The sequence below is a fragment of the Glandiceps talaboti genome, chromosome 9 (assembly GCF_964340395.1).
Source record: "Glandiceps talaboti chromosome 9, keGlaTala1.1, whole genome shotgun sequence".
Taxonomy (NCBI): domain Eukaryota; kingdom Metazoa; phylum Hemichordata; class Enteropneusta; family Spengelidae; genus Glandiceps; species Glandiceps talaboti.
This window is the reverse complement of record NC_135557.1, coordinates 4,305,614-4,449,792: the sequence shown is the minus strand read 5'-3', so window position 1 is coordinate 4,449,792 and position 144,179 is coordinate 4,305,614. Positions and strand designations below refer to the sequence as shown.

The 144,179-nt window shown below is 32.7% G+C and overlaps 1 protein-coding gene across 1 annotated transcript; it reads left to right on the top strand.

Moving 5' to 3' along the window:
- The first annotated feature begins 58,424 nt into the window (after positions 1-58,424).
- LOC144440444 (uncharacterized) lies at positions 58,425-133,312 on the top strand. Its single transcript, XM_078129813.1, has 2 exons — positions 58,425-60,854; positions 133,067-133,312. The coding sequence occupies exons 1-2, from the start codon at positions 58,425-58,427 to the stop codon at positions 133,310-133,312; spliced, it is 2,676 nt and encodes an 891-aa protein (XP_077985939.1).
- Positions 133,313-144,179: the final 10,867 nt, after the last annotated feature.

Genomic DNA, 144,179 nt, shown 5'->3' with positions numbered 1-144,179 from the left:
TGTATACTAATTTTACTACACGCTGCAGTCGTGATAGGTAAAGCAAATGTTTCTAACTTCTAATGTTCCAATGTGTAATAGTAATTAATATCAGGTAAAATCACTTTATGAGACAATTATTAACTTACGTCTGCCTTGAGATTGGTAAACACATCCATCCATCTTGGGTTTTGCTATTCATCTTGGGTCTTGGTAATTAATCTTGGGTCTTGCTATTCATCTCGGGTGTTCCATATGAAAGTGAATTAAACAAAATAGTTTAGCAATTTATATATAGCATTCATTGATATTGTAATGTATTCTAATGTTGCTACACGCTGCAGTCGTGAGAGGTAAAGCAAATGTTTCTAACTTCTAATGTTCCAATGTGTAATAGTAATAAATATAAGGTAAAATCACTTAAAAAGACAATCATTAACTTACGTTTGCCTTGAGATTGGTAAACATATCCATCCATCTTGGGTCTTCCTATTCTTCTTGGGTCTTGGTAATTAATCTTGGGTCTTGCTATTCATCTCGGGTGTTCCATATGAAAGTGAATTAAAACAAAATAGTTTAGCAATTTATGTTATCAATATGATATTGTAATGTATTCTAATGTTGCTACACGCTGCAGTCGTGACAGGTAAAGCAAATGTTTCTAACTTCTAATGTTCCAATGTGTAATAGTAATTAATATCAGGTAAAATCACTTTATGAGACAATTATTAACTTACGTTTGCCTTGAGATTGGTACACATATCCATCCATCTTGGGTCTTGCTATTCATCGTGGGTCTTGGTAATTAATCTTGGGTCTTGCTATTCATCTCGGGTGTTCCATATGAAAGTGAATTAAAACAAAATAGTTTAGCAATTTATATATAGCACTCATTGATATTGTAATGTATACTAATTTTGCTACACGATGCAGTCGTGATAGGTAAAGCAAATGTTTCTAACTTCTAATATTCCAATGTGTAATAGTAATTAATATCAGGTAAAATCACTTTATGAGACAATTATTAACTTACGTCTGCCTTGAGATTGGTAAACACATCCATCCATCTTGGGTCTTGCTATTCATCTTGGGTCTTGGTAATTAATCTTGGGTCTTGCTATTCATCTCGGGTGTTCCATATGAAAGTGAATTAAACAAAATAGTTTAGCAATTTATATATAGCATTCATTGATATTGTAATGTATTCTAATGTTACTACACGCTGCAGTCGTGATAGGTAGAGCAAATGTTTTTAACTTCTAATGTTCCAATGTGTAATAGTAATTAATATCAGGTAAAATCACTTTATGAGACAATTATTAACTTACGTCTGCCTTGAGATTGGTAAACACATCCATCCATCTTGGGTCTTGCTATTCATCTTGTGTCTTGGAAATAAATCTTCGGTCTTGCTATTCATCTCGGGTGTTCCTTATGAAAGTGAATTAAAACAAAATAGTTTAGCAATTTATGTTATCAATATGATATTGTAATGTATTCTAATGTTGCTACACGCTGCAGTCGTGATAGGTAAAGCAAATGTTTCTAACTTCTAATGTTCCAATGTGTAATAGTAATTAATATCAGGTAAAATCACTTTATGAGACAATTATTAACTTACGTCTGCCTTGAGATTGGTAAACACATCCATCCATCTTGGGTCTTGCTATTCATCTTGGGTCTTGGTAATTAATCTTGGGTCTTGCTATTCATCTCGGGTGTTCCATATGAAAGTGAATTAAAACAAAATAGTTTAGCAATTTATATATAGCACTCATTGATATTGTAATGTATACTAATTTTGCTACACGATGCAGTCGTGATAGGTAAAGCAAATGTTTCTAACTTCTAATATTCCAATGTGTAATAGTAATTAATATCAGGTAAAATCACTTTATGAGACAATTATTAACTTACGTCTGCCTTGAGATTGGTAAACACATCCATCCATCTTGGGTCTTGCTATTCATCTTGGGTCTTGGTAATTAATCTTGGGTCTTGCTATTCATCTCGGGTGTTCCATATGAAAGTGAATTAAACAAAATAGTTTAGCAATTTATATATAGCATTCATTGATATTGTAATGTATTCTAATGTTACTACACGCTGCAGTCGTGATAGGTAGAGCAAATGTTTTTAACTTCTAATGTTCCAATGTGTAATAGTAATTAATATCAGGTAAAATCACTTTATGAGACAATTATTAACTTACGTCTGCCTTGAGATTGGTAAACACATCCATCCATCTTGGGTCTTGCTATTCATCTTGTGTCTTGGAAATAAATCTTCGGTCTTGCTATTCATCTCGGGTGTTCCTTATGAAAGTGAATTAAAACAAAATAGTTTAGCAATTTATGTTATCAATATGATATTGTAATGTATTCTAATGTTGCTACACGCTGCAGTCGTGATAGGTAAAGCAAATGTTTCTAACTTCTAATGTTCCACTGTGTAATAGTAATTAATATCAGGTAAAATCACTTTATGAGACAATTATTAACTTACGTCTGCCTTGAGATTGGTAAACACATCCATCCATCTTGGGTCTTGGTAATTAATCTTGGGTCTTGCTATTCATCTCGGGTGTTCCATATGAAAGTGAATTAAAACAAAACAGTTTAGCAATTTATATATACCATTCATTGATATTGTAATGTATTCTAATTTTGCTACACGCTGCAGTCGTGATAGGTAAAGCAAATGTTTCTAACTTCTAATGTTCCAATGTGTAATAGTAATTAATATCAGGTAAAATCACTTTATGAGACAATTATTAACTTACGTTTGCCTTGAGATTGGTACACATATCCATCCATCTTGGGTCTTGCTATTCATCGTGGGTCTTGGTAATTAATCTTCGGTCTTGCTATTCATCTCGGGTGTTCCTTATGAAAGTGAATTAAAACAAAATAGTTTAGCAATTTATGTTATCAATATGATATTGTAATGTATTCTAATGTTGCTACACGCTGCAGTCGTGATAGGTAAAGCAAATGTTTCTAACTTCTAATGTTCCAATGTGTAATAGTAATTAATATCAGGTAAAATCACTTTATGACACAATTATTAACTTACGTCTGCCTTGAGATTGGTAAACACATCCATCCATCTTGGGTCTTGCTATTCATCTTGGGTCTTGGTAATTAATCTTGGGTCTTGCTATTCATCTCGGGTGTTCCATATGAAAGTGAATTAAAACAAAATAGTTTAGCAATTTATATATAGCACTCATTGATATTGTAATGTATACTAATTTTGCTACACGATGCAGTCGTGATAGGTAAAGCAAATGTTTCTAACTTCTAATATTCCAATGTGTAATAGTAATTAATATCAGGTAAAATCACTTTATGAGACAATTATTAACTTACGTCTGCCTTGAGATTGGTAAACACATCCATCCATCTTGGGTCTTGCTATTCATCTTGGGTCTTGGTAATTAATCTTGGGTCTTGCTATTCATCTCGGGTGTTCCATATGAAAGTGAATTAAACAAAATAGTTTAGCAATTTATATATAGCATTCATTGATAATGTAATGTATTCTAATGTTACTACACGCTGCAGTCGTGATAGGTAGAGCAAATGTTTTTAACTTCTAATGTTCCAATGTGTAATAGTAATTAATATCAGGTAAAATCACTTTATGAGACAATTATTAACTTACGTCTGCCTTGAGATTGGTAAACACATCCATCCATCTTGGGTCTTGCTATTCATCTTGTGTCTTGGAAATAAATCTTCGGTCTTGCTATTCATCTCGGGTGTTCCTTATGAAAGTGAATTAAAACAAAATAGTTTAGCAATTTATGTTATCAATATGATATTGTAATGTATTCTAATGTTGCTACACGCTGCAGTCGTGATAGGTAAAGCAAATGTTTCTAACTTCTAATGTTCCACTGTGTAATAGTAATTAATATCAGGTAAAATCACTTTATGAGACAATTATTAACTTACGTCTGCCTTGAGATTGGTAAACACATCCATCCATCTTGGGTCTTGCTATTCATCTTGGGTCTTGGTAATTAATCTTGGGTCTTGCTATTCATCTCGGGTGTTCCATATGAAAGTGAATTAAAACAAAACAGTTTAGCAATTTATATATACCATTCATTGATATTGTAATGTATTCTAATTTTGCTACACGCTGCAGTCGTGATAGGTAAAGCAAATGTTTCTAACTTCTAATGTTCCAATGTGTAATAGTAATTAATATCAGGTAAAATCACTTTATGACACAATTATTAACTTACGTCTGCCTTGAGATTGGTAAACACATCCATCCATCTTGGGTCTTGCTATTCATCTTGTGTCTTGGGAATTAATCTTCGGTCTTGCTATTCATCTCGGGTGTTCCTTATGAAAGTGAATTAAAACAAAATAGTTTAGCAATTTATGTTATCAATATGATATTGTAATGTATTCTAATGTTGCTACACGCTGCAGTCGTGATAGGTAAAGCAAATGTTTCTAACTTCTAATGTTCCAATGTGTAATAGTAATTAATATCAGGTAAAATCACTTTATGAGACAATTATTAACTTACGTCTGCCTTGAGATTGGTAAACACATCCATCCATCTTGGGTCTTGCTATTCATCGTTGGTCTTGGTAATTAATCTTGGGTCTTGCTATTCATCTCGGGTGTTCCATATGAAAGTTAATTAAACAAAATAGTTTAGCAATTTATATATAGCATTCATTGATATTGTAATGTATTCTAATGTTCCTACACGCTGCAGTCGTGATAGGTAAAGCAAATGTTTCTAACTTCTAATGTTCCAATGTGTAATAGTAATTAATATCAGGTAAAATAACTTTAAAAGACAGTTATTAACTTACGTTTGCCTTGAGATTGGTAAACATATCCATCCATCTTGGGTCTTCCTATTCTCCTTGGGTCTTGGTAATTAATCTTCGGTCTTGCTATTCATCTCGGGTGTTCCATATGAAAGTGAATTAAAACAAAATAGTTTAGCAATTTATGTTATCAATATGATATTGTAATGTATTCTAATGTTGCTACACGCTGCAGTCGTGACAGGTAAAGCAAATGTTTCTAACTTCTAATGTTCCAATGTGTAATAGTAATTAATATCAGGTAAAATCACTTGATGAGACAATTATTAACTTACGTTTGCCTTGAGATTGGTACACATATCCATCCATCTTGGGTCTTGCTATTCATCGTGGGTCTTGGTAATTGATCTTGGGTCTTGCTATTCATCTCGGGTGTTCCATATGAAAGTGAATTAAAACAAAATAGTTTAGCAATTTATATATAGCACTCATTGATATTGTAATGTATACTAATTTTGCTACACGCTGCAGTCGTGATAGGTAAAGCAAATGTTTTTAACTTCTAATGTTCCAATGTGTAATAGTAATTAATATCAGGTAAAATCACTTTATGAGACAATTATTAACTTACGTTTGCCTTGAGATTGGTACACATATCCATCCATCTTGGGTCTTGCTATTCATCGTGGGTCTTGGTAATTGATCTTGGGTCTTGCTATTCATCTCGGGTGTTCCATATGAAAGTGAATTAAAACAAAATAGTTTAGCAATTTATATATAGCACTCATTGATATTGTAATGTATACTAATTTTACTACACGCTGCAGTCGTGATAGGTAAAGCAAATGTTTCTAACTTCTAATGTTCCAATGTGTAATAGTAATTAATATCAGGTAAAATCACTTTATGAGACAATTATTAACTTACGTCTGCCTTGAGATTGGTAAACACATCCATCCATCTTGGATCTTGCTATTCATCTTGGGTCTTGGTAATTAATCTTGGGTCTTGCTATTCATCTCGGGTGTTCCATATGAAAGTGAATTAAACAAAATAGTTTAGCAATTTATATATAGCATTCATTGATATTGTAATGTATTCTAATGTTCCTACACGCTGCAGTCGTGATAGGTAAAGCAAATGTTTCTAACTTCTAATGTTCCAATGTGTAATAGTAATTAATATCAGGTAAAATAACTTTAAAAGACAGTTATTAACTTACGTTTGCCTTGAGATTGGTAAACATATCCATCCATCTTGGGTCTTCCTATTCTCCTTGGGTCTTGGTAATTAATCTTGGGTCTTGCTATTCATCTCGGGTGTTCCATATGAAAGTGAATTAAAACAAAATAGTTTAGCAATTTATGTTATCAATATGATATTGTAATGTATTCTAATGTTGCTACACGCTGCAGTCGTGACAGGTAAAGCAAATGTTTCTAACTTCTAATGTTCCAATGTGTAATAGTAATTAATATCAGGTAAAATCACTTTATGAGACAATTATTAACTTACGTTTGCCTTGAGATTGGTACACATATCCATCCATCTTGGGTCTTGCTATTCATCGTTGGTCTTGGTAATTAATCTTGGGTCTTGCTATTCATCTCGGGTGTTCCATATGAAAGTGAATTAAAACAAAATAGTTTAGCAATTTATATATAGCACTCATTGATATTGTAATGTATACTAATTTTGCTACACGCTGCAGTCGTGATAGGTAAAGTAAATGTTTTTAACTTCTAATGTTCCAATGTGTAATAGTAATTAATATCAGGTAAAATCACTTTATGACACAATTATTAACTTACGTTTGCCTTGAGATTGGTACACATATCCATCCATCTTGGGTCTTGCTATTCATCGTGGGTCTTGGTAATTGATCTTGGGTCTTGCTATTCATCTCGGGTGTTCCATATGAAAGTGAATTAAAACAAAATAGTTTAGCAATTTATATATAGCACTCATTGATATTGTAATGTATACTAATTTTACTACACGCTGCAGTCGTGATAGGTAAAGCAAATGTTTCTAACTTCTAATGTTCCAATGTGTAATAGTAATTAATATCAGGTAAAATCACTTTATGAGACAATTATTAACTTACGTCTGCCTTGAGATTGGTAAACACATCCATCCATCTTGGGTTTTGCTATTCATCTTGGGTCTTGGTAATTAATCTTGGGTCTTGCTATTCATCTCGGGTGTTCCATATGAAAGTGAATTAAACAAAATAGTTTAGCAATTTATATATAGCATTCATTGATATTGTAATGTATTCTAATGTTGCTACACGCTGCAGTCGTGAGAGGTAAAGCAAATGTTTCTAACTTCTAATGTTCCAATGTGTAATAGTAATAAATATAAGGTAAAATCACTTAAAAAGACAATTATTAACTTACGTTTGCCTTGAGATTGGTAAACATATCCATCCATCTTGGGTCTTCCTATTCTTCTTGGGTCTTGGTAATTAATCTTGGGTCTTGCTATTCATCTCGGGTGTTCCATGTGAAAGTGAATTAAAACAAAATAGTTTAGCAATTTATGTTATCAATATGATATTGTAATGTATTCTAATGTTGCTACACGCTGCAGTCGTGATAGGTAAAGCAAATGTTTCTAACTTCTAATGTTCCAATGTGTAATAGTAATTAATATCAGGTAAAATCACTTAAAAAGACAGTTATTAACTTACGTTTGCCTTGAGATTGGTAAACACATCCATCCATCATGGGTCTTCCTGTTCATCTTGGGTCTTGGTAATTAATCTTGGGTCTTGCTATTCATCTCGGATGTTCCATATGAAAGTGAATTGAAACAAAATAGTTTAGCAATTTATATATAGCATTCATTGATATTGTAATGTATTCTAATGTTGCTACACGCTGCAGTCGTGACAGGTAAAGCAAATGTTTCTAACTTCTAATGTTCCAATGTGTAATAGTAATTAATATCAGGTAAAATCACTTTATGAGACAATTATTAACTTACGTCTGCCTTGAGATTGGTAAACACATCCATCCATCTTGGGTCTTGCTATTCATCTTGGGTCTTGGTAATTAATCTTGGGTCTTGCTATTCATCTCGGGTGTTCCATATGAAAGTGAATTAAACAAAATAGTTTAGCAATTTATATATAGCATTCATTGATATTGTAATGTATTCTAATGTTCCTACACGCTGCAGTCGTGATAGGTAAAGCAAATGTTTCTAACTTCTAATGTTCCAATGTGTAATAGTAATTAACATCAGGTAAAATAACTTAAAAAGACAATCATTAACTTACGTTTGCCTTGAGATTGGTACACATATCCATCCATCTTGGGTCTTGCTATTCATCGTGGGTCTTGGTAATTGATCTTGGGTCTTGCTATTCATCTCGGGTGTTCCATATGAAAGTGAATTAAAACAAAATAGTTTAGCAATTTATATATAGCACTCATTGATATTGTAATGTATCCTAATTTTACTACACGCTGCAGTCGTGATAGGTAAAGCAAATGTTTCTAACTTCTAATGTTCCAATGTGTAATAGTAATTAATATCAGGTAAAATCACTTTATGAGACAATTATTAACTTACGTCTGCCTTGAGATTGGTAAACACATCCATCCATCTTGGATCTTGCTATTCATCTTGGGTCTTGGTAATTAATCTTGGGTCTTGCTATTCATCTCGGGTGTTCCATATGAAAGTGAATTAAACAAAATAGTTTAGCATTTTATATATAGCATTCATTGATATTGTAATGTATTCTAATGTTCCTACACGCTGCAGTCGTGATAGGTAAAGCAAATGTTTCTAACTTCTAATGTTCCAATGTGTAATAGTAATTAATATCAGGTAAAATAACTTAAAAAGACAGTTATTAACTTACGTTTGCCTTGAGATTGGTAAACATATCCATCCATCTTGGGTCTTCCTATTCTCCTTGGGTCTTGGTAATTAATCTTCGGTCTTGCTATTCATCTCGGGTGTTCCATATGAAAGTGAATTAAAACAAAATAGTTTAGCAATTTATGTTATCAATATGATATTGTAATGTATTCTAATGTTGCTACACGCTGCAGTCGTGACAGGTAAAGCAAATGTTTCTAACTTCTAATGTTCCAATGTGTAATAGTAATTAATATCAGGTAAAATCACTTTATGAGACAATTATTAACTTACGTTTGCCTTGAGATTGGTACACATATCCATCCATCTTGGGTCTTGCTATTCATCGTGGGTCTTGGTAATTGATCTTGGGTCTTGCTATTCATCTCGGGTGTTCCATATGAAAGTGAATTAAAACAAAATAGTTTAGCAATTTATATATAGCACTCATTGATATTGTAATGTATACTAATTTTGCTACACGCTGCAGTCGTGATAGGTAAAGCAAATGTTTTTAACTTCTAATGTTCCAATGTGTAATAGTAATTAATATCAGGTAAAATCACTTTATGAGACAATTATTAACTTACGTTTGCCTTGAGATTGGTACACATATCCATCCATCTTGGGTCTTGCTATTCATCGTGGGTCTTGGTAATTGATCTTGGGTCTTGCTATTCATCTCGGGTGTTCCATATGAAAGTGAATTAAAACAAAATAGTTTAGCAATTTATATATAGCACTCATTGATATTGTAATGTATACTAATTTTACTACACGCTGCAGTCGTGATAGGTAAAGCAAATGTTTCTAACTTCTAATGTTCCAATGTGTAATAGTAATTAATATCAGGTAAAATCACTTTATGAGACAATTATTAACTTACGTCTGCCTTGAGATTGGTAAACACATCCATCCATCTTGGATCTTGCTATTCATCTTGGGTCTTGGTAATTAATCTTGGGTCTTGCTATTCATCTCGGGTGTTCCATATGAAAGTGAATTAAACAAAATAGTTTAGCAATTTATATATAGCATTCATTGATATTGTAATGTATTCTAATGTTCCTACACGCTGCAGTCGTGATAGGTAAAGCAAATGTTTCTAACTTCTAATGTTCCAATGTGTAATAGTAATTAATATCAGGTAAAATAACTTTAAAAGACAGTTATTAACTTACGTTTGCCTTGAGATTGGTAAACATATCCATCCATCTTGGGTCTTCCTATTCTCCTTGGGTCTTGGTAATTAATCTTCGGTCTTGCTATTCATCTCGGGTGTTCCATATGAAAGTGAATTAAAACAAAATAGTTTAGCAATTTATGTTATCAATATGATATTGTAATGTATTCTAATGTTGCTACACGCTGCAGTCGTGACAGGTAAAGCAAATGTTTCTAACTTCTAATGTTCCAATGTGTAATAGTAATTAATATCAGGTAAAATCACTTTATGAGACAATTATTAACTTACGTTTGCCTTGAGATTGGTACACATATCCATCCATCTTGGGTCTTGCTATTCATCGTTGGTCTTGGTAATTAATCTTGGGTCTTGCTATTCATCTCGGGTGTTCCATATGAAAGTGAATTAAAACAAAATAGTTTAGCAATTTATATATAGCACTCATTGATATTGTAATGTATACTAATTTTGCTACACGCTGCAGTCGTGATAGGTAAAGTAAATGTTTTTAACTTCTAATGTTCCAATGTGTAATAGTAATTAATATCAGGTAAAATCACTTTATGAGACAATTATTAACTTACGTTTGCCTTGAGATTGGTACACATATCCATCCATCTTGGGTCTTGCTATTCATCGTGGGTCTTGGTAATTGATCTTGGGTCTTGCTATTCATCTCGGGTGTTCCATATGAAAGTGAATTAAAACAAAATAGTTTAGCAATTTATATATAGCACTCATTGATATTGTAATGTATACTAATTTTACTACACGCTGCAGTCGTGATAGGTAAAGCAAATGTTTCTAACTTCTAATGTTCCAATGTGTAATAGTAATTAATATCAGGTAAAATCACTTTATGAGACAATTATTAACTTACGTCTGCCTTGAGATTGGTAAACACATCCATCCATCTTGGGTTTTGCTATTCATCTTGGGTCTTGGTAATTAATCTTGGGTCTTGCTATTCATCTCGGGTGTTCCATATGAAAGTGAATTAAACAAAATAGTTTAGCAATTTATATATAGCATTCATTGATATTGTAATGTATTCTAATGTTGCTACACGCTGCAGTCGTGAGAGGTAAAGCAAATGTTTCTAACTTCTAATGTTCCAATGTGTAATAGTAATAAATATAAGGTAAAATCACTTAAAAAGACAATCATTAACTTACGTTTGCCTTGAGATTGGTAAACATATCCATCCATCTTGGGTCTTGCTATTCTTCTTGGGTCTTGGTAATTAATCTTGGGTCTTGCTATTCATCTCGGGTGTTCCATATCAAAGTGAATTAAAACAAAATAGTTTAGCAATTTATGTTATCAATATGATATTGTAATGTATTCTAATGTTGCTACACGCTGCAGTCGTGATAGGTAAAGCAAATGTTTCTAACTTCTAATGTTCCAATGTGTAATAGTAATTAATATCAGGTAAAATCACTTAAAAAGACAGTTATTAACTTACGTTTGCCTTGAGATTGGTAAACACATCCATCCATCATGGGTCTTCCTGTTCATCTTGGGTCTTGGTAATTAATCTTGGGTCTTGCTATTCATCTCGGATGTTCCATATGAAAGTGAATTGAAACAAAATAGTTTAGCAATTTATATATAGCATTCATTGATATTGTAATGTATTCTAATGTTGCTACACGCTGCAGTCGTGACAGGTAAAGCAAATGTTTCTAACTTCTAATGTTCCAATGTGTAATAGTAATTAATATCAGGTAAAATCACTTTATGAGACAATTATTAACTTACGTCTGCCTTCAGATTGGTAAACACATCCATCCATCTTGGGTCTTGCTATTCATCTTGGGTCTTGGTAATTAATCTTGGGTCTTGCTATTCATCTCGGGTGTTCCATATGAAAGTGAATTAAACAAAATAGTTTAGCAATTTATATATAGCATTCATTGATATTGTAATGTATTCTAATGTTCCTACACGCTGCAGTCGTGATAGGTAAAGCAAATGTTTCTAACTTCTAATGTTCCAATGTGTAATAGTAATTAACATCAGGTAAAATAACTTAAAAAGACAATTATTAACTTACGTTTGCCTTGAGATTGGTACACATATCCATCCATCTTGGGTCTTGCTATTCATCGTGGGTCTTGGTAATTGATCTTGGGTCTTGCTATTCATCTCGGGTGTTCCATATGAAAGTGAATTAAAACAAAATAGTTTAGCAATTTATATATAGCACTCATTGATATTGTAATGTATACTAATTTTACTACACGCTGCAGTCGTGATAGGTAAAGCAAATGTTTCTAACTTCTAATGTTCCAATGTGTAATAGTAATTAATATCAGGTAAAATCACTTTATGAGACAATTATTAACTTACGTCTGCCTTGAGATTGGTAAACACATCCATCCATCTTGGGTTTTGCTATTCATCTTGGGTCTTGGTAATTAATCTTGGGTCTTGCTATTCATCTCGGGTGTTCCATATGAAAGTGAATTAAACAAAATAGTTTAGCAATTTATATATAGCATTCATTGATATTGTAATGTATTCTAATGTTGCTACACGCTGCAGTCGTGAGAGGTAAAGCAAATGTTTCTAACTTCTAATGTTCCAATGTGTAATAGTAATAAATATAAGGTAAAATCACTTAAAAAGACAATCATTAACTTACGTTTGCCTTGAGATTGGTAAACATATCCATCCATCTTGGGTCTTCCTATTCTTCTTGGGTCTTGGTAATTAATCTTGGGTCTTGCTATTCATCTCGGGTGTTCCATATGAAAGTGAATTAAAACAAAATAGTTTAGCAATTTATGTTATCAATATGATATTGTAATGTATTCTAATGTTGCTACACGCTGCAGTCGTGATAGGTAAAGCAAATGTTTCTAACTTCTAATGTTCCAATGTGTAATAGTAATTAATATCAGGTAAAATCACTTAAAAAGACAGTTATTAACTTACGTTTGCCTTGAGATTGGTAAACACATCCATCCATCATGGGTCTTCCTGTTCATCTTGGGTCTTGGTAATTAATCTTGGGTCTTGCTATTCATCTCGGATGTTCCATATGAAAGTGAATTGAAACAAAATAGTTTAGCAATTTATATATAGCATTCATTGATATTGTAATGTATTCTAATGTTGCTACACGCTGCAGTCGTGACAGGTAAAGTAAATGTTTCTAACTTCTAATGTTCCAATGTGTAATAGTAATTAATATCAGGTAAAATCACTTTATGAGACAATTATTAACTTACGTCTGCCTTCAGATTGGTAAACACATCCATCCATCTTGGGTCTTGCTATTCATCTTGGGTCTTGGTAATTAATCTTGGGTCTTGCTATTCATCTCGGGTGTTCCATATGAAAGTGAATTAAACAAAATAGTTTAGCAATTTATATATAGCATTCATTGATATTGTAATGTATTCTAATGTTCCTACACGCTGCAGTCGTGATAGGTAAAGCAAATGTTTCTAACTTCTAATGTTCCAATGTGTAATAGTAATTAACATCAGGTAAAATAACTTAAAAAGACAATCATTAACTTACGTTTGCCTTGAGATTGGTACACATATCCATCCATCTTGGGTCTTGCTATTCATCGTGGGTCTTGGTAATTGATCTTGGGTCTTGCTATTCATCTCGGGTGTTCCATATGAAAGTGAATTAAAACAAAATAGTTTAGCAATTTATATATAGCACTCATTGATATTGTAATGTATACTAATTTTACTACACGCTGCAGTCGTGATAGGTAAAGCAAATGTTTCTAACTTCTAATGTTCCAATGTGTAATAGTAATTAATATCAGGTAAAATCACTTTATGAGACAATTATTAACTTACGTCTGCCTTGAGATTGGTAAACACATCCATCCATCTTGGATCTTGCTATTCATCTTGGGTCTTGGTAATTAATCTTGGGTCTTGCTATTCATCTCGGGTGTTCCATATGAAAGTGAATTAAACAAAATAGTTTAGCAATTTATATATAGCATTCATTGATATTGTAATGTATTCTAATGTTCCTACACGCTGCAGTCGTGATAGGTAAAGCAAATGTTTCTAACTTCTAATGTTCCAATGTGTAATAGTAATTAATATCAGGTAAAATAACTTTAAAAGACAGTTATTAACTTACGTTTGCCTTGAGATTGGTAAACATATCCATCCATCTTGGGTCTTCCTATTCTCCTTGGGTCTTGGTAATTAATCTTCGGTCTTGCTATTCATCTCGGGTGTTCCATATGAAAGTGAATTAAAACAAAATAGTTTAGCAATTTATGTTATCAATATGATATTGTAATGTATTCTAATGTTGCTACACGCTGCAGTCGTGACAGGTAAAGCAAATGTTTCTAACTTCTAATGTTCCAATGTGTAATAGTAATTAATATCAGGTAAAATCACTTTATGAGACAATTATTAACTTACGTTTGCCTTGAGATTGGTACACATATCCATCCATCTTGGGTCTTGCTATTCATCGTTGGTCTTGGTAATTAATCTTGGGTCTTGCTATTCATCTCGGGTGTTCCTTATGAAAGTGAATTAAAACAAAATAGTTTAGCAATTTATATATAGCACTCATTGATATTGTAATGTATACTAATTTTGCTACACGCTGCAGTCGTGATAGGTAAAGTAAATGTTTTTAACTTCTAATGTTCCAATGTGTAATAGTAATTAATATCAGGTAAAATCACTTTATGAGACAATTATTAACTTACGTTTGCCTTGAGATTGGTACACATATCCATCCATCTTGGGTCTTGCTATTCATCGTGGGTCTTGGTAATTGATCTTGGGTCTTGCTATTCATCTCGGGTGTTCCATATGAAAGTGAATTAAAACAAAATAGTTTAGCAATTTATATATAGCACTCATTGATATTGTAATGTATACTAATTTTACTACACGCTGCAGTCGTGATAGGTAAAGCAAATGTTTCTAACTTCTAATGTTCCAATGTGTAATAGTAATTAATATCAGGTAAAATCACTTTATGAGACAATTATTAACTTACGTCTGCCTTGAGATTGGTAAACACATCCATCCATCTTGGGTTTTGCTATTCATCTTGGGTCTTGGTAATTAATCTTGGGTCTTGCTATTCATCTCGGTTGTTCCATATGAAAGTGAATTAAACAAAATAGTTTAGCAATTTATATATAGCATTCATTGATATTGTAATGTATTCTAATGTTGCTACACGCTGCAGTCGTGAGAGGTAAAGCAAATGTTTCTAACTTCTAATGTTCCAATGTGTAATAGTAATAAATATAAGGTAAAATCACTTAAAAAGACAATCATTAACTTACGTTTGCCTTGAGATTGGTAAACATATCCATCCATCTTGGGTCTTCCTATTCTTCTTGGGTCTTGGTAATTAATCTTGGGTCTTGCTATTCATCTCGGGTGTTCCATATGAAAGTGAATTAAACAAAATAGTTTAGCAATTTATATATAGCATTCATTGATATTGTAATGTATTCTAATGTTGCTACACGCTGCAGTCGTGAGAGGTAAAGCAAATGTTTCTAACTTCTAATGTTCCAATGTGTAATAGTAATAAATATAAGGTAAAATCACTTAAAAAGACAATCATTAACTTACGTTTGCCTTGAGATTGGTAAACATATCCATCCATCTTGGGTCTTCCTATTCTTCTTGGGTCTTGGTAATTAATCTTGGGTCTTGCTATTCATCTCGGGTGTTCCATATGAAAGTGAATTAAAACAAAATAGTTTAGCAATTTATGTTATCAATATGATATTGTAATGTATTCTAATGTTGCTACACGCTGCAGTCGTGATAGGTAAAGCAAATGTTTCTAACTTCTAATGTTCCAATGTGTAATAGTAATTAATATCAGGTAAAATCACTTTTTGAGACAATCATTAACTTACGTTTGCCTTGAGATTGGTAAACATATCCATCCATCTTGGGTCTTCCTATTCTTCTTGGGTCTTGGTAATTAATCTTGGGTCTTGCTATTCATCTCGGATGTTCCATATGAAAGTGAATTGAAACAAAATAGTTTAGCAATTTATATATAGCATTCATTGATATTGTAATGTATTCTAATGTTGCTACACGCTGCAGTCGTGACAGGTAAAGCAAATGTTTCTAACTTCTAATGTTCCAATTTGTAATAGTAATTAATATCAGGTAAAATAACTTAAAAAGACAGTTATTAACTTACGTTTGCCTTGAGATTGGTAAACATATCCATCCATCTTGGGTCTTCCTATTCTCCTTGGGTCTTGGTAATTAATCTTCGGTCTTGCTATTCATCTCGGGTGTTCCATATGAAAGTGAATTAAAACAAAATAGTTTAGCAATTTATATTATCAATATGATATTGTAATGTATTCTAATGTTGCTACACGCTGCAGTCGTGACAGGTAAAGCAAATGTTTCTAACTTCTAATGTTCCAATGTGTAATAGTAATTAATATCAGGTAAAATCACTTTATGAGACAATTATTAACTTACGTTTGCCTTGAGATTGGTACACATATCCATCCATCTTGGGTCTTGCTATTCATCGTGGGTCTTGGTAATTGATCTTGGGTCTTGCTATTCATCTCGGGTGTTCCATATGAAAGTGAATTAAAACAAAATAGTTTAGCAATTTATATATAGCACTCATTGATATTGTAATGTATACTAATTTTGCTACACGCTGCAGTCGTGATAGGTAAAGTAAATGTTTTTAACTTCTAATGTTCCAATGTGTAATAGTAATTAATATCAGGTAAAATCACTTTATGAGACAATTATTAACTTACGTTTGCCTTGAGATTGGTACACATATCCATCCATCTTGGGTCTTGCTATTCATCGTGGGTCTTGGTAATTGATCTTGGGTCTTGCTATTCATCTCGGGTGTTCCATATGAAAGTGAATTAAAACAAAATAGTTTAGCAATTTATATATAGCACTCATTGATATTGTAATGTATACTAATTTTACTACACGCTGCAGTCGTGATAGGTAAAGCAAATGTTTCTAACTTCTAATGTTCCAATGTGTAATAGTAATGAATATCAGGTAAAATCACTTTATGAGACAATTATTAACTTACGTCTGCCTTGAGATTGGTAAACACATCCATCCATCTTGGGTTTTGCTATTCATCTTGGGTCTTGGTAATTAATCTTGGGTCTTGCTATTCATCTCGGGTGTTCCATATGAAAGTGAATTAAACAAAATAGTTTAGCAATTTATATATAGCATTCATTGATATTGTAATGTATTCTAATGTTGCTACACGCTGCAGTCGTGAGAGGTAAAGCAAATGTTTCTAACTTCTAATGTTCCAATGTGTAATAGTAATAAATATAAGGTAAAATCACTTAAAAAGACAATCATTAACTTACGTTTGCCTTGAGATTGGTAAACATATCCATCCATCTTGGGTCTTCCTATTCTTCTTGGGTCTTGGTAATTAATCTTGGGTCTTGCTATTCATCTCGGGTGTTCCATATGAAAGTGAATTAAAACAAAATAGTTTAGCAATTTATGTTATCAATATGATATTGTAATGTATTCTAATGTTGCTACACGCTGCAGTCGTGATAGGTAAAGCAAATGTTTCTAACTTCTAATGTTCCAATGTGTAATAGTAATTAATATCAGGTAAAATCACTTAAAAAGACAGTTATTAACTTACGTTTGCCTTGAGATTGGTAAACACATCCATCCATCATGGGTCTTCCTGTTCATCTTGGGTCTTGGTAATTAATCTTGGGTCTTGCTATTCATCTCGGATGTTCCATATGAAAGTGAATTGAAACAAAATAGTTTAGCAATTTATATGTAGCATTCATTGATATTGTAATGTATTCTAATGTTGCTACACGCTGCAGTCGTGACAGGTAAAGCAAATGTTTCTAACTTCTAATGTTCCAATGTGTAATAGTAATTAATATCAGGTAAAATCACTTTATGAGACAATTATTAACTTACGTCTGCCTTCAGATTGGTAAACACATCCATCCATCTTGGGTCTTGCTATTCATCTTGGGTCTTGGTAATTAATCTTGGGTCTTGCTATTCATCTCGGGTGTTCCATATGAAAGTGAATTAAACAAAATAGTTTAGCAATTTATATATAGCATTCATTGATATTGTAATGTATTCTAATGTTCCTACACGCTGCAGTCGTGATAGGTAAAGCAAATGTTTCTAACTTCTAATGTTCCAATGTGTAATAGTAATTAACATCAGGTAAAATAACTTAAAAAGACAATCATTAACTTACGTTTGCCTTGAGATTGGTACACATATCCATCCATCTTGGGTCTTGCTATTCATCGTGGGTCTTGGTAATTGATCTTGGGTCTTGCTATTCATCTCGGGTGTTCCATATGAAAGTGAATTAAAACAAAATAGTTTAGCAATTTATATATAGCACTCATTGATATTGTAATGTATACTAATTTTACTACACGCTGCAGTCGTGATAGGTAAAGCAAATGTTTCTAACTTCTAATGTTCCAATGTGTAATAGTAATTAATATCAGGTAAAATCACTTTATGAGACAATTATTAACTTACGTCTGCCTTGAGATTGGTAAACACATCCATCCATCTTGGATCTTGCTATTCATCTTGGGTCTTGGTAATTAATCTTGGGTCTTGCTATTCATCTCGGGTGTTCCATATGAAAGTGAATTAAACAAAATAGTTTAGCAATTTATATATAGCATTCATTGATATTGTAATGTATTCTAATGTTCCTACACGCTGCAGTCGTGATAGGTAAAGCAAATGTTTCTAACTTCTAATGTTCCAATGTGTAATAGTAATTAATATCAGGTAAAATAACTTTAAAAGACAGTTATTAACTTACGTTTGCCTTGAGATTGGTAAACATATCCATCCATCTTGGGTCTTCCTATTCTCCTTGGGTCTTGGTAATTAATCTTCGGTCTTGCTATTCATCTCGGGTGTTCCATATGAAAGTGAATTAAAACAAAATAGTTTAGCAATTTATGTTATCAATATGATATTGTAATGTATTCTAATGTTGCTACACGCTGCAGTCGTGACAGGTAAAGCAAATGTTTCTAACTTCTAATGTTCCAATGTGTAATAGTAATTAATATCAGGTAAAATCACTTTATGAGACAATTATTAACTTACGTTTGCCTTGAGATTGGTACACATATCCATCCATCTTGGGTCTTGCTATTCATCGTTGGTCTTGGTAATTAATCTTGGGTCTTGCTATTCATCTCGGGTGTTCCTTATGAAAGTGAATTAAAACAAAATAGTTTAGCAATTTATATATAGCACTCATTGATATTGTAATGTATACTAATTTTGCTACACGCTGCAGTCGTGATAGGTAAAGTAAATGTTTTTAACTTCTAATGTTCCAATGTGTAATAGTAATTAATATCAGGTAAAATCACTTTATGAGACAATTATTAACTTACGTTTGCCTTGAGATTGGTACACATATCCATCCATCTTGGGTCTTGCTATTCATCGTGGGTCTTGGTAATTGATCTTGGGTCTTGCTATTCATCTCGGGTGTTCCATATGAAAGTGAATTAAAACAAAATAGTTTAGCAATTTATATATAGCACTCATTGATATTGTAATGTATACTAATTTTACTACACGCTGCAGTCGTGATAGGTAAAGCAAATGTTTCTAACTTCTAATGTTCCAATGTGTAATAGTAATTAATATCAGGTAAAATCACTTCATGAGACAATTATTAACTTACGTCTGCCTTGAGATTGGTAAACACATCCATCCATCTTGGGTTTTGCTATTCATCTTGGGTCTTGGTAATTAATCTTGGGTCTTGCTATTCATCTCGGGTGTTCCATATGAAAGTGAATTAAACAAAATAGTTTAGCAATTTATATATAGCATTCATTGATATTGTAATGTATTCTAATGTTGCTACACGCTGCAGTCGTGAGAGGTAAAGCAAATGTTTCTAACTTCTAATGTTCCAATGTGTAATAGTAATAAATATAAGGTAAAATCACTTAAAAAGACAATCATTAACTTACGTTTGCCTTGAGATTGGTAAACATATCCATCCATCTTGGGTCTTCCTATTCTTCTTGGGTCTTGGTAATTAATCTTGGGTCTTGCTATTCATCTCGGGTGTTCCATATGAAAGTGAATTAAACAAAATAGTTTAGCAATTTATATATAGCATTCATTGATATTGTAATGTATTCTAATGTTGCTACACGCTGCAGTCGTGAGAGGTAAAGCAAATGTTTCTAACTTCTAATGTTCCAATGTGTAATAGTAATAAATATAAGGTAAAATCACTTAAAAAGACAATCATTAACTTACGTTTGCCTTGAGATTGGTAAACATATCCATCCATCTTGGGTCTTCCTATTCTTCTTGGGTCTTGGTAATTAATCTTGGGTCTTGCTATTCATCTCGGGTGTTCCATATGAAAGTGAATTAAAACAAAATAGTTTAGCAATTTATGTTATCAATATGATATTGTAATGTATTCTAATGTTGCTACACGCTGCAGTCGTGATAGGTAAAGCAAATGTTTCTAACTTCTAATGTTCCAATGTGTAATAGTAATTAATATCAGGTAAAATCACTTAAAAAGACAGTTATTAACTTACGTTTGCCTTGAGATTGGTAAACACATCCATCCATCATGGGTCTTCCTGTTCATCTTGGGTCTTGGTAATTAATCTTGGGTCTTGCTATTCATCTCGGATGTTCCATATGAAAGTGAATTGAAACAAAATAGTTTAGCAATTTATATATAGCATTCATTGATATTGTAATGTATTCTAATGTTGCTACACGCTGCAGTCGTGACAGGTAAAGCAAATGTTTCTAACTTCTAATGTTCCAATTTGTAATAGTAATTAATATCAGGTAAAATAACTTAAAAAGACAGTTATTAACTTACGTTTGCCTTGAGATTGGTAAACATATCCATCCATCTTGGGTCTTCCTATTCTCCTTGGGTCTTGGTAATTAATCTTCGGTCTTGCTATTCATCTCGGGTGTTCCATATGAAAGTGAATTAAAACAAAATAGTTTAGCAATTTATATTATCAATATGATATTGTAATGTATTCTAATGTTGCTACACGCTGCAGTCGTGACAGGTAAAGCAAATGTTTCTAACTTCTAATGTTCCAATGTGTAATAGTAATTAATATCAGGTAAAATCACTTTATGAGACAATTATTAACTTACGTTTGCCTTGAGATTGGTACACATATCCATCCATCTTGGGTCTTGCTATTCATCGTGGGTCTTGGTAATTGATCTTGGGTCTTGCTATTCATCTCGGGTGTTCCATATGAAAGTGAATTAAAACAAAATAGTTTAGCAATTTATATATAGCACTCATTGATATTGTAATGTATACTAATTTTGCTACACGCTGCAGTCGTGATAGGTAAAGCAAATGTTTTTAACTTCTAATGTTCCAATGTGTAATAGTAATTAATATCAGGTAAAATCACTTTATGAGACAATTATTAACTTACGTCTGCCTTGAGATTGGTAAACACATCCATCCATCTTGGATCTTGCTATTCATCTTGGGTCTTGGTAATTAATCTTGGGTCTTGCTATTCATCTCGGGTGTTCCATATGAAAGTGAATTAAACAAAATAGTTTAGCAATTTATATATAGCATTCATTGATATTGTAATGTATTCTAATGTTCCTACACGCTGCAGTCGTGATAGGTAAAGCAAATGTTTCTAACTTCTAATGTTCCAATGTGTAATAGTAATTAATATCAGGTAAAATAGCTTTAAAAGACAGTTATTAACTTACGTTTGCCTTGAGATTGGTAAACATATCCATCCATCTTGGGTCTTCCTATTCTCCTTGGGTCTTGGTAATTAATCTTCGGTCTTGCTATTCATCTCGGGTGTTCCATATGAAAGTGAATTAAAACAAAATAGTTTAGCAATTTATGTTATCAATATGATATTGTAATGTATTCTAATGTTGCTACACGCTGCAGTCGTGACAGGTAAAGCAAATGTTTCTAACTTCTAATGTTCCAATGTGTAATAGTAATTAATATCAGGTAAAATCACTTTATGAGACAATTATTAACTTACGTTTGCCTTGAGATTGGTACACATATCCATCCATCTTGGGTCTTGCTATTCATCGTTGGTCTTGGTAATTAATCTTGGGTCTTGCTATTCATCTCGGGTGTTCCATATGAAAGTGAATTAAAACAAAATAGTTTAGCAATTTATATATAGCACTCATTGATATTGTAATGTATACTAATTTTGCTACACGCTGCAGTCGTGATAGGTAAAGTAAATGTTTTTATCTTCTAATGTTCCAATGTGTAATAGTAATTAATATCAGGTAAAATCACTTTATGAGACAATTATTAACTTACGTTTGCCTTGAGATTGGTACACATATCCATCCATCTTGGGTCTTGCTATTCATCGTGGGTCTTGGTAATTGATCTTGGGTCTTGCTATTCATCTCGGGTGTTCCATATGAAAGTGAATTAAAACAAAATAGTTTAGCAATTTATATATAGCACTCATTGATATTGTAATGTATACTAATTTTACTACACGCTGCAGTCGTGATAGGTAAAGCAAATGTTTCTAACTTCTAATGTTCCAATGTGTAATAGTAATTAATATCAGGTAAAATCACTTTATGAGACAATTATTAATTTACGTCTGCCTTGAGATTGGTAAACACATCCATCCATCTTGGGTTTTGCTATTCATCTTGGGTCTTGGTAATTAATCTTGGGTCTTGCTATTCATCTCGGGTGTTCCATATGAAAGTGAATTAAACAAAATAGTTTAGCAATTTATATATAGCATTCATTGATATTGTAATGTATTCTAATGTTGCTACACGCTGCAGTCGTGAGAGGTAAAGCAAATGTTTCTAACTTCTAATGTTCCAATGTGTAATAGTAATAAATATAAGGTAAAATCACTTAAAAAGACAATCATTAACTTACGTTTGCCTTGAGATTGGTAAACATATCCATCCATCTTGGGTCTTCCTATTCTTCTTGGGTCTTGGTAATTAATCTTGGGTCTTGCTATTCATCTCGGGTGTTCCATATGAAAGTGAATTAAAACAAAATAGTTTAGCAATTTATGTTATCAATATGATATTGTAATGTATTCTAATGTTGCTACACGCTGCAGTCGTGATAGGTAAAGCAAATGTTTCTAACTTCTAATGTTCCAATGTGTAATAGTAATTAATATCAGGTAAAATCACTTAAAAAGACAGTTATTAACTTACGTTTGCCTTGAGATTGGTAAACACATCCATCCATCATGGGTCTTCCTGTTCATCTTGGGTCTTGGTAATTAATCTTGGGTCTTGCTATTCATCTCGGATGTTCCATATGAAAGTGAATTGAAACAAAATAGTTTAGCAATTTATATATAGCATTCATTGATATTGTAATGTATTCTAATGTTGCTACACGCTGCAGTCGTGACAGGTAAAGCAAATGTTTCTAACTTCTAATGTTCCAATGTGTAATAGTAATTAATATCAGGTAAAATCACTTTATGAGACAATTATTAACTTACGTCTGCCTTCAGATTGGTAAACACATCCATCCATCTTGGGTCTTGCTATTCATCTTGGGTCTTGGTAATTAATCTTGGGTCTTGCTATTCATCTGGGGTGTTCCATATGAAAGTGAATTAAACAAAATAGTTTAGCAATTTATATATAGCATTCATTGATATTGTAATGTATTCTAATGTTCCTACACGCTGCAGTCGTGATAGGTAAAGCAAATGTTTCTAACTTCTAATGTTCCAATGTGTAATAGTAATTAACATCAGGTAAAATAACTTAAAAAGACAATCATTAACTTACGTTTGCCTTGAGATTGGTACACATATCCATCCATCTTGGGTCTTGCTATTCATCGTGGGTCTTGGTAATTGATCTTGGGTCTTGCTATTCATCTCGGGTGTTCCATATGAAAGTGAATTAAAACAAAATAGTTTAGCAATTTATATATAGCACTCATTGATATTGTAATGTATACTAATTTTACTACACGCTGCAGTCGTGATAGGTAAAGCAAATGTTTCTAACTTCTAATGTTCCAATGTGTAATAGTAATTAATATCAGGTAAAATCACTTTATGAGACAATTATTAACTTACGTCTGCCTTGAGATTGGTAAACCATCCATCCATCTTGGATCTTGCTATTCATCTTGGGTCTTGGTAATTAATCTTGGGTCTTGCTATTCATCTCGGGTGTTCCATATGAAAGTGAATTAAACAAAATAGTTTAGCAATTTATATATAGCATTCATTGATATTGTAATGTATTCTAATGTTCCTACACGCTGCAGTCGTGATAGGTAAAGCAAATGTTTCTAACTTCTAATGTTCCAATGTGTAATAGTAATTAATATCAGGTAAAATAACTTTAAAAGACAGTTATTAACTTACGTTTGCCTTGAGATTGGTAAACATATCCATCCATCTTGGGTCTTCCTATTCTCCTTGGGTCTTGGTAATTAATCTTCGGTCTTGCTATTCATCTCGGGTGTTCCATATGAAAGTGAATTAAAACAAAATAGTTTAGCAATTTATGTTATCAATATGATATTGTAATGTATTCTAATGTTGCTACACGCTGCAGTCGTGACAGGTAAAGCAAATGTTTCTAACTTCTAATGTTCCAATGTGTAATAGTAATTAATATCAGGTAAAATCACTTTATGAGACAATTATTAACTTACGTTTGCCTTGAGATTGGTACACATATCCATCCATCTTGGGTCTTGCTATTCATCGTGGGTCTTGGTAATTGATCTTGGGTCTTGCTATTCATCTCGGGTGTTCCATATGAAAGTGAATTAAAACAAAATAGTTTAGCAATTTATATATAGCACTCATTGATATTGTAATGTATACTAATTTTGCTACACGCTGCAGTCGTGATAGGTAAAGCAAATGTTTTTAACTTCTAATGTTCCAATGTGTAATAGTAATTAATATCAGGTAAAATCACTTTATGAGACAATTATTAACTTACGTTTGCCTTGAGATTGGTACACATATCCATCCATCTTGGGTCTTGCTATTCATCGTGGGTCTTGGTAATTGATCTTGGGTCTTGCTATTCATCTCGGGTGTTCCATATGAAAGTGAATTAAAACAAAATAGTTTAGCAATTTATATATAGCACTCATTGATATTGTAATGTATACTAATTTTACTACACGCTGCAGTCGTGATAGGTAAAGCAAATGTTTCTAACTTCTAATGTTCCAATGTGTAATAGTAATTAATATCAGGTAAAATCACTTTATGAGACAATTATTAACTTACGTCTGCCTTGAGATTGGTAAACACATCCATCCATCTTGGATCTTGCTATTCATCTTGGGTCTTGGTAATTAATCTTGGGTCTTGCTATTCATCTCGGGTGTTCCATATGAAAGTGAATTAAACAAAATAGTTTAGCAATTTATATATAGCATTCATTGATATTGTAATGTATTCTAATGTTCCTACACGCTGCAGTCGTGATAGGTAAAGCAAATGTTTCTAACTTCTAATGTTCCAATGTGTAATAGTAATTAATATCAGGTAAAATAACTTTAAAAGACAGTTATTAACTTACGTTTGCCTTGAGATTGGTAAACATATCCATCCATCTTGGGTCTTCCTATTCTCCTTGGGTCTTGGTAATTAATCTTCGGTCTTGCTATTCATCTCGGGTGTTCCATATGAAAGTGAATTAAAACAAAATAGTTTAGCAATTTATGTTATCAATATGATATTGTAATGTATTCTAATGTTGCTACACGCTGCAGTCGTGACAGGTAAAGCAAATGTTTCTAACTTCTAATGTTCCAATGTGTAATAGTAATTAATATCAGGTAAAATCACTTTATGAGACAATTATTAACTTACGTTTGCCTTGAGATTGGTACACATATCCATCCATCTTGGGTCTTGCTATTCATCGTTGGTCTTGGTAATTAATCTTGGGTCTTGCTATTCATCTCGGGTGTTCCATATGAAAGTGAATTAAAACAAAATAGTTTAGCAATTTATATATAGCACTCATTGATATTGTAATGTATACTAATTTTGCTACACGCTGCAGTCGTGATAGGTAAAGTAAATGTTTTTAACTTCTAATGTTCCAATGTGTAATAGTAATTAATATCAGGTAAAATCACTTTATGAGACAATTATTAACTTACGTTTGCCTTGAGATTGGTACACATATCCATCCATCTTGGGTCTTGCTATTCATCGTGGGTCTTGGTAATTGATCTTGGGTCTTGCTATTCATCTCGGGTGTTCCATATGAAAGTGAATTAAAACAAAATAGTTTAGCAATTTATATATAGCACTCATTGATATTGTAATGTATACTAATTTTACTACACGCTGCAGTCGTGATAGGTAAAGCAAATGTTTCTAACTTCTAATGTTCCAATGTGTAATAGTAATTAATATCAGGTAAAATCACTTTATGAGACAATTATTAATTTACGTCTGCCTTGAGATTGGTAAACACATCCATCCATCTTGGGTTTTGCTATTCATCTTGGGTCTTGGTAATTAATCTTGGGTCTTGCTATTCATCTCGGGTGTTCCATATGAAAGTGAATTAAACAAAATAGTTTAGCAATTTATATATAGCATTCATTGATATTGTAATGTATTCTAATGTTGCTACACGCTGCAGTCGTGAGAGGTAAAGCAAATGTTTCTAACTTCTAATGTTCCAATGTGTAATAGTAATAAATATAAGGTAAAATCACTTAAAAAGACAATCATTAACTTACGTTTGCCTTGAGATTGGTAAACATATCCATCCATCTTGGGTCTTCCTATTCTTCTTGGGTCTTGGTAATTAATCTTGGGTCTTGCTATTCATCTCGGGTGTTCCATATGAAAGTGAATTAAAACAAAATAGTTTAGCAATTTATGTTATCAATATGATATTGTAATGTATTCTAATGTTGCTACACGCTGCAGTCGTGATAGGTAAAGCAAATGTTTCTAACTTCTAATGTTCCAATGTGTAATAGTAATTAATATCAGGTAAAATCACTTAAAAAGACAGTTATTAACTTACGTTTGCCTTGAGATTGGTAAACACATCCATCCATCATGGGTCTTCCTGTTCATCTTGGGTCTTGGTAATTAATCTTGGGTCTTGCTATTCATCTCGGATGTTCCATATGAAAGTGAATTGAAACAAAATAGTTTAGCAATTTATATATAGCATTCATTGATATTGTAATGTATTCTAATGTTGCTACACGCTGCAGTCGTGACAGGTAAAGCAAATGTTTCTAACTTCTAATGTTCCAATGTGTAATAGTAATTAATATCAGGTAAAATCACTTTATGAGACAATTATTAACTTACGTCTGCCTTCAGATTGGTAAACACATCCATCCATCTTGGGTCTTGCTATTCATCTTGGGTCTTGGTAATTAATCTTGGGTCTTGCTATTCATCTCGGGTGTTCCATATCAAAGTGAATTAAACAAAATAGTTTAGCAATTTATGTTATCAATATGATATTGTAATGTATTCTAATGTTGCTACACGCTGCAGTCGTGACAGGTAAAGCAAATGTTTCTAACTTCTAATGTTCCAATGTGTAATAGTAATTAATATCAGGTAAAATCACTTTATGAGACAATTATTAACTTACGTTTGCCTTGAGATTGGTACACATATCCATCCATCTTGGGTCTTGCTATTCATCGTGGGTCTTGGTAATTGATCTTGGGTCTTGCTATTCATCTCGGGTGTTCCATATGAAAGTGAATTAAAACAAAATAGTTTAGCAATTTATATATAGCACTCATTGATATTGTAATGTATACTAATTTTGCTACACGCTGCAGTCGTGATAGGTAAAGCAAATGTTTTTAACTTCTAATGTTCCAATGTGTAATAGTAATTAATATCAGGTAAAATCACTTTATGAGACAATTATTAACTTACGTTTGCCTTGAGATTGGTACACATATCCATCCATCTTGGGTCTTGCTATTCATCGTGGGTCTTGGTAATTGATCTTGGGTCTTGCTATTCATCTCGGGTGTTCCATATGAAAGTGAATTAAAACAAAATAGTTTAGCAATTTATATATAGCACTCATTGATATTGTAATGTATACTAATTTTACTACACGCTGCAGTCGTGATAGGTAAAGCAAATGTTTCTAACTTCTAATGTTCCAATGTGTAATAGTAATTAATATCAGGTAAAATCACTTTATGAGACAATTATTAACTTACGTCTGCCTTGAGATTGGTAAACACATCCATCCATCTTGGATCTTGCTATTCATCTTGGGTCTTGGTAATTAATCTTGGGTCTTGCTATTCATCTCGGGTGTTCCATATGAAAGTGAATTAAACAAAATAGTTTAGCAATTTATATATAGCATTCATTGATATTGTAATGTATTCTAATGTTCCTACACGCTGCAGTCGTGATAGGTAAAGCAAATGTTTCTAACTTCTAATGTTCCAATGTGTAATAGTAATTAATATCAGGTAAAATAACTTTAAAAGACAGTTATTAACTTACGTTTGCCTTGAGATTGGTAAACATATCCATCCATCTTGGGTCTTCCTATTCTCCTTGGGTCTTGGTAATTAATCTTCGGTCTTGCTATTCATCTCGGGTGTTCCATATGAAAGTGAATTAAAACAAAATAGTTTAGCAATTTATGTTATCAATATGATATTGTAATGTATTCTAATGTTGCTACACGCTGCAGTCGTGACAGGTAAAGCAAATGTTTCTAACTTCTAATGTTCCAATGTGTAATAGTAATTAATATCAGGTAAAATCACTTTATGAGACAATTATTAACTTACGTTTGCCTTGAGATTGGTACACATATCCATCCATCTTGGGTCTTGCTATTCATCGTGGGTCTTGGTAATTGATCTTGGGTCTTGCTATTCATCTCGGGTGTTCCATATGAAAGTGAATTAAAACAAAATAGTTTAGCAATTTATATATAGCACTCATTGATATTGTAATGTATACTAATTTTACTACACGCTGCAGTCGTGATAGGTAAAGCAAATGTTTCTAACTTCTAATGTTCCAATGTGTAATAGTAATTAATATCAGGTAAAATCACTTTATGAGACAATTATTAATTTACGTCTGCCTTGAGATTGGTAAACACATCCATCCATCTTGGGTTTTGCTATTCATCTTGGGTCTTGGTAATTAATCTTGGGTCTTGCTATTCATCTCGGGTGTTCCATATGAAAGTGAATTAAACAAAATAGTTTAGCAATTTATATATAGCATTCATTGATATTGTAATGTATTCTAATGTTGCTACACGCTGCAGTCGTGAGAGGTAAAGCAAATGTTTCTAACTTCTAATGTTCCAATGTGTAATAGTAATAAATATAAGGTAAAATCACTTAAAAAGACAATCATTAACTTACGTTTGCCTTGAGATTGGTAAACATATCCATCCATCTTGGGTCTTCCTATTCTTCTTGGGTCTTGGTAATTAATCTTGGGTCTTGCTATTCATCTCGGGTGTTCCATATGAAAGTGAATTAAAACAAAATAGTTTAGCAATTTATGTTATCAATATGATATTGTAATGTATTCTAATGTTGCTACACGCTGCAGTCGTGATAGGTAAAGCAAATGTTTCTAACTTCTAATGTTCCAATGTGTAATAGTAATTAATATCAGGTAAAATCACTTAAAAAGACAGTTATTAACTTACGTTTGCCTTGAGATTGGTAAACACATCCATCCATCATGGGTCTTCCTGTTCATCTTGGGTCTTGGTAATTAATCTTGGGTCTTGCTATTCATCTCGGATGTTCCATATGAAAGTGAATTGAAACAAAATAGTTTAGCAATTTATATATAGCATTCATTGATATTGTAATGTATTCTAATGTTGCTACACGCTGCAGTCGTGACAGGTAAAGCAAATGTTTCTAACTTCTAATGTTCCAATGTGTAATAGTAATTAATATCAGGTAAAATCACTTTATGAGACAATTATTAACTTACGTCTGCCTTCAGATTGGTAAACACATCCATCCATCTTGGGTCTTGCTATTCATCTTGGGTCTTGGTAATTAATCTTGGGTCTTGCTATTCATCTCGGGTGTTCCATATCAAAGTGAATTAAACAAAATAGTTTAGCAATTTATGTTATCAATATGATATTGTAATGTATTCTAATGTTGCTACACGCTGCAGTCGTGACAGGTAAAGCAAATGTTTCTAACTTCTAATGTTCCAATGTGTAATAGTAATTAATATCAGGTAAAATCACTTTATGAGACAATTATTAACTTACGTTTGCCTTGAGATTGGTACACATATCCATCCATCTTGGGTCTTGCTATTCATCGTGGGTCTTGGTAATTGATCTTGGGTCTTGCTATTCATCTCGGGTGTTCCATATGAAAGTGAATTAAAACAAAATAGTTTAGCAATTTATATATAGCACTCATTGATATTGTAATGTATACTAATTTTGCTACACGCTGCAGTCGTGATAGGTAAAGCAAATGTTTTTAACTTCTAATGTTCCAATGTGTAATAGTAATTAATATCAGGTAAAATCACTTTATGAGACAATTATTAACTTACGTTTGCCTTGAGATTGGTACACATATCCATCCATCTTGGGTCTTGCTATTCATCGTGGGTCTTGGTAATTGATCTTGGGTCTTGCTATTCATCTCGGGTGTTCCATATGAAAGTGAATTAAAACAAAATAGTTTAGCAATTTATATATAGCACTCATTGATATTGTAATGTATACTAATTTTACTACACGCTGCAGTCGTGATAGGTAAAGCAAATGTTTCTAACTTCTAATGTTCCAATGTGTAATAGTAATTAATATCAGGTAAAATCACTTTATGAGACAATTATTAACTTACGTCTGCCTTGAGATTGGTAAACACATCCATCCATCTTGGATCTTGCTATTCATCTTGGGTCTTGGTAATTAATCTTGGGTCTTGCTATTCATCTCGGGTGTTCCATATGAAAGTGAATTAAACAAAATAGTTTAGCAATTTATATATAGCATTCATTGATATTGTAATGTATTCTAATGTTCCTACACGCTGCAGTCGTGATAGGTAAAGCAAATGTTTCTAACTTCTAATGTTCCAATGTGTAATAGTAATTAATATCAGGTAAAATAACTTTAAAAGACAGTTATTAACTTACGTTTGCCTTGAGATTGGTAAACATATCCATCCATCTTGGGTCTTCCTATTCTCCTTGGGTCTTGGTAATTAATCTTCGGTCTTGCTATTCATCTCGGGTGTTCCATATGAAAGTGAATTAAAACAAAATAGTTTAGCAATTTATGTTATCAATATGATATTGTAATGTATTCTAATGTTGCTACACGCTGCAGTCGTGACAGGTAAAGCAAATGTTTCTAACTTCTAATGTTCCAATGTGTAATAGTAATTAATATCAGGTAAAATCACTTTATGAGACAATTATTAACTTACGTTTGCCTTGAGATTGGTACACATATCCATCCATCTTGGGTCTTGCTATTCATCGTTGGTCTTGGTAATTAATCTTGGGTCTTGCTATTCATCTCGGGTGTTCCATATGAAAGTGAATTAAAACAAAATAGTTTAGCAATTTATATATAGCACTCATTGATATTGTAATGTATACTAATTTTGCTACACGCTGCAGTCGTGATAGGTAAAGTAAATGTTTTTAACTTCTAATGTTCCAATGTGTAATAGTAATTAATATCAGGTAAAATCACTTTATGAGACAATTATTAACTTACGTTTGCCTTGAGATTGGTACACATATCCATCCATCTTGGGTCTTGCTATTCATCGTGGGTCTTGGTAATTGATCTTGGGTCTTGCTATTCATCTCGGGTGTTCCATATGAAAGTGAATTAAAACAAAATAGTTTAGCAATTTATATATAGCACTCATTGATATTGTAATGTATACTAATTTTACTACACGCTGCAGTCGTGATAGGTAAAGCAAATGTTTCTAACTTCTAATGTTCCAATGTGTAATAGTAATTAATATCAGGTAAAATCACTTTATGAGACAATTATTAATTTACGTCTGCCTTGAGATTGGTAAACACATCCATCCATCTTGGGTTTTGCTATTCATCTTGGGTCTTGGTAATTAATCTTGGGTCTTGCTATTCATCTCGGGTGTTCCATATGAAAGTGAATTAAACAAAATAGTTTAGCAATTTATATATAGCATTCATTGATATTGTAATGTATTCTAATGTTGCTACACGCTGCAGTCGTGAGAGGTAAAGCAAATGTTTCTAACTTCTAATGTTCCAATGTGTAATAGTAATAAATATAAGGTAAAATCACTTAAAAAGACAATCATTAACTTACGTTTGCCTTGAGATTGGTAAACATATCCATCCATCTTGGGTCTTCCTATTCTTCTTGGGTCTTGGTAATTAATCTTGGGTCTTGCTATTCATCTCGGGTGTTCCATATGAAAGTGAATTAAAACAAAATAGTTTAGCAATTTATGTTATCAATATGATATTGTAATGTATTCTAATGTTGCTACACGCTGCAGTCGTGATAGGTAAAGCAAATGTTTCTAACTTCTAATGTTCCAATGTGTAATAGTAATTAATATCAGGTAAAATCACTTAAAAAGACAGTTATTAACTTACGTTTGCCTTGAGATTGGTAAACACATCCATCCATCATGGGTCTTCCTGTTCATCTTGGGTCTTGGTAATTAATCTTGGGTCTTGCTATTCATCTCGGATGTTCCATATGAAAGTGAATTGAAACAAAATAGTTTAGCAATTTATATATAGCATTCATTGATATTGTAATGTATTCTAATGTTGCTACACGCTGCAGTCGTGACAGGTAAAGCAAATGTTTCTAACTTCTAATGTTCCAATGTGTAATAGTAATTAATATCAGGTAAAATCACTTTATGAGACAATTATTAACTTACGTCTGCCTTCAGATTGGTAAACACATCCATCCATCTTGGGTCTTGCTATTCATCTTGGGTCTTGGTAATTAATCTTGGGTCTTGCTATTCATCTCGGGTGTTCCATATCAAAGTGAATTAAACAAAATAGTTTAGCAATTTATATATAGCATTCATTGATATTGTAATGTATTCTAATGTTCCTACACGCTGCAGTCGTGATAGGTAAAGCAAATGTTTCTAACTTCTAATGTTCCAATGTGTAATAGTAATTAACATCAGGTAAAATAACTTAAAAAGACAATCATTAACTTACGTTTGCCTTGAGATTGGTACACATATCCATCCATCTTGGGTCTTGCTATTCATCGTGGGTCTTGGTAATTAATCTTGGGTCTTGCTATTCATCTCGGGTGTTCCATATGAAAGTGAATTAAAACAAAATAGTTTAGCAATTTATATATAGCACTCATTGATATTGTAATGTATACTAATTTTACTACACGCTGCAGTCGTGATAGGTAAAGCAAATGTTTCTAACTTCTAATGTTCCAATGTGTAATAGTAATTAATATCAGGTAAAATCACTTTATGAGACAATTATTAACTTACGTCTGCCTTGAGATTGGTAAACCATCCATCCATCTTGGATCTTGCTATTCATCTTGGGTCTTGGTAATTAATCTTGGGTCTTGCTATTCATCTCGGGTGTTCCATATGAAAGTGAATTAAACAAAATAGTTTAGCAATTTATATATAGCATTCATAGATATTGTAATGTATTCTAATGTTCCTACACGCTGCAGTCGTGATAGGTAAAGCAAATGTTTCTAACTTCTAATGTTCCAATGTGTAATAGTAATTAATATCAGGTAAAATAACTTTAAAAGACAGTTATTAACTTACGTTTGCCTTGAGATTGGTAAACATATCCATCCATCTTGGGTCTTCCTATTCTCCTTGGGTCTTGGTAATTAATCTTCGGTCTTGCTATTCATCTCGGGTGTTCCATATGAAAGTGAATTAAAACAAAATAGTTTAGCAATTTATGTTATCAATATGATATTGTAATGTATTGTAATGTTGCTACACGCTGCAGTCGTGACAGGTAAAGCAAATGTTTCTAACTTCTAATGTTCCAATGTGTAATAGTAATTAATATCAGGTAAAATCACTTTATGAGACAATTATTAACTTACGTTTGCCTTGAGATTGGTACACATATCCATCCATCTTGGGTCTTGCTATTCATCGTTGGTCTTGGTAATTAATCTTGGGTCTTGCTATTCATCTCGGGTGTTCCTTATGAAAGTGAATTAAAACAAAATAGTTTAGCAATTTATATATAGCACTCATTGATATTGTAATGTATACTAATTTTGCTACACGCTGCAGTCGTGATAGGTAAAGTAAATGTTTTTAACTTCTAATGTTCCAATGTGTAATAGTAATTAATATCAGGTAAAATCACTTTATGAGACAATTATTAACTTACGTTTGCCTTGAGATTGGTACACATATCCATCCATCTTGGGTCTTGCTATTCATCGTGGGTCTTGGTAATTGATCTTGGGTCTTGCTATTCATCTCGGGTGTTCCATATGAAAGTGAATTAAAACAAAATAGTTTAGCAATTTATATATAGCACTCATTGATATTGTAATGTATACTAATTTTACTACACGCTGCAGTCGTGATAGGTAAAGCAAATGTTTCTAACTTCTAATGTTCCAATGTGTAATAGTAATTAATATCAGGTAAAATCACTTTATGAGACAATTATTAACTTACGTCTGCTTGAGATTGGTAAACACATCCATCCATCTTGGGTTTTGCTATTCATCTTGGGTCTTGGTAATTAATCTTGGGTCTTGCTATTCATCTCGGGTGTTCCATATGAAAGTGAATAAAACAAAATAGTTTAGCAATTTATATATAGCATTCATTGATATTGTAATGTATTCTAATGTTGCTACACGCTGCAGTCGTGAGAGGTAAAGCAAATGTTTCTAACTTCTAATGTTCCAATGTGTAATAGTAATAAATATAAGGTAAAATCACTTAAAAAGACAATCATTAACTTACGTTTGCCTTGAGATTGGTAAACATATCCATCCATCTTGGGTCTTCCTATTCTTCTTGGGTCTTGGTAATTAATCTTGGGTCTTGCTATTCATCTCGGGTGTTCCATATGAAAGTGAATTAAACAAAATAGTTTAGCAATTTATATATAGCATTCATTGATATTGTAATGTATTCTAATGTTGCTACACGCTGCAGTCGTGAGAGGTAAAGCAAATGTTTCTAACTTCTAATGTTCCAATGTGTAATAGTAATAAATATAAGGTAAAATAACTTTATGAGACAATTATTAACTTACGTCTGCCTTGAGATTGGTAAACCATCCATCCATCTTGGATCTTGCTATTCATCTTGGGTCTTGGTAATTAATCTTGGGTCTTGCTATTCATCTCGGGTGTTCCATATGAAAGTGAATTAAACAAAATAGTTTAGCAATTTATATATAGCATTCATTGATATTGTAATGTATTCTAATGTTCCTACACGCTGCAGTCGTGATAGGTAAAGCAAATGTTTCTAACTTCTAATGTTCCAATGTGTAATAGTAATTAATATCAGGTAAAATAACTTTAAAAGACAGTTATTAACTTACGTTTGCCTTGAGATTGGTAAACATATCCATCCATCTTGGGTCTTCCTATTCTCCTTGGGTCTTGGTAATTAATCTTCGGTCTTGCTATTCATCTCGGGTGTTCCATATGAAAGTGAATTAAAACAAAATAGTTTAGCAATTTATGTTATCAATATGATATTGTAATGTATTCTAATGTTGCTACACGCTGCAGTCGTGACAGGTAAAGCAAATGTTTCTAACTTCTAATGTTCCAATGTGTAATAGTAATTAATATCAGGTAAAATCACTTTATGAGACAATTATTAACTTACGTTTGCCTTGAGATTGGTACACATATCCATCCATCTTGGGTCTTGCTATTCATCGTGGGTCTTGGTAATTGATCTTGGGTCTTGCTATTCATCTCGGGTGTTCCATATGAAAGTGAATTAAAACAAAATAGTTTAGCAATTTATATATAGCACTCATTGATATTGTAATGTATACTAATTTTGCTACACGCTGCAGTCGTGATAGGTAAAGCAAATGTTTTTAACTTCTAATGTTCCAATGTGTAATAGTAATTAATATCAGGTAAAATCACTTTATGAGACAATTATTAACTTACGTTTGCCTTGAGATTGGTACACATATCCATCCATCTTGGGTCTTGGTATTCATCGTGGGTCTTGGTAATTGATCTTGGGTCTTGCTATTCATCTCGGGTGTTCCATATGAAAGTGAATTAAAACAAAATAGTTTAGCAATTTATATATAGCACTCATTGATATTGTAATGTATACTAATTTTACTACACGCTGCAGTCGTGATAGGTAAAGCAAATGTTTCTAACTTCTAATGTTCCAATGTGTAATAGTAATTAATATCAGGTAAAATCACTTTATGAGACAATTATTAACTTACGTCTGCCTTGAGATTGGTAAACACATCCATCCATCTTGGATCTTGCTATTCATCTTGGGTCTTGGTAATTAATCTTGGGTCTTGCTATTCATCTCGGGTGTTCCATATGAAAGTGAATTAAACAAAATAGTTTAGCAATTTATATATAGCATTCATTGATATTGTAATGTATTCTAATGTTCCTACACGCTGCAGTCGTGATAGGTAAAGCAAATGTTTCTAACTTCTAATGTTCCAATGTGTAATAGTAATTAATATCAGGTAAAATAACTTTAAAAGACAGTTATTAACTTACGTTTGCCTTGAGATTGGTAAACATATCCATCCATCTTGGGTCTTCCTATTCTCCTTGGGTCTTGGTAATTAATCTTCGGTCTTGCTATTCATCTCGGGTGTTCCATATGAAAGTGAATTAAAACAAAATAGTTTAGCAATTTATGTTATCAATATGATATTGTAATGTATTCTAATGTTGCTACACGCTGCAGTCGTGACAGGTAAAGCAAATGTTTCTAACTTCTAATGTTCCAATGTGTAATAGTAATTAATATCAGGTAAAATCACTTTATGAGACAATTATTAACTTACGTTTGCCTTGAGATTGGTACACATATCCATCCATCTTGGGTCTTGCTATTCATCGTTGGTCTTGGTAATTAATCTTGGGTCTTGCTATTCATCTCGGGTGTTCCATATGAAAGTGAATTAAAACAAAATAGTTTAGCAATTTATATATAGCACTCATTGATATTGTAATGTATACTAATTTTGCTACACGCTGCAGTCGTGATAGGTAAAGTAAATGTTTTTAACTTCTAATGTTCCAATGTGTAATAGTAATTAATATCAGGTAAAATCACTTTATGAGACAATTATTAACTTACGTTTGCCTTGAGATTGGTACACATATCCATCCATCTTGGGTCTTGCTATTCATCGTGGGTCTTGGTAATTGATCTTGGGTCTTGCTATTCATCTCGGGTGTTCCATATGAAAGTGAATTAAAACAAAATAGTTTAGCAATTTATATATAGCACTCATTGATATTGTAATGTATACTAATTTTACTACACGCTGCAGTCGTGATAGGTAAAGCAAATGTTTCTAACTTCTAATGTTCCAATGTGTAATAGTAATTAATATCAGGTAAAATCACTTTATGAGACAATTATTAATTTACGTCTGCCTTGAGATTGGTAAACACATCCATCCATCTTGGGTTTTGCTATTCATCTTGGGTCTTGGTAATTAATCTTGGGTCTTGCTATTCATCTCGGGTGTTCCATATGAAAGTGAATTAAACAAAATAGTTTAGCAATTTATATATAGCATTCATTGATATTGTAATGTATTCTAATGTTGCTACACGCTGCAGTCGTGAGAGGTAAAGCAAATGTTTCTAACTTCTAATGTTCCAATGTGTAATAGTAATAAATATAAGGTAAAATCACTTAAAAAGACAATCATTAACTTACGTTTGCCTTGAGATTGGTAAACATATCCATCCATCTTGGGTCTTCCTATTCTTCTTGGGTCTTGGTAATTAATCTTGGGTCTTGCTATTCATCTCGGGTGTTCCATATGAAAGTGAATTAAAACAAAATAGTTTAGCAATTTATGTTATCAATATGATATTGTAATGTATTCTAATGTTGCTACACGCTGCAGTCGTGATAGGTAAAGCAAATGTTTCTAACTTCTAATGTTCCAATGTGTAATAGTAATTAATATCAGGTAAACTCACTTAAAAAGACAGTTATTAACTTACGTTTGCCTTGAGATTGGTAAACACATCCATCCATCATGGGTCTTCCTGTTCATCTTGGGTCTTGGTAATTAATCTTGGGTCTTGCTATTCATCTCGGATGTTCCATATGAAAGTGAATTGAAACAAAATAGTTTAGCAATTTATATATAGCATTCATTGATATTGTAATGTATTCTAATGTTGCTACACGCTGCAGTCGTGACAGGTAAAGCAAATGTTTCTAACTTCTAATGTTCCAATGTGTAATAGTAATTAATATCAGGTAAAATCACTTTATGAGACAATTATTAACTTACGTCTGCCTTCAGATTGGTAAACACATCCATCCATCTTGGGTCTTGCTATTCATCTTGGGTCTTGGTAATTAATCTTGGGTCTTGCTATTCATCTCGGGTGTTCCATATGAAAGTGAATTAAACAAAATAGTTTAGCAATTTATATATAGCATTCATTGATATTGTAATGTATTCTAATGTTCCTACACGCTGCAGTCGTGATAGGTAAAGCAAATGTTTCTAACTTCTAATGTTCCAATGTGTAATAGTAATTAACATCAGGTAAAATAACTTAAAAAGACAATCATTAACTTACGTTTGCCTTGAGATTGGTACACATATCCATCCATCTTGGGTCTTGCTATTCATCGTGGGTCTTGGTAATTAATCTTGGGTCTTGCTATTCATCTCGGGTGTTCCATATGAAAGTGAATTAAAACAAAATAGTTTAGCAATTTATATATAGCACTCATTGATATTGTAATGTATACTAATTTTACTACACGCTGCAGTCGTGATAGGTAAAGCAAATGTTTCTAACTTCTAATGTTCCAATGTGTAATAGTAATTAATATCAGGTAAAATCACTTTATGAGACAATTATTAACTTACGTCTGCCTTGAGATTGGTAAACCATCCATCCATCTTGGATCTTGCTATTCATCTTGGGTCTTGGTAATTAATCTTGGGTCTTGCTATTCATCTCGGGTGTTCCATATGAAAGTGAATTAAACAAAATAGTTTAGCAATTTATATATAGCATTCATAGATATTGTAATGTATTCTAATGTTCCTACACGCTGCAGTCGTGATAGGTAAAGCAAATGTTTCTAACTTCTAATGTTCCAATGTGTAATAGTAATTAATATCAGGTAAAATAACTTTAAAAGACAGTTATTAACTTACGTTTGCCTTGAGATTGGTAAACATATCCATCCATCTTGGGTCTTCCTATTCTCCTTGGGTCTTGGTAATTAATCTTCGGTCTTGCTATTCATCTCGGGTGTTCCATATGAAAGTGAATTAAAACAAAATAGTTTAGCAATTTATGTTATCAATATGATATTGTAATGTATTGTAATGTTGCTACACGCTGCAGTCGTGACAGGTAAAGCAAATGTTTCTAACTTCTAATGTTCCAATGTGTAATAGTAATTAATATCAGGTAAAATCACTTTATGAGACAATTATTAACTTACGTTTGCCTTGAGATTGGTACACATATCCATCCATCTTGGGTCTTGCTATTCATCGTTGGTCTTGGTAATTAATCTTGGGTCTTGCTATTCATCTCGGGTGTTCCTTATGAAAGTGAATTAAAACAAAATAGTTTAGCAATTTATATATAGCACTCATTGATATTGTAATGTATACTAATTTTGCTACACGCTGCAGTCGTGATAGGTAAAGTAAATGTTTTTAACTTCTAATGTTCCAATGTGTAATAGTAATTAATATCAGGTAAAATCACTTTATGAGACAATTATTAACTTACGTTTGCCTTGAGATTGGTACACATATCCATCCATCTTGGGTCTTGCTATTCATCGTGGGTCTTGGTAATTGATCTTGGGTCTTGCTATTCATCTCGGGTGTTCCATATGAAAGTGAATTAAAACAAAATAGTTTAGCAATTTATATATAGCACTCATTGATATTGTAATGTATACTAATTTTACTACACGCTGCAGTCGTGATAGGTAAAGCAAATGTTTCTAACTTCTAATGTTCCAATGTGTAATAGTAATTAATATCAGGTAAAATCACTTTATGAGACAATTATTAACTTACGTCTGCCTTGAGATTGGTAAACACATCCATCCATCTTGGGTTTTGCTATTCATCTTGGGTCTTGGTAATTAATCTTGGGTCTTGCTATTCATCTCGGGTGTTCCATATGAAAGTGAATAAAACAAAATAGTTTAGCAATTTATATATAGCATTCATTGATATTGTAATGTATTCTAATGTTGCTACACGCTGCAGTCGTGAGAGGTAAAGCAAATGTTTCTAACTTCTAATGTTCCAATGTGTAATAGTAATAAATATAAGGTAAAATCACTTAAAAAGACAATCATTAACTTACGTTTGCCTTGAGATTGGTAAACATATCCATCCATCTTGGGTCTTCCTATTCTTCTTGGGTCTTGGTAATTAATCTTGGGTCTTGCTATTCATCTCGGGTGTTCCATATGAAAGTGAATTAAACAAAATAGTTTAGCAATTTATATATAGCATTCATTGATATTGTAATGTATTCTAATGTTGCTACACGCTGCAGTCGTGAGAGGTAAAGCAAATGTTTCTAACTTCTAATGTTCCAATGTGTAATAGTAATAAATATCAGGTAAAATCACTTTATGAGACAATCATTAACTTACGTTTGCCTTGAGATTGGTAAACATATCCATCCATCTTGGGTCTTCCTATTCTTCTTGGGTCTTGGTAATTAATCTTGGGTCTTGCTATTCATCTCGGGTGTTCCATATGAAAGTGAATTAAAACAAAATAGTTTAGCAATTTATGTTATCAATATGATATTGTAATGTATTCTAATGTTGCTACACGCTGCAGTCGTGATAGGTAAAGCAAATGTTTCTAACTTCTAATGTTCCAATGTGTAATAGTAATTAATATCAGGTAAAATCACTTAAAAAGACAGTTATTAACTTACGTTTGCCTTGAGATTGGTAAACACATCCATCCATCATGGGTCTTCCTGTTCATCTTGGGTCTTGGTAATTAATCTTGGGTCTTGCTATTCATCTCGGATGTTCCATATGAAAGTGAATTGAAACAAAATAGTTTAGCAATTTATATATAGCATTCATTGATATTGTAATGTATTCTAATGTTGCTACACGCTGCAGTCGTGACAGGTAAAGCAAATGTTTCTAACTTCTAATGTTCCAATTTGTAATAGTAATTAATATCAGGTAAAATCACTTTATGAGACAATTATTAACTTACGTTTGCCTTGAGATTGGTACACATACACATCCATCTTGGGTCTTGCTATTCATATGGGTCTTGGTAATTAATCTTGGGTCTTGCTATTCATCTCGGGTGTTCCATATGAAAGTGAATTAAACAAAATAGTTTAGCAATTTATATATAGCATTCATTGATATTGTAATGTATTCTAATGTTGCTACACGCTGCAGTCGTGATAGGTAAAGCAAATGTTTCTAACTTCTAATGTTCCAATGTGTAATAGTAATTAATATCAGGTAAAATAACTTAAAAAGACAGTTATTAACTTACGTTTGCCTTGAGATTGGTAAACATATCCATCCATCTTGGGTCTTCCTATTCTCCTTGGGTCTTGGTAATTAATCTTCGGTCTTGCTATTCATCTCGGATGTTCCATATGAAAGTGAATTAAAACAAAATAGTTTAGCAATTTATGTTATCAATATGATATTGTAATGTATTCTAATGTTGCTACACGCTGCAGTCGTGACAGGTAAAGCAAATGTTTCTAACTTCTAATGTTCCAATGTGTAATAGTAATTAATATCAGGTAAAATCACTTTATGAGACAATTATTAACTTACGTTTGCCTTGAGATTGGTACACATATCCATCCATCTTGGGTCTTGCTATTCATCGTGGGTCTTGGTAATTGATCTTGGGTCTTGCTATTCATCTCGGGTGTTCCATATGAAAGTGAATTAAAACAAAATAGTTTAGCAATTTATATATAGCACTCATTGATATTGTAATGTATACTAATTTTGCTACACGCTGCAGTCGTGATAGGTAAAGCAAATGTTTTTAACTTCTAATGTTCCAATGTGTAATAGTAATTAATATCAGGTAAAATCACTTTATGAGACAATTATTAACTTACGTTTGCCTTGAGATTGGTACACATATCCATCCATCTTGGGTCTTGCTATTCATCGTGGGTCTTGGTAATTGATCTTGGGTCTTGCTATTCATCTCGGGTGTTCCATATGAAAGTGAATTAAAACAAAATAGTTTAGCAATTTATATATAGCACTCATTGATATTGTAATGTATACTAATTTTACTACACGCTGCAGTCGTGATAGGTAAAGCAAATGTTTCTAACTTCTAATGTTCCAATGTGTAATAGTAATTAATATCAGGTAAAATCACTTTATGAGACAATTATTAACTTACGTCTGCCTTGAGATTGGTAAACACATCCATCCATCTTGGATCTTGCTATTCATCTTGGGTCTTGGTAATTAATCTTGGGTCTTGCTATTCATCTCGGGTGTTCCATATGTAAGTGAATTAAACAAAATAGTTTAGCAATTTATATATAGCATTCATTGATATTGTAATGTATTCTAATGTTCCTACACGCTGCAGTCGTGATAGGTAAAGCAAATGTTTCTAACTTCTAATGTTCCAATGTGTAATAGTAATTAATATCAGGTAAAATAACTTAAAAAGACAGTTATTAACTTACGTTTGCCTTGAGATTGGTAAACATATCCATCCATCTTGGGTCTTCCTATTCTCCTTGGGTCTTGGTAATTAATCTTCGGTCTTGCTATTCATCTCGGGTGTTCCATATGAAAGTGAATTAAAACAAAATAGTTTAGCAATTTATGTTATCAATATGATATTGTAATGTATTCTAATGTTGCTACACGCTGCAGTCGTGACAGGTAAAGCAAATGTTTCTAACTTCTAATGTTCCAATGTGTAATAGTAATTAATATCAGGTAAAATCACTTTATGAGACAATTATTAACTTACGTCTGCCTTGAGATTGGTAAACACATCCATCCATCTTGGGTTTTGCTATTCATCTTGGGTCTTGGTAATTAATCTTGGGTCTTGCTATTCATCTCGGGTGTTCCATATGAAAGTGAATTAAACAAAATAGTTTAGCAATTTATATATAGCATTCATTGATATTGTAATGTATTCTAATGTTGCTACACGCTGCAGTCGTGATAGGTAAAGCAAATGTTTCTAACTTCTAATGTTCCAATGTGTAATAGTAATTAATATCAGGTAAAATAACTTAAAAAGACAGTTATTAACTTACGTTTGCCTTGAGATTGGTAAACATATCCATCCATCTTGGGTCTTCCTATTCTCCTTGGGTCTTGGTAATTAATCTTCGGTCTTGCTATTCATCTCGGGTGTTCCATATGAAAGTGAATTAAAACAAAATAGTTTAGCAATTTATGTTATCAATATGATATTGTAATGTATTCTAATGTTGCTACACGCTGCAGTCGTGACAGGTAAAGCAAATGTTTCTAACTTCTAATGTTCCAATGTGTAATAGTAATTAATATCAGGTAAAATCACTTTATGAGACAATTATTAACTTACGTTTGCCTTGAGATTGGTACACATATCCATCCATCTTGGGTCTTGCTATTCATCGTGGGTCTTGGTAATTGATCTTGGGTCTTGCTATTCATCTCGGGTGTTCCATATGAAAGTGAATTAAAACAAAATAGTTTAGCAATTTATATATAGCACTCATTGATATTGTAATGTATACTAATTTTGCTACACGCTGCAGTCGTGATAGGTAAAGCAAATGTTTTTAACTTCTAATGTTCCAATGTGTAATAGTAATTAATATCAGGTAAAATCACTTTATGAGACAATTATTAACTTACGTTTGCCTTGAGATTGGTACACATATCCATCCATCTTGGGTCTTGCTATTCATCGTGGGTCTTGGTAATTGATCTTGGGTCTTGCTATTCATCTCGGGTGTTCCATATGAAAGTGAATTAAAACAAAATAGTTTAGCAATTTATATATAGCACTCATTGATATTGTAATGTATACTAATTTTACTACACGCTGCAGTCGTGATAGGTAAAGCAAATGTTTCTAACTTCTAATGTTCCAATGTGTAATAGTAATTAATATCAGGTAAAATCACTTTATGAGACAATTATTAACTTACGTCTGCCTTGAGATTGGTAAACACATCCATCCATCTTGGATCTTGCTATTCATCTTGGGTCTTGGTAATTAATCTTGGGTCTTGCTATTCATCTCGGGTGTTCCATATGAAAGTGAATTAAACAAAATAGTTTAGCAATTTATATATAGCATTCATTGATATTGTAATGTATTCTAATGTTCCTACACGCTGCAGTCGTGATAGGTAAAGCAAATGTTTCTAACTTCTAATGTTCCAATGTGTAATAGTAATTAATATCAGGTAAAATAACTTAAAAAGACAGTTATTAACTTACGTTTGCCTTGAGATTGGTAAACATATCCATCCATCTTGGGTCTTCCTATTCTCCTTGGATCTTGGTAATTAATCTTCGGTCTTGCTATTCATCTCGGGTGTTCCATATGAAAGTGAATTAAAACAAAATAGTTTAGCAATTTATGTTATCAATATGATATTGTAATGTATTCTAATGTTGCTACACGCTGCAGTCGTGACAGGTAAAGCAAATGTTTCTAACTTCTAATGTTCCAATGTGTAATAGTAATTAATATCAGGTAAAATCACTTTATGAGACAATTATTAACTTACGTCTGCCTTGAGATTGGTAAACACATCCATCCATCTTGGGTTTTGCTATTCATCTTGGGTCTTGGTAATTAATCTTGGGTCTTGCTATTCATCTCGGGTGTTCCATATGAAAGTGAATTAAACAAAATAGTTTAGCAATTTATATATAGCATTCATTGATATTGTAATGTATTCTAATGTTGCTACACGCTGCAGTCGTGATAGGTAAAGCAAATGTTTCTAACTTCTAATGTTCCAATGTGTAATAGTAATAAATATAAGGTAAAATCACTTAAAAAGACAATCATTAACTTACGTTTGCCTTGAGATTGGTAAACATATCCATCCATCTTGGGTCTTCCTATTCTTCTTGGGTCTTGGTAATTAATCTTGGGTCTTGCTATTCATCTCGGGTGTTCCATATGAAAGTGAATTAAAACAAAATAGTTTAGCAATTTATGTTATCAATATGATATTGTAATGTATTCTAATGTTGCTACACGCTGCAGTCGTGATAGGTAAAGCAAATGTTTCTAACTTCTAATGTTCCAATGTGTAATATTAATTAATATCAGGTAAAATCACTTTATGAGACAATTATTAACTTACGTCTGCCTTGAGATTGGTAAACACATCCATCCATCTTGGGTCTTCCTATTCTTCTTGGGTCTTGGTAATTAATCTTGGGTCTTGCTATTCATCTCGGATGTTCCATATGAAAGTGAATTGAAACAAAATAGTTTAGCAATTTATATATAGCATTCATTGATATTGTAATGTATTCTAATGTTGCTACACGCTGCAGTCGTGACAGGTAAAGCAAATGTTTCTAACTTCTAATGTTCCAATGTGTAATAGTAATTAATATCAGGTAAAATCACTTTATGAGACAATTATTAACTTACGTCTGCCTTGAGATTAGTAAACACATCCATCCATCTTGGGTCTTGCTATTCATATTGGGTCTTGGTAATTAATCTTGGGTCTTGCTATTCATCTCGGGTGTTCCATATGAAAGTGAATTAAACAAAATAGTTTAGCAATTTATATATAGCATTCATTGATATTGTAATGTATTCTAATGTTCCTACACGCTGCAGTCGTGATAGGTAAAGCAAATGTTTCTAACTTCTAATGTTCCAATGTGTAATAGTAATTAACATCAGGTAAAATAACTTAAAAAGACAATCATTAACTTACGTTTGCCTTGAGATTGGTACACATATCCATCCATCTTGGGTCTTGCTATTCATCGTGGGTATTGGTAATTGATCTTGGGTCTTGCTATTCATCTCGGGTGTTCCATATGAAAGTGAATTAAAACAAAATAGTTTAGCAATTTATATATAGCACTCATTGATATTGTAATGTATACTAATTTTACTACACGCTGCAGTCGTGATAGGTAAAGCAAATGTTTCTAACTTCTAATGTTCCAATGTGTAATAGCAATTAATATCAGGTAAAATCACTTTATGAGACAATTATTAACTTACGTCTGCCTTGAGATTGGTAAACACATCCATCCATCTTGGATCTTGCTATTCATCTTGGGTCTTGGTAATTAATCTTGGGTCTTGCTATTCATCTCGGGTGTTCCATATGAAAGTGAATTAAACAAAATAGTTTAGCAATTTATATATAGCATTCATTGATATTGTAATGTATTCTAATGTTCCTACAAGTTGCAGTCGTGATAGGTAAAGCAAATGTTTCTAACTTCTAATGTTCCAATGTGTAATAGTAATTAATATCAGGTAAAATAACTTTAAAAGACAGTTATTAACTTACGTTTGCCTTGAGATTGGTAAACATATCCATCCATCTTGGGTCTTCCTATTCTCCTTGGGTCTTGGTAATTAATCTTCGGTCTTGCTATTCATCTCGGGTGTTCCATATGAAAGTGAATTAAAACAAAATAGTTTAGCAATTTATGTTATCAATATGATATTGTAATGTATTCTAATGTTGCTACACGCTGCAGTCGTGACAGGTAAAGCAAATGTTTCTAACTTCTAATGTTCCAATGTGTAATAGTAATTAATATCAGGTAAAATCACTTTATGAGACAATTATTAACTTACGTTTGCCTTGAGATTGGTACACATATCCATCCATCTTGGGTCTTGCTATTCATCGTTGGTCTTGGTAATTAATCTTGGGTCTTGCTATTCATCTCGGGTGTTCCATATGAAAGTGAATTAAAACAAAATAGTTTAGCAATTTATATATAGCACTCATTGATATTGTAATGTATACTAATTTTGCTACACGCTGCAGTCGTGATAGGTAAAGTAAATGTTTCTAACTTCTAATGTTCCAATGTGTAATAGTAATTAATATCAGGTAAAATCACTTTATGAGACAATTATTAACTTACGTTTGCCTTGAGATTGGTACACATATCCATCCATCTTGGGTCTTGCTATTCATCGTGGGTCTTGGTAATTGATCTTGGGTCTTGCTATTCATCTCGGGTGTTCCATATGAAAGTGAATTAAAACAAAATAGTTTAGCAATTTATATATAGCACTCATTGATATTGTAATGTATACTAATTTTACTACACGCTGCAGTCGTGATAGGTAAAGCAAATGTTTCTAACTTCTAATGTTCCAATGTGTAATAGTAATTAATATCAGGTAAAATCACTTTATGAGACAATTATTAACTTACGTCTGCCTTGAGATTGGTAAACACATCCATCCATCTTGGATCTTGCTATTCATCTTGGGTCTTGGTAATTAATCTTGGATCTTGCTATTCATCTCGGGTGTTCCATATGAAAGTGAATTAAACAAAATAGTTTAGCAATTTATATATAGCATTCATTGATATTGTAATGTATTCTAATGTTCCTACACGCTGCAGTCGTGATAGGTAAAGCAAATGTTTCTAACTTCTAATGTTCCAATGTGTAATAGTAATTAATATCAGGTAAAATAACTTAAAAAGACAGTTATTAACTTACGTTTGCCTTGAGATTGGTAAACATATCCATCCATCTTGGGTCTTCCTATTCTCCTTGGGTCTTGGTAATTAATCTTCGGTCTTGCTATTCATCTCGGGTGTTCCATATGAAAGTGAATTAAAACAAAATAGTTTAGCAATTTATGTTATCAATATGATATTGTAATGTATTCTAATGTTGCTACACGCTGCAGTCGTGACAGGTAAAGAAAAATGTTTCTAACTTCTAATGTTCCAATGTGTAATATTAATTAATATCAGGTAAAATCACTTTATGAGACAATTATTAACTTACGTCTGCCTTGAGATTGGTAAACACATCCATCCATCTTGGGTTTTGCTATTCATCTTGGGTCTTGGTAATTAATCTTGGGTCTTGCTATTCATCTCGGGTGTTCCATATGAAAGTGAATTAAACAAAATAGTTTAGCAATTTATATATAGCATTCATTGATATTGTAATGTATTCTAATGTTGCTACACGCTGCAGTCGTGAGAGGTAAAGCAAATGTTTCTAACTTCTAATGTTCCAATGTGTAATAGTAATAAATATAAGGTAAAATCACTTAAAAAGACAATCATTAACTTACGTTTGCCTTGAGATTGGTAAACATATCCATCCATCTTGGGTCTTCCTATTCTTCTTGGGTCTTGGTAATTAATCTTCGGTCTTGCTATTCATCTCGGGTGTTCCATATGAAAGTGAATTAAAACAAAATAGTTTAGCAATTTATGTTATCAATATGATATTGTAATGTATTCTAATGTTGCTACACGCTGCAGTCGTGATAGGTAAAGCAAATGTTTCTAACTTCTAATGTTCCAATGTGTAATAGTAATTAATATCAGGTAAAATCACTTTATGAGACAATTATTAACTTACGTCTGCCTTGAGATTGGTAAACACATCCATCCATCTTGGGTCTTGCTATTCATCTTGGGTCTTGGTAATTAATCTTGGGTCTTGCTATTCATCTCGGGTGTTCCATATGAAAGTGAATTAAACAAAATAGTTTAGCAATTTATATATAGCATTCATTGATATTGTAATGTATTCTAATGTTCCTACACGCTGCAGTCGTGATAGGTAAAGCAAATGTTTCTAACTTCTAATGTTCCAATGTGTAATAGTAATTAACATCAGGTAAAATAACTTAAAAAGACAACCATTAACTTACGTTTGCCTTGAGATTGGTACACATATCCATCCATCTTGGGTCTTGCTATTCATCGTGGGTATTGGTAATTGATCTTGGGTCTTGCTATTCATCTCGGGTGTTCCATATGAAAGTGAATTAAAACAAAATAGTTTAGCAATTTATATATAGCACTCATTGATATTGTAATGTATACTAATTTTACTACACGCTGCAGTCGTGATAGGTAAAGCAAATGTTTCTAACTTCTAATGTTCCAATGTGTAATAGCAATTAATATCAGGTAAAATCACTTTATGAGACAATTATTAACTTACGTCTGCCTTGAGATTGGTAAACACATCCATCCATCTTGGATCTTGCTATTCATCTTGGGTCTTGGTAATTAATCTTGGGTCTTGCTATTCATCTCGGGTGTTCCATATGAAAGTGAATTAAACAAAATAGTTTAGCAATTTATATATAGCATTCATTGATATTGTAATGTATTCTAATGTTCCTACACGCTGCAGTCGTGATAGGTAAAGCAAATGTTTCTAACTTCTAATGTTCCAATGTGTAATAGTAATTAATATCAGGTAAAATAACTTTAAAAGACAGTTATTAACTTACGTTTGCCTTGAGATTGGTAAACATATCCATCCATCTTGGGTCTTCCTATTCTCCTTGGGTCTTGGTAATTAATCTTCGGTCTTGCTATTCATCTCGGGTGTTCCATATGAAAGTGAATTAAAACAAAATAGTTTAGCAATTTATGTTATCAATATGATATTGTAATGTATTCTAATGTTGCTACACGCTGCAGTCGTGACAGGTAAAGCAAATGTTTCTAACTTCTAATGTTCCAATGTGTAATAGTAATTAATATCAGGTAAAATCACTTTATGAGACAATTATTAACTTACGTTTGCCTTGAGATTGGTAAACATATCCATCCATCTTGGGTCTTCCTATTCTTCTTGGGTCTTGGTAATTAATCTTGGGTCTTGCTATTCATCTCGGGTGTTCCATATGAAAGTGAATTAAACAAAATAGTTTAGCAATTTATATATAGCATTCATTGATATTGTAATGTATTCTAATGTTGCTACACGCTGCAGTCGTGAGAGGTAAAGCAAATGTTTCTAACTTCTAATGTTCCAATGTGTAATAGTAATAAATATAAGGTAAAATCACTTAAAAAGACAATCATTAACTTACGTTTGCCTTGAGATTGGTAAACATATCCATCCATCTTGGGTCTTCCTATTCTTCTTGGGTCTTGGTAATTAATCTTGGGTCTTGCTATTCATCTCGGGTGTTCCATATGAAAGTGAATTAAACAAAATAGTTTAGCAATTTTTATATAGCATTCATTGATATTGTAATGTATTCTAATGTTGCTACACGCTGCAGTCGTGAGAGGTAAAGCAAATGTTTCTAACTTCTAATGTTCCAATGTGTAATAGTAATAAATATAAGGTAAAATCACTTAAAAAGACAATCATTAACTTACGTTTGCCTTGAGATTGGTAAACATATCCATCCATCTTGGGTCTTCCTATTCTTCTTGGGTCTTGGTAATTAATCTTGGGTCTTGCTATTCATCTCGGGTGTTCCATATGAAAGTGAATTAAAACAAAATAGTTTAGCAATTTATGTTATCAATATGATATTGTAATGTATTCTAATGTTGCTACACGCTGCAGTCGTGATAGGTAAAGCAAATGTTTCTAACTTCTAATGTTCCAATGTGTAATAGTAATTAATATCAGGTAAAATCACTTAAAAAGACAGTTATTAACTTACGTTTGCCTTGAGATTGGTAAACACATCCATCCATCATGGGTCTTGCTGTTCATCTTGGGTCTTGGTAATTAATCTTGGGTCTTGCTATTCATCTCGGATGTTCCATATGAAAGTGAATTGAAACAAAATAGTTTAGCAATTTATATATAGCATTCATTGATATTGTAATGTATTCTAATGTTGCTACACGCTGCAGTCGTGACAGGTAAAGCAAATGTTTCTAACTTCTAATGTTCCAATTTGTAATAGTAATTAATATCAGGTAAAATCACTTTATGAGACAATTATTAACTTACGTTTGCCTTGAGATTGGTACACATACACATCCATCTTGGGTCTTGCTATTCATATGGGTCTTGGTAATTAATCTTGGGTCTTGCTATTCATCTCGGGTGTTCCATATGAAAGTGAATTAAACAAAATAGTTTAGCAATTTATATATAGCATTCATTGATATTGTAATGTATTCTAATGTTGCTACACGCTGCAGTCGTGATAGGTAAAGCAAATGTTTCTAACTTCTAATGTTCCAATGTGTAATAGTAATTAATATCAGGTAAAATAACTTAAAAAGACAGTTATTAACTTACGTTTGCCTTGAGATTGGTAAACATATCCATCCATCTTGGGTCTTCCTATTCTCCTTGGGTCTTGGTAATTAATCTTCGGTCTTGTTATTCATCTCGGGTGTTCCATATGAAAGTGAATTAAAACAAAATAGTTTAGCAATTTATGTTATCAATATGATATTGTAATGTATTCTAATGTTGCTACACGCTGCAGTCGTGACAGGTAAAGCAAATGTTTCTAACTTCTAATGTTCCAATGTGTAATAGTAATTAATATCAGGTAAAATCACTTTATGAGACAATTATTAACTTACGTTTGCCTTGAGATTGGTACACATATCCATCCATCTTGGGTCTTGCTATTCATCGTGGGTCTTGGTAATTGATCTTGTGTCTTGCTATTCATCTCGGGTGTTCCATATGAAAGTGAATTAAAACAAAATAGTTTAGCAATTTATATATAGCACTCATTGATATTGTAATGTATACTAATTTTGCTACACGCTGCAGTCGTGATAGGTAAAGCAAATGTTTTTAACTTCTAATGTTCCAATGTGTAATAGTAATTAATATCAGGTAAAATCACTTTATGAGACAATTATTAACTTACGTTTGCCTTGAGATTGGTACACATATCCATCCATCTTTGGTCTTGCTATTCATCGTGGGTCTTGGTAATTGATCTTGGGTCTTGCTATTCATCTCGGGTGTTCCATATGAAAGTGAATTAAAACAAAATAGTTTAGCAATTTATATATAGCACTCATTGATATTGTAATGTATACTAATTTTACTACACGCTGCAGTCGTGATAGGTAAAGCAAATGTTTCTAACTTCTAATGTTCCAATGTGTAATAGTAATTAATATCAGGTAAAATCACTTTATGAGACAATTATTAACTTACGTCTGCCTTGAGATTGGTAAACACATCCATCCATCTTGGATCTTGCTATTCATCTTGGGTCTTGGTAATTAATCTTGGGTCTTGCTATTCATCTCGGGTGTTCCATATGAAAGTGAATTAAACAAAATAGTTTAGCAATTTATATATAGCATTCATTGATATTGTAATGTATTCTAATGTTCCTACACGCTGCAGTCGTGATAGGTAAAGCAAATGTTTCTAACTTCTAATGTTCCAATGTGTAATAGTAATTAATATCAGGTAAAATAACTTAAAAAGACAGTTATTAACTTACGTTTGCCTTGAGATTGGTAAACATATCCATCCATCTTGGGTCTTCCTATTCTCCTTGGGTCTTGGTAATTAATCTTCGGTCTTGCTATTCATCTCGGGTGTTCCATATGAAAGTGAATTAAAACAAAATAGTTTAGCAATTTATGTTATCAATATGATATTGTAATGTATTCTAATGTTGCTACACGCTGCAGTCGTGACAGGTAAAGCAAATGTTTCTAACTTCTAATGTTCCAATGTGTAATAGTAATTAATATCAGGTAAAATCACTTTATGAGACAATTATTAACTTACGTCTGCCTTGAGATTGGTAAACACATCCATCCATCTTGGGTTTTGCTATTCATCTTGGGTCTTGGTAATTAATCTTGGGTCTTGCTATTCATCTCGGGTGTTCCATATGAAAGTGAATTAAACAAAATAGTTTAGCAATTTATATATAGCATTCATTGATATTGTAATGTATTCTAATGTTGCTACACGCTGCAGTCGTGACAGGTAAAGCAAATGTTTCTAACTTCTAATGTTCCAATGTGTAATAGTAATAAATATAAGGTAAAATCACTTTTAAAAAAAATCATTAACTTACGTTTGCCTTGAGATTGGTAAACATATCCATCCATCTTGGGTCTTCCTATTCTTCTTGGGTCTTGGTAATTAATCTTGGGTCTTGCTATTCATCTCGGGTGTTCCATATGAAAGTGAATTAAAACAAAATAGTTTAGCAATTTATGTTATCAATATGATATTGTAATGTATTCTAATGTTGCTACACGCTGCAGTCGTGATAGGTAAAGCAAATGTTTCTAACTTCTAATGTTCCAATGTGTAATAGTAATTAATATCAGGTAAAATCACTTAAAAAGACAATTATTAACTTACGTTTGCCTTGAGATTGGTAAACACATCCATCCATCATGGGTCTTCCTGTTCATCTTGGGTCTTGGTAATTAATCTTGGGTCTTGCTATTCATCTCGGATGTTCCATATGAAAGTGAATTGAAACAAAATAGTTTAGCAATTTATATATAGCATTCATTGATATTGTAATGTATTCTAATGTTGCTACACGCTGCAGTCGTGACAGGTAAAGCAAATGTTTCTAACTTCTAATGTTCCAATGTGTAATAGTAATTAATATCAGGTAAAATCACTTTATGAGACAATTATTAACTTACGTTTGCCTTGAGATTGGTACACATACACATCCATCTTGAGTCTTGCTATTCATCGTGGGTCTTGGTAATTAATCTTGGGTCTTGCTATTCATCTCGGGTGTTCCATATGAAAGTGAATTAAAACAAAATAGTTTAGCAATTTATGTTATCAATATGATATTGTAATGTATTCTAATGTTGCTACACGCTGCAGTCGTGACAGGTAAAGCAAATGTTTCTAACTTCTAATGTTCCAATGTGTAATAGTAATTAATATCAGGTAAAATCACTTTATGAGACAATTATTAACTTACGTCTGCCTTGAGATTGGTAAACACATCCATCCATCTTGGGTTTTGCTATTCATCTTGGGTCTTGGTAATTAATCTTGGGTCTTGCTATTCATCTCGGGTGTTCCATATGAAAGTGAATTAAACAAAATAGTTTAGCAATTTATATATAGCATTCATTGATATTGTAATGTATTCTAATGTTGCTACACGCTGCAGTCGTGAGAGGTAAAGCAAATGTTTCTAACTTCTAATGTTCCAATGTGTAATAGTAATAAATATAAGGTAAAATCACTTAAAAAGACAATCATTAACTTACGTTTGCCTTGAGATTGGTAAACATATCCATCCATCTTGGGTCTTCCTATTCTTCTTGGGTCTTGGTAATTAATCTTGGGTCTTGCTATTCATCTCGGGTGTTCCATATGAAAGTGAATTAAAACAAAATAGTTTAGCAATTTATGTTATCAATATGATATTGTAATGTATTCTAATGTTGCTACACGCTGCAGTCGTGATAGGTAAAGCAAATGTTTCTAACTTCTAATGTTCCAATGTGTAATAGTAATTAATATCAGGTAAAATCACTTAAAAAGACAGTTATTAACTTACGTTTGCCTTGAGATTGGTAAACACATCCATCCATCATGGGTCTTCCTGTTCATCTTGGGTCTTGGTAATTAATCTTGGGTCTTGCTATTCATCTCGGATGTTCCATATGAAAGTGAATTGAAACAAAATAGTTTAGCAATTTATATATAGCATTCATTGATATTGTAATGTATTCTAATGTTGCTACACGCTGCAGTCGTGACAGGTAAAGCAAATGTTTCTAACTTCTAATGTTCCAATGTGTAATAGTAATTAATATCAGGTAAAATCATTTTATGAGACAATTATTAACTTACGTTTGCCTTGAGATTGGTACACATACACATCCATCTTGGGTCTTGCTATTCATCGTGGGTCTTGGTAATTAATCTTGGGTCTTGCTATTCATCTCGGGTGTTCCATATGAAAGTGAATTAAAACAAAATAGTTTAGCAATTTATATATAGCACTCATTGATATTGTAATGTATACTAATTTTGCTACACGCTGCAGTCGTGATAGGTAAAGCAAATGTTTTTAACTTCTAATGTTCCAATGTGTAATAGTAATTAATATCAGGTAAAATAACTTAAAAAGACAGTTATTAACTTACGTTTGCCTTGAGATTGGTAATCATATCCATCCATCTTGGGTCTTCCTATTCTCCTTGGGTCTTGGTAATTAATCTTCGGTCTTGCTATTCATCTCGGGTGTTCCATATGAAAGTGAATTAAAACAAAATAGTTTAGCAATTTATGTTATCAATATGATATTGTAATGTATTCTAATGTTGCTACACGCTGCAGTCGTGACAGGTAAAGCAAATGTTTCTAACTTCTAATGTTCCAATGTGTAATAGTAATTAATATCAGGTAAAATCACTTTATGAGACAATTATTAACTTACGTTTGCCTTGAGATTGGTACACATATCCATCCATCTTGGGTCTTGCTATTCATCGTGGGTCTTGGTAATTAATCTTGGGTCTTGCTATTCATCTCGGGTGTTCCATATGAAAGTGAATTAAAACAAAATAGTTTAGCAATTTATATATAGCACTCATTGATATTGTAATGTATACTAATTTTGCTACACGCTGCAGTCGTGATAGGTGAAGCAAATGTTTTTAACTTCTAATGTTCCAATGTGTAATAGTAATTAATATCAGGTAAAATCACTTTATGAGACAATTATTAACTTACGTTTGCCTTGAGATTGGTACACATATCCATCCATCTTGGGTCTTGCTATTCATCGTGGGTCTTGGTAATTGATCTTGGGTCTTGCTATTCATCTCTGGTGTTCCTTATGAAAGTGAATTAAAACAAAATAGTTTAGCAATTTATATATAGCACTCATTGATATTGTAATGTATACTAATTTTACTACACGCTGCAGTCGTGATAGGTAAAGCAAATGTTTCTAACTTCTAATGTTCCAATTTGTAATAGTAATTAATATCAGGTAAAATCACTTTATGAGACAATTATTAACTTACGTCTGCCTTGAGATTGGTAAACACATCCATCCATCTTGGGTTTTGCTATTCATCTTGGGTCTTGGTAATTAATCTTGGGTCTTGCTATTCATCTCGGGTGTTCCATATGAAAGTGAATTAAACAAAATAGTTTAGCAATTTATATATAGCATTCATTGATATTGTAATGTATTCTAATGTTGCTACACGCTGCAGTCGTGAGAGGTAAAGCAAATGTTTCTAACTTCTAATGTTCCAATGTGTAATAGTAATTAATATCAGGTAAAACAACTTAAAAAGACAGTTATTAACTTACGTTTGCCTTGAGATTGGTAAACATATCCATCCATCTTGGGTCTTCCTATTCTCCTTGGGTCTTGGTACTTAATCTTCGGTCTTGCTATTCATCTCGGGTGTTCCATATGAAAGTGAATTAAAACAAAATAGTTTAGCAATTTATGTTATCAATATGATATTGTAATGTATTCTAATGTTGCTACACGCTGCAGTCGTGACAGGTAAAGCAAATGTTTCTAACTTCTAATGTTCCAATGTGTAATAGTAATTAATATCAGGTAAAATCACTTTATGAGACAATTATTAACTTACGTTTGCCTTGAGATTGGTACACATATCCATCCATCTTGGGTCTTGCTATTCATCGTGGGTCTTGGTAATTGATCTTGGGTCTTGCTATTCATCTCGGGTGTTCCATATGAAAGTGAATTAAAACAAAATAGTTTAGCAATTTATATATAGCACTCATTGATATTGTAATGTATACTAATTTTACTACACGCTGCAGTCGTGATAGGTAAAGCAAATGTTTCTAACTTCTAATGTTCCAATGTGTAATAGTAATTAATATCAGGTAAAATCATTTTATGAGACAATTATTAACTTACGTTTGCCTTGAGATTGGTACACATACACATCCATCTTGGGTCTTGCTATTCATCGTGGGTCTTGGTAATTAATCTTGGGTCTTGCTATTCATCTCGGGTGTTCCATATGAAAGTGAATTAAAACAAAATAGTTTAGCAATTTATATATAGCACTCATTGATATTGTAATGTATACTAATTTTGCTACACGCTGCAGTCGTGATAGGTAAAGCAAATGTTTTTAACTTCTAATGTTCCAATGTGTAATAGTAATTAATATCAGGTAAAATAACTTAAAAAGACAGTTATTAACTTACGTTTGCCTTGAGATTGGTAATCATATCCATCCATCTTGGGTCTTCCTATTCTCCTTGGGTCTTGGTAATTAATCTTCGGTCTTGCTATTCATCTCGGGTGTTCCATATGAAAGTGAATTAAAACAAAATAGTTTAGCAATTTATGTTATCAATATGATATTGTAATGTATTCTAATGTTGCTACACGCTGCAGTCGTGACAGGTAAAGCAAATGTTTCTAACTTCTAATGTTCCAATGTGTAATAGTAATTAATATCAGGTAAAATCACTTTATGAGACAATTATTAACTTACGTTTGCCTTGAGATTGGTACACATATCCATCCATCTTGGGTCTTGCTATTCATCGTGGGTCTTGGTAATTAATCTTGGGTCTTGCTATTCATCTCGGGTGTTCCATATGAAAGTGAATTAAAACAAAATAGTTTAGCAATTTATATATAGCACTCATTGATATTGTAATGTATACTAATTTTGCTACACGCTGCAGTCGTGATAGGTGAAGCAAATGTTTTTAACTTCTAATGTTCCAATGTGTAATAGTAATTAATATCAGGTAAAATCACTTTATGAGACAATTATTAACTTACGTTTGCCTTGAGATTGGTACACATATCCATCCATCTTGGGTCTTGCTATTCATCGTGGGTCTTGGTAATTGATCTTGGGTCTTGCTATTCATCTCGGGTGTTCCTTATGAAAGTGAATTAAAACAAAATAGTTTAGCAATTTATATATAGCACTCATTGATATTGTAATGTATACTAATTTTACTACACGCTGCAGTCGTGATAGGTAAAGCAAATGTTTCTAACTTCTAATGTTCCAATTTGTAATAGTAATTAATATCAGGTAAAATCACTTTATGAGACAATTATTAACTTACGTCTGCCTTGAGATTGGTAAACACATCCATCCATCTTGGGTTTTGCTATTCATCTTGGGTCTTGGTAATTAATCTTGGGTCTTGCTATTCATCTCGGGTGTTCCATATGAAAGTGAATTAAACAAAATAGTTTAGCAATTTATATATAGCATTCATTGATATTGTAATGTATTCTAATGTTGCTACACGCTGCAGTCGTGAGAGGTAAAGCAAATGTTTCTAACTTCTAATGTTCCAATGTGTAATAGTAATTTACAGGAGTTTTGTTCTATGCTGGAAAGTTATGCTGCATTCACTGGTCATCTGTACATTGCTGGTGACATCAATTTACACCTTGAAAACATCAATGACTCAAATACTCGTAAGTTCAAAGATCTTATGGATGGAATTGGCCTGAAACAATGGATAGACTATCCGACCCATGTCAAAGGTCATACATTGGACGTCATCCTGTCAAACTCTACTGCAAACATCAATTCTACAATGGTTGATAGTGTACAGATATCAGATCACTTTCCGGTACATGCGAGAATGGTATTCCAAAAACCACCTTTACTTCGACGTCAAATAGTTTATCGGCACTTGAAGTCCCTCCCTGTAAATGAGTTCATAGAAGATCTGAAATTAATGCCTGACTTATCCATACAACAAACAGATGTAGAAACAGTGGTCACGACCTTTAACTCCTATCTGTCCAATCTCCTGGATAAATATGCTCCCCTAAAGAGTCGCACTATTGTCATTCGTCCGAACACAAAATGGTACACCACGGACATCAATGATGCAAAAAAGCGAAGAAGACATGCTGAACAGAAATGGCGTAAAACAAAACTTGAAGTCCATCACCAGATCTACATTGAAGAAAGTCGCAAAGTAGGACAACTCATTCGTCAATCCAAAAAATCATACTATACTTCACTAGTGGAAGACAACAGCAATGACCAAAAAGCTCTGTTCAAAATCTTTTCCACACTTTCAGGATCTTCAAAGCATAACAGTAGTCTACCGAGTCATGACTCACCACAAGAACTCGCTGAACAATTTAGTGCTTACTTTATCGACAAAATTGCAGATATACGCCGTAACTTGAATTCATTTGATTTTGGTGAAACCCGGGCTACATTTAACATCACGACCAATGCAACCTCCACATTCAACGAATTCCAACTTTTCAGCCCAGATCATGTACACAAGATCATAACCAAATCGCCGTCTAAGTCCTGCAGTATTGATCCTATCCCAACATCTTTGTTCAAGAAATGTATCACAGAACTGGTACCGATTCTTACAGAAATCATAAATTCTTCTCTCCAGCAAGGCATTGTTCCTGATTCATTCAAATCGGCTGTCGTCACACCATTACTGAAGAAATCATCGCTTGATTGTAATAACTTGAAAAACTACCGTCCAGTATCTAATTTACCATTCTTCTCCAAGATACTTGAAAAGGTTGTCGCAGCACAGTTAAATGCATACCTCTCAGACAATGCCTTGTGTGAACAATTCCAGTCCGCTTATAGAAAATACCACAGCACCGAAACAGCGTTACTCAAAGTCCATGATGATATCTGCACTTCACTTGATGCCGGCAAGAGTGTTTTGCTTGTCCTCCTCGATCTATCGGCGGCCTTTGACACTATCGACCATGATATCCTACTATCACGATTATCTGACATCGGCATCAAAGGTACCCCCCTGAACTGGTTTGCATCATACCTCTCCAATCGTCAGCAATCTGTTCTAATTAAGGATACTGTCTCTACCCCAACTCTTCTTCAATCAGGTGTTCCACAGGGCTCGGTACTTGGTCCTCTACTCTTTTGCATTTACATCTCCCCACTTGGTCAGTTAATTCGGCAGCATAATCTTAACTTCCACCTATACGCAGATGACAGTCAACTCTACAATGCTCTTACTCCATCAGACATCTCTCTATCGGTTAGAAACACGGAAGCTGCTGCTAATGACATCAAGACGTGGATGACCAAGAATAAGCTCAAACTCAACGACGACAAAACTGAAGTCTTACTCATTACATCGAAAATCAGTCGACCTCAAAGTCCAACTATTAATAACATTCATATTGGCGAAAGTACAATTCAACCAGCAGAAACAGCTCGTAATATTGGTGTAACTTTCGATTCTCATCACACGTTAAAAAAGCACATATCCACAACATGTCAATCAATCTACCATTATCTCAGGAAAATTGGCTATATCCGTCCCTACCTCTCCAAATCTACTTGTCAGAAACTCGTCCAGGCATTAATATCAAGCAAACTTGACAATGGTAATGCCCTACTCTATGGCTTACCCAACGATCATATCAAACCACTCCAACATGTTCAAAACGCTGCAGCAAAAATCATCATGCGAGCCAGGAAATATGATCATGTAACACCACTCCTAAAGGAACTACACTGGCTACCAGTTCAGGACAGAATAAAGTTCAAACTTTTGCTCATGACATACAAGTCCCTCAATGGACTCGCTCCAAGATACTTATCAGACCTTCTTCACTGGAAAACAGCTACGAGAACACTGCGATCAACAAATAAACATCTCCTATATGTACCTAAGTACAAGCTGGAATCTTATGGAGGAAGATCGTTTTCTTCTGCTGCGCCTCGTCTGTGGAATGAACTACCAATTGAAATTCGCGAACAAGTTACAATTAGCACATTTAAAAAACACTTAAAGACTTACCTGTTTTCTAAAACATTTTGACTGTACAGCGCCTTTGAACTCTTGTCATAGTGGAATTGGCGCTATATAAATTGCATCGATTGATTGATTGATAGTAATTAATATCAGGTAAAACAACTTAAAAAGACAGTTATTAACTTACGTTTGCCTTGAGATTGGTAAACATATCCATCCATCTTGGGTCTTCCTATTCTCCTTGGGTCTTGGTACTTAATCTTCGGTCTTGCTATTCATCTCGGGTGTTCCATATGAAAGTGAATTAAAACAAAATAGTTTAGCAATTTATGTTATCAATATGATATTGTAATGTATTCTAATGTTGCTACACGCTGCAGTCGTGACAGGTAAAGCAAATGTTTCTAACTTCTAATGTTCCAATGTGTAATAGTAATTAATATCAGGTAAAATCACTTTATGAGACAATTATTAACTTACGTTTGCCTTGAGATTGGTACACATATCCATCCATCTTGGGTCTTGCTATTCATCGTGGGTCTTGGTAATTGATCTTGGGTCTTGCTATTCATCTCGGGTGTTCCATATGAAAGTGAATTAAAACAAAATAGTTTAGCAATTTATATATAGCACTCATTGATATTGTAATGTATACTAATTTTACTACACGCTGCAGTCGTGATAGGTAAAGCAAATGTTTCTAACTTCTAATGTTCCAATGTGTAATAGTAATTAATATCCGGTAAAATCACTTTATGAGACAATTATTAACTTACGTCTGCCTTGAGATTGGTAAACACATCCATCCATCTTGGATCTTGCTATTCATCTTGGGTCTTGGTAATTAATCTTGGGTCTTGCTATTCATCTCGGGTGTTCCATATGAAAGTGAATTAAACAAAATAGTTTAGCAATTTATATATAGCATTCATTGATATTGTAATGTATTCTAATGTTCCTACACGCTGCAGTCGTGATAGGTAAAGCAAATGTTTCTAACTTCTAATGTTCCAATGTGTAATAGTAATTAATATCAGGTAAAATAACTTAAAAAGACAGTTATTAACTTACGTTTGCCTTGAGATTGGTAAACATATCCATCCATCTTGGGTCTTCCTATTCTCCTTGGGTCTTGGTACTTAATCTTCGGTCTTGCTATTCATCTCGGGTGTTCCATATGAAAGTGAATTAAAACAAAATAGTTTAGCAATTTATGTTATCAATATGATATTGTAATGTATTCTAATGTTGCTACACGCTGCAGTCGTGACAGGTAAAGCAAATGTTTCTAACTTCTAATGTTCCAATGTGTAATAGTAATTAATATCAGGTAAAATCACTTTATGAGACAATTATTAACTTACGTTTGCCTTGAGATTGGTACACATATCCATCCATCTTGGGTCTTGCTATTCATCGTTGGTCTTGGTAATTAATCTTGGGTCTTGCTATTCATCTCGGGTGTTCCATATGAAAGTGAATTAAAACAAAATAGTTTACCAATTTATATATAGCACTCATTGATATTGTAATGTATACTAATTTTGCTACACGCTGCAGTCGTGATAGGTAAAGTAAATGTTTTTAACTTCTAATGTTCCAATGTGTAATAGTAATTAATATCAGGTAAAATCACTTTATGAGACAATTATTAACTTACGTTTGCCTTGAGATTGGTACACATATCCATCCATCTTGGGTCTTGCTATTCATCGTGGGTCTTGGTAATTGATCTTGGGTCTTGCTATTCATCTCGGGTGTTCCATATGAAAGTGAATTAAAACAAAATAGTTTAGCAATTTATATATAGCACTCATTGATATTGTAATGTATACTAATTTTACTACACGCTGCAGTCGTGATAGGTAAAGCAAATGTTTCTAACTTCTAATGTTCCAATGTGTAATAGTAATTAATATCAGGTAAAATCACTTTATGAGACAATTATTAACTTACGTCTGCCTTGAGATTGGTAAACACATCCATCCATCTTGGGTTTTGCTATTCATCTTGGGTCTTGGTAATTAATCTTGGGTCTTGCTATTCATCTCGGGTGTTCCATATGAAAGTGAATTAAACAAAATAGTTTAGCAATTTATATATAGCATTCATTGATATTGTAATGTATTCTAATGTTGCTACACGCTGCAGTCGTGAGAGGTAAAGCAAATGTTTCTAACTTCTAATGTTCCAATGAGTAATAGTAATAAATATAAGGTAAAATCACTTAAAAAGACAATCATTAACTTACGTTTGCCTTGAGATTGGTAAACATATCCATCCATCTTGGGTCTTCCTATTCTTCTTGGGTCTTGGTAATTAATCTTGGGTCTTGCTATTCATCTCGGGTGTTCCATATGAAAGTGAATTAAAACAAAATAGTTTAGCAATTTATGTTATCAATATGATATTGTAATGTATTCTAATGTTGCTACACGCTGCAGTCGTGATAGGTAAAGCAAATGTTTCTAACTTCTAATTTTCCAATGTGTAATAGTAATTAATATCAGGTAAAATCACTTAAAAAGACAGTTATTAACTTACGTTTGCCTTGAGATTGGTAAACACATCCATCCATCATGGGTCTTCCTGTTCATCTTGGGTCTTGGTAATTAATCTTGGGTCTTGCTATTCATCTCGGATGTTCCATATGAAAGTGAATTAAAACAAAATAGTTTAGCAATTTATATATAGCACTCATTCATATTGTAATGTATACTAATTTTGCTACACGCTGCAGTCGTGATAGGTAAAGCAAATGTTTTTAACTTCTAATGTTCCAATGTGTAATAGTAATTAATATCAGGTAAAATCACTTAAAAAGACAGTTATTAACTTACGTTTGCCTTGAGATTGGTAAACATATCCATCCATCTTGGGTCTTCCTATTCTCCTTGGGTCTTGGTAATTAATCTTCGGTCTTGCTATTCATCTCGGGTGTTCCATATGAAAGTGAATTAAAACAAAATAGTTTAGCAATTTATGTTATCAATATGATATTGTAATGTATTCTAATGTTGCTAAACGCTGCAGTCGTGACAGGTAAAGCAAATGTTTCTAAATTCTAATGTTCCAATGTGTAATAGTAATTAATATCAGGTAAAATCACTTTATGAGACAATTATTAACTTACGTTTGCCTTGAGATTGGTACACATATCCATCCATCTTGGATCTTGCTATTCATCTTGGGTCTTGGTAATTAATCTTGGGTCTTGCTATTCATCTCGGGTGTTCCATATGAAAGTGAATTAAACAAAATAGTTTAGCAATTTATATATAGCATTCATTGATATTGTAATGTATTCTAATGTTCCTACACGCTGCATTCGTGATAGGTAAAGCAAATGTTTCTAACTTCTAATGTTCCAATGCGTAATAGTAATTACTATCAGGTAAAATAAATTAAAAAGACAGTTATTAACTTACGTTTGCCTTGAGATTGGTACACATATCCATCCATCTTGGGTCTTGCTATTCATCGTGGGTCTTGGTAATTAATCTTGGGTCTTGCTATTCATCTCGGGTGTTCCATATGAAAGTGAATTAAAACAAAATAGTTTAGCAATTTATATATAGCACTCATTGATATTGTAATGTATACTAATTTTGCTACACGCTCCAGTCGTGATAGGTAAAGCAAATGTTTTTAACTTCTAATGTTCCAATGTGTAATAGTAATTAATATCAGGTAAAATCACTTTATGAGACAATTATTAACTTACGTCTGCCTTGAGATTGGTAAACACATCCATCCATCTTGGGTCTTGCTATTCATCTTGGGTCTTGGTAATTAATCTTGGGTCTTGCTATTCATCTCGGGTGTTCCATATGAAAGAGAATTAAACAAAATAGTTTAGCAATTTATATATAGCATTCATTGATATTGTAATGTATTATAATGTTCCTACACGCTGCAGTCGTGATAGGTAAAGCAAATGTTTCTAACTTCTAATGTTCCAATGTGTAATAATAATTAATATCAGGTAAAATCACTTAAAAAGACAGTTATTAACTTACGTTTGCCTTGAGATTGGTAAACACATCCATCCATCATGGGTCTTCCTTTTCATCTTGGGTCTTGGTAATTAATCTTGGGTCTTGCTATTCATCTCGGGTGTTCCATATGAAAGTGAATTAAAACAAAATAGTTTAGCAATTTATGTTATCAATATGATATTGTAATGTATTCTAATGTTCCTACACGCTGCAGTCGTGATAGGTAAAGCAAATGTTTCTAACTTCTAATGTTCCAATGTGTAATAGTAATTAATATCAGGTAAAATCACTTTATGAGACAATTATTAACTTACGTCTGCCTTGAGATTGGTAAACACATTCATCCATCTTGGGTCTTGCTATTCATCTTGGGTCTTGGTAATTAATCTTGGGTCTTGCTATTATCTCGGGTGTTCCATATGAAAGTGAATTAAACAAAATAGTTTAGCAATTTATATATAGCATTCATTGATATTGTAATGTATTCTAATGTTCCTACACGCTGCAGTCGTGAGAGGTAAAGCAAATGTTTCTAACTTCTAATGTTCCAATGTGTAATAGTAATAAATATCAGGTAAAATCACTTAAAAAGACAATCATTAACTTACGTTTGCCTTGAGATTGGTAAACATATCCATCCATCTTGGGTCTTCCTATTCTTCTTGGGTCTTGGTAATTAATCTTGGGTCTTACTATTCATCTCGGATGTTCCATATGAAAGTGAATTAAAACAAAATAGTTTAGCAATTTATGTTATCAATATGATATTGTAATGTATTCTAATGTTCCTACACGCTGCAGTCGTGATAGGTAAAGCAAATGTTTCTAACTTCTAATGTTCCAATGTGTAATAGTAATTAATATCAGGTAAAATCACTTTATGAGACAATTATTAACTTACGTCTGCCTTGAGATTGGTAAACACATTCATCCATCTTGGGTCTTGCTATTCATCTTGGGTCTTGGTAATTAATCTTGGGTCTTGCTATTATCTCGGGTGTTCCATATGAAAGTGAATTAAACAAAATAGTTTAGCAATTTATATATAGCATTCATTGATATTGTAATGTGTTCTAATGTTCCTACACGCTGCAGTCGTGAGAGGTAAAGCAAATGTTTCTAACTTCTAATGTTCCAATGTGTAATAGTAATAAATATCAGGTAAAATCACTTAAAAAGACAATCATTAACTTACGTTTGCCTTGAGATTGGTAAACATATCCATCCATCTTGGGTCTTCCTATTCTTCTTGGGTCTTGGTAATTAATCTTGGGTCTTACTATTCATCTCGGATGTTCCATATGAAAGTGAATTAAAACAAAATAGTTTAGCAATTTATATATAGCACTCATTGATATTGTAATGTATACTAATTTTGCTACACGCTGCAGTCGTGATAGGTAAAGCAAATGTTTCTAACTTCTAATGTTCCAATGTGTAATAGTAATTAATATCAGATAAAATCACTTTATGAGACAATTATTAACTTACGTCTGCCTTGAGATTGGTAAACACATCCATCCATCTTGGGTCTTCCTTTTCATCTTGGGTCTTGGTAATTAATCTTGGGTCTTGCTATTCATCTCGGGTGTTCCATATGAAAGTGAATTAAACAAAATAGTTTAGCAATTTATATATAGCATTCATTGATATTGTAATGTATTATAATGTTCCTACACGCTGCAGTCGTGATAGGTAAAGCAAATGTTTCTAACTTCTAATGTTCCAATGTGTAATAATAATTAATATCAGGTAAAATCACTTAAAAAGACAATTATTAACTTACGTTTGCCTTGAGATTGGTAAACACAGCCATCCATCATGGGTCTTCCTTTTCATCTTGGGTCTTGGTAATTAATCTTGGGTCTTGCTATTCATCTCGGGTGTTCCATATGAAAGTGAATTAAAACAAAATAGTTTAGCAATTTATGTTATCAATATTATATTGTAATGTATTCTAATGGTGCTACACGCTGCAGTCGTGATAGGTAAAGCAAATGTTTCTAACTTCTAATGTTCCAATGTGTAATAGTAATTAATATCAGGTAAAATCACTTTATGAGACAATTATTAACTTACGTCTGCCTTGAGATTGGTAAACACATCCATCCATCTTGGGTCTTGCTATTCATCTTGGGTCTTGGTAATTAATCTTGGGTCTTGCTATTCATCTCGGGTGTTCCATATGAAAGTGAATTAAACAAAATAGTTTAGCAATTTATATATAGCATTCATTGATATTGTAATGTATTCTAATGTTCCTACACGCTGCAGTCATGAGAGGTAAAGCAAATGTTTCTAACTTCTAATGTTCCAATGTGTAATAGTAATAAATATCAGGTAAAATCACTTTATGAGACAATTATTAACTTACGTTTGCCTTGAGATTGGTAAACATATCCATCCATCTTGGGTCTTGCTATTCATCTTGGGTCTTGGTAATTAATCTTGGGTCTTGCTATTCATCTCGGGTGTTCCATATGAAAGTGAAGTAAAACAAAATAGTTTAGCAATTTATGTTATCAATATGATATTGTAATGTATTCTAATGTTGCTACACGCTGCAGTCGTGACAGGTAAAGCAAATGTTTCTAACTTCTAATGTTCCAATGTGTAATAGTAATTAATATCAGGTAAAATCACTTTATGAGACAATTATTAACTTACGTCTGCCTTGAGATTGGTAAACACATCCATCCATCTTGGGTCTTGCTATTCATCTTGGGTCTTGGTAATTAATCTTGGGTCTTGCTATTCATCTCGGGTGTTCCATATGAAAGTGAATTAAACAAAATAGTTTAGCAATTTATATATAGCATTCATTGATATTGTAATGTATTATAATGTTCCTACACGCTGCAGTCGTGACAGGTAAAGCAAATGTTTCTAACTTCTAGTGTTCCAATGTGTAATAATAATTAATATCAGGTAAAATCACTTAAAAAGACAGTTATTAACTTACGTTTGCCTTGAGATTGGTAAACACAGCCATCCATCATGGGTCTTCCTTTTCATCTTGGGTCTTGGTAATTAATCTTGGGTCTTGCTATTCATCTCGGGTGTTCCATATGAAAGTGAATTAAAACAAAATAGTTTAGCAATTTATGTTATCAATATTATATTGTAATGTATTCTAATGTTGCTACACGCTGCAGTCGTGATAGGTAAAGCAAATGTTTCTAACTTCTAATGTTCCAATGTGTAATAGTAATTAATATCAGGTAAAATCACTTTATGAGACAATTATTAACTTACGTCTGCCTTGAGATTGGTAAACACATTCATCCATCTTGGGTCTTGCTATTCATCTTGGGTCTTGGTAATTAATCTTGGGTCTTGCTATTATCTCGGGTGTTCCATATGAAAGTGAATTAAACAAAATAGTTTAGCAATTTATATATAGCATTCATTGATATTGTAATGTATTCTAATGTTCCTACACGCTGCAGTCGTGAGAGGTAAAGCAAATGTTTCTAACTTCTAATGTTCCAATGTGTAATAGTAATAAATATCAGGTAAAATCACTTAAAAAGACAATCATTAACTTACGTTTGCCTTGAGATTGGTAAACATATCCATCCATCTTGGGTCTTCCTATTCTTCTTGGGTCTTGGTAATTAATCTTGGGTCTTACTATTCATCTCGGATGTTCCATATGAAAGTGAATTAAAACAAAATAGTTTAGCAATTTATATATAGCACTCATTGATATTGTAATGTATACTAATTTTGCTACACGCTGCAGTCGTGATAGGTAAAGCAAATGTTTCTAACTTCTAATGTTCCAATGTGTAATAGTAATTAATATCAGATAAAATCACTTTATGAGACAATTATTAACTTACGTCTGCCTTGAGATTGGTAAACACATCCATCCATCTTGGGTCTTCCTTTTCATCGTGGGTCTTGGTAATTAATCTTGGGTCTTGCTATTCATCTCGGGTGTTCCATATGAAAGTGAATTAAACAAAATAGTTTAGCAATTTATATATAGCATTCATTGATATTGTAATGTATTATAATGTTCCTACACGCTGCAGTCGTGATAGGTAAAGCAAATGTTTCTAACTTCTAATGTTCCAATGTGTAATAATAATTAATATCAGGTAAAATCACTTAAAAAGACAATTATTAACTTACGTTTGCCTTGAGATTGGTAAACACAGCCATCCATCATGGGTCTTCCTTTTCATCTTGGGTCTTGGTAATTAATCTTGGGTCTTGCTATTCATCTCGGGTGTTCCATATGAAAGTGAATTAAAACAAAATAGTTTAGCAATTTATGTTATCAATATTATATTGTAATGTATTCTAATGGTGCTACACGCTGCAGTCGTGATAGGTAAAGCAAATGTTTCTAACTTCTAATGTTCCAATGTGTAATAGTAATTAATATCAGGTAAAATCACTTTATGAGACAATTATTAACTTACGTCTGCCTTGAGATTGGTAAACACATCCATCCATCTTGGGTCTTGCTATTCATCTTGGGTCTTGGTAATTAATCTTGGGTCTTGCTATTCATCTCGGGTGTTCCATATGAAAGTGAATTAAACAAAATAGTTTAGCAATTTATATATAGCATTCATTGATATTGTAATGTATTCTAATGTTCCTACACGCTGCAGTCGTGACAGGTAAAGCAAATGTTTCTAACTTCTAGTGTTCCAATGTGTAATAATAATTAATATCAGGTAAAATCACTTAAAAAGACAGTTATTAACTTACGTTTGCCTTGAGATTGGTAAACACAGCCATCCATCATGGGTCTTCCTTTTCATCTTGGGTCTTGGTAATTAATCTTGGGTCTTGCTATTCATCTCGGGTGTTCCATATGAAAGTGAATTAAAACAAAATAGTTTAGCAATTTATGTTATCAATATTATATTGTAATGTATTCTAATGTTGCTACACGCTGCAGTCGTGATAGGTAAAGCAAATGTTTCTAACTTCTAATGTTCCAATGTGTAATAGTAATTAATATCAGGTAAAATCACTTTATGAGACAATTATTAACTTACGTCTGCCTTGAGATTGGTAAACACATTCATCCATCTTGGGTCTTGCTATTCATCTTGGGTCTTGGTAATTAATCTTGGGTCTTGCTATTATCTCGGGTGTTCCATATGAAAGTGAATTAAACAAAATAGTTTAGCAATTTATATATAGCATTCATTGATATTGTAATGTATTCTAATGTTCCTACACGCTGCAGTCGTGAGAGGTAAAGCAAATGTTTCTAACTTCTAATGTTCCAATGTGTAATAGTAATAAATATCAGGTAAAATCACTTAAAAAGACAATCATTAACTTACGTTTGCCTTGAGATTGGTAAACATATCCATCCATCTTGGGTCTTCCTATTCTTCTTGGGTCTTGGTAATTAATCTTGGGTCTTACTATTCATCTCGGATGTTCCATATGAAAGTGAATTAAAACAAAATAGTTTAGCAATTTATATATAGCACTCATTGATATTGTAATGTATACTAATTTTGCTACACGCTGCAGTCGTGATAGGTAAAGCAAATGTTTCTAACTTCTAATGTTCCAATGTGTAATAGTAATTAATATCAGATAAAATCACTTTATGAGACAATTATTAACTTACGTCTGCCTTGAGATTGGTAAACACATCCATCCATCTTGGGTCTTCCTTTTCATCTTGGGTCTTGGTAATTAATCTTGGGTCTTGCTATTCATCTCGGGTGTTCCATATGAAAGTGAATTAAACAAAATAGTTTAGCAATTTATATATAGCATTCATTGATATTGTAATGTATTATAATGTTCCTACACGCTGCAGTCGTGATAGGTAAAGCAAACGTTTCTAACTTCTAATGTTCCAATGTGTAATAATAATTAATATCAGGTAAAATCACTTAAAAAGACAATTATTAACTTACGTTTGCCTTGAGATTGGTAAACACAGCCATCCATCATGGGTCTTCCTTTTCATCTTGGGTCTTGGTAATTAATCTTGGGTCTTGCTATTCATCTCGGGTGTTCCATATGAAAGTGAATTAAAACAAAATAGTTTAGCAATTTATGTTATCAATATTATATTGTAATGTATTCTAATGGTGCTACACGCTGCAGTCGTGATAGGTAAAGCAAATGTTTCTAACTTCTAATGTTCCAATGTGTAATAGTAATTAATATCAGGTAAAATCACTTTATGAGACAATTATTAACTTACGTCTGCCTTGAGATTGGTAAACACATCCATCCATCTTGGGTCTTGCTATTCATCTTGGGTCTTGGTAATTAATCTTGGGTCTTGCTATTCATCTCGGGTGTTCCATATGAAAGTGAATTAAACAAAATAGTTTAGCAATTTATATATAGCATTCATTGATATTGTAATGTATTCTAATGTTCCTACACGCTGCAGTCATGAGAGGTAAAGCAAATGTTTCTAACTTCTAATGTTCCAATGTGTAATAGTAATAAATATCAGGTAAAATCACTTTATGAGACAATTATTAACTTACGTTTGCCTTGAGATTGGTAAACATATCCATCCATCTTGGGTCTTGCTATTCATCTTGGGTCTTGGTAATTAATCTTGGGTCTTGCTATTCATCTCGGGTGTTCCATATGAAAGTGAAGTAAAACAAAATAGTTTAGCAATTTATGTTATCAATATTATATTGTAATGTATTCTAATGTTGCTACACGCTGCAGTCGTGATAGGTAAAGCAAATGTTTCTAACTTCTAATGTTCCAATGTGTAATAGTAATTAATATCAGGTAAAATCACTTTATGAGACAATTATTAACTTACGTCTGCCTTGAGATTGGTAAACACATCCATCCATCTTGGGTCTTGCTATTCATCTTGGGTCTTGGTAATTAATCTTGGGTCTTGCTATTCATCTCGGGTGTTCCATATGAAAGTGAATTAAACAAAATAGTTTAGCAATTTATATATAGCATTCATTGATATTGTAATGTATTCTAATGTTCCTACACGATGCAGTCATGAGAGGTAAAGCAAATGTTTCTAACTTCTAATGTTCCAATGTGTAATAGTAATAAATATCAGGTAAAATCACTTAATGAGACAATTATTAACTTACGTTTGCCTTGAGATTGGTAAACATATCCATCCATCTTGGGTCTTGCTATTCATCTTGGGTCTTGGTAATTAATCTTGGGTCTTGCTATTCATCTCGGGTGTTCCATATGAAAGTGAATTAAAACAAAATAGTTTAGCAATTTATGTTATCAATATGATATTGTAATGTATTATAATGTTGCTACACGCTGCAGTCGTGAGAGGTAAAGCAAATGTTTCTAACTTCTAATGATCCAATGTGTAATAGTAATTAATATCAGGTAAAATCAATTTATGAGACAATTATTAACTTACGTTTGCCTTGAGATTGGTACACATATCCATCCATCTTGGGTCTTGCTATTAATCGTGGGTCTTGGTAATTAATCTTGGGTCTTGCTATTCATCTCGGGTGTTCCATATGAAAGTGAATTAAAACAAAATAGTTTAGCAATTTATATATAGCACTCATTGATATTGTAATGTATACTAATTTTGCTACACGCTGCAGTCGTGATAGGTAAAGCAAATGTTTTTAACTTCTCATGTTCCAATGTGTAATAGTAATTAATATCAGGTAAAATCACTTTATGACACAATTATTAACTTACGTCTGCCTTGAGATTGGTAAACACATCCATCCATCTTGGGTTTTGCTATTCATCTTGGGTCTTGGTAATTAATCTTGGGTCTTGTTATTCCTCTCGGGTGTTCCATATGAAAGTGAATTAAACAAAATAGTTTAGCAATTTATATATAGCATTCATTGATATTGTAATGTATTCTAATGTTGCTACACGCTGCAGTCGTGATAGGTAAAGCAAATGTTTCTAACTTCCAATGTTCCAATGTGTAATAGTAATTAATATCAGGTAAAATTACTTAAAAAGACAGTTATTAACTTACGTTTGCCTTGAGATTGGTAAACATATCCATCCATCTTGGGTCTTGCTATTCATCTTGGGTCTCGGTAATTAATCTTGGGTCTTGCTATTCATCTCGGGTGTTCCATATGAAATGAATTAAAACAAAATAGTTTAGCAATTTATGTTATCAATATGATATTGTAATGTATTCTAATGTTGCTACACGCTGCAGTCGTGACAGGTAAAGCAAATGTTTCTAACTTCTAATGTTCCAATGTGTAATAGTAATTAATATCAGATAAAATCACTTTATGAGACAATTATTAACTTACGTCTGCCTTGAGATTGGTAAACACATCCATCCATCTTGGGTCTTCCTTTTCATCTTGGGTCTTGGTAATTAATCTTGGGTCTTGCTATTCATCTCGGGTGTTCCATATGAAAGTGAATTAAACAAAATAGTTTAGCAATTTATATATAGCACTCATTGATATTGTAATGTATTCTAATGTTGCTACACGCTGCAGTCGTGATAGGTAAAGCAAATGTTTCTAACTTCTAATGTTCCAATGTGTAATAGTAATTAATATCAGATAAAATCACTTTATGAGACAATTATTAACTTACGTCTGCCTTGAGATTGGTAAACACATCCATCCATCTTGGGTCTTCCTTTTCATCTTGGGTCTTGGTAATTAATCTTGGGTCTTGCTATTCATCTCGGGTGTTCCATATGAAAGTGAATTAAACAAAATAGTTTAGCAATTTATATATAGCATTCATTGATATTGTAATGTATTATAATGTTCCTACACGCTGCAGTCGTGATAGGTAAAGCAAATGTTTCTAACTTCTAATGTTCCAATGTGTAATAATAATTAATATCAGGTAAAATCACTTAAAAAGACAATTATTAACTTACGTTTGCCTTGAGATTGGTAAACACAGCCATCCATCATGGGTCTTCCTTTTCATCTTGGGTCTTGGTAATTAATCTTGGGTCTTGCTATTCATCTCGGGTGTTCCATATGAAAGTGAATTAAAACAAAATAGTTTAGCAATTTATGTTATCAATATTATATTGTAATGTATTCTAATGGTGCTACACGCTGCAGTCGTGATAGGTAAAGCAAATGTTTCTAACTTCTAATGTTCCAATGTGTAATAGTAATTAATATCAGGTAAAATCACTTTATGAGACAATTATTAACTTACGTCTGCCTTGAGATTGGTAAACACATCCATCCATCTTGGGTCTTGCTATTCATCTTGGGTCTTGGTAATTAATCTTGGGTCTTGCTATTCATCTCGGGTGTTCCATATGAAAGTGAATTAAACAAAATAGTTTAGCAATTTATATATAGCATTCATTGATATTGTAATGTATTCTAATGTTCCTACACGCTGCAGTCATGAGAGGTAAAGCAAATGTTTCTAACTTCTAATGTTCCAATGTGTAATAGTAATAAATATCAGGTAAAATCACTTTATGAGACAATTATTAACTTACGTTTGCCTTGAGATTGGTAAACTTATCCATCCATCTTGGGTCTTGCTATTCATCTTGGGTCTTGGTAATTAATCTTGGGTCTTGCTATTCATCTCGGGTGTTCCATATGAAAGTGAAGTAAAACAAAATAGTTTAGTAATTTATGTTATCAATATGATATTGTAATGTATTCTAATGTTGCTACACGCTGCAGTCGTGACAGGTAAAGCAAATGTTTCTAACTTCTAATGTTCCAATGTGTAATAGTAATTAATATCAGATAAAATCACTTTATGAGACAATTATTAACTTACGTCTGCCTTGAGATTGGTAAACACATCCATCCATCTTGGGTCTTCCTTTTCATCTTGGGTCTTGGTAATTAATCTTGGGTCTTGCTATTCATCTCGGGTGTTCCATATGAAAGTGAATTAAACAAAATAGTTTAGCAATTTATATATAGCATTCATTGATATTGTAATGTATTATAATGTTCCTACACGCTGCAGTCGTGATAGGTAAAGCAAATGTTTCTAACTTCTAATGTTCCAATGTGTAATAATAATTAATATCAGGTAAAATCACTTAAAAAGACAATTATTAACTTACGTTTGCCTTGAGATTGGTAAACACAGCCATCCATCATGGGTCTTCCTTTTCATCTTGGGTCTTGGTAATTAATCTTGGGTCTTGCTATTCATCTCGGGTGTTCCATATGAAAGTGAATTAAAACAAAATAGTTTAGCAATTTATGTTATCAATATTATATTGTAATGTATTCTAATGGTGCTACACGCTGCAGTCGTGATAGGTAAAGCAAATGTTTCTAACTTCTAATGTTCCAATGTGTAATAGTAATTAATATCAGGTAAAATCACTTTATGAGACAATTATTAACTTACGTCTGCCTTGAGATTGGTAAACACATCCATCCATCTTGGGTCTTGCTATTCATCTTGGGTCTTGGTAATTAATCTTGGGTCTTGCTATTCATCTCGGGTGTTCCATATGAAAGTGAATTAAACAAAATAGTTTAGCAATTTATATATAGCATTCATTGATATTGTAATGTATTCTAATGTTCCTACACGCTGCAGTCATGAGAGGTAAAGCAAATGTTTCTAACTTCTAATGTTCCAATGTGTAATAGTAATAAATATCAGGTAAAATCACTTTATGAGACAATTATTAACTTACGTTTGCCTTGAGATTGGTAAACTTATCCATCCATCTTGGGTCTTGCTATTCATCTTGGGTCTTGGTAATTAATCTTGGGTCTTGCTATTCATCTCGGGTGTTCCATATGAAAGTGAAGTAAAACAAAATAGTTTAGCAATTTATGTTATCAATATGATATTGTAATGTATTCTAATGTTGCTACACGCTGCAGTCGTGACAGGTAAAGCAAATGTTTCTAACTTCTAATGTTCCAATGTGTAATAGTAATTAATATCAGGTAAAATCACTTTATGAGACAATTATTAACTTACGTCTGCCTTGAGATTGGTAAACACATCCATCCATCTTGGGTCTTGCTATTCATCTTGGGTCTTGGTAATTAATCTTGGGTCTTGCTATTCATCTCGGGTGTTCCATATGAAAGTGAATTAAACAAAATAGTTTAGCAATTTATATATAGCATTCATTGATATTGTAATGTATTATAATGTTCCTACACGCTGCAGTCGTGACAGGTAAAGCAAATGTTTCTAACTTCTAGTGTTCCAATGTGTAATAATAATTAATATCAGGTAAAATCACTTAAAAAGACAGTTATTAACTTACGTTTGCCTTGAGATTGGTAAACACAGCCATCCATCATGGGTCTTCCTTTTCATCTTGGGTCTTGGTAATTAATCTTGGGTCTTGCTATTCATCTCGGGTGTTCCATATGAAAGTGAATTAAAACAAAATAGTTTAGCAATTTATGTTATCAATATTATATTGTAATGTATTCTAATGTTGCTACACGCTGCAGTCGTGATAGGTAAAGCAAATGTTTCTAACTTCTAATGTTCCAATGTGTAATAGTAATTAATATCAGATAAAATCACTTTATGAGACAATTATTAACTTACGTCTGCCTTGAGATTGGTAAACACATCCATCCATCTTGGGTCTTCCTTTTCATCTTGGGTCTTGGTAATTAATCTTGGGTCTTGCTATTCATCTCGGGTGTTCCATATGAAAGTGAATTAAACAAAATAGTTTAGCAATTTATATATAGCACTCATTGATATTGTAATGTATACTAATTTTGCTACACGCTGCAGTCGTGACAGGTAAAGCAAATGTTTCTAACTTCTAATGTTCCAATGTGTAATAGTAATTAATATCAGGTAAAATCACTTTATGAGACAATTATTAACTTACGTCTGCCTTGAGATTGGTAAACACATCCATCCATCTTGGGTCTTCCTTTTCATCTTGGGTCTTGGTAATTAATCTTGGGTCTTGCTATTCATCTCGGGTGTTCCATATGAAAGTGAATTAAACAAAATAGTTTAGCAATTTATATATAGCATTCATTGATATTGTAATGTATTATAATGTTCCTACACGCTGCAGTCGTGATAGGTAAAGCAAATGTTTCTAACTTCTAGTGTTCCAATGTGTAATAATAATTAATATCAGGTAAAATCACTTAAAAAGACAGTTATTAACTTACGTTTGCCTTGAGATTGGTAAACACAGCCATCCATCATGGGTCTTCCTTTTCATCTTGGGTCTTGGTAATTAATCTTGGGTCTTGCTATTCATCTCGGGTGTTCCATATGAAAGTGAATTAAAACAAAATAGTTTAGCAATTTATGTTATCAATATTATATTGTAATGTATTCTAATGTTGCTACACGCTGCAGTCGTGATAGGTAAAGCAAATGTTTCTAACTTCTAATGTTCCAATGTGTAATAGTAATTAATATCAGGTAAAATCACTTTATGAGACAATTATTAACTTACGTCTGCCTTGAGATTGGTAAACACATTCATCCATCTTGGGTCTTGCTATTCATCTTGGGTCTTGGTAATTAATCTTGGGTCTTGCTATTATCTCGGGTGTTCCATATGAAAGTGAATTAAACAAAATAGTTTAGCAATTTATATATAGCATTCATTGATATTGTAATGTATTCTAATGTTCCTACACGCTGCAGTCGTGAGAGGTAAAGCAAATGTTTCTAACTTCTAATGTTCCAATGTGTAATAGTAATAAATATCAGGTAAAATCACTTAAAAAGACAATCATTAACTTACGTTTGCCTTGAGATTGGTAAACACAGCCATCCATCATGGGTCTTCCTTTTCATCTTGGGTCTTGGTAATTAATCTTGGGTCTTGCTATTCATCTCGGGTGTTCCATATGAAAGTGAATTAAAACAAAATAGTTTAGCAATTTATATATAGCACTCATTGATATTGTAATGTATACTAATGGTGCTACACGCTGCAGTCGTGATAGGTAAAGCAAATGTTTCTAACTTCTAATGTTCCAATGTGTAATAGTAATTAATATCAGGTAAAATCACTTTATGAGACAATTATTAACTTACGTCTGCCTTGAGATTGGTAAACACATCCATCCATCTTGGGTCTTGCTATTCATCTTGGGTCTTGGTAATTAATCTTGGGTCTTGCTATTCATCTCGGGTGTTCCATATGAAAGTGAATTAAACAAAATAGTTTAGCAATTTATATATAGCATTCATTGATATTGTAATGTATTCTAATGTTCCTACACGCTGCAGTCATGAGAGGTAAAGCAAATGTTTCTAACTTCTAATGTTCCAATGTGTAATAGTAATAAATATCAGGTAAAATCACTTTATGAGACAATTATTAACTTACGTTTGCCTTGAGATTGGTAAACATATCCATCCATCTTGGGTCTTGCTATTCATCTTGGGTCTTGGTAATTAATCTTGGGTCTTGCTATTCATCTCGGGTGTTCCATATGAAAGTGAAGTAAAACAAAATAGTTTAGCAATTTATGTTATCAATATGATATTGTAATGTATTCTAATGTTGCTACACGCTGCAGTCGTGACAGGTAAAGCAAATGTTTCTAACTTCTAATGTTCCAATGTGTAATAGTAATTAATATCAGGTAAAATCACTTTATGAGACAATTATTAACTTACGTCTGCCTTGAGATTGGTAAACACATCCATCCATCTTGGGTCTTGCTATTCATCTTGGGTCTTGGTAATTAATCTTGGGTCTTGCTATTCATCTCGGGTGTTCCATATGAAAGTGAATTAAACAAAATAGTTTAGCAATTTATATATAGCATTCATTGATATTGTAATGTATTATAATGTTCCTACACGCTGCAGTCGTGACAGGTAAAGCAAATGTTTCTAACTTCTAGTGTTCCAATGTGTAATAATAATTAATATCAGGTAAAATCACTTAAAAAGACAGTTATTAACTTACGTTTGCCTTGAGATTGGTAAACACAGCCATCCATCATGGGTCTTCCTTTTCATCTTGGGTCTTGGTAATTAATCTTGGGTCTTGCTATTCATCTCGGGTGTTCCATATGAAAGTGAATTAAAACAAAATAGTTTAGCAATTTATGTTATCAATATTATATTGTAATGTATTCTAATGTTGCTACACGCTGCAGTCGTGATAGGTAAAGCAAATGTTTCTAACTTCTAATGTTCCAATGTGTAATAGTAATTAATATCAGGTAAAATCACTTTATGAGACAATTATTAACTTACGTCTGCCTTGAGATTGGTAAACACATCCATCCATCTTGGGTCTTGCTATTCATCTTGGGTCTTGGTAATTAATCTTGGGTCTTGCTATTCATCTCGGGTGTTCCATATGAAAGTGAATTAAACAAAATAGTTTAGCAATTTATATATAGCATTCATTGATATTGTAATGTATTCTAATGTTCCTACACGCTGCAGTCATGAGAGGTAAAGCAAATGTTTCTAACTTCTAATGTTCCAATGTGTAATAGTAATAAATATCAGGTAAAATCACTTTATGAGACAATTATTAACTTACGTTTGCCTTGAGATTGGTAAACTTATCCATCCATCTTGGGTCTTGCTATTCATCTTGGGTCTTGGTAATTAATCTTGGGTCTTGCTATTCATCTCGGGTGTTCCATATGAAAGTGAAGTAAAACAAAATAGTTTAGCAATTTATGTTATCAATATGATATTGTAATGTATTCTAATGTTGCTACACGCTGCAGTCGTGACAGGTAAAGCAAATGTTTCTAACTTCTAATGTTCCAATGTGTAATAGTAATTAATATCAGGTAAAATCACTTTATGAGACAATTATTAACTTACGTCTGCCTTGAGATTGGTAAACACATCCATCCATCTTGGGTCTTGCTATTCATCTTGGGTCTTGGTAATTAATCTTGGGTCTTGCTATTCATCTCGGGTGTTCCATATGAAAGTGAATTAAACAAAATAGTTTAGCAATTTATATATAGCATTCATTGATATTGTAATGTATTATAATGTTCCTACACGCTGCAGTCGTGACAGGTAAAGCAAATGTTTCTAACTTCTAGTGTTCCAATGTGTAATAATAATTAATATCAGGTAAAATCACTTAAAAAGACAGTTATTAACTTACGTTTGCCTTGAGATTGGTAAACACAGCCATCCATCATGGGTCTTCCTTTTCATCTTGGGTCTTGGTAATTAATCTTGGGTCTTGCTATTCATCTCGGGTGTTCCATATGAAAGTGAATTAAAACAAAATAGTTTAGCAATTTATGTTATCAATATTATATTGTAATGTATTCTAATGTTGCTACACGCTGCAGTCGTGATAGGTAAAGCAAATGTTTCTAACTTCTAATGTTCCAATGTGTAATAGTAATTAATATCAGATAAAATCACTTTATGAGACAATTATTAACTTACGTCTGCCTTGAGATTGGTAAACACATCCATCCATCTTGGGTCTTCCTTTTCATCTTGGGTCTTGGTAATTAATCTTGGGTCTTGCTATTCATCTCGGGTGTTCCATATGAAAGTGAATTAAACAAAATAGTTTAGCAATTTATATATAGCACTCATTGATATTGTAATGTATACTAATTTTGCTACACGCTGCAGTCGTGACAGGTAAAGCAAATGTTTCTAACTTCTAATGTTCCAATGTGTAATAGTAATTAATATCAGGTAAAATCACTTTATGAGACAATTATTAACTTACGTCTGCCTTGAGATTGGTAAACACATCCATCCATCTTGGGTCTTCCTTTTCATCTTGGGTCTTGGTAATTAATCTTGGGTCTTGCTATTCATCTCGGGTGTTCCATATGAAAGTGAATTAAACAAAATAGTTTAGCAATTTATATATAGCATTCATTGATATTGTAATGTATTATAATGTTCCTACACGCTGCAGTCGTGATAGGTAAAGCAAATGTTTCTAACTTCTAGTGTTCCAATGTGTAATAATAATTAATATCAGGTAAAATCACTTAAAAAGACAGTTATTAACTTACGTTTGCCTTGAGATTGGTAAACACAGCCATCCATCATGGGTCTTCCTTTTCATCTTGGGTCTTGGTAATTAATCTTGGGTCTTGCTATTCATCTCGGGTGTTCCATATGAAAGTGAATTAAAACAAAATAGTTTAGCAATTTATGTTATCAATATTATATTGTAATGTATTCTAATGTTGCTACACGCTGCAGTCGTGATAGGTAAAGCAAATGTTTCTAACTTCTAATGTTCCAATGTGTAATAGTAATTAATATCAGGTAAAATCACTTTATGAGACAATTATTAACTTACGTCTGCCTTGAGATTGGTAAACACATTCATCCATCTTGGGTCTTGCTATTCATCTTGGGTCTTGGTAATTAATCTTGGGTCTTGCTATTATCTCGGGTGTTCCATATGAAAGTGAATTAAACAAAATAGTTTAGCAATTTATATATAGCATTCATTGATATTGTAATGTATTCTAATGTTCCTACACGCTGCAGTCGTGAGAGGTAAAGCAAATGTTTCTAACTTCTAATGTTCCAATGTGTAATAGTAATAAATATCAGGTAAAATCACTTAAAAAGACAATCATTAACTTACGTTTGCCTTGAGATTGGTAAACACAGCCATCCATCATGGGTCTTCCTTTTCATCTTGGGTCTTGGTAATTAATCTTGGGTCTTGCTATTCATCTCGGGTGTTCCATATGAAAGTGAATTAAAACAAAATAGTTTAGCAATTTATATATAGCACTCATTGATATTGTAATGTATACTAATGGTGCTACACGCTGCAGTCGTGATAGGTAAAGCAAATGTTTCTAACTTCTAATGTTCCAATGTGTAATAGTAATTAATATCAGGTAAAATCACTTTATGAGACAATTATTAACTTACGTCTGCCTTGAGATTGGTAAACACATCCATCCATCTTGGGTCTTGCTATTCATCTTGGGTCTTGGTAATTAATCTTGGGTCTTGCTATTCATCTCGGGTGTTCCATATGAAAGTGAATTAAACAAAATAGTTTAGCAATTTATATATAGCATTCATTGATATTGTAATGTATTCTAATGTTCCTACACGCTGCAGTCATGAGAGGTAAAGCAAATGTTTCTAACTTCTAATGTTCCAATGTGTAATAGTAATAAATATCAGGTAAAATCACTTTATGAGACAATTATTAACTTACGTTTGCCTTGAGATTGGTAAACATATCCATCCATCTTGGGTCTTGCTATTCATCTTGGGTCTTGGTAATTAATCTTGGGTCTTGCTATTCATCTCGGGTGTTCCATATGAAAGTGAAGTAAAACAAAATAGTTTAGCAATTTATGTTATCAATATGATATTGTAATGTATTCTAATGTTGCTACACGCTGCAGTCGTGACAGGTAAAGCAAATGTTTCTAACTTCTAATGTTCCAATGTGTAATAGTAATTAATATCAGGTAAAATCACTTTATGAGACAATTATTAACTTACGTCTGCCTTGAGATTGGTAAACACATCCATCCATCTTGGGTCTTGCTATTCATCTTGGGTCTTGGTAATTAATCTTGGGTCTTGCTATTCATCTCGGGTGTTCCATATGAAAGTGAATTAAACAAAATAGTTTAGCAATTTATATATAGCATTCATTGATATTGTAATGTATTATAATGTTCCTACACGCTGCAGTCGTGACAGGTAAAGCAAATGTTTCTAACTTCTAGTGTTCCAATGTGTAATAATAATTAATATCAGGTAAAATCACTTAAAAAGACAGTTATTAACTTACGTTTGCCTTGAGATTGGTAAACACAGCCATCCATCATGGGTCTTCCTTTTCATCTTGGGTCTTGGTAATTAATCTTGGGTCTTGCTATTCATCTCGGGTGTTCCATATGAAAGTGAATTAAAACAAAATAGTTTAGCAATTTATGTTATCAATATTATATTGTAATGTATTCTAATGTTGCTACACGCTGCAGTCGTGATAGGTAAAGCAAATGTTTCTAACTTCTAATGTTCCAATGTGTAATAGTAATTAATATCAGGTAAAATCACTTTATGAGACAATTATTAACTTACGTCTGCCTTGAGATTGGTAAACACATCCATCCATCTTGGGTCTTGCTATTCATCTTGGGTCTTGGTAATTAATCTTGGGTCTTGCTATTCATCTCGGGTGTTCCATATGAAAGTGAATTAAACAAAATAGTTTAGCAATTTATATATAGCATTCATTGATATTGTAATGTATTCTAATGTTCCTACACGCTGCAGTCATGAGAGGTAAAGCAAATGTTTCTAACTTCTAATGTTCCAATGTGTAATAGTAATAAATATCAGGTAAAATCACTTAATGAGACAATTATTAACTTACGTTTGCCTTGAGATTGGTAAACATATCCATCCATCTTGGGTCTTGCTATTCATCTTGGGTCTTGGTAATTAATCTTGGGTCTTGCTATTCATCTCGGGTGTTCCATATGAAAGTGAATTAAAACAAAATAGTTTAGCAATTTATGTTATCAATATGATATTGTAATGTATTATAATGTTGCTACACGCTGCAGTCGTGAGAGGTAAAGCAAATGTTTCTAACTTCTAATGATCCAATGTGTAATAGTAATTAATATCAGGTAAAATCACTTTATGAGACAATTATTAACTTACGTTTGCCTTGAGATTGGTACACATATCCATCCATCTTGGGTCTTGCTATTAATCGTGGGTCTTGGTAATTAATCTTGGGTCTTGCTATTCATCTCGGGTGTTCCATATGAAAGTGAATTAAAACAAAATAGTTTAGCAATTTATATATAGCACTCATTGATATTGTAATGTATACTAATTTTGCTACACGCTGCAGTCGTGATAGGTAAAGCAAATGTTTTTAACTTCTCATGTTCCAATGTGTAATAGTAATTAATATCAGGTAAAATCACTTTATGAGACAATTATTAACTTACGTCTGCCTTGAGATTGGTAAACACATCCATCCATCTTGGGTTTTGCTATTCATCTTGGGTCTTGGTAATTAATCTTGGGTCTTGTTATTCCTCTCGGGTGTTCCATATGAAAGTGAATTAAACAAAATAGTTTAGCAATTTATATATAGCATTCATTGATATTGTAATGTTTTCTAATGTTCCTACACGCTGCAGTCGTGATAGGTAAAGCAAATGTTTCTAACTTCCAATGTTCCAATGTGTAATAGTAATTAATATCAGGTAAAATTACTTAAAAAGACAGTTATTAACTTACGTTTGCCTTGAGATTGGTAAACATATCCATCCATCTTGGGTCTTGCTATTCATCTTGGGTCTCGGTAATTAATCTTGGGTCTTGCTATTCATCTCGGGTGTTCCATATGAAATGAATTAAAACAAAATAGTTTAGCAATTTATGTTATCAATATGATATTGTAATGTATTCTAATGTTGCTACACGCTGCAGTCGTGATAGGTAAAGCAAATGTTTCTAACTTCTAATGTTCCAATGTGTAATAGTAATTAATATCAGGTAAAATCACTTTATGAGACAATTATTAACTTACGTCTGCCTTGAGATTGGTAAACACATCCATCCATCTTGGGTCTTCCTATTCATCTTGGGTCTTGGTAATTAATCTTGGGTCTTGCTATTCATCTCGGGTGTTCCATATGAAAGTGAATTAAACAAAATAGTTTAGCAATTTATATATAGCATTCATTGATATTGTAATGTATTCTAATGTTCCTACACGCTGCAGTCGTGATAGGTAAAGCAAATGTTTCTAACTTCTAATGTTCCAATGTGTAATAATAATTAATATCAGGTAAAATCACTTAAAAAGACAGTTATTAACTTACGTTTGCCTTGAGATTGGTAAACACATCCATCCATCATGGGTCTTCCTTTTCATCTTGGGTCTTGGTAATTAATCTTGGGTCTTGCTATTCATCTCGGGTGTTCCATATGAAAGTGAATTAAAACAAAATAGTTTAGCAATTTATGTTATCAATATTATATTGTAATGTATTCTAATGTTGCTACACGCTGCAGTCGTGATAGGTAAAGCAAATGTTTCTAACTTCTAATGTTCCAATGTGTAATAGTAATTAATATCAGGTAAAATCACTTTATGAGACAATTATTAACTTACGTCTGCCTTGAGATTGGTAAACACATCCATCCATCTTGGGTCTTGCTATTCATCTTGGGTCTTGGTAATTAATCTTGGGTCTTGCTATTCATCTCGGGTGTTCCATATGAAAGTGAATTAAACAAAATAGTTTAGCAATTTATATATAGCATTCATTGATATTGTAATGTATTCTAATGTTCCTACACGCTGCAGTCGTGATAGGTAAAGCAAATGTTTCTAACTTCTAATGTTCCAATGTGTAATAGTAATTAACATCAGGTAAAATAACTTAAAAAGACAATCATTAACTTACGTTTGCCTTGAGATTGGTAAACATATCCATCCATCTTGGGTCTTGCTATTCTTCTTGGGTCTTGGTAATTAGTCTTGGGTCTTGCTATTCATCTCGGGTGTTCCATATGAAGGTGAATTAAAACAAAATAGTTTAGCAATTTATGTTATCAATATGATATTGTAATGTATTCTAATGTTCCTACACGCTGCAGTCGTGATAGGTAAAGCAAATGTTTCTAACTTCTAATGTTCCAATGTGTAATAGTAATTAATATCAGGTAAAATCACTTTATGAGACAGTTATTAACTTACGTTTGCCTTGAGATTGGTAAACATATCCATCCATCTTGGGTCTTGCTATTCATCTTGGGTCTCGGTAATTAATCTTGGGTCTTGCTATTCATCTCGGGTGTTTCATATGAAAGTGAATTAAACAAAATAGTTTAGCAATTTATGTTATCAATATGATATTGTAATGTATTCTAATGTTGCTACACGCTGCAGTCGTGATAGGTAAAGCAAATGTTTCTAACTTCTAATGTTCCAATGTGTAATAGTAATTAATATCAGGTAAAATCACTTAAAAAGACAGTTATTAACTTACGTTTGCCTTGAGATTGGTAAACACATCCATCCATCATGGGTCTTCCTTTTCATCTTGGGTCTTGGTAATTAATCTTGGGTCTTGCTATTCATCTCGGGTGTTCCATATGAAAGTGAATTAAAACAAAATAGTTTAGCAATTTATGTTATCAATATGATATTGTAATGTATTCTAATGTTCCTACACGCTGCAGTCGTGAGAGGTAAAGCAAATGTTTCTAACTTCTAATGTTCCAATGTGTAATAGTAATTAATATCAGGTAAAATCACTTTATGAGACAATTATTAACTTACGTCTGCCTTGAGATTGGTAAACACATTCATCCATCTTGGGTCTTGCTATTCATCTTGGGTCTTGGTAATTAATCTTGGGTCTTGCTATTATCTCGGGTGTTCCATATGAAAGTGAATTAAACAAAATAGTTTAGCAATTTATATATAGCATTCATTGATATTGTAATGTATTCTAATGTTCCTACACGCTGCAGTCGTGAGAGGTAAAGCAAATGTTTCTAACTTCTAATGTTCCAATGTGTAATAGTAATAAATATCAGGTAAAATCAGTTAAAAAAGACAATCATTAACTTACGTTTGCCTTGAGATTGGTAAACATATCCATCCATCTTGGGTCTTCCTATTCTTCTTGGGTCTTGGTAATTAATCTTGGGTCTTGCTATTCATTTCGGGTGTTCCATATGAAAGTGAATTAAAACAAAATAGTTTAGCAATTTATGTTATCAATATGATATTGTAATGTATTCTAATGTTGCTACACGCTGCAGTCGTGATAGGTAAAGCAAATGTTTCTAACTTCTAATGTTCAATGTGTAATAGTAATTAATATCAGGTAAAATCACTTAAAAAGACAGTTATTAACTTACGTTTGCCTTGAGATTGGTAAACACATCCATCCATCATGGGTCTTCCTTTTCATCTTGGGGTCTTGGTAATTAATCTTGGGTCTTGCTATTCATCTCGGGTGTTCCATATGAAAGTGAATTAAAACAAAATAGTTTAGCAATTTATATATAGCACTCATTGATATTGTAATGTATACTAATTTTGCTACACGCTGCAGTCGTGATAGGTAAAGCAAATGTTTCTAACTTCTAATGTTCCAATGTGTAATAGTAATTAATATCAGGTAAAATCACTTTATGAGACAATTATTAACTTACGTCTGCCTTGAGATTGGTAAACACATCCATCCATCTTGGGTCTTGCTATTCATCTTGGGTCTTGGTAATTAATCTTGGGTCTTGCTATTCATCTCGGGTGTTCCATATGAAAGTGAATTAAACAAAATAGTTCAGCAATTTATATATAGCATTCATTGATATAGTAATGTATTCTAATGTTGCTACACGCTGCAGTCGTGATAGGTAAAGCAAATGTTTCTAACTTCTAATGTTCCAATGTGTAATAGTAATTAATATCAGGTAAAATCACTTTATGAGACAATTATTAACTTACGTCTGCCTTGAGATTGGTAAACACATCCATCCATCTTGGGTCTTGCTATTCATCTTGGGTCTTGGTAATTAATCTTGGGTCTTGCTATTCATCTCGGGTGTTCCATATGAAAGTGAATTAAACAAAATAGTTTAGCAATTTATATATAGCATTCATTGATATTGTAATGTATTATAATGTTCCTACACGCTGCAGTCGTGATAGGTAAAGCAAATGTTTCTAACTTCTAATGTTCCAATGTGTAATAATAATTAATATCAGGTAAAATCACTTAAAAAGACAGTTATTAACTTACGTTTGCCTTGAGATTGGTAAACACATCCATCCATCATGGGTCTTCCTTTTCATCTTGGGTCTTGGTAATTAATCTTGGGTCTTGCTATTCATCTCGGGTGTTCCATATGAAAGTGAATTAAAACAAAATAGTTTAGCAATTTATGTTATCAATATGATATTGTAATGTATTCTAATGTTCCTACACGCTGCAGTCGTGAGAGGTAAAGCAAATGTTTCTAACTTCTAATGTTCCAATGTGTAATAGTAATTAATATCAGGTAAAATCACTTTATGAGACAATTATTAACTTACGTCTGCCTTGAGATTGGTAAACACATTCATCCATCTTGGGTCTTGCTATTCATCTTGGGTCTTGGTAATTAATCTTGGGTCTTGCTATTATCTCGGGTGTTCCATATGAAAGTGAATTAAACAAAATAGTTTAGCAATTTATATATAGCATTCATTGATATTGTAATGTATTCTAATGTTCCTACACGCTGCAGTCGTGAGAGGTAAAGCAAATGTTTCTAACTTCTAATGTTCCAATGTGTAATAGTAATAAATATCAGGTAAAATCACTTAAAAAGACAATCATTAACTTACGTTTGCCTTGAGATTGGTAAACATATCCATCCATCTTGGGTCTTCCTATTCTTCTTGGGTCTTGCTATTCATCTCGGATGTTCCATATGAAAGTGAATTTAAACAAAATAGTTTAGCAATTTATGTTATCAATATGATATTGTAATGTATTCTAATGTTGCTACACGCTGCAGTCGTGATAGGTAAAGCAAATGTTTCTAACTTCTAATGTTCAATGTGTAATAGTAATTAATATCAGGTAAAATCACTTAAAAAGACAGTTATTGACTTACGTTTGCCTTGAGATTGGTAAACACATCCATCCATCATGGGTCTTCCTTTTCATCTTGGGGTCTTGGTAATTAATCTTGGGTCTTGCTATTCATCTCGGGTGTTCCATATGAAAGTGAATTAAAACAAAATAGTTTAGCAATTTATATATAGCACTCATTGATATTGTAATGTATACTAATTTTGCTACACGCTGCAGTCGTGATAGGTAAAGCAAATGTTTCTAACTTCTAATGTTCCAATGTGTAATAGTAATTAATATCAGGTAAAATCACTTTATGAGACAATTATTAACTTACGTCTGCCTTGAGATTGGTAAACACATCCATCCATCTTGGGTCTTGCTATTCATCTTGGGTCTTGGTAATTAATCTTGGGTCTTGCTATTCATCTCGGGTGTTCCATATGAAAGTGAATTAAACAAAATAGTTCAGCAATTTATATATAGCATTCATTGATATAGTAATGTATTCTAATGTTCCTACACGCTGCAGTCATGAGAGGTAAAGCAAATGTTTCTAACTTCTAATGTTCCAATGTGTAATAGTAATAAATATCAGGTAAAATCACTTTATGAGACAATTATTAACTTACGTTTGCCTTGAGATTGGTAAACATATCCATCCATCTTGGATCTTGCTATTCATCTTGGGTCTTGGTAATTAATCTTGGGTCTTGCTATTCATCTCGGGTGTTCCATATGAAATGAATTAAAACAAAATAGTTTAGCAATTTATGTTATCAATATGATATTGTAATGTATTCTAATGTTGCTACACGCTGCAGTCGTGATAGGTAAAGCAAATGTTTCTAACTTCTAATGTTCCAATGTGTAATAGTAATTAATATCAGGTAAAATCACTTTTTGAGACAATTATTAACTTACGTCTGCCTTGAGATTGGTAAACACATCCATCCATCTTGGGTCTTGCTATTCATCTTGGGTCTTGGTAATTAATCTTGGGTCTTGCTATTCATCTCGGGTGTTCCATATGAAAGTGAATTAAACAAAATAGTTTAGCAATTTATATATAGCATTCATTGATATTGTAATGTATTATATTGTTCCTACACGCTGCAGTCGTGATAGGTAAAGCAAATGTTTCTAACTTCTAATGTTCCAATGTGTAATAATAATTAATATCAGGTAAAATCACTTAAAAAGACAGTTATTAACTTACGTTTGCCTTGAGATTGGTAAACACATCCATCCATCATGGGTCTTCCTTTTCATCTTGGGTCTTGGTAATTAATCTTGGGTCTTGCTATTCATCTCGGGTGTTCCATATGAAAGTGAATTAAAACAAAATAGTTTAGCAATTTATGTTATCAATATTATATTGTAATGTATTCTAATGTTGCAACACGCTGCAGTCGTGATAGGTAAAGCAAATGTTTCTAACTTCTAATGTTCCAATGTGTAATAGTAATTAATATCAGGTAAAATCACTTTATGAGACAATTATTAACTTACGTCTGCCTTGAGATTGGTAAACACATCCATCCATCTTGGGTCTTGCTATTCATCTTGGGTCTTGGTAATTAATCTTGGGTCTTGTTATTCATCTCGGGTGTTCCATATGAAAGTGAATTAAACAAAATAGTTTAGCAATTTATATATAGCATTCATTGATATTGTAATGTATTCTAATGTTCCTACACGCTGCAGTCGTGATAGGTAAAGCAAATGTTTCTAACTTCTAATGTTCCAATGTGTAATAGTAATTAATATCAGGTAAAATAACTTAAAAAGACAATCATTAACTTACGTTTGCCTTGAGATTGGTAAACATATCCATCCATCTTGGGTCTTCCTATTCTTCTTGGGTCTTGGTAATTAGTCTTGGGTCTTGCTATTCATCTCGGGTGTTCCATATGAAAGTGAATTAAAACAAAATAGTTTAGCAATTTATGTTATCAATATGATATTGTAATGTATTCTAATGTTGCTACACGCTGCAGTCGTGAGAGGTAAAGCAAATGTTTCTAACTTCTAATGATCCAATGTGTAATAGTAATTAATATCAGGTAAAATCACTTCATGAGACAGTTATTAACTTACGTTTGCCTTGAGATTGGTAAACATAACCATCCATCTTGGGTCTTGCTATTCATCTTGGGTCTCGGTAATTAATCTTGGGTCTTGCTATTCATCTCGGGTGTTCCATATGAAAGTGAATTAAAACAAAATAGTTTAGCAATTTATGTTATCAATATGATATTGTAATGTATTCTAATGTTGCTACACGCTGCAGTCGTGAGAGGTAAAGCAAATGTTTCTAACTTCTAATGATCCAATGTGTAATAGTAATTAATATCAGGTAAAATCACTTCATGAGACAGTTATTAACTTACGTTTGCCTTGAGATTGGTAAACATAACCATCCATCTTGGGTCTTGCTATTCATCTTGGGTCTCGGTAATTAATCTTGGGTCTTGCTATTCATCTCGGGTGTTCCATATGAAATGAATTAAAACAAAATAGTTTAGCAATTTATGTTATCAATATGATATTGTAATGTATTCTAATGTTGCTACACGCTGCAGTCGTGATAGGTAAAGCAAATGTTTCTAACTTCTAATGTTCCAATGTGTAATACTAATTAATATCAGGTAAAATCACTTTATGAGACAATTATTAACTTACGTCTGCCTTGAGATTGGTAAACACATCCATCCATCTTGGGTCTCGCTATTCATCTTGGGTCTTGGTAATTAATCTTGGGTCTTGCTATTCATCTCGGGTGTTTCATATGAAAGTGAATTAAACAAAATAGTTTAGCAATTTATATATACCATTCATTGATATTGTAATGTATTCTAATGTTCCTACACGCTGCAGTCGTGATAGGTAAAGCAAATGTTTCTAACTTCTAATGTTCCAATGTGTAATAGTAATTAATATCAGGTAAAATCACTTAAAAAGACAGTTATTAACTTACGTTTGCCTTGAGATTGGTAAACACATCCATCCATCATGGGTCTTCCTTTTCATCTTGGGTCTTGGTAATTAATCTTGGGTCTTGCTATTCATCTCGGGTGTTCCATATGAAAGTGAATTAAAACAAAATAGTTTAGCAATTTATATATAGCACTCATTGATATTGTAATGTATACTAATGTTGCTACACGCTGCAGTCGTGATAGGTAAAGCAAATGTTTCTAACTTCTAATGTTCCAATGTGTAATACTAATTAATATCAGGTAAAATCACTTTATGAGACAATTATTAACTTACGTCTGCCTTGAGATTGGTAAACACATTCATCCATCTTGGGTCTTGCTATTCATCTTGGGTCTTGGTAATTAATCTTGGGTCTTGCTATTATCTCGGGTGTTCCATATGAAAGTGAATTAAACAAAATAGTTTAGCAATTTATATATAGCATTCATTAATATTGTAATGTATTCTAATGTTCCTACACGCTGCAGTCGTGAGAGGTAAAGCAAATGTTTCTAACTTCTAATGTTCCAATGTGTAATAGTAATAAATATCAGGTAAAATCACTTAAAAAGACAATCATTAACTTACGTTTGCCTTGAGATTGGTAAACATATCCATCCATCTTGGGTCTTCCTATTCTTCTTGGGTCTTGGTAATTAATCTTGGGTCTTGCTATTCATCTCGGATGTTCCATATGAAAGTGAATTAAAACAAAATAGTTTAGCAATTTATATATAGCACTCATTGATAATGTAATGTATACTAATTTTGCTACACGCTGCAGTCGTGATAGGTAAAGCAAATGTTTCTAACTTCTAATGTTCCAATGTGTAATAGTAATTAATATCAGGTAAAATCACTTAAAAAGACAGTTATTAACTTACGTTTGCCTTGAGATTGGTAAACACATCCATCCATCATGGGTCTTCCTTTTCATCTTGGGGTCTTGGTAATTAATCTTGGGTCTTGCTATTCATCTCGGGTGTTCCATATGAAAGTGAATTAAAACAAAATAGTTTAGCAATTTATATATAGCACTCATTGATATTGTAATGTATACTAATTTTGCTACACGCTGCAGTCGTGATAGGTAAAGCAAATGTTTCTAACTTCTAATGTTCCAATGTGTAATAGTAATTAATATCAGGTAAAATCACTTTATGAGACAATTATTAACTTACGTCTGCCTTGAGATTGGTAAACACATCCATCCATCATGGGTCTTCCTTTTCATCTTGGGGTCTTGGTAATTAATCTTGGGTCTTGCTATTCATCTCGGGTGTTCCATATGAAAGTGAATTAAAACAAAATAGTTTAGCAATTTATATATAGCACTCATTGATATTGTAATGTATACTAATTTTGCTACACGCTGCAGTCGTGATAGGTAAAGCAAATGTTTCTAACTTCTAATGTTCCAATGTGTAATAGTAATAAATATCAGGTAAAATCACTTTATGAGACAATTATTAACTTACGTTTGCCTTGAGATTGGTAAACATATCCATCCATCTTGGGTCTTGCTATTCATCTTGGGTCTTGGTAATTAATCCTGGGTCTTGCTATTCATCTCGGGTGTTCCATATGAAATGAATTAAAACAAAATAGTTTAGCAATTTATGTTATCAATATGATATTGTAATGTATTCTAATGTTCCTACACGCTGCAGTCGTGATAGGTAAAGCAAATGTTTCTAACTTCTAATGTTCCAATGTGTAATAGTAATTAATATCAGGTAAAATCACTTTATGAGACAATTATTAACTTACGTCTGCCTTGAGATTGGTAAACACATCCATCCATCTTGGGTCTTGCTATTCATCTCGGGTGTTCCATATGAAAGTGAATTAAAACAAAATAGTTTAGCAATTTATATATAGCACTCATTGATATTGTAATGTATACTAATTTTGCTACACGCTGCAGTCGTGATAGGTAAAGCAAATGTTTCTAACTTCTAATGTTCCAATGTGTAATAGTAATTAATATCAGGTAAAATCACTTTATGAGACAATTATTAACTTACGTCTGCCTTGAGATTGGTAAACACATCCATCCATCTTGGGTCTTGCTATTCATCTTGGGTCTTGGTAATTAATCTTGGGTCTTGCTATTCATCTCGGGTGTTCCATATGAAAGTGAATTAAACAAAATAGTTCAGCAATTTATATATAGCATTCATTGATATAGTAATGTATTCTAATGTTCCTACACGCTGCAGTCATGAGAGGTAAAGCAAATGTTTCTAACTTCTAATGTTCCAATGTGTAATAGTAATAAATATCAGGTAAAATCACTTTATGAGACAATTATTAACTTACGTTTGCCTTGAGATTGGTAAACATATCCATCCATCTTGGGTCTTGCTATTCATCTTGGGTCTTGGTAATTAATCTTGGGTCTTGCTATTCATCTCGGGTGTTCCATATGAAATGAATTAAAACAAAATAGTTTAGCAATTTATGTTATCAATATGATATTGTAATGTATTCTAATGTTGCTACACGCTGCAGTCGTGATAGGTAAAGCAAATGTTTCTAACTTCTAATGTTCCAATGTGTAATAGTAATTAATATCAGGTAAAATCACTTTTTGAGACAATTATTAACTTACGTCTGCCTTGAGATTGGTAAACACATCCATCCATCTTGGGTTTTGCTATTCATCTTGGGTCTTGGTAATTAATCTTGGGTCTTGCTATTCATCTCGGGTGTTCCATATGAAAGTGAATTAAACAAAATAGTTTAGCAATTTATATATAGCATTCATTGATATTGTAATGTATTATATTGTTCCTACACGCTGCAGTCGTGATAGGTAAAGCAAATGTTTCTAACTTCTAATGTTCCAATGTGTAATAATAATTAATATCAGGTAAAATCACTTAAAAAGACAGTTATTAACTTACGTTTGCCTTGAGATTGGTAAACACATCCATCCATCATGGGTCTTCCTTTTCATCTTGGGTCTTGGTAATTAATCTTGGGTCTTGCTATTCATCTCGGGTGTTCCATATGAAAGTGAATTAAAACCAAATAGTTTAGCAATTTATGTTATCAATATTATATTGTAATGTATTCTAATGTTGCAACACGCTGCAGTCGTGATAGGTAAAGCAAATGTTTCTAACTTCTAATGTTCCAATGTGTAATAGTAATTAATATCAGGTAAAATCACTTTATGAGACAATTATTAACTTACGTCTGCCTTGAGATTGGTAAACACATCCATCCATCTTGGGTCTTGCTATTCATCTTGGGTCTTGGTAATTAATCTTGGGTCTTGTTATTCATCTCGGGTGTTCCATATGAAAGTGAATTAAACAAAATAGTTTAGCAATTTATATATAGCATTCATTGATATTGTAATGTATTCTAATGTTCCTACACGCTGCAGTCGTGATAGGTAAAGCAAATGTTTCTAACTTCTAATGTTCCAATGTGTAATAGTAATTAATATCAGGTAAAATAACTTAAAAAGACAATCATTAACTTACGTTTGCCTTGAGATTGGTAAACATATCCATCCATCTTGGGTCTTCCTATTCTTCTTGGGTCTTGGTAATTAGTCTTGGGTCTTGCTATTCATCTCGGGTGTTCCATATGAAAGTGAATTAAAACAAAATAGTTTAGCAATTTATGTTATCAATATGATATTGTAATGTATTCTAATGTTGCTACACGCTGCAGTCGTGAGAGGTAAAGCAAATGTTTCTAACTTCTAATGATCCAATGTGTAATAGTAATTAATATCAGGTAAAATCACTTTATGAGACAGTTATTAACTTACGTTTGCCTTGAGATTGGTAAACATAACCATCCATCTTGGGTCTTGCTATTCATCTTGGGTCTCGGTAATTAATCTTGGGTCTTGCTATTCATCTCGGGTGTTCCATATGAAATGAATTAAAACAAAATAGTTTAGCAATTTATGTTATCAATATGATATTGTAATGTATTCTAATGTTGCTACACGCTGCAGTCGTGATAGGTAAAGCAAATGTTTCTAACTTCTAATGTTCCAATGTGTAATACTAATTAATATCAGGTAAAATCACTTTATGAGACAATTATTAACTTACGTCTGCCTTGAGATTGGTAAACACATCCATCCATCTTGGGTCTCGCTATTCATCTTGGGTCTTGGTAATTAATCTTGGGTCTTGCTATTCATCTCGGGTGTTTCATATGAAAGTGAATTAAACAAAATAGTTTAGCAATTTATATATACCATTCATTGATATTGTAATGTATTCTAATGTTCCTACACGCTGCAGTCGTGATAGGTAAAGCAAATGTTTCTAACTTCTAATGTTCCAATGTGTAATAGTAATTAATATCAGGTAAAATCACTTAAAAAGACAGTTATTAACTTACGTTTGCCTTGAGATTGGTAAACACATCCATCCATCATGGGTCTTCCTTTTCATCTTGGGTCTTGGTAATTAATCTTGGGTCTTGCTATTCATCTCGGGTGTTCCATATGAAAGTGAATTAAAACAAAATAGTTTAGCAATTTATATATAGCACTCATTGATATTGTAATGTATACTAATGTTGCTACACGCTGCAGTCGTGATAGGTAAAGCAAATGTTTCTAACTTCTAATGTTCCAATGTGTAATAGTAATTAATATCAGGTAAAATCACTTTATGAGACAATTATTAACTTACGTCTGGCTTGAGATTGGTAAACACATTCATCCATCTTGGGTCTTGCTATTCATCTTGGGTCTTGGTAATTAATCTTGGGTCTTGCTATTATCTCGGGTGTTCCATATGAAAGTGAATTAAACAAAATAGTTTAGCAATTTATATATAGCATTCATTAATATTGTAATGTATTCTAATGTTCCTACACGCTGCAGTCGTGAGAGGTAAAGCAAATGTTTCTAACTTCTAATGTTCCAATGTGTAATAGTAATAAATATCAGGTAAAATCACTTAAAAAGACAATCATTAACTTACGTTTGCCTTGAGATTGGTAAACATATCCATCCATCTTGGGTCTTCCTATTCTTCTTGGGTCTTGGTAATTAATCTTGGGTCTTGCTATTCATCTCGGATGTTCCATATGAAAGTGAATTAAAACAAAATAGTTTAGCAATTTATATATAGCACTCATTGATAATGTAATGTATACTAATTTTGCTACACGCTGCAGTCGTGATAGGTAAAGCAAATGTTTCTAACTTCTAATGTTCCAATGTGTAATAGTAATTAATATCAGGTAAAATCACTTAAAAAGACAGTTATTAACTTACGTTTGCCTTGAGATTGGTAAACACATCCATCCATCATGGGTCTTCCTTTTCATCTTGGGGTTTTGGTAATTAATCTTGGGTCTTGCTATTCATCTCGGGTGTTCCATATGAAAGTGAATTAAAACAAAATAGTTTAGCAATTTATATATAGCACTCATTGATATTGTAATGTATACTAATTTTGCTACACGCTGCAGTCGTGATAGGTAAAGCAAATGTTTCTAACTTCTAATGTTCCAATGTGTAATAGTAATTAATATCAGGTAAAATCACTTTATGAGACAATTATTAACTTACGTCTGCCTTGAGATTGGTAAACACATCCATCCATCATGGGTCTTCCTTTTCATCTTGGGGTCTTGGTAATTAATCTTGGGTCTTGCTATTCATCTCGGGTGTTCCATATGAAAGTGAATTAAAACAAAATAGTTTAGCAATTTATATATAGCACTCATTGATATTGTAATGTATACTAATTTTGCTACACGCTGCAGTCGTGATAGGTAAAGCAAATGTTTCTAACTTCTAATGTTCCAATGTGTAATAGTAATAAATATCAGGTAAAATCACTTTATGAGACAATTATTAACTTACGTTTGCCTTGAGATTGGTAAACATATCCATCCATCTTGGGTCTTGCTATTCATCTTGGGTCTTGGTAATTAATCCTGGGTCTTGCTATTCATCTCGGGTGTTCCATATGAAATGAATTAAAACAAAATAGTTTAGCAATTTATGTTATCAATATGATATTGTAATGTATTCTAATGTTGCTACACGCTGCAGTCGTGATAGGTAAAGCAAATGTTTCTAACTTCTAATGTTCCAATGTGTAATAGTAATTAATATCAGGTAAAATCACTTTATGAGACAATTATTAACTTACGTCTGCCTTGAGATTGGTAAACACATCCATCCATCTTGGGTCTTGCTATTCATCTTGGGTCTTGGTAATTAATCTTGGGTCTTGCTATTCATCTCGGGTGTTCCATATGAAAGTGAATTAAACAAAATAGTTTAGCAATTTATATATAGCATTCATTGATATTGTAATGTATTATATTGTTCCTACACGCTGCAGTCGTGATAGGTAAAGCAAATGTTTCTAACTTCTAATGTTCCAATGTGTAATAGTAATAAATATCAGGTAAAATCACTTAAAAAGACAATCATTAACTTACGTTTGCCTTGAGATTGGTAAACATATCCATCCATCTTGGGTCTTCCTATTCTTCTTGGGTCTTGGTAATTAATCTTGGGTCTTGCTATTCATCTCGGGTGTTCCATATGAAAGTGAATTAAAACAAAATAGTTTAGCAATTTATGTTATCAATATGATATTGTAATGTATTCTAATGTTGCTACACGCTGCAGTCGTGATAGGTAAAGCAAATGTTTCTAACTTCTAATGTTCCAATGTGTAATAGTAATTAATATCAGGTAAAATCACTTAAAAAGACAGTTATTAACTTACGTTTGCCTTGAGATTGGTAAACACATCCATCCATCATGGGTCTTCCTTTTCATCTTGGGGTCTTGGTAATTAATCTTGGGTCTTGCTATTCATCTCGGGTGTTCCATATGAAAGTGAATTAAAACAAAATAGTTTAGCAATTTATATATAGCACTCATTGATATTGTAATGTATACTAATTTTGCTACACGCTGCAGTCGTGATAGGTAAAGCAAATGTTTCTAACTTCTAATGTTCCAATGTGTAATAGTAATTAATATCAGGTAAAATCACTTTATGAGACAATTATTAACTTACGTCTGCCTTGAGATTGGTAAACACATTCATCCATCTTGGGTCTTGCTATTCATCTTGGGTCTTGGTAATTAATCTTGGGTCTTGCTATTATCTCGGGTGTTCCATATGAAAGTGAATTAAACAAAATAGTTTAGCAATTTATATATAGCATTCATTGATATTGTAATGTATTCTAATGTTCCTACACGCTGCAGTCGTGAGAGGTAAAGCAAATGTTTCTAACTTCTAATGTTCCAATGTGTAATAGTAATAAATATCAGGTAAAATCACTTAAAAAGACAATCATTAACTTACGTTTGCCTTGAGATTGGTAAACATATCCATCCATCTTGGGTCTTCCTATTCTTCTTGGGTCTTGGTAATTAATCTTGGGTCTTGCTATTCATCTCAGATGTTCCATATGAAAGTGAATTAAAACAAAATAATTTAGCAATTTATGTTATCAATATGATATTGTAATGTATTCTAATGTTGCTACACGCTGCAGTCGTGATAGGTAAAGCAAATGTTTCTAACTTCTAATGTTCCAATGTGTAATAGTAATTAATATCAGGTAAAATCACTTAAAAAGACAGTTATTAACTTACGTTTGCCTTGAGATTGGTAAACACATCCATCCATCATGGGTCTTCCTTTTCATCTTGGGGTCTTGGTAATTAATCTTGGGTCTTGCTATTCATCTCGGGTGTTCCATATGAAAGTGAATTAAAACAAAATAGTTTAGCAATTTATATATAGCACTCACTGATATTGTAATGTATACTAATTTTGCTACACGCTGCAGTCGTGATAGGTAAAGCAAATGTTTGTAACTTCTAATGTTCCAATGTGTAATACTAATTAATATCAGGTAAAATCACTTTATGAGACAATTATTAACTTACGTCTGCCTTGAGATTGGTAAACACATTCATCCATCTTGGGTCTTGCTATTCATCTTGGGTCTTGGTAATTAATCTTGGGTCTTGCTATTATCTCGGGTGTTCCATATGAAAGTGAATTAAACAAAATAGTTTAGCAATTTATATATAGCATTCATTAATATTGTAATGTATTATAATGTTCCTACACGCTGCAGTCGTGAGAGGTAAAGCAAATGTTTCTAACTTCTAATGTTCCAATGTGTAATAGTAATAAATATCAGGTAAAATCACTTAAAAAGACAATCATTAACTTACGTTTGCCTTGAGATTGGTAAACATATCCATCCATCTTGGGTCTTCCTATTCTTCTTGGGTCTTGGTAATTAATCTTGGGTCTTGCTATTCATCTCGGATGTTCCATATGAAAGTGAATTAAAACAAAATAGTTTAGCAATTTATATATAGCACTCATTGATATTGTAATGTATACTAATTTTGCTACACGCTGCAGTCGTGATAGGTAAAGCAAATGTTTCTAACTTCTAATGTTCCAATGTGTAATAGTAATAAATATCAGGTAAAATCACTTTATGAGACAATTATTAACTTACGTTTGCCTTGAGATTGGTAAACATATCCATCCATCTTGGGTCTTGCTATTCATCTTGGGTCTTGGTAATTAATCCTGGGTCTTGCTATTCATCTCGGGTGTTCCATATGAAATGAATTAAAACAAAATAGTTTAGCAATTTATGTTATCAATATGATATTGTAATGTATTCTAATGTTCCTACACGCTGCAGTCGTGATAGGTAAAGCAAATGTTTCTAACTTCTAATGTTCCAATGTGTAATAGTAATTAATATCAGGTAAAATCACTTTATGAGACAATTATTAACTTACGTCTGCCTTGAGATTGGTAAACACATCCATCCATCTTGGGTCTTGCTATTCATCTTGGGTCTTGGTAATTAATCTTGGGTCTTGCTATTCATCTCGGGTGTTCCATATGAAAGTGAATTAAACAAAATAGTTTAGCAATTTATATATAGCATTCATTGATATTGTAATGTATTATATTGTTCCTACACGCTGCAGTCGTGATAGGTAAAGCAAATGTTTCTAACTTCTAATGTTCCAATGTGTAATAGTAATAAATATCAGGTAAAATCACTTAAAAAGACAATCATTAACTTACGTTTGCCTTGAGATTGGTAAACATATCCATCCATCTTGGGTCTTCCTATTCTTCTTGGGTCTTGGTAATTAATCTTGGGTCTTGCTATTCATCTCGGGTGTTCCATATGAAAGTGAATTAAAACAAAATAGTTTAGCAATTTATGTTATCAATATGATATTGTAATGTATTCTAATGTTGCTACACGCTGCAGTCGTGATAGGTAAATCAAATGTTTCTAACTTCTAATGTTCCAATGTGTAATAGTAATTAATATCAGGTAAAATCACTTAAAAAGACAGTTATTAACTTACGTTTGCCTTGAGATTGGTAAACACATCCATCCATCATGGGTCTTCCTTTTCATCTTGGGGTCTTGGTAATTAATCTTGGGTCTTGCTATTCATCTCGGGTGTTCCATATGAAAGTGAATTAAAACAAAATAGTTTAGCAATTTATATATAGCACTCATTGATATTGTAATGTATACTAATTTTGCTACACGCTGCAGTCGTGATAGGTAAAGCAAATGTTTCTAACTTCTAATGTTCCAATGTGTAATAGTAATTAATATCAGGTAAAATCACTTTATGAGACAATTATTAACTTACGTCTGCCTTGAGATTGGTAAACACATTCATCCATCTTGGGTCTTGCTATTCATCTTGGGTCTTGGTAATTAATCTTGGGTCTTGCTATTATCTCGGGTGTTCCATATGAAAGTGAATTAAACAAAATAGTTTAGCAATTTATATATAGCATTCATTGATATTGTAATGTATTCTAATGTTCCTACACGCTGCAGTCGTGAGAGGTAAAGCAAATGTTTCTAACTTCTAATGTTCCAATGTGTAATAGTAATAAATATCAGGTAAAATAACTTAAAAAGACAATCATTAACTTACGTTTGCCTTGAGATTGGTAAACATATCCATCCATCTTGGGTCTTCCTATTCTTCTTGGGTCTTGGTAATTAATCTTGGGTCTTGCTATTCATCTCGGATGTTCCATATGAAAGTGAATTAAAACAAAATAATTTAGCAATTTATGTTATCAATATGATATTGTAATGTATTCTAATGTTGCTACACGCTGCAGTCGTGATAGGTAAAGCAAATGTTTCTAACTTCTAATGTTCCAATGTGTAATAGTAATTAATATCAGGTAAAATCACTTAAAAAGACAGTTATTAACTTACGTTTGCCTTGAGATTGGTAAACACATCCATCCATCATGGGTCTTCCTTTTCATCTTGGGGTCTTGGTAATTAATCTTGGGTCTTGCTATTCATCTCGGGTGTTCCATATGAAAGTGAATTAAAACAAAATAGTTTAGCAATTTATATATAGCACTCATTGATATTGTAATGTATACTAATTTTGCTACACGCTGCAGTCGTGATAGGTAAAGCAAATGTTTCTAACTTCTAATGTTCCAATGTGTAATAGTAATTAATATCAGGTAAAATCACTTTATGAGACAATTATTAACTTACGTCTGCCTTGAGATTGGTAAACACATCCATCCATCTTGGGTCTTGCTATTCATCTTGGGTCTTGGTAATTAATCTTGGGTCTTGCTATTCATCTCGGGTGTTCCATATGAAAGTGAATTAAACAAAATAGTTTAGCAATTTATATATAGCATTCATTGATATTGTAATGTATTCTAATGTTCCTACACGCTGCAGTCATGAGAGGTAAAGCAAATGTTTCTAACTTCTAATGTTCCAATGTGTAATAGTAATAAATATCAGGTAAAATCACTTTATGAGACAATTATTAACTTACGTTTGCCTTGAGATTGGTAAACATATCCATCCATCTTGGGTCTTGCTATTCATCTTGGGTCTTGGTAATTAATCTTGGGTCTTGCTATTCATCTCGGGTGTTCCATATGAAATGAATTAAAACAAAATAGTTTAGCAATTTATGTTATCAATATGATATTGTATTGTATTCTAATGTTGCTACACGCTGCAGTCGTGATAGGTAAAGCAAATGTTTCTAACTTCTAATGTTCCAATGTGTAATAGTAATTAATATCAGGTAAAATCACTTTATGAGACAATTATTAACTTACGTCTGCCTTGAGATTGGTAAACACATCCATCCATCTTGGGTCTTGCTATTCATCTTGGGTCTTGGTAATTAATCTTGGGTCTTGCTATTCATCTCGGGTGTTCCATATGAAAGTGAATTAAACAAAATAGTTTAGCAATTTATATATAGCATTCATTGATATTGTAATGTATTATATTGTTCCTACACGCTGCAGTCGTGATAGGTAAAGCAAATGTTTCTAACTTCTAATGTTCCAATGTGTAATAATAATTAATATCAGGTAAAATCACTTAAAAAGACAGTTATTAACTTACGTTTGCCTTGAGATTGGTAAACACATCCATCCATCATGGGTCTTCCTTTTCATCTTGGGTCTTGGTAATTAATCTTGGGTCTTGCTATTCATCTCGGGTGTTCCATATGAAAGTGAATTAAAACAAAATAGTTTAGCAATTTATGTTATCAATATTATATTGTAATGTATTCTAATGTTGCAACACGCTGCAGTCGTGATAGGTAAAGCAAATGTTTCTAACTTCTAATGTTCCAATGTGTAATAGTAATTAATATCAGGTAAAATCACTTTATGAGACAATTATTAACTTACGTCTGCCTTGAGATTGGTAAACATATCCATCCATCTTGGGTCTTGCTATTCATCTTGGGTCTTGGTAATTAATCTTGGGTCTTGCTATTCATCTCGGGTGTTCCATATGAAAGTGAATTAAACAAAATAGTTTAGCAATTTATATATAGCATTCATTGATATTGTAATGTATTCTAATGTTCCTACACGCTGCAGTCGTGATAGGTAAAGCAAATGTTTCTAACTTCTAATGTTCCAATGTGTAATAGTAATTAATATCAGGTAAAATAACTTAAAGAGACAATCATTAACTTACGTTTGCCTTGAGATTGGTAAACATATCCATCCATCTTGGGTCTTCCTATTCTTCTTGGGTCTTGGTAATTAATCTTGGGTCTTGCTATTCATCTCGGGTGTTCCATATGAAAGTGAATTAAAACAAAATAGTTTAGCAATTTATGTTATCAATATGATATTGTAATGTATTCTAATGTTGCTACACGCTGCAGTCGTGAGAGGTAAAGCAAATGTTTCTAACTTCTAATGATCCAATGTGTAATAGTAATTAATATCAGGTAAAATCACTTTATGAGACAGTTATTAACTTACGTTTGCCTTGAGATTGGTAAACATATCCATCCATCTTGGGTCTTGCTATTCATCTTGGGTCTCGGTAATTAATCTTGGGTCTTGCTATTCATCTCGGGTGTTCCATATGAAATGAATTAAAACAAAATAGTTTAGCAATTTATGTTATCAATATGATATTGTAATGTATTCTAATGTTGCTACACGCTGCAGTCGTGATAGGTAAAGCAAATGTTTCTAACTTCTAATGTTCCAATGTGTAATAGTAATTAATATCAGGTAAAATCACTTTATGAGACATTTATTAACTTACGTCTGCCTTGAGATTGGTAAACACATCCATCCATCATGGGTCTTCCTTTTCATCTTGGGGTCTTGGTAATTAATCTTGGGTCTTGCTATTCATCTCGGGTGTTCCATATGAAAGTGAATTAAAACAAAATAGTTTAGCAATTTATATATAGCACTCATTGATATTGTAATGTATACTAATTTTGCTACACGCTGCAGTCGTGATAGGTAAAGCAAATGTTTCTAACTTCTAATGTTCCAATGTGTAATAGTAATTAATATCAGGTAAAATCACTTTATGAGACAATTATTAACTTACGTCTGCCTTGAGATTGGTAAACACATCCATCCATCTTGGGTCTTGCTATTCATCTTGGGTCTTGGTAATTAATCTTGGGTCTTGCTATTCATCTCGGGTGTTCCATATGAAAGTGAATTAAACAAAATAGTTTAGCAATTTATATATAGCATTCATTGATATTGTAATGTATTCTAATGTTCCTACACGCTGCAGTCATGAGAGGTAAAGCAAATGTTTCTAACTTCTAATGTTCCAATGTGTAATAGTAATAAATATCAGGTAAAATCACTTTATGAGACAATTATTAACTTACGTTTGCCTTGAGATTGGTAAACATATCCATCCATCTTGGGTCTTGCTATTCATCTTGGGTCTTGGTAATTAATCTTGGGTCTTGCTATTCATCTCGGGTGTTCCATATGAAATGAATTAAAACAAAATAGTTTAGCAATTTATGTTATCAATATGATATTGTAATGTATTCTAATGTTGCTACACGCTGCAGTCGTGATAGGTAAAGCAAATGTTTCTAACTTCTAATGTTCCAATGTGTAATAGTAATTAATATCAGGTAAAATCACTTTAAAAGACAATTATTAACTTACGTTTGCCTTGAGATTGGTAAACATATCCATCCATCTTGGGTCTTGCTATTCATCTTGGGTCTTGGTAATTAATCTTGGGTCTTGCTATTCATCTCGGGTGTTCCATATGAAATGAATTAAAACAAAATAGTTTAGCAATTTATGTTATCAATATGATATTGTAATGTATTCTAATGTTGCTACACGCTGCAGTCATGAGAGGTAAAGCAAATGTTTCTAACTTCTAATGTTCCAATGTGTAATAGTAATAAATATCAGGTAAAATCACTTTATGAGACAATTATTAACTTACGTTTGCCTTGAGATTGGTAAACATATCCATCCATCTTGGGTCTTCCTTTTAATCTTGGGTCTTGGTAATTAATCTTGGGTCTTGCTATTCATCTCGGGTGTTCCATATGAAAGTGAATTAAAACAAAATAGTTTAGCAATTTATGTTATCAATATTATATTGTAATGTATTCTAATGTTGCAACACGCTGCAGTCGTGATAGGTAAAGCAAATGTTTCTAACTTCTAATGTTCCAATGTGTAATAGTAATTAATATCAGGTAAAATCACTTTATGAGACAATTATTAACTTACGTCTGCCTTGAGATTGGTAAACACATCCATCCATCTTGGGTCTTGCTATTCATCTTGGGTCTTGGTAATTAATCTTGGGTCTTGCTATTCATCTCGGGTGTTCCATATGAAAGTGAATTAAACAAAATAGTTTAGCAATTTATATATAGCATTCATTGATATTGTAATGTATTCTAATGTTCCTACACGCTGCAGTCGTGATAGGTAAAGCAAATGTTTCTAACTTCTAATGTTCCAATGTGTAATAGTAATTAATATCAGGTAAAATAACTTAAAAAGACAATCATTAACTTACGTTTGCCTTGAGATTGGTAAACATATCCATCCATCTTGGGTCTTCCTTTTCATCTTGGGTCTTGGTAATTAATCTTGGGTCTTGCTATTCATCTCGGGTGTTCCATATGAAAGTGAATTAAAACAAAATAGTTTAGCAATTTATGTTATCAATATGATATTGTAATGTATTCTAATATTGCTACACGCTGCAGTCGTGAGAGGTAAAGCAAATGTTTCTAACTTCTAATGATCCAATGTGTAATAGTAATTAATATCAGGTAAAATCACTTAAAAGACAGTTATTAACTTACGTTTGCCTTGAGATTGGTAAACACATCCATCCATCATGGGTCTTCCTTTTCATCTTGGGTCTTGGTAATTAATCTTGGGTCTTGCTATTCATCTCGGGTGTTCCATATGAAAGTGAATTAAAACAAAATAGTTTAGCAATTTATGTTATCAATATTATATTGTAATGTATTCTAATGTTGCAACACGCTGCAGTCGTGATAGGTAAAGCAAATGTTTCTAACTTCTAATGTTCCAATGTGTAATAGTAATAAATATCAGGTAAAATCACTTAAAAGACAGTTATTAACTTACGTTTGCCTTGAGATTGGTAAACACATCCATCCATCTTGGGTCTTGCTATTCATCTTGGGTCTTGGTAATTAATCTTGGGTCTTGCTATTCATCTCGGGTGTTCCATATGAAAGTGAATTAAACAAAATAGTTTAGCAATTTATATATAGCATTCATTGATATTGTAATGTATTCTAATGTTCCTACACGCTGCAGTCGTGATAGGTAAAGCAAATGTTTCTAACTTCTAATGTTCCAATGTGTAATAGTAATTAATATCAGGTAAAATAACTTAAAAAGACAATCATTAACTTACGTTTGCCTTGAGATTGGTAAACATATCCATCCATCTTGGGTCTTCCTTTTCTTCTTGGGTCTTGGTAATTAGTCTTGGGTCTTGCTATTCATCTCGGGTGTTCCATATGAAAGTGAATTAAAACAAAATAGTTTAGCAATTTATGTTATCAATATGATATTGTAATGTATTCTAATGTTGCTACACGCTGCAGTCGTGAGAGGTAAAGCAAATGTTTCTAACTTCTAATGATCCAATGTGTAATAGTAATTAATATCAGGTAAAATCACTTTATGAGACAGTTATTAACTTACGTTTGCCTTGAGATTGGTAAACATATCCATCCATCTTGGGTCTTGCTATTCATCTTGGGTCTCGGTAATTAATCTTGGGTCTTGCTATTCATCTCGGGTGTTCCATATGAAATGAATTAAAACAAAATAGTTTAGCAATTTATGTTATCAATATGATATTGTAATGTATTCTAATGTTGCTACACGCTGCAGTCGTGATAGGTAAAGCAAATGTTTCTAACTTCTAATGTTCCAATGTGTAATAGTAATAAATATCAGGTAAAATCACTTTATGAGACAATTATTAACTTACGTCTGCCTTGAGATTGGTAAACACATCCATCCATCTTGGGTCTTGCTATTCATCTTGGGTCTTGGTAATTAATCGTGGGTCTTGCTATTCATCTCGGGTGTTTCATATGAAAGTGAATTAAACAAAATAGTTTAGCAATTTATATATACCATTCATTGATATTGTAATGTATTCTAATGTTCCTACACGCTGCAGTCGTGATAGGTAAAGCAAATGTTTCTAACTTCTAATGTTCCAATGTGTAATAGTAATTAATATCAGGTAAAATCACTTAAAAAGACAGTTATTAACTTACGTTTGCCTTGAGATTGGTAAACACATCCATCCATCATGGGTCTTCCTTTTCATCTTGGGTCTTGGTAATTAATCTTGGGTCTTGCTATTCATCTCGGGTGTTCCATATGAAAGTGAATTAAAACAAAATAGTTTAGCAATTTATGTTATCAATATGATATTGTAATGTATTCTAATGTTGCTACACGCTGCAGTCGTGATAGGTAAAGCAAATGTTTCTAACTTCTAATGTTCAATGTGTAATAGTAATTAATATCAGGTAAAATCACTTAAAAAGACAGTTATTAACTTACGTTTACCTTGAGATTGGTAAACACATTCATCCATCTTGGGTCTTGCTATTCATCTTGGGTCTTGGTAATTAATCTTGGGTCTTGCTATTATCTCGGGTGTTCCATATGAAAGTGAATTAAACAAAATAGTTTAGCAATTTATATATACCATTCATTGATATTGTAATGTATTCTAATGTTCCTACACGCTGCAGTCGTGATAGGTAAAGCAAATGTATTTAACTTCTAATGTTCCAATGTGTAACAGTAATAAATATCAGGTAAAATCACTTAAAAAGACAATCATTAACTTACGTTTGCCTTGAGATTGGTAAACATATCCATCCATCTTGGGTCTTCCTATTCTTCTTGGGTCTTGGTAATTAATCTTGGGTCTTGCTATTCATCTCGGGTGTTCCATATGAAAGTGAATTAAAACAAAATAGTTTAGCAATTTATGTTATCAATATGATATTGTAATGTATTCTAATGTTGCTACACGATGCAGTCGTGATAGGTAAAGCAAATGTTTCTAACTTCTAATGTTCCAATGTCTAATAGTAATTAATATCAGGTAAAATCACTTAAAAAGACAGTTATTAACTTACGTTTGCCTTGAGATTGGTAAACACATCCATCCATCTTGGGTCTTCCTTTTCATCTTGGGTCTTGGTAATTAATCTTGGGTCTTGCTATTCATCTCGGGTGTTCCATATGAAAGTGAATTAAAGCAAAATAGTTTAGCAATTTATATATAGCACTCATTGATATTGTAATGTATACTAATTTTGCTACACGCTGCAGTCGTGATAGGTAAAGCAAATGTTTCTAACTTCTAATGTTCCAATGTGTAATAGTAATTAATATCAGGTAAAATCACTTTATGAGACAATTTTTAACTTACGTCTGCCTTGAGATTGGTAAACACATCCATCCATCTTGGGTCTTGCTATTCATCTTGGGTCTTGGTAATTAATCTTGGGTCTTGCTATTCATCTCGGGTGTTCCATATGAAAGTGAATTAAACAAAATAGTTTAGCAATTTATGTTATCAATATGATATTGTAATGTATTCTAATGTTGCTACACGCTGCAGTCGTGATAGGTAAAGCAAATGTTTCTAACTTCTAATGTTCCAATGTGTAATAGTAATAAATATCAGGTAAAATCACTTTATGAGACAATTATTAACTTACGTTTGCCTTGAGATTGGTAAACATATCCATCCATCTTGGGTCTTCCTATTCATCTTGGGTCTTGGTAATTAATCTTGGGTCTTGCTATTCATCTCGGGTGTTCCATATGAAAGTGAATTAAAACAAAATAGTTTAGCAATTTATGTTATCAATATGATATTGTAATGTATTCTAATGTTGCTACACGCTGCAGTCGTGATAGGTAAAGCAAATGTTTCTAACTTCTAATGTTCCAATATGTAATAGTAATTAATATCAGGTAAAATCACTTTATGAGACAAATATTAACTTACGTCTGCCTTGAGATTGGTAAACACATCAATCCATCTTGGGTCTTGCTATTCATCTTGGGTCTTGGTAATTAATCTTGGGTCTTGCTATTCATCTCGGGTGTTCCATATGAAAGTGAATTAAACAAAATAGTTTAGCAATTTATATATAGCATTCATTGATATTGTAATGTATTCTAATGTTCCTACACGCTGCAGTCGTGAGAGGTAAAGCAAATGTTTCTAACTTCTAATGTTCCAATATGTAATAGTAATAAATATCAGGTAAAATCACTTAAAAAGACAATCATTAACTTACGTTTGCCTTGAGATTGGTAAACATATCCATCCATCTTGGGTCTTCCTTTTCATCTTGGGTATTGGTAATTAATCTTGGGTCTTGCTATTCATCTCGGGTGTTCCATATGAAAGTGAATTAAAACAAAATAGTTTAGCAATTTATGTTATCAATATTATATTGTAATGTATTCTAATGTTGCAACACGCTGCAGTCGTGATAGGTAAAGCAAATGTTTCTAACTTCTAATGTTCCAATGTGTAATAGTAATTAATATCAGGTAAAATCACTTTATAAGACAATTATTAACTTACGTCTGCCTTGAGATTGGTAAACACATCCATCCATCTTGGGTCTTGCTATTCATCTTGGGTCTTGGTAATTAATCTTGGGTCTTGCTATTCATCTCGGGTGTTCCATATGAAAGTGAATTAAACAAAATAGTTTAGCAATTTATATATAGCATTCATTGATATTGTAATGTATTCTAATGTTCCTACACGCTGCAGTCGTGATAGGTAAAGCAAATGTTTCTAACTTCTAATGTTCCAATGTGTAATAGTAATTAATATCAGGTAAAATAACTTAAAAAGACAATCATTAACTTACGTTTGCCTTGAGATTGGTAAACATATCCATCCATCTTGGGTCTTCCTATTCTTCTTGGGTCTTGGTAATTAATCTTGGGTCTTGCTATTCATCTCGGGTGTTCCATATGAAAGTGAATTAAAACAAAATAGTTTAGCAATTTATGTTATCAATATGATATTGTAATGTATTCTAATATTGCTACACGCTGCAGTCGTGAGAGGTAAAGCAAATGTTTCTAACTTCTAATGATCCAATGTGTAATAGTAATTAATATCAGGTAAAATCACTTTATGAGACAGTTATTAACTTACGTTTGCCTTGAGATTGGTAAACATATCCATCCATCTTGGGTCTTGCTATTCATCTTGGGTCTCGGTAATTAATCTTGGGTCTTGCTATTCATCTCGGGTGTTCCATATGAAATGAATTAAAACAAAATAGTTTAGCAATTTATGTTATCAATATGATATTGTAATGTATTCTAATGTTGCTACACGCTGCAGTCGTGATAGGTAAAGCAAATGTTTCTAACTTCTAATGTTCCAATGTGTAATACTAATTAATATCAGGTAAAATCACTTTATGAGACAATTATTAACTTACGTCTGCCTTGAGATTGGTAAACACATCCATCCATCTTGGGTCTTGCTATTCATCTTGGGTCTTGGTAATTAATCTTGGGTCTTGCTATTCATCTCGGGTGTTCCATATGAAAGTGAATTAAACAAAATAGTTTAGCAATTTATATATAGCATTCATTGATATTGTAATGTATTATATTGTTCCTACACGCTGCAGTCGTGATAGGTAAAGCAAATGTTTCTAACTTCTAATGTTCCAATGTGTAATAATAATTAATATCAGGTAAAATCACTTAAAAGACAGTTATTAACTTACGTTTGCCTTGAGATTGGTAAACACATCCATCCATCATGGGTCTTCCTTTTCATCTTGGGTCTTGGTAATTAATCTTGGGTCTTGCTATTCATCTCGGGTGTTCCATATGAAAGTGAATTAAAACAAAATAGTTTAGCAATTTATGTTATCAATATTATATTGTAATGTATTCTAATGTTGCAACACGCTGCAGTCGTGATAGGTAAAGCAAATGTTTCTAACTTCTAATGTTCCAATGTGTAATAGTAATTAATATCAGGTAAAATCACTTTATGAGACATTTATTAACTTACGTCTGCCTTGAGATTGGTAAACACATCCATCCATCTTGGGTCTTGCTATTCATCTTGGGTCTTGGTAATTAATCTTGGGTCTTGCTATTCATCTCGGGTGTTCCATATGAAAGTGAATTAAACAAAATAGTTTAGCAATTTATATATAGCATTCATTGATATTGTAATGTATTCTAATGTTCCTACACGCTGCAGTCGTGATAGGTAAAGCAAATGTTTCTAACTTCTAATGTTCCAATGTGTAATAGTAATTAATATCAGGTAAAATAACTTAAAAAGACAATCATTAACTTACGTTTGCCTTGAGATTGGTAAACATATCCATCCATCTTGGGTCTTCCTTTTCTTCTTGGGTCTTGGTAATTAGTCTTGGGTCTTGCTATTCATCTCGGGTGTTCCATATGAAAGTGAATTAAAACAAAATAGTTTAGCAATTTATGTTATCAATATGATATTGTAATGTATTCTAATGTTGCTACACGCTGCAGTCGTGAGAGGTAAAGCAAATGTTTCTAACTTCTAATGATCCAATGTGTAATAGTAATTAATATCAGGTAAAATCACTTTATGAGACAGTTATTAACTTACGTTTGCCTTGAGATTGGTAAACATATCCATCCATCTTGGGTCTTGCTATTCATCTTGGGTCTCGGTAATTAATCTTGGGTCTTGCTATTCATCTCGGGTGTTCCATATGAAATGAATTAAAACAAAATAGTTTAGCAATTTATGTTATCAATATGATATTGTAATGTATTCTAATGTTGCTACACGCTGCAGTCGAGATAGGTAAAGCAAATGTTTCTAACTTCTAATGTTCCAATATGTAATAGTAATTAATATCAGGTAAAATCACTTTATGAGACAAATATTAACTTACGTCTGCCTTGAGATTGGTAAACACATCAATCCATCTTGGGTCTTGCTATTCATCTTGGGTCTTGGTAATTAATCTTGGGTCTTGCTATTCATCTCGGGTGTTCCATATGAAAGTGAATTAAACAAAATAGTTTAGCAATTTATATATAGCATTCAATGATATTGTAATGTATTCTAATGTTCCTACACGCTGCAGTCGTGATAGGTAAAGCAAATGTTTCTAACTTCTAATGTTCAATGTGTAATAGTAATTAATATCAGGTAAAATCACTTAAAAAGACAGTTATTAACTTACGTTTGCCTTGAGATTGGTAAACACATTCATCCATCTTGGGTCTTGCTATTCATCTTGGGTCTTGGTAATTAATCTTGGGTCTTGCTATTATCTCGGGTGTTCCATATGAAAGTGAATTAAACAAAATAGTTTAGCAATTTATATATACCATTCATTGATATTGTAATGTATTCTAATGTTCCTACACGCTGCAGTCGTGATAGGTAAAGCAAATGTTTTTTAACTTCTAATGTTCCAATGTGTAATAGTAATTAATATCAGGTAAAATCACTTTATGAGACAATTTTTAACTTACGTCTGCCTTGAGATTGGTAAACACATCCATCCATCTTGGGTCTTGCTATTCATCTTGGGTCTTGGTAATTAATCTTGGGTCTTGCTATTCATCTCGGGTGTTCCATATGAAAGTGAATTAAACAAAATAGTTTAGCAATTTATGTTATCAATATGATATTGTAATGTATTCTAATGTTGCTACACGCTGCAGTCGTGATAGGTAAAGCAAATGTTTCTAACTTCTAATGTTCCAATGTGTAATAGTAATAAATATCAGGTAAAATCACTTTATGAGACAATTATTAACTTACGTTTGCCTTGAGATTGGTAAACATATCCATCCATCTTGGGTCTTGCTATTCATCTTGGGTCTCGGTAATTAATCTTGGGTCTTGCTATTCATCTCGGGTGTTCCATATGAAATGAATTAAAACAAAATAGTTTAGCAATTTATGTTATCAATATGATATTGTAATGTATTCTAATGTTGCTACACGCTGCAGTCGTGATAGGTAAAGCAAATGTTTCTAACTTCTAATGTTCCAATATGTAATATTAATTAATATCAGGTAAAATCACTTTATGAGACAAATATTAACTTACGTCTGCCTTGAGATTGGTAAACACATCAATCCATCTTGGGTCTTGCTATTCATCTTGGGTCTTGGTAATTAATCTTGGGTCTTGCTATTCATCTCAGGTGTTCCATATGAAAGTGAATTAAACAAAATAGTTTAGCAATTTATATATAGCATTCAATGATATTGTAATGTATTCTAATGTTCCTACACGCTGCAGTCGTGAGAGGTAAAGCAAATGTTTCTAACTTCTAATGTTCCAATGTGTAATAGTAATAAATATCAGGTAAAATCACTTAAAAAGACAATCATTAACTTACGTTTGCCTTGAGATTGGTAAACATATCCATCCATCTTGGGTCTTCCTATTCTTCTTGGGTCTTGGTAATTAATCTTGGGTCTTGCTATTCATCTCGGGTGTTCCATATGAAAGTGAATTAAAACAAAATAGTTTAGCAATTTATGTTATCAATATGATATTGTAATGTATTCTAATGTTGCTACACGCTGCAGTCGTGATAGGTAAAGCAAATGTTTCTAACTTCTAATGTTCAATGTGTAATAGTAATTAATATCAGGTAAAATCACTTAAAAAGACAGTTATTAACTTACGTTTGCCTTGAGATTGGTAAACACATTCATCCATCTTGGGTCTTGCTATTCATCTTGGGTCTTGGTAATTAATCTTGGTTCTTGCTATTATCTCGGGTGTTCCATATGAAAGTGAATTAAACAAAATAGTTTAGCAATTTATATATACCATTCATTGATATTGTAATGTATTCTAATGTTCCTACACGCTGCAGTCGTGATAGGTAAAGCAAATGTTTTTTAACTTCTAATGTTCCAATGTGTAATAGTAATTAATATCAGGTAAAATCACTTTATGAGACAATTTTTAACTTACGTCTGCCTTGAGATTGGTAAACACATCCATCCATCTTGGGTCTTGCTATTCATCTTGGGTCTTGGTAATTAATCTTGGGTCTTGCTATTCATCTCGGGTGTTCCATATGAAAGTGAATTAAACAAAATAGTTTAGCAATTTATATATAGCATTCATTGATATTGTAATGTATTCTAATGTTCCTACACGCTGCAGTCGTGAGAGGTAAAGCAAATGTTTCTAACTTCTAATGTTCCAATGTGTAATAGTAATAAATATCAGGTAAAATCACTTAAAAAGACAATCATTAACTTACGTTTGCCTTGAGATTGGTAAACATATCCATCCATCTTGGGTCTTCCTTTTCATCTTGGGTCTTGGTAATTAATCTTGGGTCTTGCTATTCATCTCGGGTGTTCCATATGAAAGTGAATTAAAACAAAATAGTTTAGCAATTTATGTTATCAATATTATATTGTAATGTATTCTAATGTTGCAACACGCTGCAGTCGTGATAGGTAAAGCAAATGTTTCTAACTTCTAATGTTCCAATGTGTAATAGTAATTAATATCAGGTAAAATCACTTTATAAGACAATTATTAACTTACGTCTGCCTTGAGATTGGTAAACACATCCATCCATCTTGGGTCTTGCTATTCATCTTGGGTCTTGGTAATTAATCTTGGGTCTTGCTATTCATCTCGGGTGTTCCATATGAAAGTGAATTAAACAAAATAGTTTAGCAATTTATATATAGCATTCATTGATATTGTAATGTATTCTAATGTTCCTACACGCTGCAGTCGTGATAGGTAAAGCAAATGTTTCTAACTTCTAATGTTCCAATGTGTAATAGTAATTAATATCAGGTAAAATAACTTAAAAAGACAATCATTAACTTACGTTTGCCTTGAGATTGGTAAACATATCCATCCATCTTGGGTCTTCCTATTCTTCTTGGGTCTTGGTAATTAATCTTGGGTCTTGCTATTCATCTCGGGTGTTCCATATGAAAGTGAATTAAAACAAAATAGTTTAGCAATTTATGTTATCAATATGATATTGTAATGTATTCTAATATTGCTACACGCTGCAGTCGTGAGAGGTAAAGCAAATGTTTCTAACTTCTAATGATCCAATGTGTAATAGTAATTAATATCAGGTAAAATCACTTTATGAGACAGTTATTAACTTACGTTTGCCTTGAGATTGGTAAACATATCCATCCATCTTGGGTCTTGCTATTCATCTTGGGTCTCGGTAATTAATCTTGGGTCTTGCTATTCATCTCGGGTGTTCCATATGAAATGAATTAAAACAAAATAGTTTAGCAATTTATGTTATCAATATGATATTGTAATGTATTCTAATGTTGCTACACGCTGCAGTCGTGATAGGTAAAGCAAATGTTTCTAACTTCTAATGTTCCAATGTGTAATACTAATTAATATCAGGTAAAATCACTTTATGAGACAATTATTAACTTACGTCTGCCTTGAGATTGGTAAACACATCCATCCATCTTGGGTCTTGCTATTCATCTTGGGTCTTGGTAATTAATCTTGGGTCTTGCTATTCATCTCGGGTGTTCCATATGAAAGTGAATTAAACAAAATAGTTTAGCAATTTATATATAGCATTCATTGATATTGTAATGTATTATATTGTTCCTACACGCTGCAGTCGTGATAGGTAAAGCAAATGTTTCTAACTTCTAATGTTCCAATGTGTAATAATAATTAATATCAGGTAAAATCACTTAAAAGACAGTTATTAACTTACGTTTGCCTTGAGATTGGTAAACACATCCATCCATCATGGGTCTTCCTTTTCATCTTGGGTCTTGGTAATTAATCTTGGGTCTTGCTATTCATCTCGGGTGTTCCATATGAAAGTGAATTAAAACAAAATAGTTTAGCAATTTATGTTATCAATATTATATTGTAATGTATTCTAATGTTGCAACACGCTGCAGTCGTGATAGGTAAAGCAAATGTTTCTAACTTCTAATGTTCCAATGTGTAATAGTAATTAATATCAGGTAAAATCACTTTATGAGACATTTATTAACTTACGTCTGCCTTGAGATTGGTAAACACATCCATCCATCTTGGGTCTTGCTATTCATCTTGGGTCTTGGTAATTAATCTTGGGTCTTGCTATTCATCTCGGGTGTTCCATATGAAAGTGAATTAAACAAAATAGTTTAGCAATTTATATATAGCATTCATTGATATTGTAATGTATTCTAATGTTCCTACACGCTGCAGTCGTGATAGGTAAAGCAAATGTTTCTAACTTGTAATGTTCCAATGTGTAATAGTAATTAATATCAGGTAAAATAACTTAAAAAGACAATCATTAACTTACGTTTGCCTTGAGATTGGTAAACATATCCATCCATCTTGGGTCTTCCTTTTCTTCTTGGGTCTTGGTAATTAGTCTTGGGTCTTGCTATTCATCTCGGGTGTTCCATATGAAAGTGAATTAAAACAAAATAGTTTAGCAATTTATGTTATCAATATGATATTGTAATGTATTCTAATGTTGCTACACGCTGCAGTCGTGAGAGGTAAAGCAAATGTTTCTAACTTCTAATGATCCAATGTGTAATAGTAATTAATATCAGGTAAAATCACTTTATGAGACAGTTATTAACTTACGTTTGCCTTGAGATTGGTAAACATATCCATCCATCTTGGGTCTTGCTATTCATCTTGGGTCTCGGTAATTAATCTTGGGTCTTGCTATTCATCTCGGGTGTTCCATATGAAATGAATTAAAACAAAATAGTTTAGCAATTTATGTTATCAATATGATATTGTAATGTATTCTAATGTTGCTACACGCTGCAGTCGTGATAGGTAAAGCAAATGTTTCTAACTTCTAATGTTCCAATATGTAATAGTAATTAATATCAGGTAAAATCACTTTATGAGACAAATATTAACTTACGTCTGCCTTGAGATTGGTAAACACATCAATCCATCTTGGGTCTTGCTATTCATCTTGGGTCTTGGTAATTAATCTTGGGTCTTGCTATTCATCTCGGGTGTTCCATATGAAAGTGAATTAAACAAAATAGTTTAGCAATTTATACATAGCATTCAATGATATTGTAATGTATTCTAATGTTCCTACACGCTGCAGTCGTGATAGGTAAAGCAAATGTTTCTAACTTCTAATGTTCAATGTGTAATAGTAATTAATATCAGGTAAAATCACTTAAAAAGACAGTTATTAACTTACGTTTGCCTTGAGATTGGTAAACACATTCATCCATCTTGGGTCTTGCTATTCATCTTGGGTCTTGGTAATTAATCTTGGGTCTTGCTATTATCTCGGGTGTTCCATATGAAAGTGAATTAAACAAAATAGTTTAGCAATTTATATATACCATTCATTGATATTGTAATGTATTCTAATGTTCCTACACGCTGCAGTCGTGATAGGTAAAGCAAATGTTTTTTAACTTCTAATGTTCCAATGTGTAATAGTAATTAATATCAGGTAAAATCACTTTATGAGACAATTTTTAACTTACGTCTGCCTTGAGATTGGTAAACACATCCATCCATCTTGGGTCTTGCTATTCATCTTGGGTCTTGGTAATTAATCTTGGGTCTTGCTATTCATCTCGGGTGTTCCATATGAAAGTGAATTAAACAAAATAGTTTAGCAATTTATGTTATCAATATGATATTGTAATGTATTCTAATGTTGCTACACGCTGCAGTCGTGATAGGTAAAGCAAATGTTTCTAACTTCTAATGTTCCAATGTGTAATAGTAATAAATATCAGGTAAAATCACTTTATGAGACAATTATTAACTTACGTTTGCCTTGAGATTGGTAAACATATCCATCCATCTTGGGTCTTGCTATTCATCTTGGGCTCGGTAATTAATCTTGGGTCTTGCTATTCATCTCGGGTGTTCCATATGAAATGAATTAAAACAAAATAGTTTAGCAATTTATGTTATCAATATGATATTGTAATGTATTCTAATGTTGCTACACGCTGCAGTCGTGATAGGTAAAGCAAATGTTTCTAACTTCTAATGTTCCAATATGTAATATTAATTAATATCAGGTAAAATCACTTTATGAGACAAATATTAACTTACGTCTGCCTTGAGATTGGTAAACACATCAATCCATCTTGGGTCTTGCTATTCATCTTGGGTCTTGGTAATTAATCTTGGGTCTTGCTATTCATCTCGGGTGTTCCATATGAAAGTGAATTAAACAAAATAGTTTAGCAATTTATATATAGCATTCAATGATATTGTAATGTATTCTAATGTTCCTACACGCTGCAGTCGTGAGAGGTAAAGCAAATGTTTCTAACTTCTAATGTTCCAATGTGTAATAGTAATAAATATCAGGTAAAATCACTTAAAAAGACAATCATTAACTTACGTTTGCCTTGAGATTGGTAAACATATCCATCCATCTTGGGTCTTCCTATTCTTCTTGGGTCTTGGTAATTAATCTTGGGTCTTGCTATTCATCTCGGGTGTTCCATATGAAAGTGAATTAAAACAAAATAGTTTAGCAATTTATGTTATCAATATGATATTGTAATGTATTCTAATGTTGCTACACGCTGCAGTCGTGATAGGTAAAGCAAATGTTTCTAACTTCTAATGTTCAATGTGTAATAGTAATTAATATCAGGTAAAATCACTTAAAAAGACAGTTATTAACTTACGTTTGCCTTGAGATTGGTAAACACATTCATCCATCTTGGGTCTTGCTATTCATCTTGGGTCTTGGTAATTAATCTTGGGTCTTGCTATTATCTCGGGTGTTCCATATGAAAGTGAATTAAACAAAATAGTTTAGCAATTTATATATACCATTCATTGATATTGTAATGTATTCTAATGTTCCTACACGCTGCAGTCGTGATAGGTAAAGCAAATGTTTTTTAACTTCTAATGTTCCAATGTGTAATAGTAATTAATATCAGGTAAAATCACTTTATGAGACAATTTTTAACTTACGTCTGCCTTGAGATTGGTAAACACATCCATCCATCTTGGGTCTTGCTATTCATCTTGGGTCTTGGTAATTAATCTTGGGTCTTGCTATTCATCTCGGGTGTTCCATATGAAAGTGAATTAAACAAAATAGTTTAGCAATTTATGTTATCAATATGATATTGTAATGTATTCTAATGTTGCTACACGCTGCAGTCGTGATAGGTAAAGCAAATGTTTCTAACTTCTAATGTTCCAATGTGTAATAGTAATAAATATCAGGTAAAATCACTTTATGAGACAATTATTAACTTACGTTTGCCTTGAGATTGGTAAACATATCCATCCATCTTGGGTCTTCCTATTCATCTTGGGTCTTGGTAATTAATCTTGGGTCTTGCTATTCATCTCGGGTGTTCCATATGAAAGTGAATTAAAACAAAATAGTTTAGCAATTTATGTTATCAATATGATATTGTAATGTATTCTAATGTTGCTACACGCTGCAGTCGTGATAGGTAAAGCAAATGTTTCTAACTTCTAATGTTCCAATATGTAATAGTAATTAATATCAGGTAAAATCACTTTATGAGACAAATATTAACTTACGTCTGCCTTGAGATTGGTAAACACATCAATCCATCTTGGGTCTTGCTATTCATCTTGGGTCTTGGTAATTAATCTTGGGTCTTGCTATTCATCTCGGGTGTTCCATATGAAAGTGAATTAAACAAAATAGTTTAGCAATTTATATATAGCATTCATTGATATTGTAATGTATTCTAATGTTCCTACACGCTGCAGTCGTGAGAGGTAAAGCAAATGTTTCTAACTTCTAATGTTCCAATGTGTAATAGTAATAAATATCAGGTAAAATCACTTAAAAAGACAATCATTAACTTACGTTTGCCTTGAGATTGGTAAACATATCCATCCATCTTGGGTCTTCCTATTCTTCTTGGGTCTTGGTAATTAATCTTGGGTCTTGCTATTCATCTCGGGTGTTCCATATGAAAGTGAATTAAAACAAAATAGTTTAGCAATTTATATATAGCACTCATTGATATTGTAATGTATACTAATTTTGCTACACCCTGCAGTCGTGATAGGTAAAGCAAATGTTTCTAACTTCTAATGTTCCAATGTGTAATAGTAATTAATATCAGGTAAAATCACTTCATGAGACAATTATTAACTTACGTTTGCCTTGAGATTGGTAAACATATCCATCCATCTTGGGTCTTCCTATTCTTCTTGGGTCTTGGTAATTAATCTTGGGTCTTGCTATTCATCTCGGGTGTTCCATATGAAAGTGAATTAAAACAAAATAGTTTAGCAATTTATGTTATCAATATGATATTGTAATGTATTCTAATGTTGCTACACGCTGCAGTCGTGATAGGTAAAGCAAATGTTTCTAACTTCTAATGTTCCAATGTGTAATAGTAATTAATATCAGGTAAAATCACTTAAAAGACAGTTATTAACTTACGTTTGCCTTGAGATTGGTAAACACATCCATACATCATGGGTCTTCCTTTTCATCTTGGGTCTTGGTAATTAATCTTGGGTCTTGCTATTCATCTCGGGTGTTCCATATGAAAGTGAATTAAAACAAAATAGTTTAGCAATTTATATATAGCACTCATTGATATTGTAATGTATACTAATTTTGCTACACGCTGCAGTCGTGATAGGTAAAGCAAATGTTTCTAACTTCTAATGTTCCAATGTGTAATAGTAATTAATATCAGGTAAAATCACTTCATGAGACAATTATTAACTTACGTCTGCCTTGAGATTGGTAAACACATCCATCCATCTTGGGTCTTGCTATTCATCTTCGGTCTTGGTAATTAATCTTGGGTCTTGCTATTCATCTCGGGTGTTCCATATGAAAGTGAATTAAACAAAATAGTTTAGCAATTTATATATAGCATTCATTGATATTGTAATGTATTCTACTGTTCCTACACGCTGCAGTCATGAGAGGTAAAGCAAATGTCTCTAACTTCTAATGTTCCAATGTGTAATAGTAATAAATATCAGGTAAAATCACTTTATGAGACAATTATTAACTTACGTTTGCCTTGAGATTGGTAAACATATCCATCCATCTTGGGTCTTCCTATTCATCTTGGGTCTTGGTAATTAATCTTGGGTCTTGCTATTCATCTCGGATGTTCCATATGAAAGTGAATTGAAACAAAATAGTTTAGCAATTTATATATAGCATTCATTGATATTGTAATGTATTCTAATGTTGCTACACGCTGCAGTCGTGACAGGTAAAGCAAATGTTTCTAACTTCTAATGTTCCAATGTGTAATAGTAATTAATATCAGGTAAAATCACTTTATGAGACAATTATTAACTTACGTCTGCCTTGAGATTGGTAAACACATCCATCCATCTTGGGTCTTGCTATTCATCTTGGGTCTTGGTAATTAATCTTGGGTCTTGCTATTCATCTCGGGTGTTCCATATGAAAGTGAATTAAACAAAATAGTTTAGCAATTTATATATAGCATTCATTGATATTGTAATGTATTCTAATGTTGCTACACGCTGCAGTCGTGATAGGTAAAGCAAATGTTTCTAACTTCTAATGTTCCAATGTGTAATAGTAATAAATATCAGGTAAAATCACTTTATGAGACAATTATTAACTTACGTTTGCCTTGAGATTGGTAAACATATCCATCCATCTTGGGTCTTCCTATTCATCTTGGGTCTTGGTAATTAATCTTGGGTCTTGCTATTCATCTCGAGTGTTCCATATGAAAGTGAATTAAAACAAAATAGTTTAGCAATTTATGTTATCAATATGATATTGTAATGTATTCTAATGTTGCTACACGCTGCAGTCGTGATAGGTAAAGCAAATGTTTCTAACTTCTAATGTTCCAATATGTAATAGTAATTAATATCAGGTAAAATCACTTTATGAGACAAATATTAACTTACGTCTGCCTTGAGATTGGTAAACACATCAATCCATCTTGGGTCTTGCTATTCATCTTGGGTCTTGGTAATTAATCTTGGGTCTTGCTATTCATCTCGGGTGTTCCATATGAAAGTGAATTAAACAAAATAGTTTAGCAATTTATATATAGCATTCATTGATATTGTAATGTATTCTAATGTTCCTACACGCTACAGTCGTGAGAGGTAAAGCAAATGTTTCTAACTTCTAATGTTCCAATGTGTAATAGTAATAAATATCAGGTAAAATCACTTAAAAAGACAATCATTAACTTACGTTTGCCTTGAGATTGGTAAACATATCCATCCATCTTGGGTCTTCCTATTCTTCTTGGGTCTTGGTAATTAATCTTGGGTCTTGCTATTCATCTCGGGTGTTCCATATGAAAGTGAATTAAAACAAAATAGTTTAGCAATTTATATATAGCACTCATTGATATTGTAATGTATACTAATTTTGCTACACCCTGCAGTCGTGATAGGTAAAGCAAATGTTTCTAACTTCTAATGTTCCAATGTGTAATAGTAATTAATATCAGGTAAAATCACTTTATGAGACAATTATTAACTTACGTTTGCCTTGAGATTGGTAAACATATCCATCCATCTTGGGTCTTCCTATTCTTCTTGGGTCTTGGTAATTAATCTTGGGTCTTGCTATTCATCTCGGGTGTTCCATATGAAAGTGAATTAAAACAAAATAGTTTAGCAATTTATGTTATCAATATGATATTGTAATGTATTCTAATGTTGCTACACGCTGCAGTCGTGATAGGTAAAGCAAATGTTTCTAACTTCTAATGTTCCAATGTGTAATAGTAATTAATATCAGGTAAAATCACTTAAAAGACAGTTATTAACTTACGTTTGACTTGAGATTGGTAAACACATCCATACATCATGGGTCTTCCTTTTCATCTTGGGTCTTGGTAATTAATCTTGGGTCTTGCTATTCATCTCGGGTGTTCCATATGAAAGTGAATTAAAACAAAATAGTTTAGCAATTTATATATAGCACTCATTGATATTGTAATGTATACTAATTTTGCTACACGCTGCAGTCGTGATAGGTAAAGCAAATGTTTCTAACTTCTAATGTTCCAATGTGTAATAGTAATTAATATCAGGTAAAATCACTTCATGAGACAATTATTAACTTACGTCTGCCTTGAGATTGGTAAACACATCCATCCATCTTGGGTCTTGCTATTCATCTTCGGTCTTGGTAATTAATCTTGGGTCTTGCTATTCATCTCGGGTGTTCCATATGAAAGTGAATTAAACAAAATAGTTTAGCAATTTATATATAGCATTCATTGATATTGTAATGTATTCTACTGTTCCTACACGCTGCAGTCATGAGAGGTAAAGCAAATGTCTCTAACTTCTAATGTTCCAATGTGTAATAGTAATAAATATCAGGTAAAATCACTTTATGAGACAATTATTAACTTACGTTTGCCTTGAGATTGGTAAACATATCCATCCATCTTGGGTCTTCCTATTCATCTTGGGTCTTGGTAATTAATCTTGGGTCTTGCTATTCATCTCGGGTGTTCCATATGAAAATGAATTGAAACAAAATAGTTTAGCAATTTATATATAGCATTCATTGATATTGTAATGTATTCTAATGTTGCTACACGCTGCAGTCGTGACAGGTAAAGCAAATGTTTCTAACTTCTAATGTTCCAATGTGTAATAGTAATTAATATCAGGTAAAATCACTTTATGAGACAAATATTAACTTACGTCTGCCTTGAGATTGGTAAACACATCAATCCATCTTGGGTCTTGCTATTCATCTTGGGTCTTGGTAATTAATCTTGGGTCTTGCTATTCATCTCGGGTGTTCCATATGAAAGTGAATTAAACAAAATAGTTTAGCAATTTATATATAGCATTCAATGATATTGTAATGTATTCTAATGTTCCTACACGCTGCAGTCGTGAGAGGTAAAGCAAATGTTTCTAACTTCTAATGTTCCAATGTGTAATAGTAATAAATATCAGGTAAAATCACTTAAAAAGACAATCATTAACTTACGTTTGCCTTGAGATTGGTAAACATATCCATCCATCTTGGGTCTTCCTATTCTTCTTGGGTCTTGGTAATTAATCTTGGGTCTTGCTATTCATCTCGGGTGTTCCATATGAAAGTGAATTAAAACAAAATAGTTTAGCAATTTATGTTATCAATATGATATTGTAATGTATTCTAATGTTGCTACACGCTGCAGTCGTGATAGGTAAAGCAAATGTTTCTAACTTCTAATGTTCAATGTGTAATAGTAATTAATATCAGGTAAAATCACTTAAAAAGACAGTTATTAACTTACGTTTGCCTTGAGATTGGTAAACACATTCATCCATCTTGGGTCTTGCTATTCATCTTGGGTCTTGGTAATTAATCTTGGGTCTTGCTATTATCTCGGGTGTTCCATATGAAAGTGAATTAAACAAAATAGTTTAGCAATTTATATATACCATTCATTGATATTGTAATGTATTCTAATGTTCCTACACGCTGCAGTCGTGATAGGTAAAGCAAATGTTTTTTAACTTCTAATGTTCCAATGTGTAATAGTAATTAATATCAGGTAAAATCACTTTATGAGACAATTTTTAACTTACGTCTGCCTTGAGATTGGTAAACACATCCATCCATCTTGGGTCTTGCTATTCATCTTGGGTCTTGGTAATTAATCTTGGGTCTTGCTATTCATCTCGGGTGTTCCATATGAAAGTGAATTAAACAAAATAGTTTAGCAATTTATGTTATCAATATGATATTGTAATGTATTCTAATGTTGCTACACGCTGCAGTCGTGATAGGTAAAGCAAATGTTTCTAACTTCTAATGTTCCAATGTGTAATAGTAATAAATATCAGGTAAAATCACTTTATGAGACAATTATTAACTTACGTTTGCCTTGAGATTGGTAAACATATCCATCCATCTTGGGTCTTCCTATTCATCTTGGGTCTTGGTAATTAATCTTGGGTCTTGCTATTCATCTCGGGTGTTCCATATGAAAGTGAATTAAAACAAAATAGTTTAGCAATTTATGTTATCAATATGATATTGTAATGTATTCTAATGTTGCTACACGCTGCAGTCGTGATAGGTAAAGCAAATGTTTCTAACTTCTAATGTTCCAATATGTAATAGTAATTAATATCAGGTAAAATCACTTTATGAGACAAATATTAACTTACGTCTGCCTTGAGATTGGTAAACACATCAATCCATCTTGGGTCTTGCTATTCATCTTGGGTCTTGGTAATTAATCTTGGGTCTTGCTATTCATCTCGGGTGTTCCATATGAAAGTGAATTAAACAAAATAGTTTAGCAATTTATATATAGCATTCATTGATATTGTAATGTATTCTAATGTTCCTACACGCTGCAGTCGTGAGAGGTAAAGCAAATGTTTCTAACTTCTAATGTTCCAATGTGTAATAGTAATAAATATCAGGTAAAATCACTTAAAAAGACAATCATTAACTTACGTTTGCCTTGAGATTGGTAAACATATCCATCCATCTTGGGTCTTCCTATTCTTCTTGGGTCTTGGTAATTAATCTTGGGTCTTGCTATTCATCTCGGGTGTTCCATATGAAAGTGAATTAAAACAAAATAGTTTAGCAATTTATATATAGCACTCATTGATATTGTAATGTATACTAATTTTGCTACACCCTGCAGTCGTGATAGGTAAAGCAAATGTTTCTAACTTCTAATGTTCCAATGTGTAATAGTAATTAATATCAGGTAAAATCACTTTATGAGACAATTATTAACTTACGTTTGCCTTGAGATTGGTAAACATATCCATCCATCTTGGGTCTTCCTATTCTTCTTGGGTCTTGGTAATTAATCTTGGGTCTTGCTATTCATCTCGGGTGTTCCATATGAAAGTGAATTAAAACAAAATAGTTTAGCAATTTATGTTATCAATATGATATTGTAATGTATTCTAATGTTGCTACACGCTGCAGTCGTGATAGGTAAAGCAAATGTTTCTAACTTCTAATGTTCCAATGTGTAATAGTAATTAATATCAGGTAAAATCACTTAAAAGACAGTTATTAACTTACGTTTGCCTTGAGATTGGTAAACACATCCATACATCATGGGTCTTCCTTTTCATCTTGGGTCTTGGTAATTAATCTTGGGTCTTGCTATTCATCTCGGGTGTTCCATATGAAAGTGAATTAAAACAAAATAGTTTAGCAATTTATATATAGCACTCATTGATATTGTAATGTATACTAATTTTGCTACACGCTGCAGTCGTGATAGGTAAAGCAAATGTTTCTAACTTCTAATGTTCCAATGTGTAATAGTAATTAATATCAGGTAAAATCACTTCATGAGACAATTATTAACTTACGTCTGCCTTGAGATTGGTAAACACATCCATCCATCTTGGGTCTTGCTATTCATCTTCGGTCTTGGTAATTAATCTTGGGTCTTGCTATTCATCTCGGGTGTTCCATATGAAAGTGAATTAAACAAAATAGTTTAGCAATTTATATATAGCATTCATTGATATTGTAATGTATTCTACTGTTCCTACACGCTGCAGTCATGAGAGGTAAAGCAAATGTCTCTAACTTCTAATGTTCCAATGTGTAATAGTAATAAATATCAGGTAAAATCACTTTATGAGACAATTATTAACTTACGTTTGCCTTGAGATTGGTAAACATATCCATCCATCTTGGGTCTTCCTATTCATCTTGGGTCTTGGTAATTAATCTTGGGTCTTGCTATTCATCTCGGATGTTCCATATGAAAGTGAATTGAAACAAAATAGTTTAGCAATTTATATATAGCATTCATTGATATTGTAATGTATTCTAATGTTCCTACACGCTGCAGTCGTGAGAGGTAAAGCAAATGTTTCTAACTTCTAATGTTCCAATGTGTAATAGTAATAAATATCAGGTAAAATCACTTAAAAAGACAATCATTAACTTACGTTTGCCTTGAGATTGGTAAACATATCCATCCATCTTGGGTCTTGCTATTCTTCTTGGGTCTTGGTAATTAATCTTGGGTCTTGCTATTCATCTCGGGTGTTCCATATGAAAGTGAATTAAAACAAAATAGTTTAGCAATTTATGTTATCAATATGATATTGTAATGTATTCTAATGTTGCTACACGCTGCAGTCGTGATAGGTAAAGCAAATGTTTCTAACTTCTAATGTTCCAATGTGTAATAGTAATTAATATCAGGTAAAATCACTTTATGAGACAATTATTAACTTACGTTTGCCTTGAGATTGGTAAACATATCCATCCATCTTGGGTCTTGCTATTCATCTTGGGTCTGGGTAATTAATCTTGGGTCTTGCTATTCATCTCGGGTGTTCCATATGAAAGTGAATTAAACAAAATAGTTTAGCAATTTATACATAGCATTCATTGATATTGTAATGTATATTATTTTTACTACACGCTGCAGTCTTGATAGGTAAAGGAAATGTTTCTAACTTCTAATGTTCCAATGTGTAATAGTAATTAATATCAGGTAAAATCACTTTATGAGACAATTATTAACTTACGTCTGCCTTTAGATTGGTAAACACATCCATCCATCTTGGGTCTTGCTATTCATCTTGGGTCTTGGTAATCAATCTTGGGTCTTGCTATTCATTTCGGGTGTTCCATATTAAAGTGAATTTAAAAAAATAGTGAATTCAGTTAATCTATACAACCTGTCTAGTCTGCGAATATATACAACCTGTCTAGTCAATTAATATATATAACCTATCTAGTCAGTTAATATACATTTGTATACACCATGTGTAGTAAATTAATATGTACATGTACACCCTATCTAGTCAGTTAATATATTGAACTTTGTCTGGTCAGTTGAAATATACACCCTAATAAATATATATATATATATATATATATATATATATATATATATATATATATATATATATATATATATATATATATATATATATATATATATATATACCCTTAAAAGTCCGTTAATAAACATACCCTATCTAGTCAGTTGACATATACAATCTATCTCGTCAGTTAATATATACAATCTATCTCGTCAGCTAAAATATATAACCCCTTTAGTCAGTTAATATATACACCCTATCTAGACATTTAATATATACATCCTGTCTTTTCAGTTAACATATACACCCTATCTACTCGGTTAATATGTACATTTATGTCTAGTCTGTAAATATATACATCATGTCTAATCAGTTAATATATACAACCTATCTAGTTAGTTAATATATACACCCTGAATAGTCAGTTAATCTATACAACCTGTCTAGTCAGGTAATATGTACATCTTGTCTTGTCATTTGATATGTACATTCTGTCTAGTCAGTAGATATATACATCCTGTCTAGGTAGTTAATATATACATCATATCTAGTCAATTATTATACATACCCTGTCTATTCAGTTAATATATACAATCCGTCTATTCAGCTTATATATATCCTGTCTAGTCAGTTAATATATACATAATGTCTTGTCAGTTAAAATATACAACCTATCTAGTCAGTTAATATATACAACCAGTCTAGACAGTTAATATATACATCCTGTCTCGTCAGTTAATATATAAAACCTATCTAGTCAGTTAAAATATACAACCTGTCTAATCAGTTAATCTACACAACCTATCTAGTCAGAAAATATATACAACCTGTCTAGTCATTTAACACATACGCTCTATGAAGTCAGTTAATTTATACAACCTGTCTTGTCACCTAATATATACAACCTCTCTAGTCAGTTCATATATACATCCTGTCTAGTCAGTTAATATATACACCCTATCTAGACATTTAATATATACATCCTGTCTCGTCAGTTAATATATACACCCTGTCTAGTAAGTTAATATGTACAACCTATCCAGTCAGTTAATATATACAAACTGTCTAGTCAGTAAATATATACACCCAATCTTGTAAGTTTATATATACACCCTGAATAGCAGTTAACATATACAACCTGTCTAGTCAGTTAATATATAGAACCTTGTGTAGTCAGTTAATATATACAACCTATCTATTCAGTTAATATATACACCCTATAAAGTCAGTTAATATATAGAACCTTGTGTAGTCAGTTAATATATACAACCTATCTATTCAGTTAATATATACACCCTATAAAGTCAGTTAATATACAAACCTTGGCTAGTCAGTTAACAGATACTACCCCGTCTAGACAGTTAATATATACATTCTGTCTAGTCAGTTAATATGTACATCTTCTCTTTTCATTCAATATGTACACCAAATCTACTCAGTTAATATGTACATCCTGTCTAGTCAGTTAATATATAGAACCTTGTGTAGTCAGTTAATATATACAACCTATCTATTCAGTTAATATATACACCCTATAAAGTCAGTTAATATATAGAACCTTGTGTAGTCAGTTAATATATACAACCTATCTATTCAGTTAATATATACACCCTATAAAGTCAGTTAATATATAGAACCTTGTGTAGTCAGTTAATATATACAACCTATCTATTCAGTTAATATATACACCCTATAAAGTCAGTTAATATATAGAACCTTGTGTAGTCAGTTAATATATACAACCTATCTATTCAGTTAATATATACACCCTATAAAGTCAGTTAATATATAGAACCTTGTGTAGTCAGTTAATATATACAACCTATCTATTCAGTTAATATATACACCCTATAAAGTCAGTTAATATACAAACCTTGGCTAGTCAGTTAACAGATACTACCCCGTCTAGACAGTTAATATATACATTCTGTCTAGTCAGTTAATATGTACATCTTCTCTTTTCATTCAATATGTACACCAAATCTACTCAGTTAATATGTACATCCTGTCTAGTCAGTTAATATATAGAACCTTGTGTAGTCAGTTAATATATACAACCTATCTATTCAGTTAATATATACACCCTATAAAGTCAGTTAATATATAGAACCTTGTGTAGTCAGTTAATATATACAACCTATCTATTCAGTTAATATATACACCCTATAAAGTCAGTTAATATATAGAACCTTGTGTAGTCAGTTAATATATACAACCTATCTATTCAGTTAATATATACACCCTATAAAGTCAGTTAATATACAAACCTTGGCTAGTCAGTTAACAGATACTACCCCGTCTAGACAGTTAATATATACATTCTGTCTAGTCAGTTAATATGTACATCTTCTCTTTTCATTCAATATGTACACCAAATCTACTCAGTTAATATGTACATCCTGTCTAGTCAGTATTTATATACAACCTCTCTAGTCAGTTAAAATATACCACTTCTTTAGTCAGTTAATATATAAAACCTGTCTCATCAGTTAATATATACATCCTGTCTAGTCAGTTAATATATACACCCTATCTAGTTATTATATATATACACCCTATAAAGTCAGTTAATATTTATATCCTGTCTGGTCATTTAATAAATACATCCTGTCTAGTCAGTTAATATATACACCCAATCTTGTCAGTTAATATGTACATTCTGTCTAGTTAGTAAATATATACATCATATCTAGTCAGTCAATATATACAACCTGTCTAGTCAATTAAAATATACAACCTGTCTAGTCAGCAAATATATACAACCTGTCTAGTCAGCAAATATATACAACCTGTCTAGTCAATATATACAACCTGTCTAGTCAGCAAATATATACAACCTGTCTAGTCAATATATACAACCTGTCTAGTCAGTTAATATATACGCTCTATCAAGTCAGTTAATTTATACAACCTTTCTAGTCAGTTCAGTTATTATATACACCCTGAATAGTCAGTTAACATATACCACCTGTCTAGTCAGTTAATATATAGAACCTTGTCTAGTTAGTTGATATATAAAACCTATCTAGTCAGTTGATATATACAAAATATCTAGTCAGTTGATATATACAACCTATCTACTCAGTTAATATATAGAACCTTGTCTAGTCAGTTAATATATAGAACCTTGTCTAGTCAGTTGATATATACAACCTATCTAGTCAGTTAGTATATACACCCTATAAAGTCAGTTAATATACAAACCCTGTCTAGTCAGTTAATATATACAACCTGTCATGTTCAGACCTCTCGAAGTTTAATTCGACACTGGAGTCAAGAAGTGTTACTAGCAACTATTTCATCTGTAAAGAACAGTATATCTTTTTTTACTAGCAATTAAAGTTCTGTTTGACAACAGTATTTTCTAAGTAACTTGCACACTGCAATTATTGGCAATAATTTAAAGCTTCAATATTTTTGTTCATAATTCTTGATCAAAGCACCAGTAAATCTGGTCAATTTGTGTACCTCAAAGCCCATTAATACGTTAGCAAAGGACAGGTGCAGTACATGTCATTGTTCAGTGTACCTGTACTATTCTTGAGATAAAGTATAAAAGATTTCTGTGTGAGCTCTGATGAACATGTCTGCTTACAAATACTCTTAGACTATCATTCAGTCTGAAATTATTACATTCACTGGTCTTTATATTGTATGCCTGACAATTACCTCCGAATTATTACCAGTAATCATTGCTAAAGTGTGATTGATAGTATTTATAGCTTACTGTACTTGCAAGAAATTAAGACATGATTTATTAGTATTGTACATCTGACTTACAATGAAATATGAATAATGACAACTGTCTCAAGACCTCACTATATCAGCATGGCTGAACTCTTATATCACGAATGTGAACGCTTACTATTTTACACACAAGAATGAATGATCTTGATAGCGCATCACCAGGTTCTGTAGCCACAAAACTAAATATTTGTGTTTAAAATTGGGACACATCAAATAGCCATTGGGAATAGAAATAAAATAGTCGCAGCTAGCAACTTTCCGTTGTGAAATATGATATAAAAATCAGTGAGTTAGGCCGATGACATTCGATCAAATATCGATGCAAGAAAAACACTAAAATAACACATGTTGGATTGAGTTTAGATGCGTATGATGACGGGTGAAGGCAGAGTTACTCTTGGCATTTTCTGGACTTTTCCAATGCTTTTGATACTATTAATCATGAAATTATTCTTTCCAAAGTGGTCCATTAGGGGATTACCTTTGCAATTGTTCAAGGATTACTTATGTGATAGACATTAATATTCAATTCAATTCAATTCAATTCAATTCAATAACTTTATTTATCCCAAATGGGCAATTCATTTTGGCGGACAGAACATACATCAAATATACACAACAAATATAGACGGAAAATAAGAGGCAACAGACTGGTACAAAGAAAAAAACACGATAAGAGGTTACAGAACATTAAAAACAATTCTTACTAAAAAATGAGTATCTAAAATGTCTTATTTAAAAGCCGCACAGCAGATGGAATAAAAGAGTTCTTATGACGGTTTGTCCTTTAAGTTGGGCATCTAAGACGTCTTCCTGATGGAAGGAAATCGAATTCATGTGTTAAAATGTGGTCTGTATCTAAAATTGAACGAGCCTTTCTCACGATTTGTTGATTGTAAAATGACAAAAGACTTCTTTGTGGTACGCCAATAATTTTTGAACTTATGGTGACAATTCTTTCCAGAGAATTTCTGTTCATCAAATTTAAATTACAAAACCAGCAGATAACAGAAAAGCTTTCAATGAAAGATTTGTAAAACAATGATAGTATGGTGTTATCTACTGAAAAAGATGCCAGTTTCCGAAGAAAGTACAAACGCTGCTGACCATTTTACAAAATAGCCTCTGTATTTATATCCCATTGTAACTTGTCATTAAGGATGGAACCTAAATAAGGATATTGTCGTACTAATTCGACTACTTGACCATGTACTGTGGTCTCCTCAACACTATGTTGTTGTCTCCTAAAGTCGGTGATCATATCCTTTGTTTTAGATATATCTAAGTTCAGATAGGAATTGTCGCACCAGTTTACAAATTCATCTAGTGCGGGTCCGTGATGTAGTTCTGACCCCTGCAGAAGTGAGACAAGGGCACTGTCATCTGCAAATTTTACAAGATGACGGCCATCATGTTTACTTCTACAATCATCTGTATAAAGGATATAGAGCAGCGGAGACAATACACATCCCTGAGGAGAGCCAGTACAAGTTTGAAGCGAATCCGACAGATGAACGTTGACAAAAACCCTTTGAGATCTGTTGTTGAGGAAATTGATTACCCATAGTACCATATATCCATGCTTGTACCAACACATTATCAACCCATATCATTAAATAAATGTGTAGTGTCACAAGGTTCTCCTCTTGGTGGAGGGTTCCAGGGACGGGAGTGTCCCCCCTCAGTGAGTAAAAATTTTAAGGCATTTTGTGCACTTATAGTTCATAGAAATTGCTTTAAAATTGGACCACAGTTACCTACATGAAATGAGAATCAATATGAATCATAGTCACTGTTGTAATCAGAATCATATTAGTTATGAACAATGTGGTGGTGATCTGAGTCACTTCTTTCAACAAAGGCATTCTGTATTGTTTGCCGAGCAACATCAGGACCTGGTGTAAAAGGACACTCATGCTTGTGTTGTTTAGATATCAGCACCGGTGTACCTGGCTGACTAATTGATGACTGACTAACTGGTGACTGACTGACTGGTAACTGACAGTGTTATACTAAATGATGGCTGACTGACTAGTGACTGACTAGTGACTGACTAACTGACTGACTCCTTGTAATGTACATGTACTACTTGGTGGCTGACTGACAGGTGACTGACTGACTGCTTCATTTGTACTACATGATGAGTGACTGACTGGTAACTGACTAACTACTTGTACTGTACATGTACTAGTCTCAGATTATTGGTCTCTTCTTTATCTACAAATAAGTTCTGAAAGAGGATGTTATGTACTTTTAATCACCCTAAAAGAAAATTTCACTGATCATTCTCCCAAAAGTGAACAGATGTTCTATCTACACTGCTGTACATCTCAATTGTTTTGTAATTAGCTATGGAATTTTAAAACGAGTAGTGCATAACCATCCATTGTTGTCTGCATTTAGTTAAACAATGTTGGTTTAGAATTTCAAAAATAAAAGTACACACTTTCAAACTTTAGACAATAGAACTGCTCACTCCATTTTATATAGTAGTGATACATAGTTGCTTCAAAACTAGATTTCAAAAAAGGTAACTTTATTATTACTTTAAAACTTAACATTATTTTCAATGTATGCACTTTACCAGAAAAATGAAACGTCGCCAAAAACAGTCAAAGATTTTCATATTCAAGATCTGTTGATCCATAAATTTATCGAAGTTGTCAACAACAAAAATAATTCACAGAAATGGCTATAACTACATCGGTTAAACCATTAAAACAATCTAAATTAAAATTCAAAGCTCACGTACATGTACACCTTTGTACATGTAGTATGTAAACAAGTTTAGAGATAATGGAGTATATTTTATCAGTGTCATCAATATTCAAAAACAACACGTTTGTCATTTATTTGTAAACTCCGACAGGATTCAATACGATAACCATCACAGACGTCACTTAAATCACATAAGCTTAAATGATCGCCTTCGTGTGATGCTGAACTAGAACTTAGTTGAACAGCCAATATGTTGCGATCTGTCAAAGTACATTATCATGATTGGCAACTTTGTCATATAATATATCATGATCACGATCAGAAATCCTGTCATTTGTGCGATTTGTTATTCAAATTATACAATTAATTGAAAATTCCTACACTCTGAACAGTGTTGCAACTCAACCTACCAAACTTAGTTCGACCTCTCTTTGAAAAACCAAAATATTCGAGGGTGGTATTTACGAGATGTACTTTACGTTTCTTGGACGACGCCATTTTCAATGCCGATCTTTGGATTTTCGGTAAGTTTCGGAAACAATCGGAAGCCAATGCCTCCGAGCTCCGTTCCATTTCTCACGTTCGGTAATGTTCGATTGACACTCGTGCTCGATTGAGTAGATCTACCCACCCGTATGTCAACTCGATATTCCGTGCACGATAACATATTGAGTACGATCGATTCAGATCGTCTATATTTCGTTACTAACGGAAATAGAGATTTCATTTTTTAGGCTTTTCTTAGAAATTTGAAATAATCAAAGTACAAAACCAATTTTGCATTTAATTTGTAAATTTTTAGCCGCTGAATAGCCGACCCAATTGACAGAATAGCCGGGCAAACTGGTCGGTGGCCGGCTTAAAATGAACACGCTGATTCACAAGTCTCAAAAATGGCAGTCCAGGCTATTCTTTTAGTTGTATCTCTGCACATTCCAACCATTTATTTAGTGGGCTTCAAATTCTTGATATTTTTAAATTGCACAAACCTCAACTTTGAACTGTCATGTATGACTTATTAAACAAGTAGTTACCTCGCTACCTTACACACATTATTACACTTCACCATTTTTATGATTATAGTACGAGCTAGGTTAAAGGTTAGGGGATGACATATTAAACAACAACAAAATGTGCTCCCTGATCCGGAACACATTTTAGAGGGGAGCGTTAGATAGGGGGATCTGTAGCGGTTGTTGCGTACTATAGTAAAAGTGATATAGCAAAACCGCTACAGATTCAGATTTGAATCAGTTCTGTCTATTTGCGTTTGAATTAGAGGAATTGTAGCATTTGATCCGGGTTAAACGTCGAAACGAAAAAAAAACACGAAAACAGACGAAAAAGCCCTCAAAATCACACACAAAAATACAGCTATAATGAGAGCGACCTAAGACACCAATACCATTTCAAAAAAGACAAAAAATATATTATATATAAGACAATTATTGACTCACTTCTGCCTTGAGATTGAAAATCACATCCATCCATCTTGGGGATGTTCCATCTGAAAGTGAATTAATCAAACAATAGTTTAAAAATTTACTTTTTCAATATATAGCATTCATTGATATTGTAATATCTTATTCTGTTACATACTGCAGACATGAAAGTCTCTACCTTCTAATGTTCCAATAACATTGATTAAAATCTTTATAAGACAATTATTAACTCACGTCTGCCTTGAGATTGATAATCCCATCCAACTGTCTCTGGTCGTCTTGTCCAGCTCCATTATTGTGCCCACTTGGTTGGTTTTTAATTTTTTTTTCTTTGCTGAATTCTTTTTTTTTCATCGTAAACATATATGATGAGAGACTGACGTCTATGATACAATTCCATTTCTAAAAGTCAATTGGACATGCATTGACGAGGAGAAATATTAAATATTAGTGAATTAATTAAAGTCATTGGTGACTAAATGTGCGAAAGTGCCGGACATTAAATTTATGTTAGCTTCTTTTTGAACTGGTAGTGGCAAAATACAACGCTTCCATTAATTTTGTTCACGTAACTATGCAGTCATGTAATTTTTGACCCAAATTTTTCAACTTTTTTCAACTAATCGATCCTATACCTTTTGCTTCTCCTAGACAATGGAACTGGCCAAACTGTTGTCCATTGCCCACATAACCCAACCCAACACAATCCGTACAAGCGAAAAAATAGCATGATGTCAAAAACGACGCAAATAAAATCTATCTTAGCATGATGTCAGTTATCCCAACCAAACAGGTAGGCACAACTTTGGGCTTCCTCCGTCTTCGCAAGTCGCATCTTCCATCGAGCCTCAGCAATTCACAGACAGACATTACAGATAGATGTGTAGCCATTTTGAATTTTTTGAGCTGTAGTCGTAGCTGGACTGATTTACAAGTATTTGAAAAGGTAATGAGAACCAATCAAGATAAAGAGCAAAAATGAATCCATCACCTGTGATTTTACGTTTTGGTGGGAAATCATTGTCTATATGTGAGGTCAGTATTAACGAGCAAGTATTACACATGTTATATTGTGTGGCAGCCAATCAACGTCTACCTACAGTCAGAATTTTACTCAGTGGGAATTTACAAGTGGTGTTAACAACATCCTTACATAACACACCCGTGGGTGCACACCATATTCTAATCAATTGTTTCTCGCGGAATGCAAATAGTCGGAAAACGGCGCAAGATTTGTGAAAGCGCTCTGACCGCAAAGTCGGAATGAGTCGCCCCCGTTTGAATTACATACCATAGTAATAAAATGGAATGTCGGAGTCCAATAAATAAAATGAAATAGGATGACTTCACCTACAATGTGGTATAACGAACGTGTATCTATAGGAAGTTTGCGATTTTCCATCTTTATATGTTAATATCACAGTTTTTACGATCCAGAAGTAAAAATGGACAAGAAGGCGTCGTTAGCATAATTTCATCAATAACTTGAATAACTTTCCTTAAAATCTTAGTATAAATTATAGTCTATGCTTTATGTTACTTCCAAATGTATGCAAACTATACGATTAGCTATTTTAGTATAACACATTGTTCATGTATATCTTCAGATGTCAAGCTTTGTACATTTGTAACAAAATTGTTATGTTAATTAAGATATGAAAACAAAATTTGGGGTGGGTGTCTCGTCATTATATTTCCATAAAGTAAGTTTTTCTGCCTTGCACATATCCCAGTTAGAAAAAAAAAATCACCTTTGTTTTTTTTAATATTATATAATTATTTATGTTAATACGTATCAGTATATTCAAGGAAGTATCCCCATTTCCATGGTAATCACTACTTCCGTGGTATACTGTGACACCTCTGACGCGTGACGGCGGCAATTTGAACGACACACATGCATTCCCTTGTAATAAAAAAATAATAAAAGTTGCACGACGTTGCAGACGTAGACAGAGACACCCAAGCCTAACTCGACCTTCAAAGTTTTCGTAGTGTTCGACAGGCGAGGCAAAACCATTTGAAGAGAATTGCTTGTCCTTGCTATTGGTGTATGTTATTTGTAACTTTACATGTAACCTGCAATGGATCAATTCAACCAGAAGAGGGGTACTTTTCTACGTACGTACATAACAATCGTCTATAATGTCTATTTGCTCATTCGAATAACAATCGGGTGATAATACAAAGTACTGGTATATATAGTTCATAATAAATATAATTAAATGAAAATATGTACAATAATATATACTTGAGTTGGCACATAATCCCCCGTGCTTGTTTGAAATACCAAGATTTGATTCAGTACACTTCAAGGACAACTCATACAAATCCACGCCAGATCTAGATTCTCTCAGACTGTACTCATAACTCGTCCAGTCTCAGACAACACTAGACAAGTGCAAAGTGTGTCTTTTACTTTCAGAAGAAAAACGTGTGGGTTTATCGAAATGCTTTGCCTATATTTTCACGTATACATAATGATTCACAACAGCGGCGCGATCGTCATCGTGTATGATTTTCTCCCAACTCCTCGTACTTAGCCCCGTACTAGATAGGCTTCCTTTGACCGAGTGACACGTGATTAAAAGCTCACAAAATGTAAGTTTTTTTTTCCGCATCCGCATATTTGTTATAAAGACGTTTCTTTTTATCGACGGTAATTACTATTTAGGTTTGTTGACAATTTTATTTCATCGCACTGTATTTGTACGCTCATACCTATATGTGTTTACAGCACTTGGACTTTGACATACTTTTGATAATTGTTCCGTGTCGGTCCTTGCCAATGTTAGTAAGAATGGAGTAAAGTATATTACAGATTATTTGACATTTGTAAATAAGATTGATAATACGAAAAGAATTATTCGGTTTTCGTGAATGTTTTCGGTCAAATCCCATTGAATGTCTGACAAGTTCATACAATGAGCATGATTTACTGGAGGAATCCTTATTGCAAATGGTAACTATATAGCTTTTAGTCACACGTCTACTAGACTAGTATTCATGCCAGCCCCGTGCACCGCGTCAAAAATAAAGAAATCTTAATACGATATTAAAACAAATTCTATGTATTCATCGAATGATATTTAATACGTCAAACAAGCAAGGAAGGGGTAGGGTGTAAATACACATGACGCACACCTCGTTGATTGCCGTGGATGACAAACTACATGTACTATCAGACATGTCATTATGTACTCACGTGCACTCTACTATACAAAGTGAAGTCGACGGACGACTCACCTTACTCCCCGCCATCGTGGTTACTATAGTGTGATTTCGAGTTCGAAAATGCACAGGTGAATCTTTATCTAAATCGGATATAAACTCTACGGAAAAATAAATTTTACAATCATCTACCTGGGATATATTTTATATTAGATTATTTTCAACTTTTTTTTCAACTTTTTTTTTGGCCGAGTCTGCTGACAGGCGCCGGCCATGAGCACGTCGTGCTCGAACCCGGTGCCTGTCACGGGCACGACGTACTCGTGCAGGCGCCTGTCAGCAGACTCGGCCAAAAAAAAAGTTGAAAAAAAAAGTTGAAAAAAAAAAATAAAAAAATAACAAAAATATATTTTGACTTTCAATTATATATAATCCTTAAAAAAATTATCGTTTGACGAATAATAAAACAATATTCTCAAATAAATGAAAACTTATTTCAATTAAAATAATGTGAGCATGGAATAAAATTATATAATTAGTTTGCAAGTACGAAAAATGTAAAATACTACAACTAACATAAAATTATAATTTTGGCCTAAACTATGGGAAGCCGTTCAGGCCAAAATTATTTTTTTATTTTTGCTATAGTATTTTATATTTTTCGTACTTACAAACTAATTTTAACAGTTTATGTACTTTTATTCCATGTTCACATTATTTCAATTGAAATAAGTTTTCATTTATTTGAGAATATTGTTTTATTTTTCGTCAAACCAGAATTATTTTAAGGATTATATATAATTGAAAGTCAAAATATATTTTTGTTAAAGTTATTTTATTTCATTTTTTAAATCTAAAAAAAAAATTTCAACTTTTTTTTTTTTCTTCCCAACTTTTTTTTGGGGGGGGGGCCGAGTCTGCTGACCAGCGCCTGTCACGAGTACGTCGTGCTCGTGACAGGCATGTCCTTCGACATCCATTACGACGTGTTTCGGCGTCAAATACACCTTCTCATTATCTTCGAAATTGGTCGCTCAAACATTATATCAGATCTCAAAACTGTTAATTTACGTGTGATAGTATCTGTTTTTTCCAACAACCGCGACTTCAGCCGCGTACACACATGTGTACACCGTCACGTTAAGGTTATCGACCGCATGTATGATGTATTACATGATGTTACGTAGGACACGATCCATGTGCAAAGGGTATAGGTAGTTAATCTAAAACAACTAAAGTTTGTTGCATCAATAACAATTACATTCATTATTGTGAAACTGACCAGAATTGAAATAAGATGGTACACTATACTGTGAGCGTGAGCAAAACAGCTTTAGGAACAAAAACGTGAGGAAAAGCGAACGCGTATTTCCAATGGGTCAGTCAGGTACTACTTCTTGTACGAGCGCACATATTGACGTCGACCTGCTGTATTACATATCAACCTAAACCAGCTATTATCGCCTTGTTATCATTGTTGTTGTTGTTGTTGTTGTTGTTGTTGTAAAGATTCAGTTTACTTCATCGTACATTGTAGTATACATTCTCTCGGTGTTCTGAGTACACATGCAAAGTTGAGAACAACACGTCTACGTATGTAATACAGCAGGTCGACGTCAACATGTGCGCTCGTACTAGAACTTAGAAGTACCTGACTGACCCATTGGAAATACCTTTACCCGTTGCACATGGATCGTACGCGGCTGAAGTCGCGGTTGTTGGAAAAAACAGATACTATCACGTCAATTAACAGTTTTGAGATCTGATATAATGTTTGAGCGATCAATTTCGAAGGTAATAAGAACGTGATGTCAAAGGTCACGCCTCGTACTCGTGACAGGCGCCTGGTACGAGCACGACGTGCTCTGCACCGGCGCCTGTCAGCAGACTCGGCCAAAAAAAAAAGTTGGGAAAGAAAAAAATAAAGTTGAAAATTTAAAAAAAAAATAATTTAAAAAATAAAATAAAAAACTTTAACAAAAAATATATTTTGACTTTCAATTATATATAATCCTTAAAAAAATTCTGGTTTGACGAAAAGTAAAACAATATTCTCAAATAAATGAAAACTTATTTCAATTAAAATAATGTGAACATGGAATAAAAGTACATAAACTGTTAAAATTAGTTTGTAAGTACGAAAAATATAAAATACTACAGATAAAATAAAAAAATATTTTTGGCCTGAACGGCTTCCCATACTAAACGGCTTGTCGTATGGGATATCCCAAAACTCGTGTTCTTTGTAGAAGTTTATTTACATGACAAAAGAATGAAAGTCACCCTTGTATTCAGATTGTACCAAATTGATGTCTGTGGTACTTCTAATTTCGGTTTCACGGTGATAGTTCGCAACATTGTAACGATCATCTTGTATAGCTTATTAGCTTTTAACACAACATGCATACGTATGTTCTGTGTACGTGTGTAACGATGTGACATCAAGACCCCTTTTGTTTCAAATTGGTGTAGACAGTAGATGTTGTCTCTCTTGCATGATCATATAAATGTGGGCTGTAAATGAAGGAAGTGACGTAATTTCTGACAAAGCTTGCCCAACAGGTAAATAGTGCCGTATCGAAATATTAATATTTCAACCCGGTATTTCACGAACACTGTTGAAATTTTTCTTACTCAAAAATGTGAAGGGCTGAAAAGCATATTTCAAGAATATAGTTACCGGACATCCCCCAATTATTGTTTCCGTGTCGTAATTGACTTATCAATTTTAAATGGTATATTTTGTTGATAGACGGTGCGACTGCTATATTCGGAAATAATTTAGCGCGCTGTCATTGGCTGAAACGCGTCCAAAGTAAACAAAATATGTAAAGAGAATGCAAATGAGCACTTCCAAATATGATCTAATGACTAGATTATTAAATAGAAATATACAAATATTACTTTACTAGTCTATCAGTTTTATTGTATGACAAAGAAAAGAACCACTGAAAATGAACCTCATGTATATGGAATGTACTGTTGCACGCAACCATTAATAGTTTTGTTACAAACTAACAAGTTTTACGTGACTGGAAACTTGAAAAAAGGCGCGAAAATGAGAATGGCCTAAGTGATGAGAATGGCCTAAGTGACTAGTATACTAGACATTGCTCTCTGTGTGACATGGAAGTAACCGGTAAATATAGCTGATACATTTTCTGAACATGCTCTAGTCTAGAGTGCAACGTTTCTTGCACTTCACAGCTTTGAACAGAACTTGTTCAAAGGCTATATGCATGACACTGAAGCTGTGTTTGTGTGTGTGTATGTATTATGTAGTTGTATGCATGCATACATACATACATACATACATACATACATACATACATACATACATACACACACACACACATATACATGCATGCATACATACATACATACATACATACATACATACATACATACATACATACATACATACATACATACACACACACATACACATACATACACACATACACACATACATACATACATACATACATACATACATACATACATACATACATACATACATACATACATACATACATACATACATACATACATACATACATACATACATACATAGAAATGCATATGGAACTATAAATCAGTTTATCCAGTTATTGTAAAAGTTTGTGTTCAAGAGTTAAAATTCTGGAAAAGAATAAAAAGTAAAGATTGTGATCAACTAGTTCACTATGCTTTCATCACAGAAAAAATTAGCAAATTTAATATATGGTCAACTTTCAGTGAGAAAATATTGCATGTAACTAAAGCTGGTGATGACATCAATGATGTTCAAACATTTGAAAGTAAACTAAATTAAATATATCTGAATAACATTTGGGTACATATCTGAATAACATTTGGGTACCAAATCTTCACAAATTAAATAATAATTAATTGCACACTTACAACAAATTCAAATGTTCAAACATTTGAAAGTAAACTAAATTAAATATATCTGAATAACATTTGGGTACATATCTGAATAACATTTGGGTACCAAATCTTCACAAATTAAATAATAATTAATTGCACACTTACAACAAATTCAAATTAACCTATGATTTGAACCATATCTAGACTTAGAGCATAATGTCAGTCACAGAATTAGCATCACCGAATTCAGAATATCAACACATAATTTACCAATTGAAAAATTAAGTTACATTAGCGTACCTCCAGAGCAAAGATTTTGTAATATGTGTGGCAATACAGTCTGTTGGCAATGAAATTCATGCTTTACTAGAATGTAAAAAAAACATTCAATAAATAAAGCCAGAATCAATCAGTTATCAGTTTACGATGAAACCATATCAAAACTAACAAATATTGATGCATTCCATTAACTAATGAGAACTAAGGATGGTTTTATTGCCAACAGTCTGGGTAAGTTCATTAACGCTAATACTCAGAGTCAAATTTATAGTTTAACTTTTTTGAAATTATTAGTAGTGATATTTTATTGTTGTGTAGTTAAATTGTATCTGTATATCATTCACCATAAATTATGTTCTTGTATGACGTAATGCTGTGCCAAATAAAATATACTCTACTTTACTCTACATGCATACATACATACATACATACATACATACATACATACATACATACATACATACATACATACATACATACTTACATACATACATACATACATACACACACACACACACAACCACATACATACATACATACGTACGTACGTACGAACGTACGTACGTACGTACGTACATACATACATACATACATACATACATACATACATACATACATACATACATACATACATACATACATACACATACATACATACATACATACATACATACATACATAAATACATACATACATACATACATACATACATACATACATACATACATACATACATACATACATACATACATACATACATACATACATACATACATTATTTTACTTCTTTATTTATTAAGCTGTGTACATAAGAAGTGACACTGGCGAGGAAATATACCAAGAGAAACACTGATGTTTAGTTTACAATGTCTTGAAAATATTAAATATATCACTGAGATATCTAGCTG

Excerpts from the sequence above, each read along its gene's own strand:
- LOC144440444 (XM_078129813.1), top strand. The coding sequence starts at position 58,425 with ATGTGTAATAGTAATTTACAGGAGTTTTGTTCTATGCTGGAAAGTTAT. Across the intron at positions 60,855-133,066 it reads CAATTGAAATTCGCGAACAA|ATATATCTAAGTTCAGATAG; the intron begins GTTACAATTAGC and ends CCTTTGTTTTAG.